The sequence below is a fragment of the Cyprinodon tularosa genome, unplaced genomic scaffold (genome assembly GCF_016077235.1).
Source record: "Cyprinodon tularosa strain WSP-4 unplaced genomic scaffold, ASM1607723v1 ctg313, whole genome shotgun sequence".
Taxonomy (NCBI): Eukaryota; Metazoa; Chordata; class Actinopteri; order Cyprinodontiformes; family Cyprinodontidae; genus Cyprinodon; species Cyprinodon tularosa.
The window spans coordinates 1,746,375-1,890,553 of NW_024039023.1; the positions used below are offsets into that span (position 1 = coordinate 1,746,375).

At 38.5% G+C, this 144,179-nt stretch overlaps 1 protein-coding gene and 1 long non-coding RNA gene across 6 annotated transcripts; one reads left to right on the forward strand and one right to left on the reverse strand.

The window, feature by feature from the left end:
* Positions 1–31,549: 31,549 nt before the first annotated feature.
* LOC119788266 lies at positions 31,550–38,637 on the forward strand. The gene is made up of 3 exons (XR_005281441.1): positions 31,550–31,671; positions 32,063–32,133; positions 38,071–38,637. It is a non-coding gene; the product is annotated as an uncharacterized LOC119788266 (long non-coding RNA).
* A 25,538-nt stretch (positions 38,638–64,175) lies between these two features.
* On the reverse strand, positions 64,176–118,865 carry LOC119788298 (microtubule-associated serine/threonine-protein kinase 3-like). 5 transcript variants are annotated; one of them, XM_038292554.1, is made up of 28 exons: positions 118,552–118,865; positions 116,193–116,273; positions 102,901–102,989; positions 98,406–98,475; positions 98,211–98,231; positions 97,742–97,820; positions 94,588–94,742; positions 94,430–94,505; positions 94,136–94,345; positions 93,783–93,884; positions 91,552–91,684; positions 90,664–90,725; positions 90,491–90,582; positions 90,161–90,369; positions 89,924–90,062; positions 87,725–87,857; positions 87,469–87,634; positions 82,651–82,752; positions 81,955–82,077; positions 79,390–79,499; positions 78,669–78,790; positions 78,333–78,547; positions 76,147–76,347; positions 75,583–75,809; positions 75,344–75,466; positions 72,843–72,979; positions 69,657–69,841; positions 64,176–69,552 (listed from the first exon to the last, which is right to left on the reverse strand). In XM_038292554.1, exons 1-28 carry the CDS (start codon positions 118,596–118,598, stop codon positions 66,110–66,112), a joined length of 6,852 nt encoding a protein of 2,283 aa, XP_038148482.1. In that variant the 5' UTR covers positions 118,599–118,865; the 3' UTR covers positions 64,176–66,109. The 5 variants fall into 5 exon arrangements, with proteins under 5 accessions (XP_038148482.1, XP_038148479.1, XP_038148478.1 ...); XM_038292551.1 differs by lacking the exons at positions 116,193–116,273; positions 118,552–118,865 and adding an exon at positions 109,078–109,550 and having other exon boundaries at positions 94,588–94,724; XM_038292550.1 differs by lacking the exons at positions 116,193–116,273; positions 118,552–118,865 and adding an exon at positions 109,078–109,550.
* Between the last annotated feature and the right edge of the window lie 25,314 nt (positions 118,866–144,179).

Consider the following 144,179-nt stretch of genomic DNA (forward strand, 5'->3'; position numbering starts at 1 on the left):
GGACAAAGGTTCACAATATGCTCTCATCTCTTCCCCACATAACACACAATCTCCTTACAGCTGACATATTGCTGACTTCTTCCCCAGGTTGCTTCCATGTCTTCTTTGCTGCATGGCTGCATGCTGTGAACAGACAGAGGTGGTGACATGTCACAGAGACAAAAGAGAGAAAAGAAAATAGACCACATCGTGTGGGGGTGCAGCGAGCCAGCCGGTGTTTCAGCGGAGGCCCCCCTGTTTGATGTGCACGCACAGAGAGGAATGACCCAGTTCAGCAGTGACATGTTTACGGCCGATGAGCACAGGCCAGTGATTTAGCTCGCAGAGATTGCACCCTTGCTTCAGGGCCCTCTCATTTGGACGCCTGGGCTTGAAATCATTCAGGGAGATGAGACATGTCGCTTGCTGGATGGAGCCTGAAATGTCCTCTGTCAAGTCAGCATCTGTGTCTTCTTTGGTTTTTGTGTCTTTAACTTTACCATTTGTTCTATTTTTAACATGACTACAGACATGGTGTAGCAACACATGCTAGATTCAATTCAATTCAGTGTATTTATATAGCGCCAATTCACAACAGATATTATCTCAAGGCGCTTTACAGAGACAAGTCAACCAGATCATACAGTCAGATTGGTTCAAAGTTTCCTATATAAAGAAACCAGTTGATTGAATCGACTCATTGGCACTTCACAAATGCCTCACACTAAGCATGCTTGTAGCGACAGGGGAGAGGAAAAGCTCCCTTTTAACAGGAAGTAACCTCTAGCAGAAACAGACTCGGTGTGAGCAGCAATCTACTAAGGCAGACAGGGGTTCAGGGAGACACAAAGCAGACATAGAAAAAGAAGCAGAGATACAAAAGGCAACCGTAAACTAGCTCCACAGGCGGCCCCGTCGGGGAAACAAACAGACGAGCTCCGAGCCAGCTCCTGTATGTCAGAGGATGAAAGAAAGCACATCCAGTTAGTCATAGTAAGAGAAACAAGACTACACTGTACAACTGGCCAAGCTCCAACATCTATAAACAAAGGTGTTGATGGCAGTAGCACAGCTGATATTTCTCTCCAGGATGGTGTCACAGAAAAAACAGGAAAAGACCAGATGAAGCTACTATGGTGAGAATCAGAGACAGCATAAAGTTAGAGGTTGAACAAACAAATACTGCAGAATCGGAGGGTAGATATAGAATGAAGCAGAATGATAAGAGGTCACTATGTCCTCCAGCAGTCTAAACCTAAATCAGCATAGATCAAAAATAAGTTATTTAGCAAGATTCAAGCAGGATTTTTTTTTACCTGCTGGATATCTAACTTAAAGAGAAGACAAGACAACATTATTAGTTTCCACATTTTACTTTGTTAAAGCCCCCACAGCCTATAAGGTTTTTTTTGCGTTGGACGATGCAAAGTAGTGCACAGTTCAAAAGTGGAAGAAAAACATGGTTTTCTGATTTTTTTACAACTATATCAGAAAGGTGGGGCTGCATTTCCTCCACTGACAACCCTAAATCTTTTGCAATCAATAATGTTCAGAACTCCCCTGATTAGTAATCATGCCAGTATAAGTTCTATTGTTCTGCAAATATTAGTGAACAAACACCCTGGAGAACATGGAGCATGGTGGACAATTAATAATAAAAAAACAAACAAACTGAAGCCTCAACAACATGAATCCTCAACAACTTGAATGCTCAACAACCTGAAGCCTCAACATCCTGAATCCTCAACAACCTGAAGCCCCAACAACCTGAAGCCCCAACAACCTGAAGCCCCAACAACCTAAAGCCCCAACAACCTAAAGCCCCAACAACCTAAAGCCCCAACAACCTAAAGCCCCAACAACCTAAAGCCCCAACAACCTAAAGCCCCAACAACCTGAAGCCCCAACAACCTGAAGCCCCAACAACCTGAAGCCCCAACAACCTGAAGCCCCAATAACCTGAAGCCCCAACAACCCGAATCCTCAACAACCTGAAGCCTCAACAACCTGAAGCCTCAACAACCTGAAGCCCCAACAACCTGAAGCCCCAATAACCTGAAGCCCCAACAACCTGAATCCTCAACAACCTGAAGCCTCAACAACCTAAAGCCCCAACAACCTAAAGCCCCAACAACCTAAAGCCCCAACAACCTAAAGCCCCAACAACCTGAAGCCCCAACAACCTGAAGCCCCAACAACCTGAAGCCCCAATAACCTGAAGCCCCAACAACCAGAATCCTCAACAACCTGAAGCCTCAACAACCTGAAGCCTCAACAACCTGAAGCCTCAACAACCTGAAGCCCCAATAACCTGAAGCCCCAACAACCTGAATCCTCAACAACCTGAAGCCTCAACAACCTGAAGCCTCAACAACCTGAAGCCTCAACAACCTGAAGCCCCAACAACCTGAAGCCCCAACAACCTGAAGCCTCAACAACCTGAAGCCTCAACAACCTGAAGCCCCAACAACCTGAAGCCCCAATAACCTGAAGCCCCAACAACCTGAAGCCCCAACAACCTGAAGCCACAACAACCTGAAGCCTCAACAACCTGAATCCTCAACAACCTGAAGCCTCAACAACCTGAAGCCCCAACAACCTGAAGCCCCAACAACCTGAAGCCCCAATAACCTGAAGCCCCAACAACCTGAATCCTCAACAACCTGAAGCCCCAACAACCTGAAGCCCCAACAACCTGAAGCCTCAACAACCTGAATCCTCAACAACCTGAAGCCTCAACAACCTGAAGCCCCAACAACCTGAAGCCCCAACAACCTGAAGCCCCAACAACCTGAAGCCCCAATAACCTGAATCCTCAACAACCTGAAGCCCCAACAACCTGAAGCCCCAACAACCTGAAGCCCCAACAACCTGAAGCCCCAACAACCTGAAGCCTCAACAACCTGAATCCTCAACAACCTGAAGCCTCAACAACCTGAAGCCCCAACAACCTGAAGCCCCAACAACCTGAAGCCCCAATAACCTGAAGCCCCAACAACCTGAAGCCTCAACAACCTGAATCCTCAACAACCTGAAGCCTCAACAACCTGAAGCCTCAACAACCTGAAGCCCCAACAACCTGAAGCCCCAACAACCTGAAGCCCCAACAACCTGAAGCCTCAACAACCTGAATCCTCAACAACCTGAAGCCTCAACAACCTGAAGCCCCAACAACCTGAAGCCCCAACAACCTGAAGCCCCAATAACCTGAAGCCCCAACAACCTGAATCCTCAACAACCTGAAGCCCCAATAACCTGAAGCCCCAATAACCTGAAGCCCCAACAACCTGAATCCTCAACAACCTGAAGCCCCAACAACCTGAAGCCCCAACAACCTGAAGCCCCAACAACCTGAAGCCCCAATAACCTGAAGCCCCAACAACCTCAAGCCCCAACAACCTGAAGCCCCAACAACCTGAAGCCCCAATAACCTGAAGCCCCAACAACCTGAAGCCCCAACAACCTGAATCCTCAACAACCTCAAGCCTCAACAACCTCAAGCCTCAACAACCTCAAGCCCAAGGGCGTAGGAATATGTTTACAATTGGGGGGGGACACATGTCGGAAATCTGAGATTCGTAAATATTCAACAGAAGTGTCTTAAGTACGCTACTTTAAAAAAAGGCTATTTAATCTTTTACTTTATTCCTTTATAAATGTGTCTTGCAAAAATAATGCATTTAAAATTTACATAATGCATTTGTTCATAAGATGTGAGCATATCACCAAACAAAATGACTGGAGTCTTTTATTAAGCAAAGGGAGATGTCTTTCAAGGGCTTCAGCCCTTGGCATATTTAGTGTCCGCATACGCACTAGAAAATCAAATATTTCAGTTGGATTAAAAACAATTCAGTAGGCCACAGAAGTGCAAAGTTTGATATGTTTTATTTTGTCAAACTTGCAATAATGGTCAAAAATGAATTTATATAGATTGACTGACAGAGGGAGCTGACAGTGTGGTGAAGAATTATGGGCAGGGCGCTTTGAAGCATCTGGTTCAAAAACGCATTCTAAATCTTTGGTAGAAATCCATCTATCCTTCCATTTTCTGTACACCCTGTCCCTTAGTGGGGTCAGGAGGTGCTGGTGCGCCAGTCTGTCCCGACCTTTGGTAGAAATGGCGTCTTTAATTCCAATTTGCAGTACAGAACAGAGAAAACTACAGAGTTGTCAATGTTGTGTTAATCTGTTTATAGTCTAAAAAGAGGAGCCAGCAGTTTATTTGAGGAAATAAAGGTGCAGAAGTTAATTAGTTGGTTAATTAGTGGTTGTGCAGCAGTTCGCTGCTAAGAATTAAAATTAATTCTCCCTGTGGTTTTAACTAACGATCAAGAGCGCGACAGGTATAACATCTGTCCATTTCGGCGAATCAAAACCACACAAAAAATAAAAAATCCCAGACCGGGCTAATTTCAACACAAGTTGTGTTAGGTGACTGTTACTCACACTGACGTTTCTCTTTTTTAAAAATCTGAGTAAGTCCTACTGCTGTTTAAGCCTTTTAGTTGGTGGTGGCATTGTACTGAAATGAGATATATAAAAAAAATAACATTTTGGCTAGCGTGGCAAACATCTAGAGAAAGTTAGCAGTTAAATATTGGATGAGTGATCAGCCCAAGACTACGGAAGAGGATTAGGGCCACTGAAAAAAGTTAAGTGATTTTTAGATTTTATTTCAGTTTAATACAGTAAAAAAGTCAGAATTCTGACTTTTTTCTCAGAATTCTGACTTTTTTTCACAGAATTCTGACTTTAATCTCATAATTCTGACTTCTTTCTCAGAATTCTGACTTTAATCTCAGAATTTTGGATCTTAATGTAGATGGGCACCATGAAGGCAGAGATGTGGAGCATTCAGCTTCACTGATAAAGATGTGAGTTGTTTGAGATGGCCAGTGACACATTGGTGAAAAATTACAGAATTAGGCAACTTTTGATGTGCCCGAGGGGTCCCTCTTATAAATGGAGGAGCAGAAGGTCTTTAAAACAAGAGAGCTAGTCTCTAAAACAGACATGGCTATGGCTTGATGCTAACATGTTTGTTGTTAAACATACTTTTGTTATATTACATTTGTGTTGTGTTTTCCAAATAGTGTAGAAAATGAATGGTGGGTTTATAATGTTTACCTTTTATGAGCAGGACAGGAAGCAGAGAAGTGTAGCATTACCTCCAAGTAGTTAAACTCATAATTATGAAGTTATTCAACAAATTCCTCAAGTAAAAAAGTGCAACTTTAATTTTTTATTTATTTATTTTTTACCAGATTTGTTGATTAATTTCAAAATTATGTATTCCTTCCAAATTTCCAAATCTGAAGAATTTTTTAAACCAATATCTACATTATTTAACATTTAGTTTGTTTTAGCAGTACTTCCTGTTATATTTCTTTATACGTATATTTTACATTTTCTTGCTTGTGTAAACACAAGTAGTCAATCTTTACTCTAAACATATATTCTAGTTATTTTTTAGTTAGACCTTCTTGTTTTTATATATCTGTATAGTACCCCCCCCCACCCAAAAAAAAACACTGTAAATTGATTAGAAATATTAATCATCTGTCAGTTTTCTGAGAAAAAAGTCAGAATTCTGAGATTAAAGTCAGAATTTTGAGAAAAAAGTCAGAATTCTGAGATTAAAGTCAGAAGAAAAAAGTCAGAATTCTGAGATTAAAGTCAGAATTCTGAGAAAAGTCAGAATTCTTCCTTTTTTACCCATGTTAAACTAAAAAAAAATTTAAAAATCAGTTAACTTTTTTTTTCCAGTGGCCCTAATCCTCTTCCGTACAAGACTAAGATGACTAAACCAAAAAGATTCAGTTTCTATATATGAAAGTGAACTGACAACAAAGACGTTATAAATAGGCAGCATCCCGACAGACCATTTTACCTCTTTCACAAGTTTCTGACTTCTGTGTCGCTGTTTCCTATGGAAGCCCGTTTCCGCCACTCTGTAAAAAAAAAAAAAAAAAACTATCTCAATATAATGAGATAGTAACTCAATATAATGAGATAGTAACTCAATATAATGAGATAGTATCTCATTATAATGAGATAGTATCTCATTATATTGAGTTACTATCTCATTATATTGAGTTACTATCTCATTATAATGAGATAGTAACTCAATATAATGAGATAGTATCTCATTATATTGAGATAGTTTTTTTTTTCATTTTTTACCAATTTTTTAAGTTAAAATTGAGTATTTTTGGTCAATAGCTTCCAGGTCATGTGACCTATTGATGCAAAATCAGTGTGAAATTGTTCTACTAGTCTCTGTAGATGGGGCACACTCATTTGTTTTTCATTTTAACTCTTTTTTTATTTTTTAGCAATTTTTTATGTTAAAATTGAGTATTTTTGGTCAATAGCTCCCAGGTCATTTGACCACACTGATTTTGCATCAATAGGTCACGTGACCTGGGAGCTATTGACCAAAAATACTAAATTTTAACTTAAAAAAATGGTAAAAAATAAAAAAAAAAAACTATCTCAATATAATGAGATACTATCTCATTATATTGAGTTACTATCTCATTATAATGAGATACTATCTCATTATATTGAGATAGTATCTCATTATATTGAGATAGTTTTTTTTTTTTTTTACAGAGTGGCGGAAACGGGCTTCCATAGTTTCCCTTCAAAATAAAAGCACGCTAGTTAAAAAATGTCAAAATCTAATATTTTGCGGTACAATTTTTTGGGGGGGACATATCCACCTGGCTTTTATATTGGGGGGGATATGTCCCCCCCGTCCCCCCCGCTTCCTACGCCGCTGCTCAAGCCTCAACGACCTCAAGCCTCAACAACCTGAATCCTCAACAGCCTGAATATCCTCAACAACCTGAATCCTCAACAAACTAAACCCTCAACAGCCTGAATCCTCAACAACCTGAAGCCTCAACAAACTAAACCCTCAACAGCCTGAATCCTCAACAACCTGAAGCCTCAACAGCCTGAATCCTCAACAGCCTGAATCCTCAACAGCCTGAATCCTCAACAAACTAAACCCTCAACAGCCTGAATCCTCAACAACCTGAAGCCTCAACAAACTAAACCCTCAACAGCCTGAATCCTCAACAACCTGAAGCCTCAACAAACTAAACCCTCAACAGCCTGAATCCTCAACAGCCTGAATCCTCAACAAACTAAACCCTCAACAGCCTGAATCCTCAACAACCTGAAGCTTCAACAAACTAAACCCTCAACAGCCTGAATCCTCAACAGCCTTAATCCTCAACAACCTGGAGCCTCAACATCCTGAATATCCTTCAACCTGAAGCCTCAAAAAACGGAATACTCAACAACTTGAATGCTCAACAACCTGAAGCCTCAACAACCTGAATCCTCAACAGACTGAATCCTCAACAACCTGAAGCCTCAACAACCTGAATCTCCTTCAACCTGAAGCCTCAAAAACCTGAATCCTCAACAGTTTGAATGCTCACCAACCTGAATCCCCAACAACTTGAATGCTCAACAACCTGAATCCCCAACAATTTGAATGCTCAACAACCTGAATCCTCAACAACTTGAACCACCAACAACCTAAATTCTCAACAAACTGAATCCTCAACAACCTGAAGTCTCAACAACCTAAATCCTCAACAAACTGAATCCTCAACAACCTAAATCCTCAACAAACTAAATCCTAAACAACTTGAATCCTCTACAACCTGAACCCTTAACAACCTGAATCTCCTTCAATCTGAAGCCTTAACAACCTGAAGCCCCAATAACCTGAAACCTCAACAACTTGAATCCTCAACAACTTTAAGCCTTACCAACCTGAATCCTTTAACAACATTAAACTACACAAAAGGGTCAGCTTTTATGAAGAAATCAATCAGTCTAATGATTTTTTTAAAGCTCTACAGACACATAGAAGCACACAGTATGTAATGTGGTGAGGGTTGAGTAATTTCTCAAAACTTTTAAGCAAGTCTCGGAAGAATCTTTGTTTCAGTTTTCTTAGCAGGTGAAGACCAAACCTCTTCTTTTAAGCTTGGCTAATAAGGAAACCGTTTCTGATTTTGTCATGATTGTGCCCTTTGTTGGCTTCTGTTTAAGTTTCTTTTTAAGTTCTTACTTTGATTTTTGCTATTCTGTATTTTCTTGCAATGGTTTCTTTTCCAGTTAGTGTTATTTTTAAGGATTTATTTTTTAAGTTACTCTCTGTTGCCCCCTTGTGCCAGTCTCCTTTCCCTTAGCTCCTTTTAGTTACTTCTGTCTACACCTGCTCACTATGAACTAATTACTCGTCCCATTGTTTCTGTCTCCCATATATATTGTACGCCTCCTGTTCAGTTACTCATTGCTGGATCTTCGTCATTCTTTTGGTTTATTTCTCCTATGGATCTCCTACCTTTTTTGGTTCTTGAGTTTTCCTTGTCGATCAGACTTTGGATTTTTTAAAATTTTCTTTTTTTTTCCATTAAATCTGCAAGAAATCACCTCAGCTTCCGTCTCTGCATTGGGGTCCTCTAAAAACCTCCACACAACCTGACAGATTAGATCTTTAAAATGGGTTGTAAGGTTTATATTTATCATATTATTTAATTAAGTGGAGTAAATTGGAAGAGTTTCATGCATCAGAAAGGTGTCCAGCCTTTGAAGGAGTATAGGTTCACAATGATATGTCACGCATTATATGAACAGCCTGTAAAAATTGGTTTAATGCATTGCAAGCTTGTATATGAAACCTTTCAATACAAAGGGGAGTAATACTAGCAAAATTCAACATCACAATACACTTGGGCTTCAAATTCAGACACATTAGAAGCAACAGGTCCATCATAATTCCCATAGGAGAGAGATGGAGATTTAAAAACAAGTATTAACCTTTTCATAACATGAGGACCCAAATTTGGGTCCTCAGCAATCGCCCCAAGATGGTTTTTAGACCTGTAACATATTCTCTGGGGTCTTGCCTTTACTTTGATACCAAAACAATTAAAATAAACTCTGTAGTTCTTGAGATATATTCAATTCATTTTGGGCATGTTATTTTCAAGCATATTTCTCGAAAACACGCCTAGTGTCCAAGAGGTTAAGATATACATTTATTAAACAACCATGTGTAGTTAACAAAATGAAAGCATATTAGCCTACTCTTAAAACATTTTAAAATGTATTTCAGGCTTGGAGAAGGTTAGGTAACTCCTGTAAAGAGAGGAAAAGAAGATGAGAAAGAGGGTGATGTTAGTAAGGAAATGGAAGGTGAAAGTTACTCTGAGTTTGTGATAACAGAAGGTGAAAACAACCAGAAGCTGAACTATATACTACCTAAATGGATTTTCTGAATAAAGATATATTAATATTTTTTATCACCTCTGTGATGAATATAGTCTTTGTTTTAATATAAGGGAAAATGCAGGGAAGAGAAATTCATCAAGTAAGAATAAAGGGCTCAATATGCTGTGCTACACCCCTGCTTTGGAGACAACTTGCATGAAGTAAGAGGTTATTTTCACGAGCTCTAGAAGTGACATGGAAAAAAAAGCTGTTCTTATATTTGAATCATAAATCCAAGGTGTTTTCTTTGGGCTAAAATCAGTTTAAAATAGTTTCTGATGCTCCGTTGAGGTTGTTGCAAGTTCAGCTGCAATAATGAATCCTAATTCTTCTGCTTGTTATTGCATGATGTTTAAGTTCATGTGTGAGTTACCGCCGGGCCTGCATGAAAGCCTAAAGCATATTCATTTTTTTCTGATTAAAGCCTCTGATCAAGTGGCCTCCCTCTATAATTACAGCCAACCCCACAGCCTCTCTTTGTGTGACCCCAAGTTGTTGTCAAGGCAACAACCATATTAAATACGTCTCAGAGGGGAGTAAATATACCCTTGCTCTAAATATGTAATCTCGTTTGATGTGCTTGCCACAGCACTCTCTTTATGGAGGAGGGAGTCATTCATAGAGATTGAAGGAGTGGAGGGGGATCCCAGGATGAGCTTTTTCCTCTTTGACAGTGATAATATAGTTACAGAGCTGCAATAAACTCAATCGCAGGGAAATATAGGTGAAACACTTGGTCTCCAGATTGATTTTCTCGGCTAGTTTCTCTGTTCAGCTGATTTATGACTACCAGCAGCTTGGATCTGTTCCATGTCAAAAGTACAATTGGCAAAACAAGCTGGAAAACCTGATAAACCTGCTGATATGTTGTTTGCTGTCTTGCAAAGGAGAGACTTTGCAAAAAAAAATTGTTCACTTCAGACTCTTCAAACATTATTCCCTTTATCTCCTTTAATCCTCGCTCGTAAAACCATGACATATTGCAAATTAGAGATGGGTTATTTGAATAATATCAGCGTGTCTGTTACTAAGTTAGATGTTCTGAATGTGATATTTCACAAGTTAGTACTTCAGCTCAATGCATTTAAAGGGATCGTCCCAGGAAGTGCTTCGCTCCTCAGGACAGATCACACGCACATGCTCTTCTTCTCACCCTGTGCTGACACTGGGGATCTGTCCTGCTATTTCTCACCTTTATCTCAAATTCGTCATCCACACACAGCACAGGTTTCAAACTGTCGATTTGAATTACAGGAGGAGGCTATAGGGTCTGCCTGCAAATTGAATTTCCTAGGAGAGACCCATCTATCCCCTCATATCTGGCACTGTTGTACTTTCAGACAAACTGTAAAAAGGTTTCTTGGAAAGGCTCATCACTCATGTTATTTACACTCCCATATTGTAGTTGAGGTTAAATGTATATAAAGCAATAGCGAAAAAGGTCATAAGCAGTTGTAATTTAACCTATTGGAGATGAATGTGCAATCCAGATTAGGTGGTCCTGGGGCTAAAGAGAATTGTAAATCCCAGCGCGTATAACACCGATTTCTAATCTTAAACTTTCTCTAAAAGATCAAAGTGCTTTATGATGATTTTATGAATCTTTAACCATCAGCATGTTGTTACTAAGAGTTTATGTACACCGATGTTTATGTTTATTCATTCGGTGGAGGTCGAAGGCATTGCACCTCTAATTATCTTCCTGTGTGAAACATAAACTTAGAATAGAGTCTGTTTTGGGTTATAATAACTGTTTGATATAAAAGGGAATTGTAAAAAGATCTAAAATGTTTCATGTTTTCCTAAGTTTTTCACTGTTATTAGAGACTTTGAATGAAAATGATTTGCATACTCAAATTTGTGTTTCACATGGAAGAATATTGTTGGTACCCTGCCTCCATCCTTCACATCTGGCGAAATGCTGCACATAAGATACTAACCTTCAAAGAAAACGTTATACTGTTAAAACTGTAAATTTCAAGCTAACTGATTTTTTAAATTCTTGTTAGCTTAGCATAGGTCTCAGGACAGCTTTTAAAGTTTATTTACAAAAGCAAGCCCTTGATGGATTGCTCTACACCTTTAGTTTTCAGTTTAAAAGAAACATCTGGATCATATTCCCCTTGGTGGTGTTTGTTTAGGTGTGAACTAAGCCATAGCACTAGGGTATGGACCTACACAACCTTGCTAAACCAATCAGAGGAAGCAGTCTCAGTAATGTGCAAAGCAAACTCTAGAGCAGTTGATATATTGTGCATAAGTTAATTTATTGTGTATTATCTGAGTTTGACCCGACACAGCTACCAGGGGATGCTTCATTCAAATGCCTGTCTAAGATTTGTTGCACTGGGGGATAGAGTTGAGTTAAGAAAATAACAGAGGCTGAGGCTCAGAGGCTTTGTTTGTTTAAGCAAATATGCTGGTGAAGATTCCAAGGTTTATACAGGAAGAAGTTTCTTCAATTTAATGCTGTTTAATGCTCTTAGAAATACTTATAATGCAATCAACAAGTACCCATGACTCACACACACACATATATATATATATATATATATATATATATATATATATACATATATATACATATACATATACATATACATATACATATACACATATACATATACATATACACATATACATATATACACACACATATATAAACATGCCAAAATCCTTTGTCATCTTTATTGTCGACAGTCTGCATCCATGTCCCGATTTGCATTTTCGCATTCTCTTGCTTTTTTTTTCCACCTCAAGCTTCTTTTTCGAACATACAGTTTCACGATCAACCTGAAGCATCAACCTTTTTTAAAAAAAAGCATTTTAAATGCAAATTTTAGGAATTTATATGCTAAATAAGGCCTTAACTTAAGGTTTTTTCGGGTTCATTTTAACATGTTTTCTAAGCCATAACAAGGCTTTATTAGGCTACTCTATAAAGCCTGGAACTCAATGCTAATTCAGACATATTGAATTGAGAAAGCTTCCTGGATGGGAAAGGAAATGTCATTAAACTTGGAAAACAAAGCCCAGTGGTCTGTTTTTAACTTTTTTGGAATTATTTAAGCAAACCCTCTGAGTCTTTTTACATGAAGCATAAAGCCTTCTGCAACTATCAAGTAATATTAATGCACTGAAATGTACTAATGATACAATTGAATACGTCTCTTTTAGAAGCTACCTCCAAACAAAAAGCTCCCAGCTGATAGCTTAGTCCTCCAATGATACCAGCTAATCTGGTTTCTTGCAAAGCAAAGAAAATAAGATTAACTATTGCAGTTAACATAGTTACTGCTAACGGGATTTAAATAGAACCTTGGTGCAAAAAATCCTGGATGACCACATTAAATTATCATTTCATGCGTCAAAATCTATTTTAATGTAGACAGTATTTTATGTCAAAGTTTGATGGAAGGAAGGCATATACAGGGCTGCCAACCTTTCACCAAACCTTGGGGTGAGATTTTGAAATAGTTTGAACAGGAAACCCTGTCAGGGTGAGATGAGGATAGGTGCAGCTATAGGTTGGAGGTTTTAAGAGGATTTAACTGAAACAAAGCGGCAAAATGTGGGATTTTTTATAGAACAGTAAATGTTACTGAGTAACAATAAGTGGTCTTTAGTTATGTGGAACATTTCTCTCACAATGTAAATTATTTTCTATATTCTGGTGATTGTTAGAGAATTGAAGTAAAGCAGAATACTAAAATACTTGCAACTTAAATATACTTTAAACTAAGAATTTCATAACTTTGTTTATTAATTATTCTCTGCAGTTCAAGTAAATTAAACAACGGGGAACTAATAAACTATTACTGGATTACTGGCACTGATACAGGAACCAGCGCAATCGAAACCTATGCAAACTACACTGTGTATGAATATATGTATATATATTGGATTAAAAAGCTTCATTCATTATGTTATTAGTTTTTCTTACAATTGAAAAAACAGCTAAGCCATTCAGACCTTCTAGGAGGCATAGATTTTATAAAAACTCACCATGACAGGAGATGCAGTTTGGAAGGTGTGATGGAATTTAAGTTTTTAAACATAGTCAATGGACCAAAAAAAAAAAAAAAAAGATAAATGAATAAGATAAGTAATAATAAAAGAAGAATATCCCTGTTATTTCTCCTCTATGAATCCTGGATAAATGTGTTGTTCTGCACATCCTTCCTGAATGTGGTTGTTTCACGTCTTGGTTGTGATTTAGAGGAACCAAATGCAGAGGCAGAGAGGCTGAAGTGATTTCTTGTAGTTTTAATGATTAAAGCAGTTAACAAAGGCAGGAATCCAACTAAAAATGTAATACAGACCAGAACCATGGAGACATCAGGGGAAAACGCGCACAAGGAGCCAAGGAGAGACGAGGTGAGCAGAGAACAGCGACGAAAGGACCAGCAACAACAAGGAACCAATAAGGAGTGACTGCAGAGGGAGAGTATATGTAGCTGACTGAGACAAAGGCAGAGCTAACGAGCTGACAAGGAGCAGGTGTGAGGAGACAACAAGGGAGCCGAGGGGAAAGGAACACACACAAGAGGGCAACAGAGGAAAACAACAGAAAAACCTGAGAACTAGCATAAATCTAGAAACTACAACAAAATAGGAATTAAACCAATAAAACTAGGAAACATGGAGCAAAGTAAAATATAACAGAACCAAAACCATGACAGGTTGGTCTTTTCTTGGGTGGCTGATCTTTTGAAAAATAAAATGCAATGGTTCTTTTTCTTTTTGTTGACCTCTTATGGGTTTGAGAGGCAAACCTGGAAGCTTTAAGAATTAAAATATTTGTGTTGGTTTAATTACTCCTAAATTCCAATGGGAGATTATTGAACTACACTGAGCAATCATTATTTAACTTGTGAGCAAAACTTGGACTAAAACGGACTAAAAAAAAGCACCAGGTAAAGAGAAAACCATTGGATGTGATCCTACACTGAGTCTCAACATCAATAATTTAATCTTGCTGCTGTATTTTTTATTCATATTTACTCAAGTACTGGATTGCTTAAAATCTTCAATAATTTACAAAGATACTTATCCTAGTCCAGATGAGATAAAATAAAAATTAAACGGAAATACCTCGTAGCAACTGTCCTTTTTTATTATCTAGCACAGTGAATATGTGGGAATGTGGCCTGGATATGAACCTGGCATGTCCTCCTGTGTTTGCACTAAGGTTGTATTAAAAATACGGACTGGATTTTGGTAACCATAATATTTTTATACATAAATAAGTGAAATGGAAATGAGTTTTAAGGTCTGTCATTTTTTTGTGTAAGATATTGGGGATATGGAGTGAGAGTGTGTTTAGATACTGAGATGGGTGAGTCTCACTCCCAATGGGTGAGAGTTGACAGCCCTGCATTTATGGCAGTATTATCATCTTTAGAAGGCTATGTCAAGAGAATGCTATGAATAAAAGCAGAGAGTTTATTCAGACATGTCACATGCTTGTCAGGAGGCCAAGCAGTCTTGGAGGTGGGACCCAAACTGGTTGAAAGAAGAACATGCCTTGTAGAGTTTTCAGCAGACAAAACTTTAATTTCTTCTTGTGCAGGACATCAACCAAACCACACCAACCAAGAACAATGGCAGACATGTTTCTTAAATAGAGGAGGAACTAAATTGGAAGAAAACATTTTTAAAAGGCTGTTCAGCTTCACAATAAGAAGAAAATGAAATTTTGGTTTAAACAAACAACTACTTAAGAAATACGTTTACCAATAAATACAGAAACAAATATATTAATTCAATCCAAACAAATACTCAAACTCAATAAAGAAAATACCATACATCAGATCAACCTCCCCCCTCTTCAATTATCCAATGGTACAGTCCTGTACACACCTGCTTGGAGAGTGAAACAGTAGAGGCGAGTATTTCAAAATAGTTTAAATCTTTAAGCCATGAATGTCCCTTTTATAAATAAACAAAAACAAAATATTGTAAAGTGAAACAAATCAATTTACCTTTTTACAAAAATAAAACCAAGATGTGGCCAACCAAAGAACCACAACCCAAACAAATCCACTTCACCCAAAACAACAAAAATAAACCAATGTAGAAAACCAGATCCTGTGTTTAGCTGCTACTTTGGCCAATATACAAGTAACAATGGCTCATTGTTACAAGACATGATAAAAAATTTGATCGATATTTACTTAAACAACATAGTTTAAAAAAAACTTTATTTCTCATATAGGTTTGAATCATAAAGGAATACCTTTTGTCAGTAGTTTACTACTGTGTACTAATCAGGATTTTTACTGTCCTTGTAAAGTTTACACTGGTAGAGCACCAGTGGGTTAGAAACCCCCCTTTCTGTGCATCTTGCCTGTTTAAATGTGGCCAGTGTCTCACTAAGCTCAAGCCATAAATAATAGCAATGGATGTCCAGTGTTTGGAGCAAAGGTTGAATAGAAAAGAATATAAAAAAATTCAACTTTATTGTCATTACACTGTCAGTAGCACAAATCAATGAATTGTAGTTTTATTTACATGTGCAGAGAGATTATGTATGTATGGATTATAAATAGTAGATATAAACAGAGTAATTGATTCATTTTGTGGTCCAACTTTGAGTTAAACAATGATTTAGATTGTGTAACTTCATGAAAAGAGAGTTTTCAAAACAAAAAAACCCCCCAAAAAATAAAAACGGGAATATAGACTGGCTGTTAGATTTATGCAGAGGCAAGTGGGGTAAGATGACTCAGAGACCAACAATAAACTCTGCAGAACCCAGTAAAATATATATTTTTAAACCCATGAAAGGAATGTTATTTTCACCATGCGGTCCCAAGACGAACAGCACAAGCAGGGGAATCCCAGCGCCTGCTGAACTCTAACAGCAGAGGATCTGAGGAGAGCAGGAGGAGCCGAAGGGAATTAAAGCTCTCTAAAATAAAGGGAACTGGGTCTGGAGACCAGCCAAAGCAAAGCCTCCTCCCATCATCCAAACTGGACATTCAGTTCCCACTACCGGCTTAGGTATCAGTGTCCAGGGCACGATGGAAAAGGCTTTGCATTGTGCATAAGGCGGACCATCTGGCTTCATGGAGAGAAGCTGGAAACAGGCAGGAACCCACAGAGCATCCATCACACAAGACAAACACAAACTCATTATCAGACCTAAGTGTCAGGTGGCTTCCAGGAAAATAACTTTTCATCGCTTGTACTAACCATTAGGAAAATGTGTTAATTCATACATTTTTCACTCCTAATGGGTTCCAAAGGAGGGGTTTAGACCCTTCTCAATGAAGAGGTAGACTGAAAATGAGCATTAAAAACTACAATTAGCCAGTGTTATTATCTTGCTTGAATCAGCAGCAATCATATGCAGATTTCAAGTAAGCAGAGTAAAGGACAAGATCTTGTTCCAATCCACATTTTCTGAGTTCTTATAAGGTTTTAATGGAGCATAAAGTCATGCGCTGGCTTTCCTGGAGGCAACACATGATTTTAATACATGCTACAAAATGCATGATGTTTATTTTCCACATCGGTTAACGACCAGGTTCATCCATTAAATCCATTCGTCCCCTTAACAAACCAGGGCAGGACACTTTGGGTTAAGCTCAGTGCAAGACAGAGAGATGGAGGAAGTTTAAGGACAAACTTTTAGAAAAAAATAGGTCTGAATGTCACACAAAACAGGGAATATCAAAGGGCTCTAGACTTATGTGGATATGGATGGAGGATAGAAAAATACATACAAAAAATAAGCTCTCTATAGGAAGGTTGTTTTAACTAAATGCTAATGACCCTGAAATAGATCCACAACTTCACACACTCTAGAGGAGGGTTTGGGCATGGATTACATTTAAATATAAATAAACTGAATTGAAATTAAATTGAACATAGAAGGTTGAATGTAAGCAGTTCAGCCTAAAAGTTAAAAAAATAACTAGAACACCTTCATCAACACATTCTGTATTTTCCCCTCCACAATAATGAGCTATTTGTTGGTTGGTCTTGACATGCCTATAGTTGTTGGTTTATTTGTTGTGGTTATCATTAATAATGAAATCATGTCAGCATTTCCAATCAAATAAAATACAATTATAAGAGCTATAAAAGGTTCCTCTTTTTAACACATGAACATTGGACTCGAAGTGTTCCCACATAAAAATATCTATATAAAAGAACAACAAATTACTGAGGAATATATCACTTTGACTCATTCCCATCATTTGACAAGACAGTAAGCCCTGCCAATGGCACCTATTAAACATTCCTTTAACAGTAAGCCTAATATTAGAGTAGTCGGTATTTAGTCTGGCTTCAGTGTGCAGGCTGGGGCAGGTCTACATGGCTGCAGGCTCAGGCTGCAACTAGAATAGTCCAATAAAGCATGATTGAGCATTGTCTGACATACAATATTAATCCAGCTGCCAAGTTCCTTACCAGGGCATGACTGACATTTATGAGCATGGCTCTCAGGCATGTTGTCATTCCTGGAAGAAAAATTAAAATTGATATTGTAGCACGCTCTGCCTGTCTCATCCTGGAACTGGTCTCATGTCTCCACAGTGGAGCAGGCCTTAAAGCCAGCTGCAGATCCATAATGTGAGCTTCTTTTCAGCCAAATTAGAAGCTCCTATAATGTCCTGCTGATCGTCATTAATTAGTTTTCTTCCCAGAGAAGGTACCCCTGACTCCTGCCTCTGTTTTCCACCGTGCTGGAAACACTGACTGAACTAATGATTTTGCCTCCTGGAAGGTACTAATCTGCTGGTGCTTTTGGGTTTTTTCTGTTCTGTCAGAGAGTCAAAGCTTTAGCCGACTGTTCCTGAATCTATTGAAAGGTTCTTTCTGTGCAAAGGAAGCGGCTTCTCTCCACTGTCACTGCTGATGAAGGTGGCTTATTGGTGCACAGTCAATTAATGGATGCAATTATGAGGGTTTCTTAAGGCAGCTTCAATTATTTAAAACCAAGTGTATCATATTTGATAAATGAGTTTTTGAGACCTCTGCATCATCAGTGTGATGTTTTTATCCTTAAAAACTCTAACGTACACAATCACACATGTAGAGAACAGATGACATATACAAAAATGCCTGATGTATCAAAATTGATGCAAATAAATTATCTAATTCTATTTTATTTTATTTGTTGGAAGGTCCAAAGCTAATTTCTTATAAAAAATATATATATATATTTCTATCAATTATTTTATGGTCCAGGCTTTAAATGTCTGTTTTTAAGGCACTAGTGGCTCGTTTTAGTGGACAAGAAAGGGGGAGAGACATCCAGGAAAGGACCACAGGCCAGTTTCGAACCCAGGTCCTGTGGACTAAGGCCTGCATACATGGGTGATGTGTGCTAACCACTGCGCCACCAAAGGATGCTGCAGTTTTAATGCAATATAAATGATAACAAACTGATTTGTACTCCATGTACTCTGAGCTGATTGTATTGTTTAAATTAAACCAGTATGGATATAATGTGAAGCACAATAAAGCTACTGGTCTTTCAAAATGCCCTGAAATCAGTTGTTGTGAATTGGGGCAGCATTGTGTTTGCAGCTGTGATAAGAAAACAGGACAGTTCTAACCATTCAGTTGAAACAATAGAGGCAAAAACCAATTCTTGCCTCTACTGTTCTTTTAGTTTTTTTTCTGCAGTAGGAAGAAATCTGATTCAGTAATGTTGGATCTGACCTGGGATCTGCAAAGGAGGATGTTCTCTGCTTCAAAACATCAGCACTCCAACCAAAGGTTCCTCTTCTGCTAGCAACCGGAATTGACTAGATTTATAAATAGGCGTTGAAAGGTTTTCAACAAACAGAACAAAATTCTGTTTGCCTCCGATTTAAACCTGTTTTGTGGTTTCCATGACCCAAATGACTGAGAAGTTGCACAGGCATGCTATGATAATGTGCTTCATGTTATGCTGCCAGAAACTAAACATGGGAAAGTCTCAATAATCCTGAGGGGTTTCTTTGCAGCATGAACGAGTTGAATTCAGAGCTAATGATGTCTGACTCAATACCTACTTAAAACTTTGGGACCATAGTTTGTTTCAGGCAATAATGTTTAAAGTTCTTTTGGATGATTTTTATTGCTATTTCACTGTCACAAATACAGAGCAACAAAATTAACCCTCTGTATTTAACCCATGCCCTTGGGGAACAGTGGGCTGCCTTTGTGCGGTGCCAGGGGAGCATCTACTGTGAGATGATGATTTGTGTAAACCTGCAGCCAATAATTTCTGAATTCATAAAAAAATGCGACAAAGGCTTAAAAATAATAATGCATTTATTTGTATAGCCCTTTCGAATCACCACTATGTAAACCAAGGTAGCTTAAAATTGCTCAAATAAGATGGAATACATTGTGGGGCTACTCCTAAGAAGAAAAAAAATACTATGTTTGATACCTGAAATCCAGACAGGAGAAGTAGTTGGTTAATTCCTGTTGGATTTTCCTACCAGTTATAGGGCAGTTGGCCCAGTCTTTAGTGCAGTGTGCTTCTGCCCTGAGAAGGTTGCAAGTACCTGGTTCAATCCCTAAAGCCTCCACTCAGTAACTCATTTCCTACCTCTGAACTAAGGAATATTTCCAAATTAAAACCACTGTTGTCAAAGGGTGAGCTTGAAATGATTATTCATGCTTTTATCTCCTCACTATTGCGGCAGCCTTTTTACTTGTTTGAGCAAGAACGTGCTTTACTGTCTACAGGTTGTCCAGAACTCTGCTCCAAAGCTTTTAACTCACATTACCAAAAGAGAACACATTACACCAGTATTAGCAGCTCTGCACTGGTTACCAGTCCAGTATAGAATCCATTTTACAATCCTTGTTCTGTCTTTTAGAGCCCTCGACAGTCAAGCTCCTCCCTACATCTCTGGGCTGATAGAGCTCCATACTACATCCCATAGTCTGAAGTCAACGGGACAAACATTGTTAGTGGTTGCATACACTCGTTTTAAAACCAGAGTTGATCGTTCATTTCAAGCAGTGGCTCTGAGGCTGTGGAATGCTTTGCCTCCTTTATTATGCTGTATGAATTCCGTTGATTCTTTAAAAAAAAGCAACTGAAGAAGTTTCTATTCAAGCAGGCTTTTAATTAGATGTGTGGTTTTTTTTACAGCTTTGTCCGTATGTTTCCGTTTGTCTTTAAAATGGTGATATACATTGTATTCTACATTGTTTTACTGTATGACATTTTTACTGTGAAGCACAATGTGATTTTTATCTGCAAAAAGTGCTATACAAATACATTTTACTTACTTACTTAATTAAACTCTGGGATCCTCAGCAAAATCTTTCACTCCACACAGTGTCATGAATGTTTTAAGGGATCTGACCCACATGCAGAGACTCACTCTGAGAACAAGGGAAAAGTCAAGCAGGTTTATTGAAGAAATAGTACAGGAGTTGGATCTGGAACTCAGTGAACTGGTGAACCGGAACTGGAAAGTCTGGAGGGGAGATCAAAGTGATCAGTTTAGGGACCATTGGAAAATTGACTGAGATTTGAGTTCTGTAGAAGCAGGACACACGTTGGAGGGGGTTCTTGTTAATCCTTGAATCCAGTCAGTGTGGGTTTATCCAGAGAAGAGGGAACTCGTTGGAGAGCAGACAGGTAGACATACGTTGGACCCGGAGGAGCAATGGAGGGGACTGTCACTTGGATTTCCGAAAGGGACTTGAACGGCAAATCTGGATATTTTCCCCTGCTCATTGTGTACTCAATTAATCCTTCCAGGGGGAGAAGGCCAGGTATCCAGTTACACAGGAAGGCTTCCTGCCAAAAAGCAAAGACAAAAGCAATGTTAGACTCAGAGAAACAAAGGCTCAAGTTAGACTCAGCTAAACTCAGCTTGGCTAGTGTACCCAAAACTGGCAAACACTCTGTCGTCGAGGTAGTGACAGTCCACTGCTCAAATACTCCTCAGTAATGATCCAACGAGCCGCAGGTGTGCAGGAGAGCCAACGAGGACAGGGCACTACCTGGCGGTGGAGGGAGGAAAAAACACACAAACAACCCACACAAACTGGATTCCTAACACACTCCTCCCCACACAATGGCAGCCCACTGCTCCCCAAGGGGATGGGTTAAAACGCAGAGCAAAAAGGGATGTACATTTATTTATGTCTTGAATGTCATCTACTTAGCATTGAAATGACAGGCTATGTTTTGCAACCTTTAATCATCTCCAACAAAACTTTGTATTTTATCAATTGTAGAGAAGAAAGTGAAGGTGTCCAAGGATGGAGCTTTGTAGGACGACGCAAGCAAGAGCGGCAGTAGAATAAAAGCCACCAGTCATTACATTAAGATTTCGCTATTAAAAGTGAGAAGAACCCAGGCTCTCACTGGGTACAATTTTGACCCTGGCATTTTTCCATCTAGATCGGCCCACTTATTGACCAGTTTTTTACCCATAGACGGCCATCCTAAACTGCCAGATTGGGAAACATCCCAACCTGGCAACAATTCAAGTAAGACGGGAAAAGTCAGCCTTTAGATGCAAAACCCCATCATGCACCGCAACATATTTTTACAAAATATAAGAGGAACATCTTAGTTTGGCTTAAAGAAAGAATTTTAGTTTTATTACAATTTAGTTTGTTGCAAGGATTTTACAGTTTGAAGAAATAGGATTTTACAGTTTGAAGAAGTAGAAAATTACACCATATGCCAACCGTCACAAGGATGTGCATGACAAGGAAGGGCTTTTATACTGAATACATCATTAAGGTAGTTAATACTGTATTACTCCTTAAGTTCCTTGAGGTATTTACTGTCACAGGTAGGTGCTTTCGCCTAGAGTAAGTGTTTTTCAGAAATGTGTGGTTGGTATAGTGGAACGTTCAGTAATTCTGTCATTGTTGGCTCATAAATGCATGGCAACCAGTTGGTTCTTCCAGGCTCGGACTGGTTGGCCAGTCCTAATTTCAGCGTGCAAGGGCCGGCCCACCAGTCTGAGCCTGGAAGAACCAACTGGGTGCCGTGAATTTATGAGCCAACAATGACAGATTTACTGAACGTTCCATTATACCAACCACACATTTCTAAAATATTTGGTTATTACTGCATATCAGGATGAAGGTTATAATGTCTACTTATTGACTTCCTTGTTGCGTTTTTCTTGAAAGAGAAAATCAATGCGTTATTGTGAGTAGTTCTCATTTATTTTCGTAGAAATGGGTATTGTTTTCATTTCTTGGGTTTCTATTTAGGACCTCATCTTTGTTTACAAACACTGTTTGATTTTCCACCTTAAAAGGCCAACAGTACAGATAATGGCTTTGGTTCTCCCCCGTCTTGGGACAGCACCATATCAGATGTAGCGTGAGGAGGAATATTAGACGGTCCCAGTCCATGTTTAGAATCAGACATCCTGTCCCTTCAGCTCCCTGCCAAACTCATTAGGAAACTCCTTTCCAACATTAGAGGAGCTCCCAAATGCAGAGTCATTATAACATCTCTCCCCCTCTGGAATGATGATCTCAGAATTTGATTGGAACTAAAGCAGCTCTTTTTGATGTAATGTTTAATTATACTGGAAAACGAAGCAGCAGAGACCAGACGGAAGATTGGAGCAGCTAGATATAGCTGCTGTGGTGCCTCACCATCATTACTGTCACTGAGGCATGCTAGGGATAAAAAAATCTGCAGCAGATATTAAACTATATTCCAGGTAATTATTGCTCTGATGGTAAACAGGACGACGCTATTTTCAGAATCTGGATTCATTAAATAAAATTATATTTTTCCTTCCCTTTTAAACTTACTAAATAAATAAACAGTCCTTTGGTGGCACTTTTTAAGAATTAATTTTCTTCTTTTGTGACGCAAAACCAAAAAACCTTACCAAAGGAGAGGCTAATATCTTATATTAGTTTGATTTAGTCTTCTGATCTGATCTTTATGGTTTGCTTTAAAATATAACTTTTTTTAACCTCTAAAAATAAAATTTTGACTCATTTTTACACCATGGTTTGGTCTCTGAGCCTGTGAAAAAAAAGGTGCGAGCTTGAGGGTTTAAATAGGACACAGCAGAAATATGACAAATTTATTATTTAGTGGTTTAATAATACATGACTAAATCTGTGGTCTTTGAGTCTATGAAAAAATCTTAGAGCGAAGCCAGTTTTAAACAACAGAAAAAAAAGAAAATACATTTAAAAATGATAGGTAAACTTTGATATCCAAGTAGCAAATGTTTTCTTCTTTATTTCAGGCTAAAGCACACTTAAAACTAAAGAAGCAAAATAAAAAAAAAGGACAAATTTGTCATGTTCTGCAATCGAGTATTTTCTAGAAACTGGGATAACCATATTGATTTGGATTCCAGGTACAAAGGAATATGCTGACTTTATCTTATTTGAATAGAATGATAGAGTATGTTTCTTTTTCCACACCCTTGGGGAGTCTCTGCACACTGCCTGTATTCCCAGAGAAAAAAGCTATTAAATAAGTGCCAGAGAAAGATACTATAATGTAAAATCTGCTTACAACAGGCCTCAAAAGGCTTCATCTGAAGCCTGGAATAAGCTCTTGTATATCTTCCTGTCCTGCTCCTCGGAGAAGGAAAACAATGCAGATTTTGTGTATATATGCTTCACCAAAAGCCTTTGGAGAAGATAACCTATTGGAACAATGTTTGGCATTTAAGTCATTTGATAATCTGGTTCTTGACTGAACCTTTAAAATGGATGATGCAAGTCTGAGGCTTTTCAGCACAAATCCTCCGGGAACATTGGTCCGTGTTCTTGTCAACAGCCAGTGACTCATCCATTAAAGAAAAGTGCTTCCTGCGATCGAAGACCAAAATAGGCTCCTCTTACAGCGGTTAGCCTCACCAGTTATTCGAGGCTTTTAATGCCGTCCATTTAAATAAATGTTTCAGTTCGAGTTGGCACTCTTACCAGGGATTTTTTCCTGCTCACTATATTTGGTGCTGGGAAATAGTATTTAGTTTACCTTCTTTTCTCACAGTTAAACGTTTCAGAAAATCTAACTAAATAACATTTTTTACAAATAAGAAAAAAAACTGAAATAATAAACACCAAACCTCTGAACCGGATGCAGATTTAATTAGACATACATATCTTTTCCTGGTCAGTCCATATAATCTGTTTTCCCTCAGTAGATTGCGTTTTACCATTTATGTTTATTTTTCTTGAAGCATCAATAGATGTTATTCTGGGTTCCTCTGATTCCTGCTGGATGAAATATCTGTCTGATGCTAGAGTAACTTATGAGCTAGCATTTTCAGGAAAGGTTAACAACTATTTGATGCTTTGTTAGTTTCCTGATTTAAGGAAGTTAGTGATTGGTGTTTGTTTGCTTTAGATTGTGGCATCACCTGCTGCCGTTTTACCTTTTTTTTTTTTTTTTCACTAGGCTAACCGTGACTACTGTGAAGCTGCCATGCAGGCGTGCTGCAAAAAGTCAGTCACAGTGAAAGCTGCCGCTGGCCAAGCTTTGGCTTCAGCTGCAGACACCAGCACCAGCGGCACCAGCGAGAAACATATTTCACGTTTGTTCACTGTGTTTTGGGGAGTTCTTGGGCGAAAACTGTTCTCCTTGCATAAAAATATTCTTTCTTATCCTCCAATAGCCTCTTCATTTTCCTGTGTTTCTGTTTTACTGCTTTGTTTAAACTGACCAAATAAGTAGAATTTGGTGGACTGATTTTGTTCTGAAATTCATAGAAACTCTTGCTTGTGTGATTCCCCTTGTTTGCCTTGTGCTTCACACAGGAGCGCTTCGGCGTCTGATAAAAAAACTAATCCTTGCAGAATTTTTAATCTGACCTGCACTGTAGCCAGAGGTGTCAAAAGTATTCATGTTTATTATTCAAATAGAAGTATAAATCCTACTGTTTAAAACACTATTGTAGAATTTAAGGCATCAACTTAAGCATTTATTCATACTTTGTTTTCTTAGTTTTAAAACTAAGGGCAACAGTGTTAAATTTAACTTTACATCACCTTGAAAAAAGATTTATTTTGGTATTTTGCGAACATTTATATTTGCGTCGGTGAAGAACTGAGTCTAACCACAAAGAAATTAACTGGATGAAACAAATTATTTGGATTGATTTTATTTTTTAAAACACCAGCAAGTGATAAGAAAAATGAGTTTAATTGAAACAAAACTAAAAAGTCTATTTTTAAAATGTAAGGAGTAGAAAATAGAGATAATTGCCTAAACAATGTAAAGAGTAGAAGTAAAAAGTTGTCAAAAAAATAATTACTTTATTATAATAATTATAAAAAATATAAGTAAGGTAACAAAGTATTTGTACTTTATCTGTACTGCTGTATTTTATTGATTTGCATTCCTTGCAATGCCTCCCCTGCAGCCCACCGTATTCCCTGAGAGCAGGGTGTTATTCTACTTAATGTCATCAAACTGCTGCAGAACAGGCAGTAACCAAGCAAGGGTGTGGAAATAGAAAAAAAGGCAAACATGGTTGAAAGCATCAAGTGAAAACTATTTTTCAGATAACTTAGGTTATCTCTGTCATATGCAGAGATTCATATGATGATCTAAAACTTTCAGATTTAAGAAAAAAACAGAGTAAAACTAAAAGAAAGCTGCAGCTGTAGAGTATGACCCTAGTTGATATTTTCTACTTGACACAGAAAGTTGGCTGTTATATATTCTCCCAGTGTCACAGTGTGCTTTATTTTCCATTACATGCCGTAAATATCCTACTTTACAGTGGGCTGCAGGGAAAGCTCTGGAAAACAACCTTGAATTTTTAGATAAAGATGCAGGCTTTAAAAAATACGGGTAGAGCAGTGTGCTGGCATGACCCCCCCAAAGCAAAATATATATCTGAGTGCTGAGGTGTCACATGCTAGCTTCTCCAACCCTCACTTTGTGATGATTCCTGATTGTAATGTTTTTTTTCTTCCTTTTTTTTCCGATGTGAAAATAAACTCATAAATGAGGTGGGTCAGTGTTTCTGTTTAGCTGCTGTTGACCTCTTATTCCTCCCTCAGTGTTGTGACGCTTGTGCCTGCAGCTTTGTGGAAAACTTGTGTTTTTTTCAGGGTGTGCCATGAATGATTATTGAGCTATTGACCCTGAGCAAGCACAAGACATCCTGGGAGCCCTGCTTCAATATGTGGTTTCAAAAGGGATCTTTAGTGGCCTTCTCCTCCAGGGCAGCTCTCTTAAATGGGCTGACATACCACAGGCTTGACCTGCTTAGCTTTTGGTCTTCATTCGAGCATGACACATTTTTAAATGTCTAAATGATCCATGGTTTTTATGTGTGTGTATGCAAGATCGCTTTGGCATGAAAGCATCGTATTAGCAGATATCTCAGAAAATAGATATATTTTACATCAGTTGGAAATTACAGCAGAGTTTCTGAAGAATGAGGACAGGCGTCTTTGCCTCTTTGTCTGTAACTCTAGGCCTACTGCTAATGAGAGAGTGAACATGTCTACACCAAGCTGATTATTGCACAAGCCTATAATCTGCGAACATCTGCAGCTTGACTAGTCTGCCGCCACCGGTCGCCACAGTTAGGGAGAAAATCTGCTAACAGCAGATTTTGTCCACTTTCCCTAAGAAGACTTTAGACCCAAACATGATGGTGATGTAAGTCAAGACAGAGATAAGAGCAAAGCAACACATCTTGATAAGATCTATCTAAAAAAAGAAGAAGCGACACTCTATCCTTACACCATTTCGTTTGCATATATATCTTTTTCTTCTTTTTTTTTTTAGCAGCAGGCCTATCTTATCTAATAAATAACTTCGGAAAGGCAGCGTAAAAAAGTTTATAAGCAAAACATAAACTTTTATCTAAGTATCCTATCTTTACATATTGCTGAACTATTAGCCGAATGTGTAATAGTTTGACAAAGATAGACAGGCTTATATGGAGCTTGTCTAAAGGGTATCTTTCTTCATGTAAACCATAAACATGAATTAGAATAGCAGAATTACTCTTATTCATTTCATGTGATTCAATTTGAATCTTGAATATATATTTGTGTGTACTTTGGAAATAAGTTTAAAACTGTCATGCATCCATCCATCCATCCATCCATCCATCCATCCATCCATCCATCCATCCATCTCTGGTTATCTAGATCTACCTATAAATCTTTCATTCCTACAGTACATACATACATACACACATTCACTACCGTTCAAAAGTTTGGGGTTGACAAATAAGGACATTGAATGTCCTTATTTTTGAAGGAAAAGCACTGTACTTTTCAATGAAGATAACTTTAAACTAGTCCTAACTTTAAAGAAATACACTCTATACATTGCTAATGTGGTTTATGACTATTCTAGCTGCAAATGTCTGGTTTTTGATGCAATATCTACATAGGTGTATAGAGGCCCATTTCCGGCAACTATCACTCCAGTGTTCTAATGGTACAATGTGTTTGCTCATTGGCTCAGAAGGCTAACTGATGATTAGAAAACCCTTGTGCAATTATGTTCACACATCTGAAAACAGTTTAGCTCATTACAGAAGCTACAAAACTGACCTTCCTTTGAGCAGACTGAGTTTCTGGAGCATCACATTTGTGAGATCAATTAAATGCTCAAAATGGCCAGAAAAAGAGAACTTTCATCTGAAACAGGCTCTAACCAGAGTAGAAAAAGAAGTGGGAGGCCGCGTTGCACAACTGAGCAAGAAGATAAGTACATTAGAGTCTCTAGTTTGAGAAACAGACGCCTCACAGGTCCCCAACTGGCATCTTCATTAAATAGTACCCGCAGAAGCTTGTTTGTGCTGTCCTCTGAAGAGAGTAGTACACACCTTTGTAGGAAATCTTCAATTACTTAGCAATTTCTCGCATGGAATAGCCTTCATTTCTAAGAACAGGAATAGACTGTCTATACATCTATGTAGATATTGCACCAAAAACCAGACATTTGCAGCTAGAATAGTCATTTACCACATTAGCAATGTATAAAGTGTATTTCTTTAAAGTTAAGACTAGTTTAAAGTTATCTTCATTGAAAAGTACAGTGCTTTTCCTTCAAAAATAAGGACATTCAATGTGACCCCAAACTATACATACATACATACATACATACATACATACATACATACATACATACATACATACATACATACATACATACATACATACATACATACATACATACATACATACATACATACATACATACATACATACATACATACATACATACATACATACATACATACATACATACATACATACATACATACATACATACATACATACATACATACATACATACATACATACATACATACATACATACATACATACATACATACATACATACATACATACATACATACATACATACATACATACATACATACATACATACATACATACATACATACATACATACATACATACATACATACATACATACATACATACATACATACATACATACATACATACATACATACATACATACATACATACATACATACATACATACATACATACATACATACATACATACATACATACATACATACATACATACATACATACATACATACATACATACATACATACATACATACATACATACATACATACATACATACATACATACATACATACATACATACATACATACATACATACATACATACATACATACATACATACATACATACATACATACATACATACATACATACATACATACATACATACATACATACATACATACATACATACATACATACATACATACATACATACATACATACATACATACATACATACATACATACATACATACATACATACATACATACATACATACATACATACATACATACATACATACATACATACATACATACATACATACATACATACATACATACATACATACATACATACATACATACATACATACATACATACATACATACATACATACATACATACATACATACATACATACATACATACATACATACATACATACATACATACATACATACATGTACAGATACAGTAATATAACTTATCAGAGATAGTTTTTTTTACATTACATAGTGATGTTTCAATAGTATATTTCCCAATCAAACTGAATCAATTTTATTTTATATTTTGTAAATGGACAAATGTTAAATCATTGACGATATTGACTGTATGCAGTATTGACCGGTTTACACATTTATGAAAAAAATATGGTTTCATTTTTATAAACTATATATTTTTTTCCAAACAACTTTATAGTTATAACCTAAGCTATCTTGAAAATATCTTTCCCTGGATGGGAGCTTGGTTACTTAAACAACAACAACAAATAAAATAGGATTTGTCAGGTCAGTCATTAGTAATGCACATATAAAAAATGACTGATAAAAAAAGATTTCTGAGTTCCCCTGCGATGGACTGGCGACCTGTCCAGGGTGTATCTCGCCTCTCGCCTGTAGACAGCTGGAGATAGGCACCAGCATCCCTTGCGACCTCACTTGGGATAAGCATGACAGAAAACGGATGAACGGATGAATGGAGGATTTCTGTGTTCCCTTTGCCACATGATATCTGTGGGGCAGAGCAAAAAAGTTTCATGCAAAACACTTTTTGCAGTGGAAAATTAAAAACGCAGAAACCCCAAAGGGATACATGGTGGTGGTACCATCATGCTTTGGGGATGCTTTCCTCAGCCAAGTAAGGAAAGCTGTTCAGAGGTCAGAGAGAATTTAGTTGTTTTTTTTTTTTTTGAGGTTTTTGCTGCACTAGTGGCTCATTGTTTGTAAAGTAGTCTGACAGGAAAAGGGTACAAGAGAGAGGGAGAAACATGTGCGCTAAACACTGAGTCACAAAAGCACGCCCAAAGAGAACCTTTTCAGGGCTAGAAATGACCTGATACTTGGAGGAACTCTGACCTTCCTGTAGGAAACCATCCCTGAGATGATGAGTGGTCCTTATGGTTTCCATTAAAGCACATTCATTTAGTATGGCCTTTTAAACATGCAAATGCGAGTTTAACTGAAAACATCTTAAAGTCATGTTGAATGTTTGTCTGCAGCACATTAAAAAACAAGCACAGTTGACAAGGTGCTTTACATAATACAAGCTTGAAAAGTAAAAAAATCCATTAACAGACATTCCCCATCCAATTTGATTGAGCTTCGACTGCACTACGATGTAGAAAGTATTGAATTCAGATTTTTCCAATCATTTCTACAGTTCTATAGTCCAGCAGCTTGGAATAAAGACTTCTTCTGCATCAGGCAAGAAAAGCACGATGCCACTGGACTCCAAAACACTGGAGATGAATCATGTTTGGCTGTCCAATGGACCAGGAGCATGTGTGCCTGACTGCATCAAATTTAAAGTGTGGTGAAGGAGGGGGGTTATGGTATAGTACTGTTGCTGGGCAGGGCACCTTAGTTCTGGTAAAGGAAATCTTAATGCTGCAACATACTGAGACATTTTGGACAGTTTGTGTAAAGAAATCCAGGATGTTTCCTGCCTGTTCCAACATGACAGCCCATTAGTGTAAGCAAAGCAAGGACCATAAACACAAGGATGGGCAGGTTTGGAGTGCCCTGCACTGAGGTTTGACCTCCAAATAGAACACCTTGGAGATGAATTAGAGCAAAGACTGACCTCACTCTGGCTCGACTAAAAGAATGGTCAAAATTCATATAAACACTCTAAAAAAACCTTGGGTAAATCCATCTGCGAATATTTGGAGCTGTTATAGCTGCCAAGGGTGGGTCGACTTCATATTAAACCCTGTATTTAGAATGGGATTTCACTCAGGCTCATATGTGAGTGAAGGCAGATGAGCCAATATTTTTGGCAAGCTTATTTTGCAAAGCGCATCGAGCCAAACTTCTTATGGAGGAAGGTTTTTGCTTTCGGTAAAAAAAAGGTCACAGTAAAAGAAAAAGGTAAAAACAAACAAGTTCCAGACTTTTATTTGCAAAATATTTTCCACTTCCGACTTTTACTTTGCAGAGGATCCAAATAAAATATACAGAAGTTTGTGGAAAGTTGACGGCTGTGAAAACTTTCTGCAAAATGCAGTTTTTTTATAGTCCTTTTTAAGATCTGAAATTTGGCAAAACCGGACGACCCAACACAAACATCTGCTCTGCCACACATCCCACTGTAAATCCTGTAAAGTTGTGACATTTGCAGCATTTCTTTTCCATGAAACAGAAGCTCATTGTTGTTCTGGTTCCACATCCTGAGCTGATGAAATCAGCAGCTGTAAGCTGCGTGTTCCTGTGACTGCTAAGGCTGTGCCATGCTGGCAGCTCAAGTGAAGCAAATCCAGTCTGTTCCAATTATGAATCAGAGCACTTTACTCCACTTAAGTGCATTACGCCCTAATCAGTGCATGGTTGTACTTGTTAGTGCATGACCGCTCATATTCATGCAAAGGTAAGAGCTTCTGGTAAATTAAGTCTAATTTCTCTATTAAAGGAATTTTCTTATTCACGAGGAAAGTGGTGTTTACGCTTAAAAAGAGTACATGTGTCTGTTTTCTTCCCTATTTAACCTACTCAGAGGCATTTATGCATTCGAATGCATGTTGCTCCACTACAGCATAATGCCTGCTTTTCTTCATAAACTAAAGTTTCTCTAAAAGTCTGCTGCATCAAGCCCAGAGCTGTTAGAGGCAGATCCAAGTTTAGAGACGTGAAAACTGGAACATTTTGTCCAGGAATTAAACTTTTTTTTTAGTTGGATCAAGTTTTGGAGAGTTTGGACGGCTAGTGAGCACCTTGACCTTGTTCCTGTGTTGCTAAACCATTTTTTTTTTTTTTTTCAGTTCTGGCAGGAGGCGTACAGCTGATGGAAGTGAGGAAATGACCATAAAAGGATTTGCTTCAGCAGCTCTGGGTAGGTGGTATTTCATCGCTGTGAAATCCACGTAAATGACAGAAGCCAGAGTTTTTACAGCAGATTATTGTTCACTTCATCACATGCTGCATTTTCTCCAAAGCACAACCCCAACATGCTCAGTATGTATGGAAACCCACATCACGCTTTGCTCCCAGTAAGTGATTGTAGTTGAGGATGCAGGTCATTTTGGAAAACCTCATTGCAGCATTATTGTTGAAGCACATTCTGCAAAACTGCAGTTTCAGCTACATAAGCTCTTCTATGATAAAGCTTCATATGTGCATCAGCTATTCACACACTTCCTTTACACCAGTTCACTGGGGAATTTGTTCCATGCTCTCCAGTCTTAAGGCATGTCTTTTTTTGTGCCTTTTTTTAAAGCTGCCCTTATAGAGTTGTCCATCCATTCATTTAAAACTAATTGGTACTTGGCAACGTTCCTCACATTCTTTAGAAAGACTCAGAGGTTCAGCCACAAAGATTTACCTGTCTATTATCTAGCAATCAGATAACAGATTTGTCACCTAATGGGTGTAGGTGAGGTGGAGCTGCAGATGGAGGGAATCTAAAAAAGACCTCTTACATTTAAAATTTCAGTAAACAACTAATACAGAAGCTCTGGCAATAAGTCAAAACAACACAGTTTGTGATACTGGATTCATAAGATGAAACCATTTTATATATCATATATATTTAATATAATAATCCCCAACAATAATAATAATGTTTCCTTAAACAAAGTCCTCTACAGTGTGGAATAATTCAGTTTGGATTATAATGATCAAATATAGTGGAAAACATCTTCACCCTGAAACATGGCAGTGGCAGTATCATGCTCAGTGAAAAGTAGTTATACTAATGCAAGGCTCAATTTTTAGGTTATTTTGTAATCCATAAATCTCCTTGTATTGTACTTCTGAATTGAGCTTTATTTGTAATAGGGGAGTGGCAGCCTAGTGGTTAAGGCATAGGGCTTTGAATCCAGAGGTTGTGAGCTTGATCTCACACAGACTGCCACTCTGGGTCCCTGAGCAAGACCCTTAACCCTCACACTGCTCCCCGGGCACTGCACAATGGCAGCCCACTGTTACCGAAGGGGATGGGTTAAATGCAGAGAATTCATTTCGTTGCTCTGTTCTTGTGACAGTGGAATGATAATAAAGTAAATTCTATTTATGTTGGTCCAGCACATAGAATCCCAATACACGCACCAGTGTTTTGAGCTGTAACATCATTAAAAAATGCTTAAATGATTATGTGGCTTGATGGTTGCATGTTAAGCTGCATTTACTAGAACACTTTTTTTCCATTGACTGTAAGGGCGCATTCACCGGTCAAGGGATTCGGTCAGTTGACACAGTTTGCTCTCACATAGATATTTACGCCAACATGCAGTTGCAACAGATTACTTTGAGGCGATCACTCCAGGTTTTCATTGATCAGGCAGAATAAATAGAATGAAGAAGAAAGTCTATCGTTACCTTCGTGATAAAATTCAGACATTAGATTTAGTTTCTTTAGATTTGTGCTTTTGCTTTGTTTTTCCACTTCTTTTTCTACTCAATTTCATGGGTCTAATGTCACATCCTCTCTTCCTGCTTTTGGTACACCGGTCCAGGGTGCATTCACGCTGCATGGGAACCACTTCAGGGTCCGGAAGAACCATTCTGAGACCGGAACAAGTTCCCCTTCCAGGATCCTGCTTTCTGACCTGGTACTGTTGAAAGCATTATAAAGCTTAGTGTGAAAGCATTTTAAATCACAAATGGCTCTCAGACATATTCTATATTTGCTCATTCTAGTCCAAAATACCTGATACTAGTTGTGCGGTCATATTTCTTTTATAGCCACAGGAAATAACAGTAAATTTCGCTGAAGGACCTCAGATAACCTGACAGCAACCCCTGAAAATTTTGCCTGTTGTGCCACATCACCACTGCAGGCTAGTTGGGGGCAAAATGCCAACAATAAGTTTTCAGGTACAATTTGGATAACCAAGATAGATTTTTTCATTATAGTTGGAGAACCTTAAAGATAGGCAGATTTTTTTTTTTTTAAATCAAAAATTAAATATAAAGAGAACATGGTTACTAACAATAAAATGTTCAATACTTGAAACTATAAAAAAAGGGTTTAATGCAAAATTAATCACATCTTTCACAAATTTCAAATATTATACAGGAATATGGCTTTTTATTATATATTTGGTGAGGAGTCCAGCTTTCCAGTGACGGCAGAGCTGATCTCAGATTCTTTGCTTATAATTATTCACCTGTTCTTTGGGAACTAGCCCCAGATTTTCTTTGACAAGCACTTGACTTAAAAGTTATGATCTTTCAGCCACCTTGTCACCTTGTGACACTCTGCTCTATTGTGCTGAAAAATCCGTAGATCATTACTAAACGATTCCCACTGGAAGAAGTTTCTTGAATTTCTCTTTTTGGTATCATTGGGCAGATCTGGAAGGAAGCTTATTGCTTTAAGGAGAAGAAATTCAACACATGGTTTGAATCAGGATGCTTCACTACTAAGCATAACAAAAGAGTTCTGGTAGCTCTCACTGTAACAAGTGAGTCCCCAGATGTCCCAAAAAATACAACAGAGCATCCATCAGGGAATGACGCTGTGCAAAAGTGTTTTGCCATTCACTTAGATGTTGTTTGGGGATTTTTGACCAAAGAGGCACCTTTACTTCCACTTTTGTCACAAGCTTATTGTGTAGACGTCCTTACCTGACACTGCATATTTCCCCATTCCACTCTGCTGCCTGGTCAGAGCGAGTTATAGTCACGCTGGAAATTCTTGGATGGCATGAAATTTATTTTTTCTGCAAAAGAAATTCACAATTTGACGTTAACTATGATGAAGCAGACATTTATACCAGTGTTTGTGGATCTAAGCAGGAATATCTTTCATCCACTTTCTAATAAAAACTAAAAAGTGAAGGTAGATGATGCTATTTTTATTTTATTTATGAAGATGAAACATGACCAGCACAAAAAGACCTGGATTCAAAGTCTATCCAGCTCTCTCTTTAGTAGCTCGGTTGCTAATCAGGAACATTTTTAATGAATAGTCCTCTGATTCTATAAATGTGTCACGTCCTGTCCAATTGCGTAATGACACAACAATAAGCAACATTATTTTGGTGGCCCCACATGAAGTACAACACCCCATCCAGCCCAACCGTCTAATGAACTATACAGTTATTAACATAGTAATTAAAAGTACCAACGTCTGCTTTGCTATTGGTGTCGTGTTTAAACCGTCATGTTGAAATCTGCCATGCGTTGTGGTATAAATACGGTCCGATCAGTCAACCCAGTATCAGGTGGGTTTAGGAGGAATTTTTCAAACCACTACATCTGCAAAGAGACGTCCCAGTCGACATTAGCATAAGGGGCCACCCAGGTGTCAATGATGGGGCCCCTAAGCAACAGCAGTCTCTGCTTACCAATAGTTACGCCATTGGTCCTGTCATCTTTTTTTTTTTTTTTACAGTGTCCTGTCTGGCAATGTGGCAATAAGAATAATTGTCTTGATGCCAAAAAGAGCCCAACAGATTTTACTTTCACAAGTGGAGCAGTAGGGCAATTGCCATATTGCTCCACTTGTTTCATGCATATAAATTGCTTTATTATAATTATGCAGGGAGTTTTACAGTTTATATGGACACTGCAATGTAAATAGAGCAGAAAAACAGAAGAAGAAAAGGAAAAAAGAAAGAAAAAAAGAGAAAAGATGAAAGAAAGAAGAGATAGAAAGGAGACAATGACAAAACATTTTCAGTCTGCTTCATCACCTGCAACAAGATGTAAAAAGAACAGCACAACCAAAAGACACGGTACGAGACATACAATAAAGCAACACCTTGAAACTATCGCTAAAGTAATATTATTAAGTCTGACATGTACTCTGTGTTACCTGACATCTAATCACCAAAATATACTGAAAACAAGCCTTTTAAAATCAAACATTTGCTTTGCAGAGAATCATTCTGCTTCTGATCTATCTGCATGGTATTGTGAAAGAAAAGGACGCTGAAAAACAAACAAAAGTTCCTTTTAAAACGTCATTGCATCAGTTGGAGAACATGTATGTAAATCCAGCAAAGTGTATGATATTTGACCATAAAAACTGCAAAGGTAACAATTTCAAAGTTTCAAGAACACCTCTGGAAACCTCTCAAACCAAAGGGTCATTTTCTGATGCTCTACTTATTCAGGACAACCTCAACCCTGCACTTATGTTAATCCATCCGTTGCAGTACCATGCAGCTGGTGCCTCTGGAACAGGCCTGAACTAAAGCAGATTTCCACTGATCTACAAACCCGGATGGCATATACAGAGTCTGAGCCGGGGGGGCCTCTTACGCAAGTTCAGCCAGCTGTGGCTGCCTGGGCTGTGCGTGCAGGGAATGTGTTTACATAACGCCCATTTGGGCTTTTTCACCTCACATAGCAGGTCCTAAATAAACTCGAAAGCAAGCAGGCTGAATCCTTTTTTATTTATGGTGCTTTTTTCACACAAAAAAAACAACAAACAAACAAAAATAAAAAGTCCTGACAATGAATGAAGCAGGTTATAGAAAACTGATTTCTTTCACCATATATTTGAAAACTGAATTTTTTGCATCAAATAATTGAGCTTTTGAAAATACTCCCTAGATATACAATAGGAAATGATTTAGCTGCAATTTTCTCCCTTGTTAAACTGTGCATGTTTGCCATTAAGCATATTTTTTTCCTCCCTTGGTTATCTTTAGATGAATGATGAACAAAACATATGCAAGGCAGCACTTTATTGTGGGGTTCAAAGTCTAGTTGGAGCTACTGTTGGAACAGAACAGTCGCTGTGTTCCATCCAGACTTTTTATTGCACAAACATTTAACTGGCCAGCCAAGTAAGATGACACAAAAACGGCGCCTACCGTTTACTCCTGCATGTCCCGCCATTTGGGAATTTTACTAGAGGCAGAGGATGTATGAAACTGTCACTTTAAAGGACTGAAACTTTCAAATGTAGTTTGGATAAAATACTTCTTTTTGACATTTGATTCACTTATAATTATAAAATTAAGTTTGGGGCTTTATGTGACTGAGCCTAAACAAACTAAGAATGATAAACACAGTAGTTCTTAAAATAAATTATCGAGAAACAATTGTGCAACATGTATATTTGTTCAGATTCCTGTTAATCTGACCAATCCAATAAAATCCAGTGCCGCTAACTGCCTTTGTATATCATTACAGGGTCCACTTGTGTGTTTTTTTTTTTACCTCAGGTTGAGCTATTCTTCATTAGGAAGAGGGGGAGGGAGAGATTTCAAGCAGCGTTGGGTTATAGCAGCAATAGCTTAAACTTTGAATATCTCTCAGGGCAATTATTAAATAGTTATCTGAAAATTAAGAGTCCAGAGCAGTTGCAAACTGACTAACATAACAGTTAGTTTCTGAGCGGTGATCAGAGAATCCAGGAGAAGTCTGGAGGAGCTGCAGGGATCCACAGCTCAGATGGTAGAATCTATTGATGCAATTAGCGATGCACTCCACAAATCTGGACATTATGGAGGAATTGGACAAAGGCTATTCATCCAACATGATCTGGCTTTGCAAAAAAATAAATGCTTAAGACATAAACAGAAACACCAAAACACTTGGGTATCTGGTCTGCAAAATATGTGCTCTATCTCTTCTTCCACTTAGTGTTATCAAATCAAATGAATTGATGACCCAATGAAATACTGGTTTATGGTTGTAACGTCACAAAAAGCTAATTAAGTTCCCAACAAAGAGCACCTTTGTAGTTTTGCTATGTAATAGTCTTTGTTGGTCCGCTGCTGCAGATAGATCAAAGTAACAGTTTCTCTAAGTAATGCAGCTTTCATGCATCTCTCAGAGCTCTGAGGTCTGTCCTGTTTTTTTTTTCCCTCAGGCAGGGAACCATGGCCTGATCTGCGCTAAGCCCTGGACTCTAAATCCCTCTCAGACGCTCAGTAATGCGCTCGGTGTGGGACCACACTGAGGTCATGTCACTCATCTGAGCCCAGACCACAGCTTGGTGTCTGACGGAGGGATCTTCTCCTACCCCCCCCTAATCATCCTCTTTCATTTCTTCCCTACCACTGACTCTCAGCTCGGGTCACTATCTAACCTTCCGCACTCATCCTCTCTGCTGCCAGGCGAGAGATTATCGATCAGCTGTTGGTAGAGTTGTCTTTTTCCAGCTTTTAATTAGGATTGAAGGAGCTTCAGCAGGACGACTAAATCTGTACATTTCATTTCATGTTGTCCCTGAGCATTTTCCCATCCATACATACAAAGTCACTTTTATTGAGGATGTGCAAATGTGAAATAACAATTTAAGAAATATGTTTCATAGCCACATTGGGAGGACCATACATTTTTACTTTTTAATGAAAACTAATATAACCAAGGAACATGCAAAAAGCATTCTTTAAACAATGTTTGTTTTATTAATAACAAAAATCTATCCAAAATAAACCTGTAACTATGTGAATAAATACATAAATACGCCCTCAGTTATTTTTCCAGTCCTGAAAACAAATGTCTTCATTTGTTAAAAATGTATTAAAGAAATTAAGTTAAAGACTTGCAGGTGTGATTTGGATCCCTGTTTGCATCGCAGTCCAGGTGTGTTGAAGAAACATCAGACCAGCACTCTATTAACACCAGGCCTAAATGTCAGTAGGATTTTCTGCTTCCTAAATGCCTTTTTAGGTCATTGAAGTCAGACCTATACCTCCTAGAAAGGTTAATTTTTGTCTCATCAGTCAAAAAAAATTTTTTTCCTAAACCCTTTTCAGTAATTTAACCTTCATGCAACGACTGTCTCCAGTCAAAGGCTTCTGTAGATCCGCTGTTAGACAACTACAACTCATCAAGGAAGCCCCTCTTAACATAAGTTACAGAAGTGTTTAATTTTCCTTTAAGTGAAGTATTTTTCAATAGCTTTAAATCCTCTGGGTGTACTGTGGGTCTTTGGAGTCCATTTTTGCCTGGTCTCTTTTTTACAGTTCAATCGTGAACTTTGACCTTAAAGGTATAGAGGTATTAGGTTCCCCTAATTGTCAATCATTCTGGTGATATGTTTACGTAATGCCGTCCTACGTGCTCGTCCCCAGTTAGCCATCTTTTTCTGCACATGCGCAGTTTCAGCCGCATATGTGTGTAGAGCTATGGTTTCAGACAGTGATTGAAGGTCACCTTTTTTACCACGGTTCTCTGAAAATGGCCAAAGGTTGTAACAGAAAAAGTGTCCATTAAGTGTATGAGGAGAAAAGAAAGGCCTCAGAAGAGGCAGGTATATCCCAGAATGCTTTGCACTGAAAGCATTGTGCAAAAATCAGTGATCTGTCCAAATAGTCAGTTAGCTGAGTTGCTATAAAGTCCCTGTTGTATGTGGACACAATAAGCTTGTATGAGCTATGAGAACAGCACATTTTAAACAGTGCATGCATGAGGAGAAAGGGGCTCGTACATGCACAAACGGAGATACCGGGTCTTTTAAAAAAATCCTCCAAGACCTTTAATTGAAGTAAATTAGTTCAGCAAAGCTTTAGCAATGCTTTTTTGTTGTTGCATGAATTGTTGATTTGCTATATGCAGAAAACAGCTGACTGTGGTTAATAAAAGACCAGTTCACATCTGATCTTAAGATAAGGGATGATTTGTTCTTTTTTTAAATATTAACACCTATCTCATACACGTAGACAAGTTCTATATGAGTAATTTCTTTATAATTCTAGATGTCAGAAGACAAATGCCTTTGCTCTTGAAAAGAAAAAGGGAAGAAATATGAGCTGTATGTTCTGCTCCTTGTCCTTGTCTTATCTTATTTTAACAGTGTGCCTTTGTATAGCTGTATTTTACTGCTTGGGGGGTCGTCTATGAGGCGATTGATGGACAATTAAAGTAAAATTCCCTGTTTGTGCCCAAAATAAAATGGCCAAAAAAGCTGATTCTGATTGTAGTGAAACTAAATCCAGCTTTAAAACTAAAATATATAATCAATCAAAACCGATAAATGAACAAGAGTTTTTTTTTGCATCATTTTTTTTCTTTCCTTGATAAATGAAATAATTAATTGAAAACTCTGTAATGGACTGGCAGCCTGTCGCTGTCCGTCTCTCACCCAATGATTACTGGAGACAGGCAGCAGCCCCTGGCTATTCTCTGTCAGTAAAATTTGTTCAATCAAATGAAAAATGTGCAACAGAGAAGCAAAACTAAATAAAGTCTGAAAGCGAGGAAGAATTTTTTTTACAGCTTTATAAAATGCCAAGCACATAAAACTAGCAATCGATTATGTGCTTTGATAAGAAATTATTAAAAATTACTTTAATGCTGGTAATATGACCTCAATAAATAAACCGATATCAGCAGAGTCCGTTAGCTGCTTCCACGTCTCACGTCTTGTTAGAACAGACCTTGGCTTGGAAGTCCCAGCTCAGTCCTGAGCTGCTTGAGGTTTCTCAGAGGGATCTTCAGGGTTTGGCTCAGAGGGTCGGCTCGGCAGGTTAGCTCTTCCAGAGCTTGCTCAGAGGAGGCACAGGTTTCCTGGAAGACAGAGATAATAGTTAGAATCCAGACTGGATTCAAAGTCATGGAGATACTCAGAGGATCTAGGCTTTAGCGCTGACCAACTGGAACAACACTGCGGCGTTGAGGCAAGGTCTGAAGACAGCATAAGTAGTGGATCCTCTGATGATCTTGACGAGCTGCAGCTGTGCAGGGAGCTCCCTCAGAGGATCCACGGCGGACTCTACTGGAGAAAGATGGGATTTCTCCAGCTCCCAACAGTACCCCCCCCCCTCAACGACCGCCCCTTGGCGGTCCGGAAGAGGTAGATGGGCGGGAACGCTCGAACTCCTCGATGAGTGCAGGATCGAGGATGTACGAGCCTGGGACCCACTGGCGATCATCCGGTCCGTAGCCCTCCCAGTCGACGAGGTACTGCCATCCGCGACCTCGTCGACGGGAGTCCACGTTGCGGCGCACTGTGAAGGCCGGATGGCCATCGACCTCCAGGGCGGGTGGTGGGGAGTCGGACGGTGGGCACAAAGAGCTCGAAGAAACAGGCTTGATCTGGGACACGTGGAATGTAGGGTGGATTCGGAGGGACTGAGGTAGTTGGAGACGAACAGCTGAGGGGTTGATGACTCGAGTGATCTTATAGGGTCCGATGAATCTTGGGGAGAGTTTTCGAGACATCCCCTTGAGGGGGATGTCTCGAGTGGAGAGCCATACCTCCTGGCCCTCAGAGTACTCGGGGGCGGGACGTCTCCTGGCGTCAGCGAAGCGTTTAACAGACACTGATGACTGGTTGAGTGTGGCGATGGTCTCCCTCCAAATCCTCTGGCAACGGCGGATGTGTTGATTGACGGACAGCACCGATATCTCTCTCTCATCTGCGGGAAAAAGAGGTGGTTGATACCCGAGACTGACCTGGAATGGAGATTGTCCAGTGGATGCAGATCTGAGGGAGTTATGGGCATATTCAATCCATGGGAGAAATTGGCTCCAATCCACGGGGTTGTTCGAAGTGAGGCAGCGAAGGGTGGATTCCAACTGTTGGTTCATGCGCGCGGTCTGACCATTCGATTGGGGGTGGTAACCTGAGGTGAGAGAGGGTTTGCAGCCGAGCGCAGAGCAGAATGCCTTCCATACCTGGGAGATGAATTGAGGACCTCTGTCCGAGAGGATCTCTTGGGGGATGCCGTGAAGCCGGAAAACATGTTTAATGAGGAGCTGAGCTGTCTGGAAGGCCGTGGGAAGCTTTCTGAGGGGAACAAGGTGGCAGGACTTCGAGAAGCGGTCAACAATGGTGAGTATAGTGGACATACCTCGAGAGACAGGGAGACCGTTGACAAAATCAATGGCGATATGGGACCAGGGACGCGAGGGAACAGGAAGTGGTTGAAGCAGGCCAGAAGGAGGTTGGTGTGAGGCTTTGTTACGGGCACATGTGGGGCAAGCCAACACATACTCCTTTACGTCCTTGTGGAGAGAGGGCCACCAGAAACGTCTGGAGATAAGAGCTACTGTTCTACTGACTCCAGGATGAGCAGAGAATTTGGCGGCATGCATCCACTGGATAAGACGGGACCTGACAGAAGATGGAACATATGTACGGTTAGATGGACCGTTACCTGGATCGGGTTCAGTGGCCAGGGCTGAGTTGATGAGGTCAGTTATCTCCCAGTTGACCACTCCCACTGTACATGAAGCTGGAAGGAAAGGTTCAGGTGTCTCGGGATGATCGACGGAGTAGAGACGAGAGAGAGAATCGGGCTTCACGTTCTTGGATCCGGGTCTGTAGGAGATAATTAGGTTGAACCGAGAAAAGAAGATTGACCACCTGGATTGGCGAGGATTAGCCTGTTTGGTGGACTGGATGTAAGCCAGGTTCTTGTGGTCTGTCCATACAAGAACCGGGTGCTCAGCTCCCTCCAGCCAGTGCCTCCATTCTTCCAACGCCAGTTTGATAGCCAGGAGCTCTCGGTCACCCACATCATAATTTTGTTCAGCGGAAGAAAGTCTACGGGAGAAGAAAGCACAAGGGTGTATCTTTTGGTCTGAATCGAGCCTCTGGGACAGGACAGCTCCTACACCAGAATCTGAAGCATCCACCTCTAGGATAAACTTTTTAGCAGGATCAGGTTGCATGAGGACAGGAGCTCTGGAAAACAAGGATTTTAGTTTCTCAAATGCTGCTTGAGCCTCGGGAGTCCACTGAAAAGTGCGTTTAACAGAAGTCAGGGAGGTTAATGGAAGGGCGGTCTGGCTGTAGTTTCTAATAAACCGACGATAGAAGTTAGCGAACCCTAGAAACCTCTGTAATTGTTTGCGGTTCTCTGGAACTGGCCAGTCTAAGACTGCTTTGATCTTGTCCTCTGAAGGTTTTACCTGGCCGCCCTCGAGCACAAACCCCAAAAAGGTGACTGAAGATTGATGAAATTCGCACTTCTCGGCTTTCACGAACAGCTTATTCTCCAGTAGTCTCTGTAAGACAAGACAGACATGTTTCTTGTGTTCATCGAGGTCCTTGGAGTAAATGAGAATGTCATCTATGTACACGAAAACAAACACGTTGAGAAAGTCTCTGAGAACATCATTTACTAGGGCCTGGAAGCAGGCTGGGGCGTTAGTTAGACCAAAGGGCATTACAAGGTATTCGAATTGGCCCAAGGGTGTTTTGAAGGCAGTTTTCCATTCATCGCCCTCACGGATCCTAAGGAGATGATAAGCGTTTCTTAAATCCAACTTAGAAAACACTGTTGCTCCCTGTACAGGTTCAAAAGCAGAGGCGAGAAGAGGCAGTGGGTATTTGTTTTTAATTGTAATCTGGTTCAAACCTCGATAGTCAATACAAGGTCTCAGGGAACCATCCTTCTTACCCACGAAGAAGAACCCGGTGCCCAATGGAGAGGATGATGGGCGAATTATTCCAGCAGCTAATGATTCATTGATGTATTTTTCCATCGTTTCTCTTTCGGGCTTGGAAATGTTATACAATCTGCTGCTAGGAAGAGGAGCACCAGGTAAAAGTTCAATGGCGCAATCGTATGGTCTGTGTGGAGGTAGGGACGTCGCACTGACCTTACTGAAGACAGGGGCTAAGTCATGGTACTCAGGGGGAACTGAAGAAAGGTCAGGAGAGTCCATCTCCCCCCCACCTCTAGGAGACCCCACCAAGGGGGCAGCAGAACGAAGGCATGTTTCATGGCATGAAGTGGACCATGATTCCAGATGACGTTCCGTCCAGTTTATGTGAGGATTATGCTTCTCCAACCATTCGAACCCGAGCACCAGCGGGGAACATGCAGAGGGAAAAACAAAAAATGTTATTGTCTCTCGGTGGTTACCTGACAGAAGTAGCTCGAGGGGCTGAGTTTGGTGGGTAACTCGATGGAGTCTTTTTCCGTCTATGGCGGATACACTGAGAGGCTGAGAAAGGGGAATGGTTTTAATCTGGAGTTGCTGGACGAGGTTAGAGTCGATTAGGTTACGTTCACAGCCTGAGTCGATGAAAGCAGAAAAAGAGAGGCTTTGGTTAGCACAGAAAAGCGTGGCAGGCAGTAACAGTCGAGGAGATTTCTTTGTGTTTATTCGGCCCGCCAGACTCCTCAGATCCTCTGGCGGGCCCCGGCTTTTGATTTTGCCGGGCAGGAAGCGATGAAGTGTCCACTCTCACCACAGTAGATACATAGTTTGCTTAGAAAACGCCTTTGTCTCTCCTCTGGAGTGAGCCTGGTGTGTCCCACCTGCATGGGTTCGAGATCCCTTTCGCCCGAATGTGAGGCCTGAACAGGCAACGGTAGAGACTGGGGCTTAGACCTCTGAATGGGCAACTGCTCTGTAGAGGGAGAACAAACAGTCACGTTATGAGAGGCAGAAGAAATTGTACCCTGCTTCTTAGAACTGTTTCTGGCTCGAATTCTATTATCTAATCTGATGGAGAGGCGAATTAAATCTTCGAGGGTAGCAGGTTCGTCGAGGGTTGCGAGTTCATCTTTAATGTGCTCGTTTAATGCCATGAAAAAGGCTCCTTTCAAGGCGCTTTGGTTCCATCCGGAAGCTGCCGCTTTAAACCGGAAGTTAATAGAAAATTCAGCCACCGAAGAGTTTCCCTGTTTAAGGTTGAAAAGAGCTCTAGAATCAATAGTTTGGTCAGTTTCCTGGTTGAAGACCTGGGTAAATTCAGAAATTAAATCAGAGTAGTAGCAATTTAAACTATCGTCAGCGGCAAATCTTGCCTGAGCCCATTCCAAGGCTCTTCCTGTTAACTGAGAGAGAATGAAAGTTATCTTCTTGTGATCCGAGGAAAAACAGCCAGGGGAGTTCCGGAAAATCAACCGACATTGAAATAAAAATCCTTTGCAATCCTTCATGTTACCAGAGAATCTTTCTGGGAGACTAGGACGGAACTCTGATGACGTCACCTCCGGTGACCTCGGAGGAGGAACTGGACCCGGAAATGGTTGTGGTGGAGCATTAGCGTTGTTCAGGAAATTAGCACAGCTCTGTAGCATTTGGTTATGAGTGCCAACTAGACGATATAACTCACGGAGCGTTTGGGTTTGTCCCTGAATTTGGGCATCCTGCTCCTCCAGTCGACGGGTGAGGTGATCTGCTGGGCCTTGAGTTTGGCCGCAGTGTTCTGTCATGATGGGTTCACTGAAGGCGACCCAGTTATGCAGAACACCACTGACGGACACAAGGATGAAGAGTTCAACAGTTTATTAAAGCACAAACACACAGAATGTACAGATTCTGGTTCGGGGCCTGGATACTGGTTCACCGGAGTCTGTGTGAGAGACAGCACTGTTAGCGGTTTGCTGGCAGGGTTTTACTTCCAGAAGTTCACTGATTGTACCTTGAGGGTTCTTGAGGTTAACTTTGGGAGAGTCATTGTTGGTTCTGGAGAAGGGTTTATCAGCAGAGTCCGTTAGCTGCTTCAGCGTCTCACGTCTTGTTAGAACAGACCTTGGCTTGGAAGTCCCAGCTCAGTCCTGAGCTGCTTGAGGTTTCTCAGAGGGATCTTCAGGGTTTGGCTCAGAGGGTCGGCTCGGCAGGTTAGCTCTTCCAGAGCTTTCTCAGAGGAGGCACAGGTTTCCTGGAAGACAGAGATAATAGTTAGAATCCAGACTGGATTCAAAGTCATGGAGATACTCAGAGGATCTAGGCTTTAGCGCTGACCAACTGGAACAACACTGCGGCGTTGAGGCAAGGTCTGAAGACAGCATAAGTAGTGGATCCTCTGATGATCTTGACGAGCTGCAGCTGTGCAGGGAGCTCCCTCAGAGGATCCACGGCGGACTCTGCTGGAGAAAGATGGGATTTCTCCAGCTCCCAACAATTCTGGTATGTGGCGAACAACAAGTTGGTGCAGCACTGAGTCCAACCACAAAGAAATGAATCATCTGGATGAAACAATTTATTTTGATATTTTCTTTAATACCAGCAGGCAAAAATGAGTTTAAACGAAACAAAACGAGTGTATTTCTAAAATGTAAGGAGTAGAAGGAAAAAGCTGTCTAAAATAATTACTCCAGTAAAGTATAGATAGCCAACATTTCTACTTAAGTAACTTAACAAAGTATTTGTACTTTGTTACTTGACACCTCTGTAATCATGACATGTATTTGTATTCTTTATGTGTAGTCTGTCTGTCTGCGTCATTTATAAATATTAAAACAATTACTCTTTACTCAAGTAGCCTTTTGTCTACTTTTATAATACTTTTTCTACTTTTACTTGAGTAATTTCTTGGATGACTTTTACTTTAGCAAAAAAAAGTTGAGGTAGTGCTTCTTTACTTGAGTAGAATTTCTGGGTACTCTACCCAGTTCTGATCGTATCCTGCATTGCTCTGTATTTATAGATTACCTTCTCTAACTAATAATGGGCTAATAGAAACCTGCATCCTGATACAGCATAAACTGCTGATTAGGCGCCACAGGGAAGGTGATTTGAAAACAGAAAGGTTTCATTCAGAGTCAGCAGTTTGTGGCAGAGCGGCTTTGTCTGCCTGGGGCTGAGGGACGGGGTCAAAAGGTCACAAAGCTTTCTTGACCATCTGGCTTCTAAAAAAAAGAAAAGATGATTGGGGTCTCATTCTAGTATTAAACCATGACACAGCAGTTTCAGCTCTGTTTGAGAGATTCTCGTGAACCTGACGTCATTGTGTCACACAATCCACCATCACATTTCAACTGAAGTTACAATGACCCAGAAAACTTTGGATAATACAGTTTTACATGAAAGAATAAAGCAAAAAAGTTGTAGCACTTTAAACGTTCACCAAGAGGAGATGTCAGCCTCAAACTGGATTACCTTCCATTTAAGTGACATCACCTGTGCTGCCAATTAAATCTTTTAATGCCTCTCTTTGCCCAATATTGATGCAAGATGCAACTTGAGGAGGACAAAGTTCAAACTATTGTTTCGGTCCTGGATAAAAATGGATGATGCATCATTTGTTAAGCTTATAAGTCAAACAAGGTTCTCTCTATTTTTGAGACTCCTATCTTGAGGTAAAATTTTTTTACTATTACTTAAGTTAAAGTCTCCTTGTTGGGAGGACCAACTACTGCTTTTTCTAAAAAAGTATTAACAAAATACTCCACAATTTAAAAGCTGTTTGTGTTGAATTAGTTATTGTGCTTAGATACAGCGCTACTCACTGCGCCACTGAGCAGTGGGTAGCACTGCTGCCTTGCAGCCAGAAGGTTGCAGGTTCAATTCCTGGCCTGGGGTCTTTCTGCATAGAGTTTGCATGTTCTTACCTGAGCATGCATGGGTTCTCTCTGGGTACTCTGGCTTCCTCCCACAGTCCAAACACATTACTGTTAGGTTAATTGGCTTCTCTAAATTGCGCTTAGCTGTGAGTGTGTGAGTGAATGGTTGTTTGTCTCTGTGTTGCCCTGCGATGGACTGGCGACCTTTCCAGGGTGGACCCCGCCTCACTCGTAGACAGCTGGAGAAAAATGGATTTAGATACAGTTACCAGAGGTTTCAAAAGTACTCACGTTTATTACTTGAGTAAAAATACAGAACCAAGGGTAAAAAAAGACTCTGGTAAAAGTAAAAATTTCAAGAAGTCTTTTCCTGAAAAGTTAGTTAAAAAGTACAGATGCTACACTGTATTTAAGCACAAAGATAAAATGATGCCTTGACTAAAAATACCCTTTAAAAAACTGTTTTACACCTGAAAAATTATCTAGAAATAAGTAAAAAATATTCTTAAATTAAGAGTACTTACCCTTAATTTGAGTAGGTGAATGGGATAGTTTGCCAATGGAATGAGTATATTTTTTACTCTTAAACTACGATAATTAGACAACATGCACTTGAAATAAGACAATGCAATTGTTTTTTTCCTTTTTTTAAGTGTAAATTGTCTTGTTCCATTGGCAAAATGTCTCTTTTGCCTCCTCAATCCAAGAACAAATGCACTTATCTTAAGAAAAAATGACTTATCTAGATTTCTATTTTTTCCAGTGTATGTACAGAAATGAGGTTAATTTACTATTTTGCTCACTGACAACATAACTATTTTGCTCGAGACAACATAAAAAATAAAGTAGGCTTACTAACCCTGGTTATCTTTGTTCTAAATTTCAGACAGGATAATAAAGTTAAAGTGAATCAAAGTCCTGCATAAGCAGCTGATTACTCAAACACACAACACATACGAACAGGCTGCAAAAGAGATATTCTACAATAACATTAACTAGAGAGTAGTAGATACTCTGACCATGGGCTTGTTGTTGGTGACAGACGGCTTTATTTATTGTATGTACTAACACATCGAAAGGTGGCTTTGGGAATGTAATATTACAGAAAACTTTGCATTGGGGAAATAATATGAGAAGGAAAACAATTTTATATGAGAAGAGAAACAAGTTACAAAAATATGTTTGATGGCATGATACATTTACTAATTGGTTCCTGACATCCTGACCTATGAATGCAGTATGATATGGCATTGGAGGCCCGATGACAATTACTGCTGGGTTGCAGGTTATGTTCTGATCACCCCTGGTTGGGTGACTGTACGATGTTTATATAGATTAGAAGCAGAAAGACGTGACTGATGATCCTCCCAACCATCCGTAAGATGCATTCATAGAAGATCAATTTTAAAATGAATGTCAAAGAAGTTCAGGCTAGAATTGTGACTTTGGTTTAATTTAACTTTAATTGCACTGAAAGAAATAATACAACCGTTTTTGGCATTTACTTAATCACATTTAGTTACAACTGTTTCATGTTAGCAGAGTAGGACATAAAACAACTGTGTTAAAGTAACTAAATATGATTAAGTTAATGCAAAAAGCGGATGCATTATTTTTTTCACTGTGTTAGATTTCTGACATAAGGTGAGAGCAGTTTTCTTTTTTTTTATCAGGAACCTGAAATGTGCAACTTTAGAATAAAACTGGAAGGTAAAAATGAACTGCACCCATCAAATAAAAGAATGTGAATTATTTATTTTATATGGAACAAGTTTTAGTCTGAGCTACTTTTTATCAAAATCTGGAAAACTTTGGATTAAAAAGTTGATGCTTGTCATGAGAAAGTCTGAGAACCACAGAGCTTAAAGCCTTTAGCATTTTTAAAGATTTACTTGTGTTTTATTGGCAGTTAGATGTCAGATGTGCTAGTTTTTTTCTGAGATTATAAAACCAAGACTGAAACAATCAGCAAAAGCTCATAAAATACCCCTGAGAGCTGAAGGGAAACTCCGGGGAGATAAGACGAGTAAAGCGATCCCGTTTAACAACCTCCTCTAACTTACACATGGCCTGATCTCCAAATTCACCCTGGAGGGTAAATGCTAAACCGCCACAGATCCAGTTGACATAACAGCAGAAGTAGCATGAGTGTTTAAGTTCATGAGAGTTTGAAATAAAGAAGCAGCACATACTGTTATGACAGCACATGTTGCCTGGGGGGAGAAGGGGAAAACTACATCTCCAAAGTTATTTGACGTTATTTTTTTCTATTGATAAAAACTTTCAGAAAATGACTAAAGGTAAAAAAAAAAAAAAAGGCGGCAGAGACTATTTTCCTCATGTTACAAACGCCATACAGCATTTTGAATTTTTCAATTCAGTTTAGTAAAAGGTATTAGCTTCTTCTTACAGTTGCATAATGCAGTTAGGAGCAGATATTCAACCTTTGTTTAGTTATAACTAAAACGGGTTGGGAGCAGACTACCTTTAAAAAATTGTAGCATGCAGCCAAAATGATTTTCACAATCAATGCAATGTAACTTTTACCCATATATGAAAAATATATTCACTAGATTTAATCGGGAAATATATCTTGCTTTGTAGCTAACTGTGGATGCATCCTGCAGTCAGGAGAAATGGGATCTAAAAGAGGCTAATGTTCTCTAAGATCCTATAAATGCATTCATGATTAAGCTATGTACATAAAAAAAAAAATCCCAGACTCCCTCAGGATCTGGCCTAGTTCCTCTGCAAACTCAGAGTCTGTGTGGAGCCCTGGGATGATTCAGCTGAACACCTGTGGTGCAGGAGTACATGGAGATCTCTGGGGAGGGATTGATAATCCTAGAAAAGATTTGGTCCCAAAGGAGTGGCGATCAGCCTTGTAGAGCCACAGGTCATGACTCAGCACAGAGAAAGACAGTCATGTAAAAAGGAGATCAAACTAACAGTAGTTTGGATGAAATGAAAACGGTGTACCCCCTTTTTTTTTTATTAAAAAACAGTATAAAATTGACACCAGCTATTCACCTTGGGGTATCTTAAACACAAAGCGAATGCTACCTATAATGCTAGTATGTTAGCACAAGTTGAGTAGGTGTGTTTGATGATAATCTGCTTTAACAAACAGCAAGAATCAAAGAGACAAAGTGTAGAAAAGAAGCCTCTATGAAGCTCTAGCTCCTGTTAATGGTATAGTGGAGGATCTTCTTTTTCTGGGTGGATCATCGAAATAAGTGGTCCTCCTAATTGTCAATCATTCTGGTGATATGTTTACGTAAGGCCGTCCCATGTGCTTGTCCCCATTTTCACTTACCGGTGGTGAGTCTGACATAGTGGAAAAAATGCAAATCTGTTTTTAGAAAGTAAGCTTATAGAGTGATTTAACTTTTAAACAGAATGTGCACGAGGAGAAATGGGCTTGTGCATGCTTTCGCACGGTTTAATAGGCGTTTCCTCATGGGAGTGCGTAAAGGGTTGTGCGCGTGCTTTTTTTTTTTTTTTTTTTTTTTTCAGTGGAGAGGGCGGGTCTTTTAAAGCTACAGTGTACAATTTTCAGCGACATCTAACGTCCAGACTGCAGACAGCAGCAACATGAACCCCCCCCCCCGCCGCTTCTCCCCCCCAACAGTACGGCGAGCGTTACGGGACAAAATGTCTTCCACGGTGTCCGTATCACCTACCTTCTCAAGTGATGAGGTTTGTTTACATAGATAATTTTACAGATAGTATTTCATTAGTCTGCGTGTTCAGTACCGTCTCAGTTCATCTCTCTCAACTTGCCGTAGTTACTTTCAATCGCTAGTTTGTTGGCTCTGCGCTGCCGTAGCGCAAAGATGTCTGCCACCATGGCTGCGAGACCCGCTCCTATGTAATTATAAATAACGAATTCTAAGGCAACGCAATTAAGGTTAGAGGCTGAGCTCGTAGATGATGATAAATAACACAGTTATGTATAATATATTACATTTCTGACTGTATATCCCTGTAATTATTACACACTGTAGCTTTAAAACATTTAGAAAAATCCTCCACTATACCTTTAGACCTGTGCGAATCAAACTTACTTTATCAGGAAGAAATGGAGTATAGGTGGAAGTTCAACTAAAGAAACTCCTCGCTCTCCTATATCCACCTGTGACACAGCCAATCAGCTTTGAACCACACCTCCACGAAAGCCAATCGGCATCCAAAGCTCATCTTAAAAGGCCTCACATTCCGCTCTTGTGTGCTCTTGTGTGCTCCTGTGCGCAGGCGGCGGATGCACTGTGTGACTTCATTCAGATGAACCCGTTCCAACCCACCTCCAGCCCCTCCTCCACCATCGTAGCTAAAGCTTCCCTGTCTCATCTTAGCCGGTCCAGCAAAAGACCGCCATGTTGAGCCTGGTTCTGCCATAGGTTACTTTCCAACAGGGTTTTTTTCCTCTCCACTGTCGCTTTATGCCTGCGCATGATGGACAGGTTCTCTCAACCTGTGTTATCCAAACTGGACTTCCATCTTCCAGGTCTCTGAGTGAAGCACTAGCATGAGCTCACGCAATCCACTGGATCTCCCCATAAAGCTCTGCATACCGTCTCGCTAATCAGCAGTCTACAGACTGTCCAACTTCATCTATCTCCACTCCACCATCAGCTTCAAGCCTGAGGGGGGAAACAGCCCTATTATTTGCTCCTGTTCATGCAAATCTATCAAAATGAAGCGCTATGTTTCCTGCCGAGGTCTGAGCGCCAAGTCAAAGTAATCGTATAAATAAATTTCTCCTAATTATATTTTCTCTTCATGCGAGTTTTTCAGATTGAAATATCTTTCTGTATTATGAACTTATAGAAATGTTCTAATGCTGCGATTAATCCCTCTCACTGTTTAATTACTAATTTCTAACTTAAAAGGATATAGTTTTATTTATTTTGAACATATCTAGGTCTATCAGGGAGGTACGCAGCTATAAAAAAGCTTTTGTTGTCTATTAATGTTAAGAACAACAACAGGCTAGATGGTTTCCATGTTAAAACATTTAGCTGTAAATATATTTGCTAAAGTCAGCAATTCTATACAAGACAATTAGTCACTTCTATCAGAGGAAAATATCAAGTTTAATGTTATTTTCTCTGTTTTATTAACCATTGCATGGTGCTGAGAGTGGAGCTATAATGATGTGAGCAACCGTTTAATGGGTTGGTTGTTTATTTATTCATTTACATCAGGTAACCGTATCACAGCTGTGCTTTATAAAGTCTGTAAAATACTGTAAAATATTCCACCCTAGGCTTCACTTGGCGGTGTACTTTTGTTGATGTTTAACCAACCTGTGCTAATCGAATACTAAAAATCTTCCTTTGTAGAGTTTTTACCAACAATCTTGAACAAGCCTTCTAGAGTTTGATGTAAGTAAAAGAAAAAAAAAAGAAAGTAGAACTGGCCCTTTAGTGTCAACAGAGCAGTTGTGGTCATTTATGCTAAATTTTTGTAGCTTGTAATTTTTACCAATTTAGTTTTCTTTTTTGGGTAGTTAGAATACAGTTAAATCAATTTAGAACCAAAAATTGTAATTATATTTTTATATATTGGAATTGTTAAGATTACATTGTTAATTGTTAAACCCTCCCATTAATTTGAGTAATTAAGAACACACAGGTTCTGGGTGGATAGTTTGGTTAATGTATGGTGTGGACAGGAGGTTTTGTAAAATTATTTTTTGACAAGTTTTTTAGAGCTTTAAACATTAAATTAACATTATTTTTCGTTTCGACTAAATTGCAAGACATTTTTACTAATTATTTTGCCTCTTTTAGAATAAACAAATCAAGTCGGAAGTGCGTGCAAATGCAAAAACCACCTGTTACCACCCACGGTCTTTGTTGCAACGACAAGAACCCTATGAAGATGATCCAAACTTTATCATCATTAGCAGATAGTAGTTAGCCTGCTGCTGTCTTTGTGCTGCTAAGTGTCAAAGATGTCAAGCAATGAAGTATAAATACTTTCTTAGTTTTCTTAAAGGTATACTATGCAACCGGTGTTGATTTTCCAGCAAGGCTCCCCCAGAGGGTGAAAGTAAAAGTGCACTGTCGTAAATATGCTCAGCTGTTCTCCTAGTTTCTCCGTCAAGCCAGGCGCGGTTGTTTTGAGCTTAGCAGACAGGTGACGCAACGAATCACCATGTCTACTGCGGTAAGTGACTATTTTGTTCCAATTTTCGAGTTTGAAAATTTAGCATGTTTCCGACATGTACTTTCGCTGTTTTCTTGCTGGTTCCGCCATGATAACTGCACAAATATCGCCACTGCACTAGCAACGAGCATGCCTTTCACTGGGGGCGTGTAGCAGTTCTCGCCGTAAAGACCGACTCTCGCGATGCACGAGACTTCTGAACCCTATGGATGCGGGCCGAGGGCTCCTGCATTTGCAAGTATGGTATTTTCCCTACAGACCACCAGGGCGGCCGAGAAAACCTTTGTTCGACCTGAAATGACTCATTTAATCATCCAAAACGTTATGGAACACATTAATTAACTGAAAAATGTTGCATAGTATGCCTTTAAATCGCTTTTTTGTGAATCTGTTTTACTGCTGTTTTTTTAAGGGATTTTTTTGTGTTACTAACTTCATTTGCACACAATAAAGTCTGTACTTTCTACTCCTTATTTCCTTTAAACTGGTTCATTAAGTGTACACATATTGATAACAACATGCCATAACAGCTGCAACATTACAGAGGAAACTACCTGAAGAGAATTTGTTCAGTTGGAGCAGATTTAGTTTATAGGAAAACACCAATAGCAACATGAAGGAAGACAGAGAGCTGGAAACCTTGCAAATTATGGACCAGATTCTGAGAGAGAAGATGTCACCCAAACATTCCCTCTATTAGATTTTAAATGTACATATTGATTACATTTCAAGTACTATTTTAACTTTAATGCTGTGACCATCAGAGCTCGGATAATATAATAATTCTGTTTGCAATACTTTTTTAATTTGCTGCACATTTATGCACTTGCGGTGCATTTGCACCTCTCTGCCACTGTAGTTTAAACTCTTTGTTCTTTAGACTGCATTTTGAAGGGATGCCTGCATTAGAATTTGTTTTGCTCAGAAATGAAAGCTTAGTCCCCATATCTAAAAAAAAACACAAACTGGAAAATTACGATACAAAATGTTAAAGAATAACAGATCCTTTTTGTAAAATTGGATATACGCATTGAATTATCTGTAAATTGATAAATTGCATTAAATAAACGTATCATCCTTGGTTATCCAAAAGTTTTTGCACACAAAAAAACTCTTTAAAAGTATTTCACAACAAAACCAGAAATGTTATGAAGGAAAAAATATGAATTTTTCTTTTTTCCTCTTTTCCAGAGCAAAATGTTTCCTATCATTCATGTGCTAGAGTGCAACAAAATGAAGCAAAGGACGGGTTTTAAGACACCAGACAAGGGTAAAACATTTAATTCTATAGAAAAAGATTTTCTAGTTTCTAAACCATTTTACATTATATAACGCCGAAACTGAAGTATATTTAAAAGTTGTTTTTAGATCAGCCATCCATGGGGACTAATGTTGATCAAAGAAAATATGGAAATGTCAATGTAAATTTCAAACTGTGAAGGTATGATGACCATAAAGTGGCTCTTTTCATTCAAACAAACTTTTTTGAAAATCTCACACGGCTGGCATTGAGATCTGCAAAACTATCAAACTCAAAATGATTAAAAAAAAAAACTATTTTAATTCGGATTTAGTCATCATAATTGTTATAAACTTTTATGCATTAATGCTAGTTAGAGTTTTTAACTGTAAAGCCTTTCAGCTTATCTTCTTTATTAACCAAAATGTCCAAATATAGGGCATGAATTATAATACATTCTTTAGAGCATGATGTAATTTATGTTAAACTATCCCCATTGCAACATGGTGGTAGTTCACAGTTAAGAGGAGCAATAAAAGGCCGGGTTCATGCAGGCCTCATCAGCACAACAGAATGCCAGCTCTTTCTAAGAAGGCCAGGGCAAAGGCCAGGGTTCTTCTTTTATTAGAAATATTATTATACACAAGGCATTAGCAAACCCAGTAAGATTTTTTTTAGTGAAGAGAAAGTTTAGAAAGTACATTCAGTGACTGGAACGTTCCATCACTCAAAGCAAATCATATCCAAGCTGCTAATGTGGTTTCATATGTTGCTAATTTCCTTCTTCTCGCTGAACACCACACCCCGAAAACACTGACATCATCTCTCGGTTTAAATGCAAAGATGAAATCAATAGCAATGTGAGACAGTGTACAGAAAGAACACAGTGTTTCTGCATTCCCGATCTAAGCACACCTAAGATTCATAAAAGATTACCACTATATAACTGGGTGAAACTTCATGCTTTCATTTTCCTGCACAGACCAAAACTTTTTAGTCATTGTGCTTTTTTTTTGTGCCACACATGCAGACATCCCAAGAGGCTTGCAATTAAACCTAGTTGCACGAGATTCAGGTTTTATGTGTCTAATTGTTGCAACACTTGCACTTCCAGGATTTCTGAAAATAAAATGCCTTTTTTTATTGGTCTCCCACCCTGTTTATACCTCTGCTGAATGTGGACTCTCGTGTTTGCTTGCCCACTTTCAAACAGTCGCCACCCACGCTCACAAACACTTTCCCCGTGTTTAAATTGCATAATGGACAAAGAACTGTATCAACACATTGAAATATGTTTCTAAAGTACATAAACAAAGCTCACATGACAAGCCGGCTGGGTACAGGACATGCTGAAGAGTTTATTGCATAATCATAAAGGATGTTTACCCTGGGGCAGAGTTTCTTCTTATACTTTATCAGCTTACAAACGTTTATTAAATCTACAGGCTTGCACAGCATTAGTGAGGAAAGTGAAGAAAATTGAAGTTATGTAGCAGCAGCTAAATGTAAATGAAGCTTTTCAGAGTGAACTCTAAAAGAACCGCTGCAACTCCTCAAACAGAAGCACATCGTCCTTTTTGTTTTATTATATTCTATCATGAGAGCCAATGCACTCCCACACAAATACTGAGCTCCTCCCTGCACGCATGATGAGCCCAGTGGCTGTGGACCTGGCCTCGGCCGGCAGCCATCCGTTGCAACATGAGATATGAGAGCAGGGCTGGAGTTTTGGCCTCTCCCCAAGTCACAGAATGTACTCAAACAAATTCCAGCAGCAAAGTTAATACTGGCCAGAGTGGATTTATCTGCGCGTCTCCGATTGCAGGAGTGCACGGGAACAAGGAGTCTTCCCACCACTGTTTTCACTGTCTCTATTTGTACGATTCTCGCTCACCTCCTTTCTCACTTTTCTTTTACAAAATAGGGTGAGAAAAAGTGTGAGAAGACTGCGACTTTATTGAAACATCCAACAGCAGAGCCTGTTTATACTTTAGAAATGTCTCCTGTAGACAGGAGCTTGCTGACTTAATCAACTCTTTTTTTTTTATAACACTCCTCAATTTTTCAAATTGTTTTAATTTCTAAATCTTCACATCTAGTCAACGCTAGAAACAAACTCAGTGCAATGTAGGAGCAAACTAAACAGCTAGTTTGGGCCTCCACACCAGAAAACCCCAAAAAACATAACTTGTGTGTCTCTTCTACTCAGAACGTGTTTTACATTTAAGTGCCTGATCTTCAGAGACTCTAAATAAGGAACACTAAATTGCAAATGCAAAAATTTTCTGTTTTGCGTGCAAGAAGTGTCCATGTTTCAGGTAATCTACAAAGATGTTAATGATAAAATGTGCAACAAGTTGGTTTTGTTCTGTCCCATTAAATGAGTGTAATACCGCAAATCCTCTAATATTGGCCTGTTTTCCATTAGCGGCCTGGTCTCTGCCTGTTGGCGGAGGTAAATAATGGCCGGACTCGTATACAGGCCGGGGCTATAATTAGAACCAACGTTGTTTCTGGGCAGTCCTCAACAACTTGCGATAGCAACAAACAAGTACCACCGGGGGGCAATGTTTGCTAACGAATCCAAGCCATTAGCATGGGAAGTCCCATCCTTACACAGAGATCGTAGTGGCCTTACACAATCGTTCTGATCTGAAAGACAAATGTGATTACCAATAGGTCTGGTAGCAACCAGGCAACGTTAAAATGACGGAATTTCGTTAGAATTTCCCTTGAAATATGTGATACTGGTAGCCTTCTCCCACTTTTGTTTTCGTGTTGCCTTGCAGAAAAATTGCAGCTGCTGGAAGATGTCTGAATAATGTTCTGTATATTGTGACGGTAACTGTACTTTTTTAATAAATGAACCCAGTATTTTATAGGTTCAAAGAGACACAAAATCTTGTTTTTATGCATTCCACAGGTAGTCTGGATCAAATAGAAATAGAGGCCTGCCTCTAATTCTGGCCTCCTTCCAATAATGGCCTGGACCAAGATGTACCTGAGTGAAATAAAGGCCCCGTCCTATATTAGAGGATTTATGGTATACTGATAGTTTGAGAGTGGCTGTAAAAGAAAGACGAGGTTCTAAGCCATGTGGTTGCAGGCGATAACTAGAAAAGCACTCATAGAGCGCAGGCCTCCACCAAAGGACAAACTTTGACCCATATTGTGACATGTGAAACTCTGAAGTGGATCATTGCCAAATTTTTGCATGAGGTGCAACTATGAAAACAGTTTCCTTAAAATACTTTCTAAATAAGGCACAGCATGTGTCTGCAGCCTCTGGTGTTTGTTCTGCTCTCACCTTCTTCATTCACTCTGCTTTCTTCTGTTTCTGTCTTCAGTATAATACTTCTGGACTTTTTTGAGTCCGATGCCATGGCTGTGAATAGTCACTGCTGCCACAGACAAAGCGTCGGTGGTCAGGGCGCCCAGACATACAAACAAGCAGAAAAACAAAAACACAACCTCCTTTACATAGGTAATGACAATAAGTATTTCAATGATAATAATTAGTCTTTTCTAAAGAACCACCTACAAAAAATACATAAAAAGATGAAAAATAAATTAAACCTAAAGTTTAATAAAGAAGCTAGAATTTTATAAAACTTACAATGTCTTTAATTATTGATTAAATGCCCCCCACATCTAATCCCTTCCACAATCAAATTTACTGCAGATTACACTCTAAACAGCTGGATTTACCTCCATCAGCTTCTCTCAATAACTGCTTTACCAAGTATAGAGCAAAACATTTATAATAACTTAATGATGGCCCTGACACTCTAAAACCACCAGCATTAGAAAATAAAATCAGGTTAAACTATCCTTGTTTTATGGTCAACTGTTATCTTTATAAACTTTTTGTCATATTTTACTGTTAAGATTACCTTTAAAAGAGACTAGTGACATTATACTGTATGCCTATACAAAAAAGATCAAAGAAAAATCGGCCGACTTCCAGTGGTTTTTAGGGCATACCGCCAAGAGACTTGATTTGGGGAGATCAACCTATCTACCAAATTTTGAATCTCAGCGACTTTGTTCCCATCTCACTTAAGGGGGCGCTGTTGAGACATTTGGCCACACCCATTTCTGATACCTTTAAAAATGCACGTTTTACACGGCAGACTATTTTGTGTAAAGTTTGGTGAGTTTTTCAACATGTTAAGGCTACCAAATAAGCATTTCATTCTCGAGAAAAATAAACATTCGAAATACAATAAGGCCATTGCAGCATTTTGCCCCTGCGGCCTGATAAAAAATGTTTATGTTTAGAATAAAGCGTCTTCTTTAAGAGGCCTTAAGTCCGCGTTGGTGCAGAACGGCAAATTTTTAAATCATAAAAATCTCTGGGTTTGCTCTCATCTGCTCAACCAATCAGCACTGAGGAAAAAACAACACGTCAAGCAGTGACATGAAATTTTTATAAAGCTCCATTATCTCTGCTTTGTTTCCGATGACAACAGAACGGAATCAGAGTGAGATAATTCCAACAAGGTTAAAATGCTTTCCGTGATGTGAGAGAATCTAATGATGCTTTCCAGCCTTTTCATGCAGTTATTTAAATTTTTTTTATTGTTCTATGTTTGTAACCAAAGCACACAATTAGCACAAGGTACGTCATAACAATATTATGCTTTTCTAAAAACGTGCCGCTTTTTTTTAGTTGTAAGCTGACTGATAAAATAACTGCTCTTAGATGTGTTTGCAGGTACATCGGACGGGTCAGCTGGGTAAAAAAAAAACTAACGTCAGAGAAGTTTCCTAAAAGCATGAGTGAAAGGGGTGGGTGGGCTAAGAATCTGATGTGGTTAATGGTTTGATCAGAGCTCAGCTCTCTAAACAGATAACTATGTGTAAATAAATAGTAGGTGGGGAACAGACAAGCTTACTTTTTTCCATTCTAGTTTCCATGTTGGCTTTACAGCTAAAAAGTAATACCTCTGTGGCAAAAGGACACAGTTACATATTAAAATCCAAACTTTTGACCTTAGATTTAACAAACATTGGTTAGAAAAGCAGCAAAGTTGGCTGTGGGAACTTTGGAGGAGCTGCAGAGATCCTCCAGCAAAGAAACGTAAATGGAAAGTTCCTTTTCGTGTTTGGTAAAAACCATGTAGGACAAACTTGGTGAACGATAAATGACCTGTGCTAAGAACTGCACATCCCACACACAGAGCATCCACCTAGACACATGGGGGTGGCAGCAGCATCATGAAATGAGAAAACTTTCCCCACATGAGCAGGGATAATTCATAGTTGGTGTGAAGAATTTTGGAGCTAAAAACAAGCCAAATGTGGAAGAATACCTTTAAGAAACAATGGAGTGTTCATATAAATCAATCCAACTCAGATTGAGAGTTTTTGCAAAAAAGGAGGAAAAATGCATGATGCAAAACTGATGATCTATGCAGCAAAAACTACTTTCCTCTCCAATGTCTTCTGCATAATTTCAACCATATGCAAAAAAGGATTCCGTCTTATGTTAGGAAAAAACATCATTACCATTGTAGGATGTACATGTCGCTGTGTTTACAAAAAGAAGATGCAGACTACTTTTTAACCACTGTGTATCTCTGCCACCTTATCCTTTCTGAGGCGCCTGATGTCTGTCTGTGTAAACAGACATGTGTACCCTCTGTTCCCATCGTTTAAGTCCCCACCTCATCGATAACAATGCACATGGTGAGGTTACATCATCCGTATCGATCCGTTTGTGAAAAGTGGATCGAGAACCAGGCAACCTTTCACTCTCTGCTCCAGACTTAAGAGGATCCATTTCACGAGGCCCACCATCTTTTAAATAATGTATTATTCAATTCCTCTATAGTGGTAGGGAGGGTTACTAAGACTAACGAAGAGAGTGAGAAATGAAACACGACAGATCCGCTGCTCCTTTTGTAGATTCCAAAGATTAAAAGACGGCAGCTTGAAGAAGACATCTGGCTGATGAGGATCTACAATATTTAATCTTTGAGAGTCAGGAGAAGCTGGGAAGATGCTTGGGGAGTGCTTGCTGCATTGGCACATGCTGATTAATGAACAGTGCTAACGTTGATTTACTGACTCTCCTCTGAAGACAGACGCCTGCAGCAATGATCAAAACAGAACATTGCTGAGGAACACAGACGGCTTTGAGAGGGAAGTCTCATGTTTCTGTGCTTCAGCACACACATGGTAATGGTAACAAACTACATTTGTTTTCTTATTTTGGTTATAAATAAGTTACACAAATCATATTTTAAGACATCAGTAAAACAAGTTGGTAGAAACATGCTGCATTTTCAGACTACATTTTATTTCCTGCAGTTCCACTGCACATGTTGCATAACAAGAGGCCTACTTTGAGGGGGGGAAAAAGCCCCTTTGCACAGGAGTAGCTATATACTGCCCCCTACTGGTACTGCACCATGGTTTGATGGAGAATTATTTAAGCAAGGCAGATTTATTGTGAAGGTGTTTAACGTAATTATAAGAAATGATTAAAACTCACGCTTCTTAACTTTTTAACCAGATGGGATATAGGAGATATTTTTTACTGTTTAACTTTATTTCTGGAATTATAATTTCTACACTCAAAATGACAGCAGGTCTATTTCTACTCACATAACACAAATATAAATTTTATTTTTTTTTTTGTCAGGAATTCAGTATAGTGATTTTTAAAATTTATTTTAGGAAATTATATACTTGCAAAAAATCCTAATCATATCATTGCTTCAGAAAATGTATTGAAAGCACATCCATGGATGTAACTTACGAAAATTGGTCAAACATGTTTGGAAAAAAGTTGATATATTGCAGACATATTTGCAAATACCTAAAGGTGCCAAATTATTCAACAAATACAAATCATAGGATGTGAAGTCATGCGACTGAGGAAGGAAATGGACTGGTTTAAGTGTATAATGGGCTAATCAAATCCTAGAAAAGCTAAAAGATTTGGAGAAGACTGTAGTTTAAGCTGATAAAAGTGATGTTATTTACAATGAAAACAGTCCTGTATCAAAATGGGCATTAAAGGCCACTCTGCAACGAGGAAGTCATTATGACAGAAAGATAACCTTCTAACTTATATCTAAAAAATATCCACTGGACTTGGTTTTCAAGAAAACCAAGTCCAGTGGATATTTTTTGAATTTTTACGGAATGACTATGACCTGAATGACTGAGAACCTTCATCAGCATAACCTTCTAACATTCCAACTATAAAGTAAGGGGGGACTTGGGGATTTACAACACAGATCACCTGATGAGGGAAGAATATTATGTAGAAATATTAAGGAAATGTCAGCTACAATTACAGTTATTATTATTTTTTTTAATCAGTGCAGAAAAGATCCTAGGAAGGGTGGCAAATTAATTCAGTTGAAGGTAATTTTAGCAATTACTGAAGAAATGTATCGGAAGTATGAGGTTTTAATAAAACTTGTCATTTATATGAGAGAAATAAACTTCCCCTTAACTGGGGTAAAATACTTGCACTGCAAAAATCTAAAATCAAATTAGATTTTTCTTGGAATAGGTGTTTTTTTTTGTCTTGTTTTGAGCAGATAAGAGAGTAAAAATGGAATACGTTGATTTATATTTAAAGAAAAAACAAATAAACCCAGTATCTCAAATATTCATTCCACTGGCCCGCCGATCTTCTTTAAATGCTTAAAGGTGTTAGGTTTATTCTTTTATACATCATGTGCATTGTTACTTTGTTAGCCAGAGAGAGAGTAGAGAGAGTAGAAGGCCTTCCTTCACACGCTCGCGGAGGTTTTTATGAGCCCACAGCTGTGCAAGCTCCAAGCATTTTCTCTGTCCTGTAACAACCTGATCTGGAATAAACTCTGTTCATTTTTCACTCCTGTTTTTTGTAGTCCTTTTTTATATGGTTTTACCCAGTTTGAGTTAAGAGTAGTAAATAAGTTGCTCCCAGGAAAAGAACCAGAAGGGAAGTCCCGAGGCGCAACTGCCTTCAAGGGGACACAACTTCCTCATTTAACAAATTGGTGTTTCCACCCGTGACCTGGAAGCAAAACAACAGAGCCACCAAGGGGAAAAGCTCCACAGCATATTCTCTTTAATTAGGAACAGTTAAAGGTATAGAGGGCGATCTTTTATTTCCGAGTGGATCATCAAAATAAGTGGTCCTCCCAATTGTCAATCATTCTGGTGATGTTTGTGTAAGCCCGCCCTAACTGCCCACCGTGTTAGCCATCTTTTTCTGCGCATGCTCACTTTCAGGCGTGTATCTTTGGTGAGCTACGGTTTCAGACAGTCATTGAAGCTCACCTTTCTCACCGCGGTAGGAGAAAAAGTGTCTATGAAGTGTATGAGAAGAAAAGAAAGGCCTCAGAAGAGGCAGCTATATCCCAGAATGCTTTGCAGCTCTCCTCACAAAGCATTATGTGATTTGGTGCCATTAATAACAAAGATGGAGCAGGCATCATGAAGTGAAAGGGAAGTTACTTGACCAACAGGAAGCAAAAGCAGTGATCATCTGTGCGACAGTAGGTTAACTGAGTTTGCGATAAAGTACAATATAGTCCCTGCTTTATATAGTGAGACATTAAGCCTGTAAGAGCTAAGCGAGAACAGCAACTTCTAAACAGAGCGTGCACGAGGAGAAATGGGCTCATGCACGCTCTCACACGTGGAGAGAGCAGGTCTTTTAAAAAAATATACATAAATACTCCACAATCTAATATAAAAGTTATTTCTTGATCAGCTTTTGCATTGTAGTTGATCTGTTTTGGGCAACAATAAAACACAGCGGTTAAAAATAACTTCATTGCATAGCTTTGACTTGTTTCCTACGAAAGGGTATTAGGGAGATTTTTTTACTTTGAGAATAAAGTCGTAACACTACTAGAATAAAGTCGTAATATTACGAAAATGAAGTCATCATACAACAACCCGTTTCAGAAAGGAAGCTTGGAGCTCCAACCAGCAGATGACGGCCGACCAGCTCCACCAAAACAGCAACCCGAGTCCACTTTGACCTACTGCCCAGTTTGATGCTGGTGGTAAAAGATTTCCTTATTTGTCAAACCAGAGTCAAAGTATAACTTCACATGATGCTCAACATTCCTCATTTTAGGGAAGAAAGTGCTTCTTGTAGGAGCTGTCATAAAATACAACTTGTTTCCTGTAATTTTAGGACTTTCTCTTAATATCACCACTTTATTCTCATAATTTTATGACTATTCTTGTTGTGACTTTTTTCTCGTAATATTACGACTTTATTCTCGAGATAGAAAAAAAAAAGAAATCTCTAGCCTGGCCCTAATACTCTGTCATACATTTCCAACTCAAGATATTAAGTGTTTTTTTTCTGACCTGAAGGAAAGTGAGGACACAAATACGGTCATTTAGAATCTCATTTTATTTTCAGTATTACGCAACATTAGAAGTATAAATATCTGTTAATATACAACATCTATGACATCCATAGAGCTTTTCTTGGGCAAAATACAAAAACTCAAAACACTTTTATTGCACATTTTTCTAAAAGACAAACCAAAGAGAGCAAGTTCACCTAATACCAGTGTTGCACACAGAAACTAAGGGACCTGAAGAGACAAGCAGACGTGAAGAACTCGACATGAAAGAACATTGATTACCGCACAAACGAACATCCTGCTGGCAGGAGAGCAAAGGTCTCACATGGCCATCAGCGACATTATCCGAGACACAATACAGATTTGGCAAATTAACAATATACAGAATATACATCCATGAGGCTTTGTAAACAAACACTGAATGTGCTTTTAAATGTCTGTCATCATGGGAACACAAAAAATGGGGTTTAATTAATGAAAATGAAGTGTTGAATCTACTTTACCTCCAAATCTATGGACTTGAACATTAAGGTGCAGTTTCTCACAATATCTTTACAATATCTAATGCAGGAAAACATTTGATTGGTTCACGATAAAACCCCTATAATTGTTGGAAACAGCGTGGAACATTTAGATATCATTTTTGTCAAGGTAAATTCATGAGATTTCAAAAATAAAGTACAGTATATGCTGCTAAGAATAATGTAAATTAATTTCAGTTTATCAAACAGTTTGTAATTTAAAGGCATCAATAATAAGAGGGAACAGGGATACATGACAGCCTGTATAAAGTGGTATAGAGTATTTGCAAGATGGAATAAACTACGCAAGCACTCGAGTGAAGCTTAGCGTTGAATGAAAACGGCACAGTGAAACACTTCAACACCAACCCTTTTAAAATGGCACATTCCTTGTGTGACTCAGCATAAATCCCCCAACTAGACAACCCAAAGAGGATGTTTGTTTTCTGAACCACCTGCACATGTGCAGAAGCGCTTGTTTATTTCCTCCAGCAAAAAACAATCGATGAGCTTTCTTAAAAAAAAAACGCCAACGCACAATAGAGACATTCTTGAGAAACGCTGATAGCCCTCACAGTTTTTTATTTTTATTTTCTATATAGATTTATTTATAATGCTACATCTTAAGAAATAGCCCAGTTAGCTTCTGAAGCTTTTGAACTCTTCAAGTCAGTTTCGAAACATGTGAAAACATGGTAGATGTCAGTGAAGAGAAAACCTTTGATTAGACTTTAGACCACAGAGCAGAACGTCTTTATATCGAGCATACAAACATGACACAGCAAAATCTTTACATATAATACAAACAATCATGTAAGCCCATGTTTTCCCTGCTTTACAATACCCTATTTACACCATATTGCATAAAAATCAGAACTATATGTACAGATGTCAAAGGAATGTGAACAAACAACTCCTTGCTAAGAAGAGCAAGAGGTTTCATTCCCCTTATGTCGAAGGCCCCTTCACTTAGAACCGGAACATGATTCTGCACTTTTATGTGAACATAACGTGGTGTATTCCCTCTGTGTACCACCTGATGGACAATCATGAATCGAACGGATCATAACAGGAAGGGAAAAACTAATAGGAAATTAGCTGAACTGCTTATTAAAATCACGTGGTCTACTGCATTAAAAGGCCTTGGCATCATGTTCTCCGAGGCCACTAGTAAAAGTGCAATTGAAAATCTTTTATGGCACTATCTCTTCATCACATTTCAGCCTCTCACATACTGATTGCACAAAGCCTTTGGTGAGGAAACAAAGAAACAAACCCTCAAACATTCACTTTACCTGAAGAGAAAAAAAAACACCAATGTCATCAGCAAATAAAGAGATGCTAACACCTATATCGGCATGTAACAGCTTAGCCGGTCCTTGAATAAAGCCCAAAAGAAGAAGGCATGACGATGCTTAGAGAAACTATTTAATTGTGTTTACTTCTTGTTGCCGGAGTTACGAGGTGACTCCTTCTGCTGTTTGCACCTGCTACTGTCCTTATCTGAAGAGTCTTTTGGCACAGAGGGAGAGGCCCGCGAAGTGTCTCGTTTTGTAGTTTTCTGTGCAGAAGCGACTTCCTGAACAGAGTCTTTTTTCTTCTTGTCTGCCGTCTCCCTCCGGGTGGATACGGGCTGCTTGTCGTTTGTTGCGTTTTGTGCATCCGGGGGTTTATAATTGTCCTGTTTTTGCGAATCCATAGATGCTTTGATGATGGGCTCGCTTCCGACCTCATGCAAGGTTTCCCCATGGTTCAGCACGAACACGTCCTTTTTCACGGCAGGCTTTGGCAGCACAGGTGGAGGACTGGGAGAAGCCCCACCCTCTGATGGCTGCTCCTTTCTGAGCTGCTGAAGCTGAGATGAAGGGGAAGGCCAGATTACATCTTTTGGTTTCGATTCAGGATGAGCTTGGTTTTTGGGTGAGCGTTCTTTTGGTTTCGTATCTTGATTTTGCTTGATGTGCGGAGCAGACTGCGTGGCTTTAGGGGGGATTGGTTTTTGCTTGGAGTCTGTGTTGTGTTTTATGGTACCAGAGCTGTTGGGCTGAGTGGCCTTTTGTTTGGGTGACTGTGACGGCTGAGCTGGTTCTTCTTGCTTTGTGCTGAAGCCGATGGACAGGCAAAGATCTCCATGTTTAGTATCCTTGGTTGCTTGAATGCTTGTCACAGTGGCTGCAGATTCTTTAGGATGTTTTGAGCTTGGACTTCCTTTGATCACCGGGACTGGGGCAGTTGTGCTATGAGACTTTACCTCAGCTGGAACCAAATCTTTCACAGAAGCAGGACCTGCAGGTTGAGGTTCGGGTCTAGATTTACCTTTAGGGCTCGAAAGCTTTTCATTTGGAGCTGAAACTTTGATTTTTGCAGACTGGACCACCGTGTTTTCCTTTACTCCCTTCTTAAACTCTGAATCTGATGGTTTATGCTCCGCTTTTTCAGCAGGACAGTGTTTCGGAGGCTGACCCAAATCTTTCAAACTCACAGAGTTCTTGGATGAAACTAGAGGAACTTCTTTCTTCTGAGAATCACCAGTAACTTTTTTGTTCACATCTATTGTCTCCTGTGTTGCAGAAACTAAGGAAGTGTCTGAATTTATTGCACAGGCGTCTGTGCTATGCTCCGCTTTGGAGGAGAAGGGACTGATTTCAGCGTCTGCTCTGTCAGTTTTTCTCTTTGACAGCACAGCATCTCCATCAGATGCTTTGCAGACAACTTGAGAATTTGAACAGCTGGATTTATTATCCCGCTTGGAAGATGATGCTGGTGTTGTCACAGAAGCTCTTGTCTGTGCGTCGGAGGAGCAGATGTTGACTGGTTTCAGTTTAGAAAGCACGTTCTCTTGTTCAGGCTCTTCAGGCACAGAGGTTACAGCAGATTTTGTTTTCTCAGCTCTCTGCTGCTGGTCTGCATCCAAACCACTGTCTGTGCTCTGCTGCTGCGGTGTTGGAATATGATCCATCTCTACACGGTGGGGGGGTTTGGAGTTTAGATCCTGCTTTGTTGCCACGGTTTCTGACCCGTTTTTATTTCGTGGTGTAGTGTTTGGTGGGAATCCCTCTTGCTCCGCTTCATCCTCCTGATCTTCGTTGCTCACTTCCCGTATAGAGGGGGTTTTCCCGCTGGAGGTGAAGTGGGGGGTGTGTCGGGGGCCTCTGTGGTCATGAGCTAGAGAGGAAGAGGCTTTAACACTAGCACGGCTTTCCTGTTTGGCCCCTGAAGCCTTTAATGAGTCTCTGGCTCTGTCCTGTGTCTTCTCGCTGCTTTTAAAGTCATCTGCTGCGGTATTTGGCTGATCTTTAGAGACGACGTCACTGGTTACAGGAGAAGCAGCTTCACTGCTCGGTGAACAGGGCTGGGAGGTTTTCATTTTATCTGCTTTCACTTGAGGGATGGTGATCTGTCTCTCAGTTGGACTCTTAATCCGTACCGATGGACTCACAGGAAGGGTGTCGCTTGTGTGGTCTGTCATCTTGGAGAGACAGCTCTCAGTTTTTGAAACCCTGGGTCCTGAAAGGAGAGCAATGTCCAGAGTCCCCTCTAGAGGTTTAAGGGAGGAGACGTGTCGCCCCTCCAGTTTGTACTCGGATGAAGTCTTCCTCAGTGGGGACTCGGCAGAGGAAATGAGCTGGAGTTTCTCCACAGCGCTCCCCTCCCTCCCGGAGAAAAGTTTCGGGGCCAGACATTCAGCGTTTGAGTGACTGCTGCCCTTCATGTGGTCATGAGACATGACAGTATCCAGCTGGAGGCTCTTGGATCTCATGGAGCCAAAATGGAGGTTCTCGTGGAGGCCGGAGGACAGCCGACACATGCAGTCTTCTCTGTCTTCAAACGACAGCCTTTTCCTGGTGAACTCAATGTTTGGAGCCTTAAAGTCCAGTCTGTCGGGCTTGACGGCGTCTTTCCCCTGCCGAGGATGCTGCCGCTCAGGGTGAGGTGTGCAGGGAGTCGACCGGGTGCTTCCTTCGCTCTCACAGCTCCCACCGGGAGCGTCGAAGCCCTCAGAGACTCGTGTGGACAGCTTTTTGTACAGAACATCTTTAAGCGTTGCGCTAGCAGCTTTGATCTCCAGACCGGACTCTGGGCTTTTCTGGGCTTTATTCTGGATTGGGAAAAGGAAACCTTCATCCCTCTCATCGCCACATGGGGGCAGTGGGTCAGATTCCAGCAGAGCATCTTGTTTCTGCAGAGACTCCCTTCTCTCTGACCAGTCCTGCCTCTTAACCACCATCTTGAATTTCAGTTTTTCTTTGTCGAGCTCCTCCACAGACTCCTGCCGTCCTACCTTTCGGTTGACGGGCCTCTTTAAGCAGCCCTGCTCAACGGGCCGAAGGCGATTGATGGGCAGCGGCTCACTAGCCGTTTCCTCCACACTCTGCAGGAAAGTGTAATCTCTCTCAGAAGCTGTCAGCTCCTCATCCTGCACCTCCTCCTGGGTGACCTCCAAGCTGTGTTTTCTGGTACAATGGTGTTTCTTCTCCCCAGTGTATGACGGGGACAGCTTCTCCTCAGACTGGACACGCTTCAGGAGGGGCGAGCGAGGCGGCTCTGCATTTTTAGGGCAGGCAATATGGCGTACAATGGTGGGAGGGGAGTGTATTTTGGATGGGAAAGATTGCGTCGCCTTGGAAATCGTTACAGGATGTCCGCTAAGAAGAGGAGATGGTGAACGCTGAGGAGATGTCGGCTGCGGAGTGGGGGAAGGTGTACGGGCCAACGGAGAGAGGGGGATACTGCCGGCAGACTTTCGGCGTCCCTGTCGGAGCCTCTGACCCGGCAGCTTTGGGCCGAGGCCATGCAGAGTGCTGGGACGGATGTGGCCTGAGCCTGCGGGTGAGTTTGGAGCGCTGGAGCTGGGAGAGCTGCTCTGGGAGGAGTTACCACCTGGAATTCACAAGAACAAGACAGAATATGTCAGTAAATAAGAGGAAGAAAGTAAAACACTAAGAAAGTTTCCTGTTTTTCCAAAGCTGAGATCAAATCTCCACCTGACTGGTTGAAATCTGGTGCAGTTCGGAGGGCAGCAGTGGGGGAGCGAGGGGAGAGGCTGTGGGTGGGGGAGCCAGGCAAACTCTCACCGGATGACAGAGAGTGGTTCAGGGAGGAGAAGCTGCGGCTGGTGTGAAGCAGAGGAGAAGGCTGCATGGCGAAACGTTTGAAGAGGGAGCGCCGCCTGAAAAACAAAACAGAGGGACAAAAAACGCCCAGATTGTTTTAATGAAAACTTCACCAGGATATAAAAGCATAGATGCTCCTTTAAACAGCCACTAAATCATCCGTCTACTCAGGAGAAATAAAATAGTTTTATTATTTAAACCAAAGTGAAGCATAACTGAACTGTAAAAAAAAAAAAAAGCTACAAAAAAGAACTCATGGCTTAAAAACTACATCTTACATCTGAAAAAGGGAAGCTGGTTAGATATCATGTGAGAGAACAGGGAGGGTTCCACCTCCAGCAGGAGAACAAACATGGAGATACGATCAAATAGTTTCTATCAAAGCATTTCAGCAGAGTCTAAATTCAGCCCAGGATCTATAGCAACACTTTAAACGTAACGTTTATAGATTTACTGAAATAATAAGAGAAATATAATTTCAGGTTTTAGTTGAGCAGCATTTTACAACATGCAGCTGTAACACCACAGAAAGGTGAAGGTCAACTGAGACTGAAAGGCAGCTGAACAGAGAAAAACAATAAAAACTTCACTTTTCTGATTAACTTTTCTGATTTAACTTTGACTCTTATTTAAAATCATCAAAAAACACATAAACCTTTGGTTGCAAAGCGACATATTTGGAAACGTTTGCACATAACAAGCTGCTGTCACATAGTATGCTAAGCAGACTTGGAAGCATCTCATTTAGAGACTGAAGATCAGATCTGGATCCGTTTCAGAAAACAGAGAAAAAAAACCCAAAAAACTCCAAAGACAAAGGCAGCGTTTCACAAACGTTCCTCTTCTGTGTCACAACCGGGTTGATGCACCCCAGATCTCCCAATTCCCCCCTCCACCACTATCATCAAATTTTATTAAACAAAATATTTTTTAAACAAAACAAAGCTTTCTTTTACCGCCACAATTAAGCCAGCATATTTAATGATCCTCAAATAACCAAAACTCAAATCAAAACCAAACAACATAATTTAAACATTGCAGTTAAAATGACACAATCCTGTCATCATTGCACAAATCATGGAAAAAAAATTAGAAATAAATTTCAACTAAATTGCAATGAAGTTACACAAACCATCCATAAGTTCCTGTGAATTTCCAGTAGCATCAAACCTCAACAGAATACCTTAAAAGTCTCTAAAGGTGGATTTGTGGACTCTGATAATCTACCTGTGTGTGTTTTTAATTTGTTTATGTCATGTGCCTGATTCTTAATCTACATCTGAATCATAACCAATGTGAGAAAATAGAAACTCTAAGAAATGTAAGAACTTAGGTAGAAATGCATAGAGTAACAATAAGAAAGAGAGAGCGCCGGTGTTATGCAGAGAACGCCCGTCATTTAGACATGTGCTTCTCTGCATAACACCCGAGCTGCAACTATCAGAATCACTTTAACCAATTATAAATATTACAGCTCTTGGATTGAGCATAGTTAAGAAAGCATGTCTAACTTAAATTTTCCCAGCAGCAGCAGTGTGGGTATGACTAGCTGCATACTAAAATATATAACTTCCTCTATAATGCATCTTAAAATGAAGCATAGAAAAATAATTCTTATTAAATAAAATTTTCCCGTAGGCACAATTTGATTTATGTACTTTAGTTACAGTTTGAATTTCAGATTTTTGCAAAGGGCCTCTTAATTGTGTGAGGAAAATGATCTAATGGTGTAATTATCAGACCGCCATTACATTTTTAGTTTCAAGCACCCCTTAGTGTTAGCTAGTGCACCACACTTAGGGAGTCCCTAGACTAGGGCAATAACTTTGTAAACGGTGTTCCTACACCTTTATTACCTAATGGTTGGTAAATATTCTTGCAAACTATGTATTTAGAAGTGACTAGGGAGAAATGTTATAAAGTATCTTGAACACAAACACTGGATAAACTGAAGCTTCCTGATTGCTCATCTAAAACAAAACTAACCCTTTAACCTACGTAGAATCTCTGACAGTAGAAAGATTTTTGATTTGTGTCATGATCCCCTCCTTCTATAACTGGAATTTAACTGAGGTAAGGACCTAAGCAAAAGATTCAACAACTCTTATTGAGATCAGATTCCTGATGAGGGGGGATATTAGGGGTGTAAATAATAATCGTTTTGTATGATGAATCGATCCAACAGCCGACGATCCGATGCATTCATACGTCCGCAAGATTATCGATTCATGTTGTTTTTTCTTCCGGTCTATTTTTATCAATTTGCTCCAGGGCGTAATTCTCCCTCCCGTGCTCATTGGCGCTAAACCTATTTTGCCCTCCTACTGTGCTTCCTGGTTATACTCTTACAGCAGTGTTTTGCAGTAAGCTTGACACAGACATTTTTGATTTATGCCCAATATTGAAGCGTGGTCTGTGCTATAGATACGGCCGAGGCAATGAGGAAGTGGGGGCGAATGTAGTCCGACGACGGAGGGACATGAGGGCCAAAAAAAGCAGAGATCCAGGTGGGAAAAGGGTGCCAGCGTTCTCGTGCACCTCGCTCTTCCAGTGGGTCCAACTTCACGAGTTGTTTTCCGCAATTTCGGTCATAAAAACAAAACAAGTTTGTCAGCTACAATTTGGGGGGGCGGGGACATCTGGAGCCGAAGTATTGAATTGTACTCATTACACTGATTTTGTGCAGTATTTTTTGATGCAAGGCCTTTCATGATCTATAACGCAGGGGTATTATTATTTTTCAGTGAATTAGGTTTTAATAGGAATAGGTGGAGTACAACTTTTCTACTTCTCTTCTTTGCAGTTGTTTCTAAAAGAAAAAACATGCATATTACATATATTACAGCTTTCATTGATTTATTTCAAATTTGAAACATTGTCTAGCCTATAAGGTGTAAAAAAAAATGAACCAATGAATTGAATCGTATCGTGGTGTATTATTGAGTATCGAAAACAATTGAATCGTTAGGTCAGGAAATCGATACTGAATCGAATCGCCATGATGGATGTGATTTACACCCCTAGGGGATATTAAATGATTTAAATTTATTTCTTTACCTTTCTGGTGTCTTCTCCTTTTTGGATTTCTTTCCACATCTCACCATCTTGCTTCTGTAGCTGTTCCTCCTGGCCGGACCCGTTTTTATTGACGTGTTCTCAAAGGGAGTTGTAGAGATGGCCACTTTGCTTCCACTCTGAAAGAACAAAATAGAAAAAATACAACCTTGTAAGCAATATAACTGGAAGTAGTTAAAAAAGCATTTTTATCCTATGGCGCATTGCAAACGCATTTACACTCCTTGAACATTTTATGTCACAATCACCAACTACAACACGCTTTGGAAAGGAGGAAGTAGTGCACAAAGCAAGGATGCACTTGATAATTACTGGGTGTCTAAAAATAAGATAAAAACTGTAAATGAAAAGGGAATGGTTGCTCAAAACATCCATGCAGCAAAACTATCTAAATCAAAGTGTTTTTTTTTTATCTTTGTAAGAAGCAAATAATTTCCAATGTGCACTGGAAGGCCTAAATTGTACAAAACTGGAAAACCCATTTACTGCACATTACTTAAGAACACCATTTCTACTGTGAAACATGAGGGTGGCAGTATCATGACATGGGAATGTGTTCTTCAGTGGGCCGTCCATGAAAAATAAGAACTGTTAAATGCTGCCAACAACATGAGACTGGATGTATATTCACCACTTTAAACATATGGATATCTCTGTAGTGGAATAAACTTCTGTCCTGTTTGAGAATGGACCAGTCAGTCACTGATAATGCTAAGAAAAAAAAAAATAGAAACTCTTCCTCCAACATAACTGAGCTTAGGCTGTTTGGTAAAAAAAAACAAAAACATTTTGGTCTAGTTTTGCACAGACGATATTTATCTGACAAGGTGTGCGACTGTCATAAATATCAGAGTTGTTCTTAAGTCGCCTTGTTTATACAAACTGAAAGCATACTTTGCTCTGAAATTTATCTGTTAATAACTTCTGTAAAGCATGACCTTTGTTTCCACTTCCATATTCAGCAGACTTTGTGTAGCTCTATCATGCAGTCTCAGTAGTTTGCATAGAAATTTTTTTTTATCAGATAAAGATAGAAAAATGGAGGTGGTGTACTTTTCGTTGTATTTTGTTTACATTTAATCGTCACACTGAAGCATCCACTAAGCAGTAGTCTACTAGAAACTACTGATCTACTCTAAATGTTTTTAAACTTTTGGCCACTAGGGACGCTAGATCTGTAACTTTCACATCTAGAGGCCACAAGCACCGCAACACTGTTGCAAAAGTAAACAAACAATCAGCCGGCCAGCCTCCCGTGTGTTTTGATTGGGGGCCGTGCTAGGCATCCTTGTTCAGCTCGGAGGGCATGAGAAACTATGCTCCCTTTCACGATTTTTTCTTTTTAGCCTCCTCAGAAGGTTTAAAGTTTTCCTTGCCTAAGCCATGACCTGCAGTCACAGTAGAGCAAAAGTCTTAGCTCCATGACTATATAAAGACCTGTGGCCATAAAGCGATACATTCTTCGAGGTCACATGACCTGGCCAACAAAGGTTGGTCTCCCAGATTATTTAGCCTGTATTTCAAGAGTGGAGCTCCACTTGTAGAATTGAAAGTATCAAGTGCTGTATATCCTGTGGAACCAACAACCAGTTTTAGGGGGGCAGACACCCTGTCTACTTATAAGGCAAGGCTTAAAACTTTCCTTTTTGATCAAGCTTATAGGTAGAGTGGCTCAGGTTATCCTGAGCTATCTGTATAGTTATGCTGCTATAGGCTTAGACCGCTGGAGGACATAGGGACCCCTATTTCATCATTTTGCTTCATTCTAGCTCTATTCTCCCACTCTGCAGAATCTGTTAGTTCAATCTCCAACATTCAGCTCTCTCTGCTTTTTCTCATAGTAGCTTTGTCTCATCTGTTCATGTGTGGCTGTGATTCCACCCTGGAGAGAAATATCAGCTGTGCTGCTGCCATCAACACCTTTGTTTATAGATGCTGGATGTCGACCTGTTTTTCAGTCTATTCCTGTTTCTCTGACTGTGACTGGCTGGATGTGCTCTCTTCGTCCTCTGGCATGGTTGCTGGCTCGGAGCTCGTCTGCCTGGCTGTGTGTTTCTTGGACAGGGCCGCCTTTTACAGTTGCTTTTTGTTTCTCTGCTTCTGTCTCTTTGAGCCCCAGTCAGCCTCAGCAGATGGACGCCCACACTGAGCCTGGTTCTGCTGGAGGTTTCCTCCTGTTAAAAGGGAGTTTTTCCTCTCCACTGTCGCTACAAGCATGCTTAGTGTGAGAGATTGCATTCGAGTCAATGAGTCGATGCAATCAACTGGTTTTCCTTAGATAGAAACTTTGAATAAATTGGCTGTATGATCTGGTGAACTGTAAAGTGCCTTGAGATAATGTGAATTGGCGCTATATAAATAAACTGATTTTAATTATATCGGCCTGATGAATCATTAAAAAGAACGCATATTCGATAAGTCTTTCGATCACAAATCAGCGTTGTGCCTTCAAAGTCAGAAACAAACAGTCTTTGTTGTGTTACCTTTAGCAGGAGCTCCACCACCTCTGTGTGGACCAGTCCATGGACAGGTTCTCCATTCACATGAGTGATCAGGTCTCCAGCTTTGAGCCCAGCTTTATGGGCTGGACCAGCATCTTCTACATTCTGATTCACAAAAAAGATCAATATAATCATGAGATTTAATCTCAGAACATAAGTCCACATGTAAACAATTATATTATAGGTTTTCTAGCTTCACACATCCATCCCAGATTCCTTACCCAGACCATGTGATAGACTGTGTACATGTCACTGTCACAAGCGTACACTCTGATGGCCCTTAGCGTGAAACCAAACTTCTTTCCAGAACTGTGGATGATGATGGGCTGCCGGGCGTTGGTGGCGCAGAGGGAGGAGTCTCTGCTCGGAGAGGAGTCTCTGGAGGACGGGTCCGAGGAGAGGGAGTAAGGAGAAAGAGGGCTGGCAAGTGGAGACACCCCAAAGATATCTGTAAAGATAAGAAGCAATCACCACCTGAGAGGCTTCTTTATTTTATCACTCAGACTAAAACCAGACCTGTGAAGCTGGTGGGATGAGGCTAATGGGATTTTTTCCCCACAGCAGACAGGATTTCTTACACCAGGCCTAACCAAGCATTTTGTTCATTATCTTCCTGGACTCGCCTGTTTTCTCACTGTCACTGTGTAAAACGGATCTTACAGCAGCTGTCAGACTGAGCTATTTCTGCACAATCTATAGAGCTCTCTCTGCTGTAATATACTTTATCACTTAGAGCTCACACAGAGATGATGGTGGACCATTAGTCTGCACTGTTTCAGACTTACCTCCAGGGATTAACAGGGACAGGGCACCAGTTGACACCGACTTGGGGACTTTAGCCATAGGTCTGGTCTTCTCTGCAGCCGTTTCTGGTCGCAGAGAGGAGGTCTGAGCCCCCTGATCTGTAGAGGCCTGACTGGTACCACCAGGAACCTTTACCTCCTCGCTTCTGGGAGTCAGCTGGTCCAGGTGTTCAGAGAAGCTACCTAATTATCGGAAACAAATTGCAGAAAAAGGCATAGAAAGGTTAGTGCTAAAACAGCCAATAGATAAAAAAAAATAAGTTTACTTGATCTAGATAATATAAAATAAATGTATAGTTTGTTTGCTTTATAATTAAAAGCAAAAAATCTTAATATCTCTTTCTCTGCCTCTCAGAATCATCCATTTTATTTTAAATATTTGTTTCTTTAAACACATCATCTAACCACTCTAAATGTATTTTACCCATCAAGATATTCAACTAAAACTTGGTGTATATATATAAAAAAAAAAAAACCCAAATGCATAAAAAATGAAGAAAGAAAACCAACAAGGCACATATTACAGGGGAAGAGTTTGCCAGCAGGGGGCAGTGTAACAGGAGGAAGGAAGCTGGGCTCTACCCACAGCAGCTGAATGAGCTGCCTGGTGACCCAGCTTGGTGTGCTTTCATTGTGATAGCCATTTTGGTGCAAAGAAATTCATTTCAAACATCATTTTACTGATGGATGTAGATGCAATCATAGAGCATGGAGCAGCAGCATTTACATAAAGCTGCTAAACTTTGTCCCTAATGACTGCAAACTTGAAAATGATTATTATTAGTGTTGCGCCAATGCCATTTTTTGGCCCCCGATACCTGGCTGTGCAGTATTGGCCAATACCGATACCATTTATCTGTTTGATGTGTGTGTGTGTGTGTGTGTGTGTGTGTGTGTGTGTGTGTGTGTGTATGTAAAGAATTGCATACTACTTGGATGTCAAATAATTGCCATCATGGCTTTGTCAAGCTGCTGCCTACCTTTGTGAAGCAGGAAAAATACTAATACAAAGTGAATCCAGTAGATCTTTTTATTGCCTTCCTGGAATGGGTGACAATAGTTGAATAAACTTTTGGCTCTCAGAATGGTATCGGTGCCCTATTTGTTGGTACTCGCCGATACCACCATTTTAGGGCTGAAGCCCCGCCCGATACTGGTATCGGTGCAACACTCATTATTATCCTTTATCACTAAAGCCTGAATGAACCGCTCACCACCTTAATGGATAACACAGCTTTTAGCCTATTAAGGGGGAGTGAGGAGGAGTGTTGGTCTAGTGGTTAGATCAGTGCGCTCTGAGAAGGTTGCAAGTACCCGGTTTGATCCCCACAGCCTCCACTCTGGGTCCCTGAGCAAAACCCTTAACCCCACTGTGCTCCCTGGGCGCCACACAGTGTCAGCCCACTGCTCCTCAAGGGGATGGGTTAAACGCATGTTAAATGTGGAGAGTGAATTACTCCGATGTGAGATCAATAAAGTTCAATTATTATTATTATTAAGAGCACATTATAGTACACTGTGGCTCAGTGTCAGTCACACTGCTGTTGCTTCCTGCTTAATGTTTGTTTAGAGAACATCATGGACTGTCTATGTCTGCAAGTAGCTGACAGGAATTTATGCACAGATCTGTGCTAAAGCTGTAATCAAAACTGCAAACTAAGTTTTGATCCAAACCAAATCAAAACTAAGCTAATAGAAAATGTAAAAAAAAAAACAAAACAAAAAAAACACAACCAGCCTGTAAAGTTATTTCCAATATAGGAAGAAGCCTTTTCTCCCTACAAATCAACTTACCATAAAAATTAAGTAAAAAGCGTGCACATTTTAAATATGCATACATTTTAATTGTTGAGGCTAATTTTTATTCATTTCGTGATGAAAAATTATTTCCAATAACCCTAGAGAAAGAAATAATGTACTTCATTTATTATTCAGCTCTATGACAAACGCAGAGGTAGAGACTTCTGCTACGAAAACGTCATTTTTAAAATATTATTGGTTGAGTTTCTCCTATAAATAAAATAAATAATTCCATGCTATTCATCTATCTGCCTCTAAAAATCCTGCTAAAAAGGAAATCTGAGAAGATACTGAAAGCTGTCTTTGGTGTATGAGATTTTTTTTAAGCCAAAGTCAAGTCTTATTTGTACTGATACAGTAAGTCGTACCAGAAAGCGTGGCTCCACTGTGAGTGCTGCCGGGAGTCACAACGTCCGACTCATCCTGTGGCAGCTCTCCGATAGAGAAGGACACCTTGCTGGGGTCGCTGAGGCCTGAGGTGTCGTCTCCTTCGCTCTCAGCAGAGATGGCAAATTTGGGAAGTAAACCGGGTTGAGGGAGCTGATTCGCACTGTCTGTGTCTGTAGAGTGGGACAGCGAAGGCCTGGAAGAAATAAAACAAATCAAAGATTTTAATGACATAAAATAAACCCCAGTCAGGCCTGTTTTATGTGTCTTATAAAACCCCAGTGATGCTCTTTCAGTGAAGTTGGAAATACTCCTACATTTCATTAAAGTCAGGCGTCCAGCTCAGAGAGTCGACTGTCAGCGGACTCTCGCTCTTCTTCTCCTCCGCCTCTCCCTTCTCCTCCAGATGCCCTCGGGACAAATCCAAGCTGCTGTAGACCTAAAAACAAACATGGCTTCATGTCATTAAACGCAGGCCAGGATGCAGAAACATTTCTTGCAAACATTAAAAAAAGCCCAAATGTATCAAGGATAGCATGAAAATGCGCTTCTTCAACCTTTACAATAACACCACCGTGCTTGTGTTGTGCAGAACTCCTCACGTCTCACTAAGGTGGAAAAAGAAGCTCAACATTTCCTCAGAGGCACCCAGCTGCTTTTTGAGATTCACTGTAATGTTATGATGTGTGAGGGGAGCTTGCTGCATTGCAGCACGACTCCCAGCCTGAGTCGCTGTACTGTATACAGCTCAGACACGACTACAAAAAACAAAGATCTGATCTGAAAGCAGAAAATGTATGCAAAGCTGAAATCAACGTTCATTACGGTGGGGGGTAAAAAAAAAAACAAGCAGGAGTGAAAGTGAGGTTATCAGACATAAATTTCCATATGAAACCCTTATTTGTGTCCCATGAGAGAAAGATGGGAACAGATGAGGATATCGGCTCATTTCCATCACTAATGTCTTTGGCAGAGAGAAAAATGCTCATATATTATCGTGAGACCAGAGCAATGCGAGGACAAAGATTAAAGAAGCACCTTTGAGAATCGGTGAGAGCAGGAGGAGAACTGCCGCAGCTCCACGTTGAAGTCTTCATCATTTGTGTCCTCTTCCTCGGTCTCTAGGTGATGATATCTCTCAGAACGAGCTGGAAAGGAGGGAGGTTTGGATTTTAATGGTTTTTCCACTACAATTTTTTTTTGCTTACAGGTTATTCCTCTGCCAAGGATGGAGCTGAGGCAGAGAGAGAGACAGAGGAGCCATGATCAGCACGGTTTGTTTTTCTGTCAGCTACAAAGCCTTGCTTTGAGAAGCTTGTTAGAGAAACAGAAAGAGTAGAAAACAAGGGTTGGCCTCGGCTCAGGTTGCTCTCTCACATATCTAGTTTTTTGGCTCTCGTTCCACAGACCTGTGATTTCTCTGGCAAGAAATCGTCACAGATTTCCTCCCAGCTTTCAAAGATGGTTGGAAATTAAGAAAATGTGAGAAAATAAAAACCAAAAGTGGACTTGTTGTAAAGATAATGGACTTTGTTTTATTAAGTAACGTATCCATAGTAAGGAAAACTAAGTTATACTTTTATAAATAATACTTTTAATTATGAGCAAATCAGGAAAAAAGACTTCTAATTTCTTGAGGGCCTAAATAAGATGTTTTTAGATGTTTCCAGGTGGGTTTTTTACTATAGTAAAGTTCTATGAGGAAAGCAGATCCATTATTCTAGAAGCTGCTTCCAATAACAGGTTTCCTTCCAGCACTATTGTACCTTCTCTGACTCTGTTTCCCTATCTTTGCAAAAATGAGCCACCCCAAAGCACCATGTTTCACATATAAATGGTCTGTTTAGGGTGTTGCAGAGAAATAATATTTCACCATCATGTATTGTTGTGTCTATATGTTACGTCGATTTATATTTTCAGATACCAAACTTTGCATGTTGGATTACTTACTAAGGCAGTTTGTTGCACTGGATCACATGATAAGTAAACATTTAACAACTGTGGGTTTTAATCTGGCCAAACCTTTAAAGTGGGAGCTTTCTTAATTTTTTTTGGACTGTGAGCAGACTGTAGTTAACATAGCATCATCATTCTGAAATATTTTTTTCGTAATCCTGCTTTGGGATTTGCAGAAAAGCAAACATGAAAGCAAACCTTCCTTTGCCAAATTTCCTATTCTGTTCATGCTATTTTTTTATATTTGGTTTGTAATGAGATAATTAACACGTGGCACAGATCAGAACTACAAATCCCATTTCAGAGCATCAAATTACAGCTGCATTTTAAATCAGGCTGCCCCTCTGATAGCACATCGCAGCATCTTTAACTTCACAGAGAAAACCCTTTTTCTCTTCTCCAGGACCTCAGTGATGCAAGGAGAGACGCAACATTCCAGCTCGACATCATATTACATGTGTTGCATCTGTCTTTAAAGACCTCTGAGCTGAAAATCCAGCACAGGCTTACTGATACGCCCGTTCCGATAAAATGGATGAGGATTTTTTAAATCTCCCGTCCCAGGCAGCCGTCCTGTGTGCCCTCCTGCATTGTGAGCGGTTCCAACCAAAGAACCGTTGTGTTTTTTCATCTTCTTGTGTGTGTTTTCTCTTGTCTCCATGTGCGTTTCTACTAGTCTGGGTTCACTTCATTACATGTGCTGCCACTAGAATGCGTCTGTGTGTCGGCCATCTTGTGAAAGGCAGTTTGGTTTAAAGCAAAAAGGTATATTTATGACCTGCTTATGGCTAACATCTTATGGTTCCTGATCTCTGGTTATCATCCTAGCCTAGTTGCTAATGTACATTAGCTGTGTTTGCTGCTGAGCTATCGGTTGCCGTGGCAACAAAAGCATTGCGTTCCTCACATCACTGCTCAATTTTATAAACATTTTTCAGGGCTGTCACAAGAAATGCATTGTGTTCGTTTGTAATGGTTCACTATTGGATTAAGTGAAACTTAATTGATTTGACTGATACCCAAGACAACCATTGCCACACTGTCTGTCGTATATCATCTATGCTGCTAATCTGAGGGACATCCCCTCAACGCATCCCAACAGCTAAGCAATGAAATGAAAATTATCAAAGAAGAGTTCAATTGAGCTCTTTTATGTTTACTGCTTCCATCATGTCTTGTGTAGTCATGTAGTCTGATTATTTATACAGCGCTGACCGGTTGTCTAAAAAGAACAGAGCCTACTTCCTTTGAGTTGAATAGAGAAACAAATATTGTCCTTGTGGTTAATGATTAATATTTCCGCTTGAATTATAAACCACGTTATGGACATTTGCTGACGGTAAAAACATCTTGGATTTTAACAGCCAGTCTAAAACATTCAGCCACAAAGTTAAGCTGTTAATAACACCTCGTAATTAAGAAAAATGGCAGTTAAAATCGTTAAATTAAAGGCCGTTACTTGGTTTTACCCTTAATTTGAATGACATTAGTTAACTAGAACTTCCAGTTTGAATTTATTTTATTGCTCATTAAAACTATTAACTAAATGTTTCATTAGAAATAATTGAATATAAAAGACATTTAGCACACTAAGATGAAAAACAGTAAAGACAAGGACTAAGAAAAATTCTCAAACTGGTAACTCACTGTCAAAGTAGCTTGTGTCGTCTTCAGACTCCAGCTGAGGAATAAACTCGGCCTTCTGTCTCAGCAGGCCATTCCAGTCCAGGTTGTGGAAAAATTGATGCTGCTTCACTTCAGCAGCTCCTCCTGATGTTGGGAGAAACAAATGTTTTATGAGACTAGTGTCGAAGAAATAAAAAACAACTCGCAAAACAAAACCTGTGTAATTGACTTTGACGCTTTAGTTTAACACAAGAGGTGAAGGAACGCTTATGAAGCATTTCCCTTTCCCCCTGTGGCTGCAGGACAAACTGATGTAATGACCATAAATTATGCAGGAGAATGTCGCGACTGTGACCTTTAGAGCAACAGCAGCAGGCGTTAAGCTAAGCAGTCCTCAGACAGAACAAACCATGTGGATCAAAAGGATAAAAAGCTTTTGTCCCTCCCTGGTCATGGTCACCTTAAAGTCTGCAGATTCTCATAGCGACTGATCATGCATGGAATTGGATCCATACAAAAGAAAGGAAATAATTGCAATTGATCAAAACTGCTGCTTCAGTAGGCCACAGGATAAGGCAATCACTTGCGGGATGACCTCAGCTTCTTTCCCTGTAGCTAATAATAATGAACAGTGCTGCTGAGATGGCAAAAGACAAAAGCCTGACCTGATATATCTCTGTAGGCCTCAGATGGGTCCTAGATGTTCAAGTTTCTCACCTGCACCCATCCTTTCTAGAGGGTTCTGTCTGAGCAGCAGGGTGATGAGCTCCTGAGCATCGGGAGGCGGAGCATCCTCACCATCAGGCCAGTTGATCTCATCTACAAACATATGCACACAGTTAGCCTTAATACCAGCTCAAACAAAGAACAAAGTTCAGCTGTTAACGTTTATTTATGATCTGATTATCAGTCAAAGAGGCTTAATTTGATCTGTATTAGCTGATTGCTTGTGCCAATATAAAGTAATTTTTCCCCAAATTGCAGCTTCACGATAGCTTTGTGATTGCAGAGGCTAGAAAATCTCTTCTAAGGTTAAAAAATGTGGAAAACAAGCTGCATTTCTGTTGATTCAGTCCAGCTGTTGGAGGAAAGAATGTGACTCACATTGCATTGAAGAATTTATCATTAAAGGGACAAAGCAAAACCTTCAAATAGTGAACACTAATTTAGTTTAAAGGCTTTCTTCCTGAATTAAATTTAATCTCTAAGAAAATGCTTTTTACGTGGTATATTTTTTGCAGAAGAGGTCATTGTATATATATATAAAAAAATTGTTCTTTTATTGCATGTATGCTGGAGTCCAAGCATTTTTGGTGTTTGTTTCTAACTTTGCAGCAAGGATTTTCTCTCCCAATGGGGTTTATTCTATAGAGGATCTGGTTTTCAATTAGCCACTAAGAGTGATACCTCCTCTGGAGGTCACTGTATATAACAGAGTTAAAATGCAAGAATTACCAAAGAAGGAACAAAGCTCATGTAAATCTTGACCGGCCAACTCGAGGTGGAGAGCTTGGCTGAACCTCCTCGACTGAATCTGGACTTTAAAATGGTTCTGTAGTCCTCTGAAACATTACTTTTGTTACGAGATGTGTACGTTATCATCTTTACATGGAGTGAGAGGAACATTTCTCAATGACATAAGGTTACTACAATTTCCCAGCTTGGGATAAATAAAGTAAATCTATTCTATTAGGGGCGGGGCTTACAGTTCAAACAAACCTGTTCTCCCCGCTCGTTTATGGTTGTTTGTAATAAACTGCTTTATCTTCCCATTTATTCTTCTTTTTGCATTTAGAAGCTTTACTCAGAACCTTCTTAAGATCCAACAGTGAAAAATGTGAATACTTGCCATTTGTTGACCGGTCTTGCTGTTTCTGATCAGGATTGTATCTCTATATTCATACATCTATTCATGTACACACATCATGATAAAATAAAACTATTATTGGGAAATTGACTTTTAGGTCAAAACCCTTAACCCCAATTAAACATCTGATACCATCATCACAAGCCTTTTTCTTTCTCCTGTTGTGCAGCCATAACTTATACCCGTGAGGTTAAAATCCTCCCATTGGGATGTCCTCTATGAGGAGTTTACGCAGCTCTGAAGTTTGGCCCAATGAGCTGCTGTGCAGCCCTTATCTACAGACCATCTACCAACCGTGGGGCTTTGTTGCTCTGTGTCTGTGCCAACATGTTTCCAGATGGTTCAGTGTTGATAATCCACCTGGCATGTCAGCTCACTTTTTTTTCTAAAAACAGAAACTGATAAACCTCTTGTTTAAATGATCAACCTCTACATGTTGGACTCTAATTTTAAGAAGGTACCACCACCAGCAAACCCAGCTGGCCTCTTAATGAAATGTAAGGATAAAACTAACTGCATTTATGTATGCTTTAATTCCCTGTGAAAAGTCTTATAAGCAGAGAACAGATGTTTTAAGCTATGTCTGTGTCAAGCTGATTGTCGCCTCGAAGCGCCATTTGCCCCCCCCTTCCCCTTTAATCGAATCTGGACGGGTCATGAATATGTATGCGCGTCCAGAGGCCGCAGTGGAGTGTATTCAGGCTGTTTCAGGCCCCTTTAATTAACAGTTACCCTCAGAGGCTTGGCGTGGTTTGATTGAGAGCAAACCAAATCCGTTATGGCGCGCCATTCATTTCAGCGTCCCACATGATGGCTCTTATCCAACAGCTCAACATACAGTAACACTATTCACTGGAAACTGCAGCGCTGACAAGATAACACCTCCTGTTCTTAGGAAGATGCTCTGTGAGCTTCCACCCATAGAGCAACAATGTCACACCATCACAATGTTCAAACTGAGCCAAAAACAAAGTCACTGTTTGGCATCTGTTCTTCTAAAGGCCACTGGCTGTTAGGCTAACCCCAGGCTCACACCGACTCCGGTCTTACCGTTGCGGTGCGGTGGGTGCGGCGCCGCAGTGATTCCAAGTCATTAAAAAGACGTAAACCTCTCTCACCGGCTGCTGAGCTGTCCGGCTGCGGTTACCGAGACACTCCGGCACTGCAGAAAATTCCGCAAGAAAGCTATCCTTGCGGCGTGCCGGAGCCCTCCGCAACAAGCTCTCGCAAAAATCCTTTATTTGGGCCGTGTTATCGCGTGAAGTTACGTGAACTCAAGTGAACTTCTGTTAAATCTCCGGACCTGTTGCCGGAGCCGCAGAGCCGCACCGCACCGTAGTCAAAAGGGCGGTGTGAGAGGGGGTGTGCGGGAGTTGCGGTCTCCGTCGGCTCGGTAACCGCACCGGAGCCAGTGTGAGCAAGGGGTAAAGGGCAGATTAGACTTCTGCAAATGCACACATCAAATGTCGTTTTGGTCTGGAACCAGTTTTGCTGGTATGCTACTGCAATGTTGGTCTAGAATTTCTAGAGACGCCAAACATTTTCCCTACAAAGCAGAAGGGGGAGCCTATTCGAGAACTTCGTCGGATGGTCAAGAGAACTTCGGTGGCGCCGGCTGGAAGGTTTATCTTCCAAAACAACAATGGCACGTCTCCAAGATATCACCGTCACGGAGATGGATCTAGAGTTGCTAGAGATTGAAGAGGAAAAGGTTCTGTTAATGGAGCAAACCTCCATTAACCTTTTGTCGTAGTTGCTCATTGTACTCGTTCCTCGGTTTTTAAAAATGGTGCGCCCCGGCACCGAATTGAGAAGGACAGCCACACAGACAGCCGGAAAGGCATACCAAGGACCAATCACAGCTGCTTTTTGTCTGCAGACTTCCACTTGAGGTCTGCGCCGGTTTGCGTCCGTCCGACGCGTAGTCAGGATTTTTTTGAGGTGCGTGACGACTTTTGCAGAACCCCTGCGCTGGGGACTCGGTCGTGCACAGAGACAGATTTGACGGTTGCAGAGGCTATGCGTCAGAAGCATAAATTGGCCTTTTAGTCTCCAAATCCTAGTCTGATCCAACTGGGCATGAAATGGCATCCACACAAAAGATAGAGGGCATCATAAAATGTCTCTAATCTACTCTAATATTATCCAAATCTGAAACCCAGCTTTAATTAAAGCAATAAGAAATAAAGTCAATTTTAAATATTTCATATATTTATGCAAATTAAACAGCTTTTAGTTTTTGGAAGAACTACAGGCAGACCTCCGAGGCTTAATGCAGCATATGTTTAGGATGAGGCCAGGCTGTGCAGAATCAATCGCATAGAGTTTCACTTTAATTGGGTCCCAGCCTCAGCCAGCATCGTTCATATGCGGAAAACAATAAGATTACATGGCTTTCTGGTTTTAGTCTAAATAGATCTCCATCTGGTTTAGAAGAACTCTTTGTCAGAAATGATCAGGACTTTTAGAAAACAAATCTGCAAATGTAGAAAGAAATTTCTTATTGGCTAGACATGGAGGGTTTTCAGTTTGACCTGTCCTGATAGGTTACCAGCCATTTGGAAGTTACAAGCTTCTTACAAATCCAATAATGCATCATATGCAAGAGCTATCAGGTCTGGGCAACAACAAATGCTCATAGTTAGCTACCTTCACCATCACTGAGGCGTTAAAGTTAAATTAAAGGGAACCCAATAGTGGTAAAAGCTGTTCTACAACAAGCTCATACAGTTTTAAAGAACTGGAGAAAGTGAGGCAGATATAAAAGAGTCTGTTTCATTTATATAAGTTCTCAACTCTGTCCATTAACGGAAGGATTTGGAAAAGTTAGATACCCTTTGTAATACTCGGAGTCATCGATCTGGAGGCTGAGCAGGGAGATCCATAAATACTGCTGTTAAAGTGATGCTAATCATGTTAGCCACCAATATAAGCTGCTAAAGAAGCAAGAGACATTTTTTCTTTTAAGCTGCTGATTTAAAGATCATATTTTCACCTCTGCTCCTGATATAAACGGTTTAGGATTTCTGGCAACAATAAAAACAAAAGGGAAATGAAAAAAATGCAAGAAACGGAAATCTATTTGAAAATATATAGTAAAGCAGGATTTAATAAAAAGTTTGATAAGTTCATTTCTATGCTAATTTCAATGCGTAACTCTTTGGGTTGTAAAAGGAGATGATTTACAAAATAAAAATCAATTTGGAGGTGAACTTCTAGACATCAGGAAGACAATAAGACACTCAGGTTTTTCCCTTTTCAACTATCTCACTTATATTCTTTCATAAAGTCTAACAGCGAAAATGATACCGAGAAATAATTTGGGTGGAAATTACCTATTTTTCAGTTAGACTTCACTATTAAAATCATCATCAGGAAATGAGGAGATGCTCATAGGAGAAATAAACGTTGGAATAATGCCATTTAACAAACTTGCTGCAGCTTTTAAATTATTGATCCCAGAACCTCGATCACGGGATTCAGGTGTTGGAGATGCTTCTAAAAGATGCATGTTAGTAGCTAAGAAAAGATGGACATAAGCCTCCCTGATCTATCTTATATCAAAGTAAACACTGACTAATCATATTTTGAGAAATTATCTTATTTTCCAAAGTAGTAAAAACCAAAATATTACCAGAAAAAAAATAAAACCCTAAGGAAACACTGACCGCTTATGACCTGTCCGAACAGCTCCTCTGGAGTGTCTCCAAAAAAAGGCACACAGCCCACAAGGAACTCATAGAGGATGATGCCCATAGCCCACCAGTCGACCGGCTTCCCATAGCCTTGTCTCAGGATCACCTCTGGAGCGATATACTCTGGTGTTCCACATACCTTCCAAAAAAACACAAAGAAATCAATATCCTGATGAGTTTTGTGAATTAACCGATAAAACAGGACACTAATGAACCTGTAGACCTTCACCTGTTTATCTGAGAACTCCCTGGCATCTTTCTCTATGTGTCCCTCATACAGGTTTGTGGTCATGTTCATCAGACCGACTTTAGAGAGGCCGAAGTCGGTCAGTTTGATGTGTCCCATTGAGGTCACAAGCAGACTGTGGGAACAGAAGGACAGATCGAAAACATTAACTGTTAAAGCTATGAAAAAAATGACTGACATACTTTAATACAAGAAGGATTAATTATAACTTGGTATATAAACCATAACAAAACTTTTGAGTTATAATAATGACATTTCTATTTAATTGGAATTAAAAAAAAGTAAATTGCTATGTTTCATTTGATGATATTTGCATCAATTAAAAATATTAACATCAAATTTTTTTTAAATAGATGATATTGGTATTCATTTAAGAACACGCCTGATGGATATAGAATATTTATAAGCAAACCTCCATGTCATTGTCCTACTTTTATATAACTCTTAAACCTCCAGTCACTAGTTGGCAGCGCAAAGTCAAAGAGCCCATTATTCAACAAGATCTCATCAGGTTTTTTAGAGCTATATTATTATGAAAATAGGTATATAGGCTGTGCCTGAATGTCCGCCCCAATCACTGAATAGGGCACTATATAGTGGATACGCCATTTTAGATGAGTGTCTCAAAGTCTAGTGGATGAAAAAGTAGTACACTTGAAATTTTCCACAATGCACCTTGAAAAGTAGTGATTATCTATTGTCACTGAAACATAAATCTAGTCTTTTAAGTTTTATGTTTTCTTTTCGTGTTAACATTATGCTATATAATGCATAATCTAAAGAAAGAAACAACTAAAATGCAGATAAACAGGGTTTAATCAATATTTTGCCTGACTGCTCTGAGCATGTCCCATGATGACGTTAGAGAAGCTGTTTAACGAAGAAAATGTAAAAAGCATTATAATTACCTCACAAAAGTCATAAAACATTTTTTAAAGATTTGTATTAACATTCTTTAGTGAGTTAAGGATAGAAATATGTAGTTTTAGTACCATAATTACATTATTCATGGACACCGGGATGTATATCTGTTCACGCATGTGCTGGACGGTTCGTGCTTCCAGGACGGATCGGGTAGTGACAACTGGACAGGCAGATATATCCTGGAATGCTTTGTGAGGAGAGCTCTCCTCGCTTTCCCCACTTTCCTTACTGGGACCATGGCTGATTCCATTTGTACTAAAATATTCTGTCATGATTAGTAGACATTAAGATCTTCTGGTCAGACCCTGCAATTCAGTGAAAGGGTGGAGTAAGAGTAAAAAAATATGCACGCCCAGGCGAAGGAGGGCATCACTCCAGTGGCTGGAAGTTGGAGGGGATTCTGCTGGGAGTTGCAAGGAAGTGGGCTGCCATTCGGCTGGCGTTTGACTGGGAAGGGCCATTTTGAATGGCTGCTACTGTATGTTATGACTGAGGGATCTAGGGGTCAGGGTAGACATTCGGATGCAGCCATAGTCTTTGCTAAGGATTTATTCGGATCAGTCGTATCTTGACACATGTATCACGATCGAATCGTATCGCATTGATTCAAACCTCTAATATTTAACTCTATTACAAATTAAATCAATAGAAAAATGGGTGCTTGCACAAATATCTGTAACTCATGAACTTTTTCTAGTTTTCTTTCAAAAGTCTCGAGTCTGTGGCTGAGGCTTCCAAGTTTAAGTAAGCTCAGGAAAGTCCTAGACCTGAACCCAGTTTGGATTCTGTGAAAACGGTTGATAATAGATATGAACAGAAAATCTCAATTAAAAGCTACTTATTTTGCCACTTCTCAAAGCATGGACATTTATTTCAATCTCTAAAGTGGTAGAGATTGTTTGAAGTGTCGTTGCAGCTATAACTGCAGAGAAATGTGGATCTCCAAGCTCTTTGACTCAGAGCAGCTAAATACAAATGCCTTCACCCATTTCCCTCCCATTCACGCTAATGAATCAAATAAATTAAAATACATTAAAAGTTTGCAGCTGTGATGTCAGGAACTTTAAGAAGTTCAAGTGAAATAAATAATTTTGCAATTCATTTTCTATTCAGTTTGCTAGCAGTTGTGGTTAAGGAATAATAAAGCTACAAAGTTGCAAAATGTTCTAAATATGAAAGAGACAATTAAAGGAAGATTAACTATAATTACTGAAGTTATATCTATGATCACATCTAGTTTAATAAATCAGTTCTCACTTGTCAGGTTTCAGATCCCTGTGGACAATGCCGTAGTTATGAAGATATTCCAAAGCAAGAACAGTTTCTGCAAAATACATTCTGGCCATATCCACCGGCAAGGGACCCATGTTTTTCAAAAGAGTGGCACAGTCTCCTCCTGAGGAGAAAAATACAAAATTCGATGAATATAAACATGCAATCAAGAGAAAAACAGATGGCTCTGTCGTCTGCACAATGCTTTCTGCTGAGGCTGACCTTCGACATACTCCATCACCATGCACAGGTGCCGCCGTGTCTCAAAGGAGCAGTACATTGATACAACAAAGGGGTTCTCCGCGAAGGTTAGGATGTCCCGTTCTACGAAGGCCTGCTGGATCTGATTCCTCAACATCAGATTCTGCTTGTTGATTTTTTTCATGGCAAACCTCTGCATGGTCTCCTTGTGCCGAACTAAATAAACAGCTCTGCAGGAAATCAATGGCGCAACAGTAAGCAAAGAATGAACACAACAACTAAGAAATTTGAGAAAGCCATGTTTAATTTACTTTAGTCTGTTTCTAATAAAACACGGTTATATTTCCTTACCCATAGGCACCATTGCTGATGAGTTTTATCATCTCAAAGTCTAGTTCACAGGGTTTCCTCCGAGACCGCAAGACGGTGCCGAGATTTTGAGACTGAGAAAGACAGGAAATGTTAAAGAAATCTGCACAGAAGATGGTAAAGAAAACATATTCAATCAGATTTGAAGAACTTACAGAGTCATCAGTTTCTGGTGTTTCTGCAATGCCACTGTCACTACTGGTCAGCTGTGCAATTTCTATGAACAATAAAACACAGATTAACATTCAAAAGAAAGAATGAAAACACAAGACTTTTACTTCTGTCAGTAAGTTAAGGTATATAAACATAATGCAACTTCATGTAAAGTCCTTAGACATGTTGGCATAGTGGTTCTATAAAAGAAAAGCAACTTTATTGCTGAGAAATCAGCACATTTGAAACGTAAAAAGCAGACTTTAGACTTTATTCACTAATTAGCTTTGAGCTGCTGACTCCAAGAGAACTTGAATTTAGACTAAATGGAGCGGAAATCAAATCTGGCGACAAACACACGTCTAATACCCAGCTTTAAAAAAATCGCAACTCTGGAACAAATGCTCATTAGAAACCATCTTGCATGTTTACGTTTTGTTCGTGTGCAACAACGTGAAGTACCATATGAACTCCCCAGAGAGCCTGTCAACACGTTTCCACTGCTATTTAACATCTGTCCCTCTGAACAGTTTGTTTTAAGCAGACTCAGGGGTAAAGTACTTGGAGCCTGGCTAATGTGCTGCGTGGACGCCATTCTTTTCTAATTAGTCATAATGAATGTTGCTGCTTTCTGAAATTGCAGAGTCTGAGGGGCATAAGGGAAACGGTCTGGTTGCTTTTTGGTTTCTCTAAGACCTAATTCCTCCATTCATTCCCTCCTACAAGAACTCAACAGATGTGCAAATTTATTTTTTTTAAGCATTGACAGAAATAACAGTGTTAAAAAGGATTGAATTATAAAAACAAGATCAGATCAATTGAATTGAGCAGCTCTGATTTGTACTGGATTATGTTAGCACTGATGATGAAACACTGAAAGCTTCCTGTACCTTCTAGAGGATCTCGAGTGAGTCCCAGCTGGCTGATGATGTAACGAGGGATGTCTGTTTTGATGCCCTGGCCTTCTTTAGCGTGTCCTTCAGCTGCTTCCAGTAGGTGGTAAAATTCCTCCGGGTCAAATTCCTGGAAGCACATTGACCCAGTTCAGTTATCCATATGAAGCTTTTCAGGACACTGTGAAGCTGTAGGGTGAGGTTATGCAATTTTGCTACTTTACTAATAATCTAAAGCTGGACAAAAACGGAAATAGGGCATAAAGCTTCAAAGATGAGCATGAAGAAGTTGGAAAAAAAAAAAATTTTCAGATGACATTGGAATGAAACTTATACAGCAGAGTATAAGAAAACTGAGCACAAACTGAGCTCAGATTTCCATATTCTCTAATATCTAATTAAGTTGGTTAAAATTTTACTTTACTTACCTCCCAAAAAGCTCAATAAGTGTTTACATTCATGCTGATTTTTCCATATTTCCTTTTTTAGTTACTTTAAATAACATGCTGTTGTAATTTTGCAGCCTCTGTTCTCATATCCACCAACTGTTAAAATGTTCACAGCTGTACACTTTGATTATTTATTCTCTTTCAGTGACTGCACAGTATTTATATTTAAAACTTCCTTTTTTCATTACTGTAATTTTTTTAACCTTTTTTCATTTTATTCTGTAGTGTGACCTTTTAACTGTTGCTTTTTTACTGTAACTGTCTCTATTGCGGGACAATAAAGGGCTTTTCTTTACAGTCTAACTTTCTATATAGAATAGATATACCTAAGAATACTGAGCAAGATATATAACCAAGTTCCAACAAAGTTAAAAGCCTGATTTGAAGGTCTTTTAAATGATAATAATTGGGTTGAAATAACGTGGAGACATGTATTGTAAAAAATCATGCAGGTTAAGTTCTTAATATTAATTTCCCAAATGTATTGGTTGGAAGTGTTGTATGATAGTAGGAATTGTCCTTGTGGAAAAGACAGTTTTATAGTGCCCTCCAAAACTATTGCCTCATATGGTAAACGGGTAAATACGACAGTCAAATAAATGGCGGCTATGGTGTTTCTCTGAGCTGTAGGTTTCTGAGAGCTTACTGTTACTTACTGACAAGGTTACTGTTGGTAATACGTTAAGATATCATGGTTTGAAATCATGCATGGCTTGAAAGGTTCCCCTCCTTAAACCAGCACATATTCAAGGCCCATCTTAAGTTTGCCAATGACCATTTGGCTGGTCCAGAGGAGTCATGGGAGAAAGTCATGTGGTCAGATGAAACCAAAATAGAACTTCTTGGTCATAATTCCACTAACTGTGTTTGGAGAAAGAAGAATGATGAGAACCACCCCAAGAACACCTTCCCTAATGCGAAGCATCGGGGTGGTAGCATCATGCTTTAAGGGGTGTTTTTCTGCACATAGGACAGGGCGACTGCACCGTATAAAGGGGAGGAAGACCGGGGCCATGTATTGCGAGATTTTAGGGAGCAAAGTCCTTCCCTCAGTTAAGAGCATTGAAGATGGGTGGAGGCTGGGTCTTTCAACATGATAATGACCCGAAGCACACAGCCAGGATAACCAAGGAGTGGCTCTAGAAGAAGCATATCAAGGTTCGGGTGTGGCCTAGCCAGTCTCCAGAACTAAACCCAATAGAGAATCTTTGGAGGGAGCTCAAACTCTGTTTCTCAGCAACAGCCCAGAAACCTGACTGATCCAGAGAAGATCTGTGTGGAGGAGTGGGCCAAAATCCCTCCTGCAGTGTGTGCAAACCTGGTGAAAAACTATAGATAATATTTGACCAATGTAATTGCAAACAAAGGCTACTCTAACAAATATTTATATTGATATTTTCAGGTGGTTAAATACTAATTTGCAACCTTATCATACAAATAAATAGTTAAAAATCATACATTGTGATTTCTAAATTTTTTTTTGATTATGTCTCTTACAGTGGACATGCACCTACAATGACAATTTCAGACCCCTCCATGATTTCTAAGTGGGAGAACTTGCAAAATAGCAGTGTGTTCAAATACTTATTTTCCTCACTATATAAGTAGGTTAACTGGATCAGCCATTTTCCAGTATTCTAACTTAAATGGCGTTTTCTGTCATTCCCATTTTTTAAATTGACTAACGTAAATGTTCCATGATTTTTCCTTCCTCGGGAAAACAAGAAGCCGTCGATTACCAATCAAAAGTTGCTTGTTGTTTAGAGATGCACAACGTACCAGGCATTCCAGCAGCCGAGCAGGTCGAGCTATCACAATGAGGATCTTCTTTACCAGCTCTCTGATGAAGTCTACCTCCTCACTTTCTGACCTCTCTGTGGACTGCAGAGCAACAGACAAGAGAAGAGAGATGAGGCAACCTCAAGCATGCAGCATAATCACAACAATCAGATAAACTTGTGGAAAAAAAGAGGAAAGTCCTATATGGGAAATGGAGAGATTCTTTCTGATATCTTTTCATATTTACCTCTGTTGTCAGCATAAAATAAGAGCTTAGTCATTATTTTGTAGAAGAAAAAGTAAATTTTATCAACAGTATTCCAAAATCTTTACATCTCAAACGGAAGCCTGACCTCTTGAACAAGTTTCTCTAGCTTGTCTGTGAGTTCGCAGAAGTAGCTGGAGGTGACGTGACCAAGACGGCTCTTTTCGAGACAGTCCCGGGCTAGCTCAATTATCTGATGGTGGGCAAAGCCGAGCACGCCGTCTGCCAAAGGGAGGACGCTCTCTGGAGAGTTGCAGCGGATGATTTCCTGAATCTTTTCCTCCATCTGAGCGGTGGCCTGCAGCGAGGAAAAGTAAAGCATGTTTATGGTGATGCAGAAGATTTTCAATGGCAAAAGGACAATTACTGGAGGGCCCTTTACCTTGGGAAACCGCTCCTTGTAGACGTGATTCATCATGATGATCTCGTGGTCGTAACAGGAAGGAGATCTTCCAGGGCTGTAATAGTGGGGATGGTTTCATGCCTTTAGTGCAAAGAATAGGTGGTTTCTATGAAATAAAGATGAAGAGGATGGGGTACCTGAGACTGCGCGAGCGGGGTCGCATGGTCGTCGTCCTGCAGCACTCATCCCCGGAGATGCTCTCAGTGGTGAAGTGCTTGGAGAGGAAGTGGAGTTCATCAGGCGTGGGCTGGAAGGGCAGCTGGTGCAGCTTCTCCTGTGATGAACAGGATGACTGAAAATGAAACATATATTCAACATGAAATGAAAAAAAAGGTGGATTGGTGGTGTTTTTGTCTGCATTAATTATTTTTTATTTTATTTAGGGGGAATAAATTACTCTCTAATAGGGCTGCTTGGAAGGTAAGCCAAGTCAATAAACTTCAAAAGAAACCTGAATATTTAAATCGACGTCTTCTTTCTGCTTTGTTAAAGAAACAAAATATTTTAAAATATTGCAAAATATATATATTTTTATTGCCAAAATATTTTGATTCTACAATTATTTTAAAGAATAGAGGCATTTTGAAGTGGGGAAATTACTAAAATGCCCTAGAAAAGTAATTAATTCAGTATAAAACTTTTATAATAAAAATGTACAATTTCTGCCACTTTTTCTTAGTTTTAGGGGGAAAAAAAGAAATTCTAAAAAGTACAACATTTTGTTCTGAGAAAGTGTCTGTGGTTTTTAAATGGTTGTTTCACATGCTTTCAAAGTATAAAGCAATAAAGAATATTTTGCGTCCTTTTCCAATTTATTTTACATCTTTAATCGGAAACTGTTGGTTAAACTTCACTTTTTTAAACTAAGAACAGAAACCTACATTTCTCCCTGTTTAACCATGTTGACAGCCTCTGGCTGACTTTTATTGAACACTTAGCTTAGTGCTTCAAATTAATGAGGCTGATATTACAAATCAATGCTTCTTTTTAAATATTAATGTGTTGTTTAACATAAAATAGCTTATTTTCATTGTCTCCAAAGGAATGCTTTAGTAATGGATGCCTGTTCTACAGCGTAAAGGAAATCAATCTAGATTATATTGTCTGTTAATATTTTATCTGATTGATTTTAGATACACAAACAATACATCTTCAGACAAAGCTTTTTTTTTTTGAGGTGCACTAAATTGAGATGCATCTAAGGAAAGAGAACCTACCAAAAATCAGTGTTTAACAGGAATGAATAAAAATCCCCAAAAAAGAAAGGAAATTCACTTTTACAAAGGAAAATAAAAATATGCTTCCTAGAAAAAATTATAAATAAAAGACAGTCTTAATGTTTAGTTGCTGTAAATTTAGTTAATGTGTGGATTTTGATTGGTTGCGACCTCAGTATTAAAATAATCTGTGGGCAAGTACAGCCATGCAGAGCCATCGCTTAGCTTTTGTTTCCACATAGAAGACCTCAAAGTCCAAATAAAGAACCTTGGATAAAATTTAGACCACATTCTGTCACATTTCAACCACAAACTTCAAGTTAATCAACCCTGATTTAATGCGACAGTCTTTGACATCATATCATAATTGACCAACACAAAGTAATTTATTATGTACCATGAAGGGTAACTAATAGTTCTTATTTCTTTTCATCAACAATAAATAAAAACAGCAGTTTTTTCTATCCACTTTTACTCTGATATCATGCAATAGTTCCTCTTAGAAGTTAATGATTGAATAACCTGCTTTACAGAAGGTGGATTTTCAAATGAATGCAGTTTTTTAAAGAACACCTCAGAGGAATGTTAGAGAAGATTTATTGACCAACATGAGGGCCAGAGTGCACCTAAGACGGATCAAATGATGGAGAGGGTTTAAATTAAGGCTGAAACAATTTATCTGACTTATTGTAATGATCAATTGTCAAATAATAATAATCAATAAATAATAATAAATAATTTAATAGTTGACCAATTAAGCAATTGACTAATAGCCGACTTAAATACAGTCTGTAAAAAAAGCAAACAGCTAAAAGAACTACAATCTCAGAGCAGTGATAAGCCCAAAACTGTACAAACATACTTACATTCTGCATTTAAAGGTATAGTGGAGGATTTTCACGAATTTTTGAAAAGACCTGCATTTTCCACAAAAAAAAAAAAAAAAAAAAATTCACATGCACAACCCTGTACCCGCTCCTGAGAGGGAACGCCTATTAAACGCGTGCAAGAGCGTGCAGAGCCCCATTTCTCCTCGTGCACGCTCTGTTTAAAAGTTGCTGTTTGCGTCGCTCATACAAGCTCACTTTCCAGAGGAAGATTTGCAATTTTTCCACTATGTCGGACTCGCCACCGGTAAGTGAAAATGCAGCACGTGTGACGGCCTTAGATGAACATATCACCAGAATGATTGACAATTAGGAAGACCACTTATTTTGATGATCCACCCCATAAAAAGAACATCGTCCACTATACCTTTAAGATGAAAAAAAAAAAAAACTTTATACGTAAATAGGTTCTATCCAGCACGCATCAAATGGTGGATATTAAACCTATAAAAAGAGTTAAGAGCTGGATTTGGTTCCACAACATTAACTCTAATAATTTTTTCGGTGAGTTGTGATACACAACATAAACAAGCAGCTGTGCTGTGGTTTTAGGTCGCGTGTTTGAGACGCCTGAAAATCTCTGACAAGTTTTATGTCCTGTTTTTAATCTGCATTACTGTGCTGTAAAAGTGAGAGAGATTTAGCACAGCTGACACCTTAGTAAGTTTAAGATATTTTCAGATATTCTTACCTTCCAGTCTGCATGAGCGTCAACTGTAAGACTGAAGAATTCAGCATAAATGAACGACTCTTTCTTTTTTAACCCCCTTTTTTTTTTTTTTTTTTTTGTAATTCGAAGTTTTTGGATGGTAGTTTGAAAAACTAATATGAAAAAGCAGACTCATTTTGACCTAGTCTGTATATTTATGCTTGGTCCGAACCTAATTTAACTAAAACTCTGTCTTACTTATAAAAGTACTATTCATCACACAAAGAATCATGGGAAATAATAGATTATCAAAGTTAGTTAAAACATACCTTAAAATACTTGCAGCTATAATTGCAATCTCTTATTATATAAAGTACTGATAGTGGAGTGCTGAATGGATATGCATGCCACAATTTAAAATAAAAATTATTGAGAAATTCAATTAAAGTTTGTTGCGGTAAAGTCAGAGAATGTGTATAAATACTTTTGCAGGCCCATGTATCACAGGTGTCCTGCAGAGCGAGTTCCTGATGCTTACAGAGACTGTTGAGCTGGGTGTGTTGGTTCCATATCCAGAGGAGGGCAGGGAGGCCAAGGACCAGCGACGGCCATCGGTCCTATCACAAAACATGACATAAACCCATAAATGACTGCACTGTTAACACTGCTGACTTTTTAAAAACGCCTCAGGATGTTAAGCTAACACAAACTCAACATGCTTGGCCTCAAACAAGACGCTCCCATGTTTGTCATCAAAACATGACAAAACTTCTGGTGAAGGGAGTTGAAGATGGATAGTCTGCTTCTAGGTAATTCTTTTAAATTAAAACTATTACCTAATTCATAAAAATAATAAAAACAAAGTTAATTAATGGAGATGGTTGAATGCATAAAGCTGCAGTGTTAGAATGAAAAAACAAGGTGAATCATGGAGGGAAGTCCAGACAAATGTGGCATTAATGTTTCTTATTTTCTATTTAAAAATTGAAAACCTAGCTTCAAGTTACCTGTCTGCTCTGTGGCAATGACTGTGGATTGCAATAAAAAACACCAAGAAATTACATGACACATGATGATGCTATAAATATAAGTATTGTACCTTCAAATCTATTTACACAGAGAAAATTCTGCAGTTTGTTGACTAAATAAAAACAACCATTGGTTTAATTTTAAATACACAATCTATTGTTAAGTCGATTTACCTTCGTGCAAAAGAGAAATGTGCAGAGGCACTGGGGGAGAAATTTCTCGGGCTGTCTTGTGGGCTCGTTCCTGTATGAAGAAAAACAAAGAGAGGGAGATAAATTAACCTGCAGCCAGAAAACTAAATCATCGGATGCCAGATTCAATTAGAGATAAAAAGATCAATATCTAAAAGCCATTAAATAAAAGCAAATCAAGCAACAATCTAGTTATCTATATTTTAATTATCTTAATCTTATAAAAACTATGAATATATATATGGAGCGTTTTTATCTTTTGAAGAGGCAAATCTGATCCAGAAGAACTTCTCCTGCCTATGGTAGTTTAACCGTTAAGTGCAAAAAATAAAACAAAAAAACTAATTTAAACAATGTGGGGAATATTAAGTTATTATAATTATCAAAGTTTGAATAAGTCATAATATTATAAGCATTTCTATAATAAAAAAAAAAAACTATTTTGCTTTTATTTCTTTATCACAGCATTTTTTCCAGAATACAAATCATATTAGATAATGACAAATCAATAAAGTTTATTATTCTATTAACTGTTTAATCTTCATTTAACCGATCTTTTTCCCAGAAAAAAGCCATTGGTTTATTGTTTTATTCAACTAGGATGTCCTGGCTAAAGCTGGGCCTACACTGTGCCATATTCTCAATCGTTGCACGCAGCTGCAGCTCATACTGTACGACGAAACCACAGGATTTAAAAGTTCACCACTCACAATGTGCGACCCGACGCTCTGATATGATCTACCTGCTCACACTGTAAGTCTTAAACCACGTCGGACTCTGCTCTGCAGTGAGATGGAGCTACTCGGACTCATCTACTCAAAAGCCAAACAAGTGGGAATGAAATATGAAGCTCACTAGAGTGAAACGCGCTGCCTTGGCAATTTGTGCCATTTTTGTGCTGAAAGCCCTAACAAGAAAAGGCAATGACGTATTTGGAAAAAAGACATGGCTGAGCAAACGTGGCTACTACGGTCTTTGAACGTTACAGAAAGAACTCCATTTTCCCCGCACCACGCCATGCTTCTGTGTTTTCGTCTGAGAGGAAGCAGAAGAAGAAGAATCCTTCTTGGCACAATGAGCAATTTGCGACTGACAGCTGACTGAATTTCAAATGTGTTTGATTTTCTCCCAACCTCATGATTCCTGATCGTGGGTTGGTCGTGAGAGGCTGATCGCCCCTCGTTACCCCCTGTACACTACACAACACATCATCGGGCTGAAAGTCGGCCCGATCGAAAACTTCTCACCCAACTGGAGATTCGGCCCAAAAAGGGCAAAAGATGATACAGTTTTTGCCTGGCTTGAGAAGAAAATTGGCATAATATACTGGATGCAAACAAGCTACCATAACTATGCAACACTAATAGCAATAATGAATCATTTGCAATGGGATAAATAAAACACTTCCACACATGTTCAGGGTGCAGCCTCTAAAACCGGAGCCCGTCTTGTTTAAAACATATAGGAGGAAAGTAGTCCCCTGCTTGGGGAAAGTATTACAAAAGACACTTGAATAGAGAGCTGATGTTATTCCAAAACAAGTACCTGTGCAATCTGAAAATGCACGAAACAATGGGCCCTCTATGAATGAGCTTTTGTTGATCACTAATGCCAGAATAACAAGCGGTGATTGTATTGCATTTCCTTTGCTCCATAGCCAAGCACACAACGGTATAAAATACTGCAAGATGTTTCAGAGCAGTTGCTGTAAAGCAGCTGTTTATCGTAAAACAAAGGCCTTGTGTGTTTTCCCTTGAGAATCAAGAGCAAGTAGATTTCCAACCGTCTTTCAACGTTTCTAAAGTTATCATTTTCAGTTCGATTTGCACGTTTTCTAAGCCAAAACAAGGCTTTGTGGGGCTACTCTATAAAGCTTGGAACTCAATGCTAATTCAGACATTTTGAATTGGTAAAAGCTTCCTGGATGGGAAGCGAAAACGACTTCAGAGTTGGAAAACAAAGTCCAGTGGTTTGGTGTTTTTTTTTTTTTTTGGAATGACTATGACCTGGATGACTGAGAATCTTCACCAGCATCATTTTAAAAGGCAGGTAGCAATTAAAGGCTCCTCCTCCATCAACCATAGAAGTCTCAAAATGTTGACAATAGTTTTCCTTTCCAAAAGTTTCCTACATCTTTATGTTTCCTCTGTCTTTATTCTTAAGTCCTCACCACCCTTAGAAATGTCAAACTAGTGTCAAAAACACACTTAGTGTGTGTTTTTGACACCAGCAGCCCTTAGTAAGATGCATTCTCTGACATTTAGTGGTCTCTCAGCACCATATTGCTTGTAGCATTCCTTTCCCCAACATTTAACTGCTCAGTAGTTAATTATTGAGGCTTAAAACACTAAACTCCAAATGTCATTCTCTCTAAAAATGATTAAATAACTTCCGTGCGAAGATGGCAGAGGTTATGGAGGAAAAAAAGTTAGAAGGACACAACTTGGATAATCTTTAAGAGACAACACATTATTGTCTTTTTCCCAGTACATTAAGAGGCCCAAGGGTTGTTTTTAGTCATTAGTGCAAATCCTACATTTTATTATGTGTAAAAAAAACTCTTCTACATCAACTTTCTGGGTTTTCAGAAGTTTTTAGAAATGCCACTTAAGGTACGCTATTTTGCTCCATTTATACCCAGGGTAGCTTGGTCCTAAAAGTGCCAGGAGAACTGATAATTGGATTTTAGATATTTATTTTTTATTGACTGTCTGTATTTTCACAAAAACGTTGCACTTAAAACAGAGAAAACCTATAGCTGAAAAAATAATGCACACAGGAAATCTGATGTTTATCTGATCGATTAATGATGTTGGTATACCATAGATCTGAAATAGGCTCATTATTTGACTATTTTGTACAGTTCAAGTAGTAATCTTTTAACCTCAAAGCTGTAAAACAGCAGCAGCATTCAAGTTGACTGCAATCCAGTCTGCAACATGAAATGCACCATAAGTAGCTAAAGCAAGACAAGGGGAAACACAAAGATCATAAAACGGGTATAAAATGCTATGCAGATGATACCATGATATCCGTTTTTTTATAGATTGTCAAAACAGTCTATTTCTTCCACGTATAGCAACCTTAAATGGATTTATTTAAGGCAGTGATGCTTAAAATTATATTTATTCCAGAAACAGATTTATTTTAGGAAGGTTTGCATTCAGTACCCAGATGCCACAGACTGGGATGTTATACCTGAAACCAATGAAGACGTGGAATTTGGCCCTCTTGGTGGTTTTGCTGAATGCTAGTGAACATTGTTTTCCCATCTTTTTTAAACTCTAGAGTACTTCTTCCTATAAACATTTAGATTCTTTTTAAACAACAGTCGTATGTTTATCTCACAGACTGCACAAACATATATATTCAAGCAAACATTCGGGTGAGTTCAGATGCCTGTTGTCTGCTACACTCTTTGTTTAAGTTAACTGGATCTATTTGGAGCAACAAAAAGAATAAAAAAGTAGATTAGGTGCTTTATCAAAGCTCAGTTTTTATAATTTTTGAATATTAAAAATTAAAGTTGACTAAAGCAAGACCAAAATCCTTTATGCATTTCTCACTTTTTCATATTTTTTGCTACTCAACTCAGAGCTAATGTAAGCTTAGCAATAAGAAGTTGGAATTTTAACAGTCCTCATACATTGATCAGATGCATTACACATTTAACAGCAGGAGCCATCACATAATTAAGTGACCAGAGGTTATAAGATGATAAAACTTTTTAATACAGATGCATCATAATATCAGTCAAGAATAGCATCAGAAAACCTCATTCTCTTACCTTTGTTATAAATATTACGCCTTAGCCACAGTGTTACGTCATCCCAAAGCTGAACACATTCGTTACTAAAAGCACTGGGGCTTTCAGAGCCTGAATCCATCTTGAAATCTGGGCTTCTTCATCAGGTCAAGACGCAGACTAAACACTCCTCGTTGCAGCACAGTGTTTGCTAAGCAATAGCAGGAAATAAAACGCCCTGTGGTAAATGAGGTCTCCCTCCCTCTGGCCCTATGCATTTCCTCCCAGCAGGCCACCATTTCCTCACCCAAAACAATCAGGGTCTTTTTAATTTGTTGCACCGTTAAATTCTGAGCCGCAGCGCTGACCTAACCGGTGATTAAACGAAAAGACACAAAACAACACCTACTGAAGCATCATGCTCTCAAAATGTGAGGCAAAAACGCTTGTCACCTGATAATGATTCTGATCATTATTTTTTATTACTTATATTTACTCTGTACTCCTGTCCTGGTTATCTAGGGAAAAAAGAGCCCTGACCAACAGGTGCTATCTGTGTCATTGTGGCTGCTACATGTTCCAGTTTTTTTTTTTTTTCTTGCACTACACAATAAGACAGCATTCCTGCTAGAGAACACAGTGCATTAACGGCCCCCCTCTATGTGCAACACAACGTGGACGGGACGTACTCACACATTAGCTGACATGAACGAGTGTTGGGCATGAACTCACCTGTAAGAGAAGAGAGTGGAGAGTGCGGTCGTGGTAAACCCGATGACTGACCGCTTCCGATCAGGCTCTTTCTGTTGCTTGTTCGACAGCTGCAACGACCAAATGCCAATATTAGACAGTAAAACCCGCAAATTGTACAAAATAGAGCAGCATCACAGGGCAATAACAATGAGCAAAAAAAGGCTTAAAGCTCTGGTAAAAGTTCTACACCTATTCAGTCCTATATATTGGGAGTCAAGGTGCCGTTCCCCAACATGACGTCCACAAGAAGTGTTTAAAACCTAGCCTGAAGATGTGTCAGATAAATATAAAAGCAGGACAGTCAAGGGGTCACGGCATACTCATACACGGCATACACGGCAAACTTAACAAATCACAACCTTTCTGACCATTAATTTTGAAACTCAAATTTGTTATTTATTTTTTATTTTTTAAATCAAAGAGGAAACAAATAACTGTCAAACAACACAACGTAAATACAAATTTAAAATGTTGGATCAGCATTAGAGTAACACCACCTAAGGCACCCATTGGGAGTTCAGGGCGGTCAGTGCGCCCACTTACAGATTATTATTTTCTACTGGACTCAAATGTGGCTCTAAAAGTTCCCTTTCATACCTTTTTACCAGCTGCTCATGCATATGGCCAATTGGGTGCCGATATTGGATCACAGCTATAGGGGGAAATATTCTATTTGTTTGATTAAATTATCTAAATGAACCCTAATAGTAGAGGCAGGGTTAAATGATTAGTAAATTATATGTTTAGGATAGATGTGATGTGGCTCCTGGATGGTAGGAAACCAAACCAGATCATGCAAAAAACATGAAAAATCCCTAAATATGACATGTTTTATAAGGCTATCTTAAAGTATTAACTTTTGCTGTTTAAAAAGCTGAAAAGCTCCTCTCAAAAATCAAGCTTTGTGTTTTCAAATAAAACCCTAAGCTGAATTTTAGGAATATTATCCAAGGACTTAAATTGTACATCACTGTATTACGACTGGAAAGAAGATTCATCCTCCCCTCCTGTCACAAACCTAATTTCTATGTAATTTAGGCTTGCTCAGTTTCCTACACATTCATTAATCACCCTGCAGTAATCATAAGTACCACCATCATCATCATCACATCATTATCGAGACTCAAACCAACAAAGGTTTAAATATGTGCAACAACAAATTCCCTCCCTAAAAAGCGACACTGTGTAACTTTACAAGTTCCAAAAACAAATTTTAGGAGCTTTTTCTACATAGTTATCTAAAACCATGAGTTCTGTTTTTTTATTCTCAGCTACAAAAACGCCAAAAATGAATGTGTAATTTATCAATGACGTTTTAGTATTGTGAAAAAACGTATTAGAGAACTACAGATCCCACCGTCAACCCTGGTTAAAGGCCTTGATCTGTATTGTGAGATGGAAACTCACTAAAAAAGTGAATTTATGTAAGGAAGTTTTTTTGATTTTCTCTCTTTTTTTTTGGACTTTAAATGTAGAAAAAGAAAAATTATGTTTAGCTTTGCTATTTTCCTATATGCATATCATGACTTTGACCAACACATCTGTAATTTAATTGGAACGCTCTCCTGTCCTTTCTCCTTTGAAGGAGCTAAAAAAAATGAGACTGTGTGTCATTTTAAAATCGTACACTGTCATTACTAAATATTTTCTTCCTATTTTGGGTATAAATGTGCTCAATTAGAAGGCAAAATCTTATAATTCAGATTGTTTAAGTGCAAAGCAAGATTTATTTAATTTATTTATGCTACAGGTTGTTCTTTAGTAGTTAAAATGATCTAAAGCCATCTTTTAACCTTTAATTCCCAAAATCTGCATGACACGTGGAAATAAGCCGTAGGGGGAAATTAAAGAAAAGGCCACATCAATTTAAAAATATTTTTTAATTTTAGTATAACATAAATTCACCACATCTAAGGGAAAAAAATAGATTAATCTGGTAAATACTCAAGGTAACCTTTAACTCAATCCCTGGAATTTTCCAAATTGAACAAGGTATTTATTTTGCATGGTATTTTATTCCTATGATGTAAGGAGTGAAGTGAAAGTATGCTCTTAAGAGCAGACAACACGCCCATTTACAGGAAGACACAGTCCTAAGTACGCAGGGTCAAAATAAAAAACACGCACCACAGAAACAAGTGACATAATGTTTTGGTTTATAATCGACCGGGGGAAAAAAATCCTTGATATGAGCAGAGCATTTATACCTTTATGTTTTCTGGTCATGCTGTTCCAGGACTGTGACTCACAAGGAGCCACTGTGATCAACTGTATATGACTCATAAATGAAACCCACTTTTTACCCTCAAAAAGAAAAAATAAATAAAGGATTAGTTATTATAAGAGTGGCTTCTGGTTAGCATGACAGTTTATGGCTTCATATTAGAGACTGACATTGGAAGCACATAAAGCCTAAAGAACATGGATTCACTTCAAGGTCGTGGACTTAAATCAATGACATGCTGTTACATAAACCCCTCAGAGACTTAAACCATCTTCAGCAGAGTTCACTAAAATGTTATACCATAATTATCTGGATGCTACAAATCCCACATTAAATCTCCTTAGTATTTTACTGAGAGCTAAATGTTATGATTTATATGTTTTTAATAAAGAGTCAATCAGATTTATCCAGCAGATGCACCATTTACTATATTTCAAGCATCATTTGTTTTGAAGAAAAAGCCTCAGGAATAAAAAAAAAAAAAAAAACAGCAGTCAGTCAGTTACTGGTGCAGCCCCCCTGCCTGTGTTGCAGCAGTGATCAAAAACAATCTAATTCACTGAGGCTACTGCAAGGATGCTCAAACATGAGCTGGCAGTCCTTGTGTCTCTGTTGACAGTGGTGCAGAGCAGGTCCTACAGGTACCACTGCAGAGCATCAATGTCAAAAGCCACGATGGTATCACACTTTAGAGAGGAAAACAGTCATTGTGTTTAGATGGGGGTTAAACTACAGTGTGGGACCGTTCTAAATTAAAAATAAAAGTTTCAAGTATTCATGCTACAATAAAAGCATCATAAAAGTCAACAGAATCTTGGCAATATGCTTTTAAATGGAGCAGAAATACATTTTTCTCCCCCATCTATTTACTGCAAAAAATCTAAGAAAATGTTATGGGTAACTTAAGTCGTTTAGAATAAGGTTTTGTTTTGATCAACATTGTAGAATCGGAAATTTAAAATAAATAATCTTGGTGCTTATATACAACCTGAAACCAGACGTCCCTTTACCTTTAAGTTTTAGTACCAGTTGGACTCTAAAATTTAAAATGGAAGAAAAACATTTCAATATTTATTTCTTCTTTTGCAATGGATTTGTATTCAACTCCGCTGTAGTAATCCACCCAAAGATAAAACCTGTTTTTTTTTTTTTTTTTTTGTTGCTTTAAACTTTTAAAACCCATTGAGTCGCCGGTGTCTTTATTACAAGAATGTCTTTATTACTACTTTTCAAAAAAGACCTATCATTTCAGAGAATAAAAAAACAACAACTTTGAGTCATGTTTGAACTGATGCAGGTTGTTCTGTGTTCTAGTCACCCAATTTGTATTTATATATTAGGAAACTAGAGGGTGTTAGCTTTCAAATAATGTATTGTATGTGTAATTTGGGCTTACAGTTACTAAGTTATTAGCTTTTAAATTTGGGTATGCAAAATAGGCAAGGATTACCCAAAATGAGGTGGATTTTAAGAGGTTAAAAATGCCATTTATTTATTACGTCTTGTCGTGTAATGTATTCTCAGCATATTTGATTGTTTCAGAGATTTGTTAGAGAACACTAAAGAAGAAAACCAAGAAACAAAGCATACAGCGCAGGGAGGATGAGGAAGAAGAGTGTAAAGCAGGGTTAGAGAACAAAACAACACCCTAAGGTCAATGAATAGTGTTTAATAAGTCATCTGAAAATGGTTAAGTAAAGGTTGCACTATTGGAGAAAAAACAAGAAATATTCAGATGATGAGTGAACTGATCAAAGCAGCAGCCAATGGTTACTCTGGTTACAGACAATGGAAATCTGGCCACTGTGAAGGAGCGGCAAAAAAAAAAGATATTGGTAAAGAAAGGTAATAATTCATATATGGGACAAGAGATCAAGTTTCCTCATGGTTAGGCATGGTGGGTGTGGTAGCATCATTCGTATACTGAATTAACTGCAGCTCTGATTTAAGCTCAAGATCAATTGGCAAGGTGCGCAATATGGCGGCCAAAAACTTCCGGTCCCAGGGTGTGATGCTTGTGACTTCCTGTTGCTTCGCAATCCTGCCAATCAACCTGGAATTGCCCTTTTCGGGGCGACTTTCCAGTAGTACGAGAATTTTTCGATCGAGTCTACTTTCATCCTGATTTTCCTTCGTGCATCGTGTAGTGTACAGGTGGTAACAAGGGCCGATCAGCCTCTCACGATCAGGAATTGTGAGGTCAGGAGAAAATCAAACGTCCATACATACACCATTGCTGCCCAGCAAAGCCTTTATTTAACCACCCTCTTTGTAATATCTCAGCATAGGAAACATCCCCTCACGGATTACTGATACTGAGAAGCACTGGATTACTTTTAAAAAAAAGGGTGTGATGGCATGAAAGTTGTCTTCCTTACATCTGCTTAGTGGTTAAGCTTTAGTAGAAGTACCTCTGCAAATGAAGGAGATAATCATGTTGGTTTAGTGAAGCTTTGAGGGGATGATAGGGAGAAAGTAGGCCAGTGTTTCTAAAGACATGTTAAACTGATTGAACAGATCTGTCTGTATAAACTCTCCAACTCATCAAATCCTGGTTGCACTCCAAATAGCCTGAAAACTCTCCTTTAAGTAACTAAAAATATCTTCTTAGGGTTTTCATGACAGGCACTGGTGAAATCAGATCGGTTTATTTTTACCTCCCATCAACAAAGTAATCTGAATCTGTCAAAATTAATTTCTTAGACATCAACTCTTCTTCATATCTGCAAGAGGGAGAAGCAGCAAAAAATAGATCAAACTGGTTTGATTCCCAAAGCTCTTAATTCAGACTCCCTACATCCTTAACCTGCCCCATTGTCAACAAGAAGCCATGATTAATATTTTTCACTTCTGCAAGTCGAGCTCTGTTGTCACATGTGAGGTGAGCTGCCACTGTGAGATGAAATAAAGTTGCTGAGATGCAGTGACAGGCCTGGAATCAAAGTCATCTTAAGCATCTATTAATAGAATTAAAAATGGAGAGATGGCCTACAGATTAAAGCCAAGGAGCACTTTTGTTTCCTTAAAATGTATCAGTTAGCGTTGTTTTGATGAGAATTTACCATTTTTACTTTACCTATTATAAAATGCATGTCTAAACACATCAAAATATGAACAAATTAAAATTAATAGAAACTTGACATATTTCATACATAATATACAGTAGTGCATCATCGACAAACATGGATTATCGTTTTCTGCAGAAAAAATAATAATACCAAAAATGGGCTTTATTTCATTTTAAGCCGTCGTGCACTGGGGAAAAAAAAAAAAAAAAAAGAGGTCAGGATGGGGATTAAACACAAATATCTTTATACAGACATTCACCAATACTGTGGTCCCAGTGACAGACAACTAGCTGAGATCAAGAGGCTTAGCTGGAAGAATGAGGATCCTATGCAGCTTTTATCCCAGAAAGAAATGCATAAAGAAAAGAAAACTCTTTCTGACACAGCATCACACATGGTTCACAATGCAAGCAAGTCTACAGTCTCAAATAGAGGCCAACAATTTCTCACAGGCAGTTCAGAGACTAAATATACAATTTCTCATCTGTGATTGCAAACTATAACTTACAAAGATACAAATATATCCTCTTCACTTTCTCACTGTTTAACTGGGATGGTACACAGGAAGGTAAACATCCTGTGTGAGGAGACTGCCAAATAAAACAACAACCCACATCTAATTATTATTTGACTGACAAAGCAAATAATACACAATAGGCAAGAAGGAGCCACCCATCTTCTTCTTGGAGAAACAGCTCAAATAACTGTTTGTAAGTGAAGGTAACCCACAGCAACAATGTGTTGCTCTGCAAACTGCAACATAATTACTGTTTTAATGACTAATCTCTATATTCAGCTAACAAATTTAGCACAATGACACAAGCTGAAGTAGAGCCGTTATTACCGTAAAATTTTAAACAGTACCTTTGGGATCGGCGCAGACGGGCTCCGGTGAAGAAATGTGGCACGTTTAAGTTGGACAACACCGTCCAGGGGCTAGAATCTGACATCGTGTCCACGTCATGCCAGAGGGGGAGATGTAAAGGGGGCTTCTGAGGAGCCAAAGAGAAGCGGCGGCCGCTTGGGTTCAAGAGGTTATGACCCCCAGAGCACCGCTGACAAGTGCCGTCCTTAGGTCCAAACTTCCTCAGTGCAGACCCATCTGCAGCCAGCTGCGGCATAAACACACTGGCACAGAGGGCGCGTCGTCCTCCTCCGTCCTCAAACAAAAAAAAGTAATCCGGACCGGATCACGGAAGGCACGCAGAGCGTGATCCAGGTCAAGTGTTGACAACCTCCGCTGCAGCAGGGACGTGACACCCAACACCGGCTGATTCGGCCCTGCTCCCTGCGACAGTTCTGTGTACCAAACACTCGTCCTGCTCCCTTCGCTCAACATGCTTCATATCATGTAACAGGCATATACCACTTCACATCCTGTGAAGGAGGGAGGAGGGAGATGAGACAGGAGCAGTGCATCATTAACGCACGCTGCTGTGCTCACGCCGCTTTAAAAGATCGGCCCCTTAACACGGGTCCTCTGGGTCAGAGTGTCCAGCGGGGCGCATGCAGAACAAATGCTTGAATGCAGGAAAAAAAAAATCTGCCGTTTCTTCCGCAGAGAGTTACAGCTCATTTATTTGAGGAGAGCCTCACCTTAATCACCTTTGTACCGTGAGTCATTTTCTGTTTGACTTTTAAAACTACAAAGGGATTGCAAATGTGGAAACAGATGGAGTAGGTTTAAAAAGAAAGTAATTTCAAAAACCAAAACTATGAAGGTTATACACTGAAACTGTAGCAAAAACAGCTTTGTACCTCTGGCTGTTACCATCCTCAAAAGTGAGTTTGATTTGTAAGTCGTTTGATTAGGAGTTGGGCTCTCTAGTTCATTATTTTCATAATTTTTTTCTATTGTTGATTAAGTGATTTATTTGTTTTTGTAGTTTCCTGGGGGAGTCTAAGGACAGCTGATCAGAGAATCCTGCAGGTTGCAAGGATGACAGAGATCCACAGAGCTGTTTTTTTCCCAGAAGGAAAAAATATATATAAAGCCCATAAAGTTTTAAGGATACTTAAAGTGTAACAAACTGTAAAACATCACCCCACCATCAAGAAGCTTTGGAAAACTCCACCAAAGAGGGAAGTACACAGGAAAATTTGAGGTCAGGACAAGTTAAAGTGAAAAGAGGCTTAATTTGACATATTGAAGAACAGTGATTAGAGGGAGGCTGGTTGTTACACAATAACAATAGATTAGCACCAAATCCCCCCAGTCTGTTTAGCTTATGCACAAAAAAAAAGAATTTTGGGATGAGTTACACTTTAAAACCAGATAATTTACAATTGAAACTTGAACTAAAAGTAACCCCCCTAAACATGGTCATCACACTTTAGGAACTTTCTGCAAATCTAGGAAAACAAACAGAGAGGGACAACCATTTCAAATGATTAAGGTCTCAAATAAGTGTCTCAGTATAACATACATTCTAAAAGGAAGGTAGGGTTGGGTTGAAGCAGTTGTTGCCTCCAGAGATATCCAACCAAATATATAGCAGGCAGAAACAGAGGAAAGGAAATCTTATCGGTCTTAATAGACAAGATGCATCGTTTTCAAACCAGTGCTTGGAAATACTCGTATTTCTGAACAGCTACAGCCTTTTCATTTTGTCAGCCTTGCTAACCTGCATTATGCCGGTTATAAGTAGACAGTAAAGAGCTTCAGCTTGCTCTAGTTAATTTGCTGAGTCCACTGCCTGGAAGGGGAAAAGTGGAGGAAAAAGAAAAATCCCACTATGACTGGCACATAACCACTGGTCCCACTTCCATGTGGCTTTTCTGTAATAAAGTGTCATCAGAGGTCGTTTCTGCCGGCAAAAAGCCCGAGTGTGCGAGAAGTGGCGTTCTCTCACAGAGGCTGGGCGAGTCTCCCTGCAGGCCCCAGTGACAGCCTTCGCTCTAATTATGGCTTCTGCTCCGTTTCGGTGCTCCACATAAGAAATGACGGTTCAGATGGTTCAAAGTCAAACCTGCACACAGCAGCATGAGAGCAGCGGAGCGGAAAATGTATTCAAACAAACAAAACGTCTGTTTACTTTTACACACTGAGAATCTGTTAGCGTCTGACAAATTAGTGTAGTGCTTCCTTTCCCATGAGAGCGTCTAAAACCATGCCAAGTTAGCATCTAATGCTGCTAAGCTGTCCTTTAAGCTTTCCTTTGCTTTTCCTAAAAGACTCATTTTTTTGCCCCAATCCAATGATGGAAAAAAACTACAAAAAAAATGTATTTGTGACACAATGTGTGATGTTTAATTAAACTATAAGTGGTTCTACAATAGAAATAGAAACAGTAAATACCCTTCTTGTCCCACAATGGGAAAATTGTGGCATTAGAGCAGCAATAAAAGTTTACAGCAGAAGTGGTCACACAATGTCGACCTTAAAAAAAAGTGTATAAAAACATAATAAGAGACAGAGTTAAGAAAATAGACTATTCAAATACTGTACAGTGAACCCTCGCTGTAACGCGGTTCACTTTTCACAGTCTCGCTGCTTCACGGATTTGCATCATGCATTGTTAAACTTTATTGTCAAATATATTAATGGTGGCATGTCGGTTTATAAGGATCTTTTGGCCCAGAAGAAAAAAAGAGCGACAACAACTACCGATAACTATGTTCTTCTCTCCAAAAAACACAGCTGCTTTAGAAGAAAGGCTTTAGAAGAAAAAAGGGCCACAGAGCTGAGTCAGGATGCAGCGGCTCCGTCAGAACAGCAGTGAAATACTTTACTGTACACGTCAGTCACTATTTGTCCTACTGTACTTTGTATTTTTTTTCATAATCATTTTTCATTTTCTCCCGTTCCAATCCGTCACGGCGGGGCGGTGCTGATCCCCGCAATATTAACTCTTCAGTTCGTATTGATGATTAAAATTATTACTTATTTTTTGATAACTATATTATTTTACAGTACAGTAGTTAACGTTTATACCATACTTTTATTTATTAAACAAATGCTTGGGCCTGTAAAAAGTTTTTGTTCTTTGATTTCAATGTTGTATGGAGTATTTCATTGTATAATAACTTTAAAAAAATAAAGGTTTCTACTTCACGGGTTTCACCTATCGCGGGTTCTTTTTGGAACGTAACGAGGGTTTACTGTACTACCAAATGCATGATTAATTTTTAGTTTAGAAGAAATGATTCGGTTGCAGTAGATGCTCATACATTTATGGCTCTGTCTAGCTATTTATTTCACCAATGTTTTACCCATTTTATTCAATTATGTGATAAATATGTGGATACCTAATGGTGTTTTATGAGAGATTTTTCTTCTTCTTTTTTTCTTACAGAACCTGAATGAGGTTAAGTTGGGACTACTTGAGGAGCTTTTTATACAGAATAAGAAGGTTTTTCACTTAAAATGCTAAATGTTTGCATTATTTCTCCATTTCTACCCTAATAACTACCCTGTGTTTGTCATTTTTCTTTCAGCAAATGGCTTCCTTTAAAAAAAATCTTGTTCAGCTACTGATAATTTTTTAACTAGAGTATTTTATTATCTATTTAAAGATTAACCGTTTCATCTCTACATGCATCCCATGTTTCAACCTTCCCACCTGTGAGTGATAGAGTTCTCTTTTGATGAGAGTCTTACCAGTTCAGAGTAAAGACATTTTGTGGTAAAAGTTTGAATAAAGTTAGTAAGTAATCCGCTTCATAGTTTTAGGGTGATGCTCAGCTGTTTTATTTCCATCTCTGGACGGACCCATACAATATCTTCGCTCATGTTTGTTGTGTTTCCAAATAATTCCTTTTGGTTTAACGCAGCCTGCGAAAGCGTGGCTCTTGTCCCAGTGCTTTGATGCAGAGGGTGAACGATGCAGTGCAAGTGACCTTGTGTTTACCATAAACTGTCCCTCCGATGCACTGACGCACTTCTCTGGATCCCCCCTTCTCAACATTAAGACAATAAATTACAGTAAGATAATGAAGCTTCAGTGTTTATTAATAGAGTCTGAATTGTCCACGTCTGCAACGCAATGCATCCAAAAATAGAGATAACCCCCCCCCCCCTAAACCCCTAGTTGCACATTGTGTTCTTGGAGTGAAGGGGAGAGCTGCAGCATTCCTAAATCTCCTCCGATTTCAGGCAGGACTTTTTAAATAATAAGAAAGGTCTACAGAAATCTTTATTAGCCGTTTAGTTCTATATCAACCAAAAGATTTTAGATTTGTCACGTGATCTTACAAGGTTATACAGCTTTCCAATGTGAAATTCAATTCCAGAAAGTTCTTTTTAATTTATTAAAAAGAACAAGTCTTTATCTTATTAGGGCTGCAAGTAACGATTATCCTGGTAAACGATTAATCTGTTGATTATTTTTTGTTTAATCGATTAACAACCAGAAAAATATTTTTTTACAGAATAGAACCAGCTCAAACTATAAAATTTCCCACTTGATGAATTCTGGTTAGAGCATATTGACAGACAAAAAGTTTATCTTAAATGCTAAATATTTTTTTTATTTTTTTATTTTGGCAATTTTGGTATAATAAGTGGGTCGCTCTGTAAGCTAAAGGCATGTTTTACAGTCTGTACTCCAATTAATGACTAATCAATTACTAAATTTGTTGACAATTTTTTCAATAAATGATTAGTCCGATGCATTTTTTTAGCACTAATCTTAATATTTTAAAAACAGCTATTTATACACAATGAAGCTCAGGTATTTGTGTAACCATATGAGGTTAAGGTTTAAAGTAAATTTTAATATACAGAGTTTCTCATTATGAATTGCTTAATTAAAAGATCTCATCTGTTCTGAATCAGACAAATAGCAGTAGAACCTGTAAAAAGTTGGATGAAAATTCTAAAAAAAATTCTATGCTGGTTTTTGAAAAGGGTAAAATAATTTAAACTTTTTGTTTCTCCTTATTATAAGAAGAAGTAATGTAAAAAAAAAAATGCAAAAAACGTTTGTTTTATTGTCTTTTGAGAAATGATAATCTAATTTTTTCTACCAAAAACAAACAGCTTTGTTGTATGAAAATGATAATAAATCATAAGGGATATAAATACTTAAGAGCTGACCCCCGGTTATTATTTTCTACATTAATAAATTAAGATAACTGTTAGAGTTCTGAATCAAAATAAAGTAGAATAGATCAGGAATCATGAAGCTTCATAATATTTTCCTTAAGCTTTAGCCTCATTGTGGTTCAGTTTTACTGTTTAGGTATGTGATGCTTTGATAACAGCACACCACCTCCATTCTGTTGAAGCATCAGACCTGCTGAGGCAGAAGGCCAAGCAGAAGAAACAGAAGCTCGTCAGATAAAAAGTCAGATTCTGGTCAAATAATGACTGCAACAAAAGGCAAGCTTCACCTGGGAAAAGTTATAAACCCCTGACCAGCTCTGTAACCTTTACTACGACAGTAAAGCAGTTACATAATCTGGTCCCTGTAGGCTTTTGATGTGTCCTTTCTACAGCACATCTGATTCAGATGGCTGATTTACCTCCTAAGCACATCAACAACTTCTGCAATGACCTGGAAATGAGCCATTCATTCTAATCAGTTGCAAAAGAGGGAAAACATAAAAACCTTTCCCCAGATCATCTATTTTTCCTTCCAAATGGTGCAACACAACCTTTGTTTATGAATATATTAAGTTATTGAACAAATCCTCTGGCTCTTATGACCTGCTTCAGCCTGACAAATGGAGCAATTGTTTTCTCATGGTACAAAGAGCTGCTGCTTATGCTCAGCGATGATCCAAACCGCATTAAATGGGCTTTTTTATTGTACGACGGTCAATATTTGTAATGGTATACCTGATGAAATCAAAACATTTATTTATCACAGAAGAAACTCTGCATTGATAAAAAAATGCAGCTCCACACTGTTGTGTGCTGCTGACTCATTTTACCGCCTGCTCCACTTGACTGTCTGTGAAAGCTGCAGAGTACAAGAGGTGAACAAGAGTGAGTTGGGTGGGCGTTTCATTCTATTCATTCATACTGAAAATTCTCCAAAAATGAGCCTTTTGAATGAGATGGAGGAAAAAAATCACCAATAAATCCAGTAGAAGCTTTTTATGAACATTTTACCAAGAGCAAATCTTTAGAATAAAGCATAAAAAACTTTCAAGATCAAAGGAAATGTATTGACATTTACTGCAGACAGAGATACATAATATGTATATTTTCCCAGAGAGAATGAGAAGATTAAGGGAGATGCTGAACGGCTGAGAAAAGAACTAAAAATCAATCAGTTTCTTCCATTATTGGATTCTGAACATCTAATTAAAAAAAGATACAAGGATACTTTTCAAACCTGATCTGAGCTCAACATGGTTATTTCAAATAACCCTCAAAAGGTTATTGAGATCAGAGTTGGAGATCTTTAAAACCTGTTTCTATTCAATTTTGTAAATCCAAACCTTTCACCAATTATTTGTCTCTTCGGGTTCTTTTATTGTCTCGAGCTAAATATATGTTACATTCATAAACATATATTATATCTACTGAGTTTTTTAATCAGTTTTGTTTATATAAAACTCTTTCATCTTGAATGAAGAAAATATTCAGTTCCAGTATTTCTGCAAACCAAAAGAAGTTTGACCTTGAATGCATACTGCCTGTTAGTGAATTAAATGTTGAGATAACGAAGAAGCTTAAAGCTAACAAATTTAACTATAGAAAGAAATGCATAAGAAACCTTGAGAAATACTAACAAACTAGTTCAGTTCTTTCATTCCAGAATGAATCAAGTTGGGATTGGGAAGGATTGAAACCATTCTTCACTTTGATGTGTTGCTAATGCCCCAAATCCTACTTAGCACATGAAAGAGGAGCAAACCGCCAGACCAGAATGGGGCAAGATGGGGGAAGGGGAGGCCTTATCAACGTTACGTAAGCTCCGTGTCCTCTTACAGTAGATGAGTTTTAGAGGGCAAACTGAAGATTCAGCTTCAGATATGGAAAGATGTAACAGCAATAAAACATGGACGGCTGAACGGCTCTTGCTTACCTCCAGAAATGAAAGGCATGCAGTGGGCTGCACGGACTGCAGGGGCTAGTGGGAGTGGGACTCAAGCTTCGGGGAGTAAGGCTGTAAGTTAAATGGAGGGAAATGAATAGTTGTCCTTTATCACATACAAGACAGCCCCCCCCTCCCAAAGAAAAAAACCTCCCACTGCTCTAACATGAGCCCAGATGAAGACAGCAGCATCACAAAGAGTAAATGATCCCTGTCAGATGAATCTAATGGTGTTTGAAGAGCAGGTCCTGGGGCATTAGTCTGGTTCTGCAGTGTTTGGTTGACATTGAGCCTGTAAACTGTGCCAGACTAAAATGACAGGTGGCAATAAAACGCAGATGTTAAAAGGCGAAAGGTCATAAAGGGAGTTAGAAATGTACCAAAGGTCAGAAATGAAGCTGTAAACGGCCTTCTTCCTGGTTCTCTGATCAAAAGAAAGGCTTTTACTTGACAGAGTGATGTCATATGTTTAATCTTTGCTTGTGCTGGACTGCCAGTAGCACTGCAGAGCATTAGGTCATGCTAAGGTGAGTTGCTTTCACTGCAGTGGTTTCCCCTCATTAAACAGTTAAATGTAGAACCTAAGTGTGTTAGGTTAAACCTCTCATTGTCAGTGGTTTTACTGCACAGGGTGACATGGTACATCAGTGAAATAAGCATTTCCCCGTATGTTTGCTTTGAGTCAACAGAGCCTCATCCTGCTGAGGTAAGTGGTCAACATATTATCTAAAGCAACAATCCCTCTAAATGGGAGGTTTTCTATTTTAAAATCATAATATATCAAAAGTTAAGATATATTTATAAAAATTGGCAAAAAATACTATTAAAAATTCAGCAGGAAATTGGCTGATGACAAGTATTATAGGGGGATTTCAGGTCGATTTGTTTTGACTGCTGACAGCCTGTACTGCAAAAACTGATCTAAAAATAAGTGTTAAATGTTTAAAATTGGTGTATTTGCACTTAACTTAAGCAGGTAAATACAATGATTTGCTAATGGAATTAGCATTTTCCCCCTTAAAATAAAATATTATGTTATGCACTTAAAATAAGGTAATGGACTTTTTTCCCCCTCACTCTAAATGTAAATCATATTATTTAATTTGCAAATGTTGCAAATCAAGAAAAAAATATATATACTTATTTTTAAGAACAAAAAAACAATTAGATTTCTGTTTTTGCAGAATGTCAAAAACTAAGATTATCTTCTGTCAAGTTAGAATGGAAAATGCTTCAAACTATAAGACCTCACAGGCAAAGTAATGATCTATATTGTTTTTGAGAAAACAAACCAATACTTTTTAAGTAATATTTACCACAGAAGCCACTCTAAACAGCAGTTTAGCTCCAAAGCTGTAAAACCAACTGTCACTCAAGTTCTGGCACAGCATCAGCTCATACTTGACAACAGGAAGGCTGAAATATACGCATCACTGCAGGATATACAAATAATTTGAACTGGATTAAATCAGTATCAGGGGGTCGAAGCGTAATAAAAAAACTGATCAGAAAATGTTTCCCAAAACAATGATTGATTTTTTTTTATATATATTTTTGCAACAGAATGAATTCTGGCAGATAAGTGTCAACAATAACATTGGTATTGCTCTCTCAGAATGGTTTGTTGACAACTAATATAACCATGGCAACACCATGATGAATTGGTAAAAGGATGACTCTCAGTATGTACAATTTGCTCAGACGCATGGAAAAGAATATATTCAGCGGGTCTCACTTTCTATAGGGAAAAGAAGCAGCATAAAAAAAATGTGTTAAATGATTGAGATACTTTAGGATTGGTCCAAAAGTCTGCATAGAAATAACGTCATTCAGCAGTCCAATTGGCTCAACTGGAAATTTTAAATCCTTAAATACAGAGAACCATGACAAATGCCTCGGTGACCCAAATGAAAAATGCATCAAATAAGGAAAACAACACAGTCTGTGATAAAAACTACAGACAAACACTGTTTTCAATTATTCTCTGCATCCCACCTTATTGATCACATTCAGAAATCACTGTGGGTTATTTTTATTTTTTTTACAAGTGCGTTGTTTGTTATCACTCACGCCTGCAAATGAAGCCTCCCCTTTATGTTATTCCTCAATGAAGCACACGCATGAAAACCACAGACAGCAGAAACACATGCAGACTCAGACACAGAGGCAAGCTGCTTGTTGCCAAGGTGTGGAGGATTTGACATTAGACTTCCTGCTGCAGATGCTGCTGCTGCTGCTAATGCTAACGCAGGACAAGGCAACAGTGAAAGACAGCAACAAATATGATGAGAGAGATAGATGAAGCTACCCGCTGCAGAGGAGCTGCCTGGGATAACAGGAAAATACTCACTCTAGCGTCAGCCCTGGAATTCTCAGTCTCTCCCGCTGGGCTTTCATGGCTGAACTGTGCTCGTTTGCTCTATTGTGGTCATGATATGAATTCACGCTGTCTGCCTGCTTCCAGCCTCCCCCCCCACCACCAGACACTGCACCGACAAAGACACAAACCCAGCTACCACAGTGCAGAGAAACCGATTGGCTTTCTCACCCCCCAAAAGAAGGGAGGGCTGAAAAAAGGGGGACTACAATCCTTGTTTTGGTCTTTCCATGTTCCACCTTGAAGCTGTCAAATGAGATGCTCATATGCCAGAGAAAGGCATGGAGGCAGGACAATACCCCCTTCTTCCCTCCCCTAATACACGCCCACTGCTCCTTAAAACCAATGACCCCCAGCAGCACGGCCCCTCCAGCAGCTGGTGCCTTGCTCCGTGGCAGAAATTCACGCAATAAACTGAAGCTCCTCTACGTGCAGTCACCTTGACAGCGGCTAACACAAGCAACGCAGTTTGCAACACAACGCTGCCACAACCACAGGGATGATGTCATTCTGAGAAGAGAAACAGATTGCAGCGCTAAAGAGTCCACATCCGTCTGTGAACAGCAAGTGTCATAAACAATGGTAGAGAAAACAACTAAGCAAAACTAAAACACTAAGGTAGAAAAGATATGAAATTGTATAATGTGAACATCAAAACTTTTTTCTAAAGTTCTAAAATCACTTTGATTTATCCTTTTTCTTAGTTTATTATTTCAATGCAGGGCTAATATAATCGTGTTAATAGGAATTGATCGACTATAACCTAATAAGAACAATAATTAAGCAAAAACTTAACAGAAAAAATAAACATTCTCATTTCAAGATGAGAGACATTCTTTGTCTGTAAATATGCTTGATCAAGAAGTTCCCAAATGTTTTGGCTGTTCAAATTGGAGTGCAATGTGGAGAGCATCAGAATTAAGTTTCTTTTATTCTTTGCGATTTTACCATACATTATGTTTGTTTACTAATACATGCACATTTCTTAAATGCATCCTTTAAGATTAAAATGAATATTTCATCATAATGAGTGTTTTTAAATAAATCCTGTTATGTACTCATAAAATTACACTTTGTATTTCTAACTGACCTCAAGAGTAGAGAAAAAGACAAACCTTTACTAAAATAAAAAGTTAAAATGTCATAAATATCTAACTTAATGATCAGCTGCTCTTAATTAAAAAGAAAAAATCTTAAAGAAACAAATAAAACAGAAAACATGCACTCTGTTATATTATTGTTAATATCCAACACGTTTCACAACTTATACTTTGTTATAAAACGCATCAAGGGAGAATTTAACAAAATATAATTTAATATTCAAATACCTTGAGCAGGAACAAACTATTTCCATGTAGTACAGTGTTATAATCTGTGCAATGTAGATCTGGGTCCCTCAGAAATCAAAAAACGGGGATTCAAGATAAAACAAGCAGAGCAGAACCCTTAAAGGAAAATTCCGGTTTTTAACACTTTTAGCCCATTTTCTGTAGTGTCCAGGATGAAATCGAATGATCGACACCAACATTTTGACAATTGGTCCTGTCTCTGCTATTTGGCTCATGCAGAATCCCCCCCTGGCTGCTTCAGAATGGCTTCCATAGAGCATGTCCGATAATGTCCTTAAAACAACCTTAAACATTCTTTTTTTAAAATATGCTACTCACCGGGTCGTCAGCGCTGTTCAATGACATTCCAAAAAAAGTTTCGTGAAGAAAAACCGTTCCTGTCTTGTTTTATTTAGCATTTTGTAAATCCCAGAACTATTTTTTCCGATACATCACAACCGCTTATAAACTTCCGCTTCCCGTTCGAATCTGAAGCGTTGCACACTCCAGACCACTAGTTGGCGAGGGTATCCTCTACCGTCAAACTCAAAGTCCAATATGTCCTCCTCAAGAATCCACCTTTCATATTCCATTTTCAGAGTTTTTTAAAGTGTTTAACAGAGACGTTAGCGCCTCGACGTCGGAGTACACAGAGTGAAGCAGAAACACTTGGGCCTTGCGAAAAGACTACAACTAAGCGTAAACAGGCCCCCTTTCCGTTTCCGGTGGCGGAGGGATATTGACTATTCCAACAGAACTCAATGGGATTTACAAAATGCTAAATAAAACACTACAGGAACGTTTTTTCTTTACGAAACTTTTTTTGGAACGTCATTGAACAGCGCTGACGACCTGGTGAGTAGCATATTTAAAAAAAAGAACGTTTAAGGTTGTTTTAAGGACATTATCGGACATGCACTATGGAAGCCATTCTAAAGCAGCCAGGGGGGGATTCTGCATGAGCCAAATAGCAGAGACAGGACCAATTGTCAAAATTTTGGTGTCGATCATTCGATTTCATCCTGGACACTACAGAAAATGGGCTAAAAGTGTTAAAAACCGGAATTTTCCTTTAAACAACATAAGCGTTTTAAGAGCAACATGTAATGACTGACTGTTAGGATAAATTAGCAGCATTAACATGCTTCAAAATGCAGGTTACAACAATATGAAAAGTTTCTCTTCATTTCCATCTACTGCAAAACAATAAAACATCTTTTTATGCTAAAAAAATCTAATTCATTGTTATAGAATGAAATTCGGTCCAAATTTATATTCAATTACATAAAGTTTCATTACAGTATGATCAAACTCGTTTAATAATATAATAAAACTCGACCAAAGTTTGCTACTTCAGGTGGCCAATCAGATTACAGATGATCAGACTATTAGTTATTACACCAGTAAACATTAGCTCACATTGAAACCCAGGACTGGAGAAGATCAAGGCTTTTTTAGAACCATTTTTATGCTATCTTGCATACAATAACCGTCCATGGCGATATGTTCGCTTGCTGTTTATTTTAAGAGTTCCTGAAAGTGTAACCAGAAGTAGTCCCGTTTACTGTAAAAATCCTTATCAGGTTAAGTAGATTGCCTGAGACCATAAAAAAAAGGACGCCACAATCACAGCTGAACAGGTCGAGGCAGTCTGATGGATACATTAAACCCAACAAATTACAAAAAGGATCAAAACTAGCTAGCATTAGCACACAGATTGGTTAACCTCTCAACATCCACCTCATTTTGGGAAATTCTAGCCTATTTTGCATACCCAAATGGAAAAGCAAATAACTGAGGAACTGTAAACCCAAATTTCATGTGTGATACATCATTTGAAAACACCTTCTAGTTTCTGAATATATACAAGAAAATTGGGTGAGTAAAACATCCAAGCAGCATCAGTTCAAACATGACTCAAAGTTTTTTTTTTTTTTTTTATTCTTGAAAATAATAGATCTTTTTTGAACAGCAGTAATGCTTGCTTGTTGTGGCTGCTTTGTCATGCTACATTTTGACATGCTGCTATATCTGTGTTAATTGTGCTTTGGTGCTCACTGTGTCCATAAAATGAACTAGGTGGTTGACCTGTGGAGAATCTAAGCTTTCCAACAATGTCTAACATGTCTATATTGGTAATCTTTTAACCTGTGTAATTTTCATGCATTCTGAGTTATAATTTGTAAACGCTTTAAAACGGTGAGTTTTGAGAGGTTAAGCAGATGTAATTATTTCTATTCAGCACGGTATCAAGTACCGGTATAAAGTTTGCACTACCAGTGGTGTTAAAAGTACAAACATTTGTTACTTAAGTAGAAGTATACTGTAGATATTACAGTTTAAAAACACTCTGGTAAAAGTTGAAGTATCAACTTCTTTACTCAATAAAAATTGAAAAAGTATGTGCTCAAAAAACTACTTTAAGTATAAAAGTATAAAGTAACCTTTAAATAAACAGCCAGATGTCATGTCACTATATGAATGAAAGCTCGATTTTACAAATATTTCTAAAAATTGTTTGAGATAGGGCCAAGGATGAGGGAGGTCTTGTTGGTCTCCATCTCCCGATGCGCTCTCACCTGTACCAATGAGTGTTTGCGTTATACGACTCATCCAATTACACTAGTTTTCACTAGATATGGATGGCGCCAATGATCTGCATTGGATGGCACACATGACGTGAAATAAATATTTATAAACATTAAACTGAAGCCAAGAGTTACGAGTAACGTTTGTTTTAAAAATGTAAGGAATAGAAAGTACAGATACTTGTGTGAAAATGTAATGAGTAGAAGTCAGAAGTAGGAAGAAAAATGAGTAATGGAGTAAAGTATAGATACCTAAAACGTGTACTTAAGTAAAGTAACCAAGTATTTGTACTTCGTTACTTGACACCTCTGTCCAGTACTGGAATATGTTCAAAAACCAGAGAACAGGAGGGGATATTTGGGATACCTCAGGGATTTCCAAACCATTTTTTTCAGGAAAGAAAGAATGAAGATTGTTAGGTAAGACTTTATGGACCGTGTCATGACCATTATTATAATTTGAACTTTTTTTATTGGATGTCTTTTTTGTTTTGTTTTCTTTTTTTTTTTTTCAAATATTTGGGACAGTTTTAGTACTTAATAACAAAGAAACAAAAAAAGCAGAAATTGTCTCATTGGTCCTTCATGGTTTCATTCGTACAGTGTAGTCTTCCCAGCATCTTTGTACACACCACATTTTCATTGTCATTCTTTCTTTCCACATTCTGTTGAGGCATGAGAGTTCTTCCAAAATTTCAAAAATTAGTCAGGAACTTGAAATCAAAGCAGTATTTAACACTCTAAAAGTATGTTTATTCAACACTGGCACCTCTCTTTTGTCTCCAAGTTATCAAAGTTTGGGTGATTTGGGCAGATTACAGCGTAACCAACCCTGCGTGTAATGTAGAACACTGGACATTCCCAAAGGGCATGCATGAAAGTATCTTTAGCAATACAAATACACATTTCATAAAGCATCAAAGGGGTATAATAATATCTATTAAAGATTCTGTATCGAATACTCTTACCCCTAGCTTCTCTAATGTGCAACCCACTGTTTGATAGGATTGAATCGCTTGTATCATCACCCATTCTACATCCTAAATATCTTTCCCATATTACTTTTAGACTTTTACTTGTATTGTTTTTTTAACCCCAGGGGCAGATATTATACCATTTTGAGCCTTTGCAGAGTAATGGGGTTAATTTATTAATTTATTCAAGCAACATTTCCTTTCAAACTGTCTCTGAGTTGTAAATACTTCAGAAAGTGGTCACGACCCTCAATTTTAAATTTCCTTTTGATGTCATCACATGACAAATATGTCTCTCTCCAGTAGATGAAATGATCATTATCAACCCTAACGCGGTAACGCAACAGCTGGAGCATTAAGATCCAAATAGGTGAAATTAGATTAATGACTCAGAGGCAGATCAGTGCTGACGTATGAGGCGGCGAACGTCAAAAGGAGAAGGTTATTAAAGATATTCTCTGTCCAATTTATAAGCAGTCATTTTCCGAAGGTGTAACAGATTGAAGTAGTAAAGATAATACATTAATGGCTGAGAAACAAGCAGTAAAGTAGAGTTTCTGATTTATTAACAGCATAATTAATGAAATCAAAGATGAAAACAGTAAACCACTAATAGAACTGTTTTCTTACTGGATATAGTTTGTGCTCCAACAAACCTTCAATTCATATCTATGAGCATAGATCTATGCCGAGTAACAGGAAGCTTGTGGTTTGCTTTTACAAATCAGCTCAGCTCTGGAACAACACCTCCATACATCCTTTAAAAATTATTGCAAACTGAATCCTTAGTGCAAGCAATTATTCTGTTTTTATGAAATATATTCAGACTTTTCTCTACAAAACAATTGGTTGTCAAATCAGTTCATTTTTACAAGATTATATAAAATGGAAGTTTTGATTATATAGTTTTCCATCATGCGAGAGTCCTGAGAATCTAAACCCCCTGAGCTGCTTATCATTTCGTCTTCTCTTGTTGATAAAATAATACAGGGCCAGATTTCTGACAGTGTGAAACTAGATTGAAGCCTGCAGCAGAGGAGTTCTGTAACTGTACTCTTTTCTGGCACTACCTCTAAGACAGGTGCTTATTAAGTCAAAGCGGTTTCAGAGGGCTTGGTCTCGCTAAAAAACAAAGAAAATAAATATGATCAAATCTACATATATCTCTGGTTTTAGTCTAACTTGCACACAAAGCTGGCATGTGACTGTGGTTCTTCTATGGTGGAGTTTCCTTCCTCATGTACAGTAATAATGCAAATAAATCTTTGTTTTTCATGTCATGATACAAGTTAGTCTTTTTTTCCAATATTTTTCCTTTTTTACATACAAAATAATGAGGAAAACGACAGAAAAACAAACCAATGTTTTCATTTTTTAAATTTGATTTTACAAGTCCCTGCTCAAACATCTTAATATGTTTAAAAAGGGACAGCTAAGGTTCCAACCTTACTGGCAGCAACCCATCAATGACTTCAGTATGGTGACCTGGTTAAGACATTCAGACGTAAGAAAGTAATGAAAAAACACTGAGAATCACAGTTTAAATATGCATCCTTGTTCTTCCTTCTCCATGATCACAGCTTCCAGACCACATTCTGTGAGCCTCGCCATCTGTCACTAAAATCAGACCCAGGTCTGTACATCACAAAGAGTGAAAGACCACCCTGCTGAACAAATCTATCAAGGCCATGCAGGGACAGAATCCCTGTTAGCTGAAACATTATCAAATATTGCTTCCAATAACTTTGGATACGTGAAAATAACAATAATATTTCATTTACTGCGTAGCTGTACTTATAACTCATCTCCTGCTCAGTTTGTGCAACCTCATTTATCCTACACTTGCCAAAATACTGAATATCATACTTGGCAAACATGAAAGCGTCTTTGGAGAATTCACAAAAAAAACATCGGTTAAGCAACATGTTTCAGCACAGAAAGCTGATAAATCAAAAGAAAACAAAAGGGAAAAGACGTAAGCACAAAAAAAATCTAACCAAACAACATATTTTCACATAAACCAGAATTTGAAAGAGAATCCACTCAGTCTTAATGATATTTTTGAGAAAATGAGTTGGAAAGAGAAACAATAGTCATCTTTAGAATAACCAAGTAAATTACTGCATATCAAAAGTGTTTATAAAATGAATAAAATGCAAGAGCCCAGGCCATTTGATTTCCTTTGCTGATGAAGGTAGATATGAAGGATGATGACTCACAGATATTAATAAGATTCAAGGGATGCTTTCAATGAGTCACTCTGTGTGCTGAAGATCTTCCATTAATCACCTTAAATTCATTTTTAAATAGATTCGGCAGCAGTAAAATCATTCTCAACCACTTATTAATGTGACCACTCCATCTACCCAGTTTGATCATTTTCTAATTTTGTTAACTTTTAACTACAACAATGACAAAATGCTTAGATTAAAAGAAAACAAAGAAAAGGAAAAAAGTATTTGAAAGAATTTTTTTACATTTCTGTTAAGGAATAATCGCCCACAAACCAGTCTTTTTGTGTGTTGTTATTGTTGGGCCTCAATTAAAACTTGCTAAAAAAAAACAACCTAAAAATAAGAGCAGCTTTTTTTTTTTTCCTCTCCACACAGATTGATTTTAGTCCTCCTGGTAAATATTTGAAGGATGCTAACATTTCCTCGCCTCTAGATGAGTGGGACATTATTGTGTCCCAGTTGTTGTTGATTCTTTACAAAAAATTACAATTTTATATCTTTGTTTAAAGCACAAAATACATACAAAATTCTACACAAGTGCTAAATGTTATTCAATCAAAGTAAAAATTACTAGGAGTGTCCCGATCCAATACTGATACCAGAATCCAGTCCGATATCAGCCAAGATATGAGTACAGGAATATATCAGCCTGCTGTGCTTCATCTGTGTTTGTTTAGTTTATTCAACTATTTGGTGAATAAGGAATGGGTAAGCTGCTCTCATACCTGATCTTAAGTATTGTTCCTTGTATGAGAAATATATTTCTATCAATATCCTATCGGAAATAAAAAAAAATAAAAAAAAAAGTTTGTATTGGGACATCCCTACAATGACTTAGGATAAATTATACTCTCAGCAAAAGTTGATTTTTTGGGAGTAAAAAGAAAAAAAAAGACAAATGAAAAGAAACAAACACAAATATTATCTCCTTTGCATAATTGAGAAACAAATTAATTCTCATATCTGTAGATATATGCAGGCAGGATATCTGTTATTCCTTTCATTGCAACAGTGCAGCTTGATAACCATAACTCATACAGTGGGGTCTTCACCCTTCCAAAGGTTCAAGAAAGTGAATGGCTGCCAAGTGAAATACTTCTGTTTAGGGCTGCATGCTTTGAGAAAATCTTGTGATGGAGTTTATATTGCAAAGAAGTTTTCATGCATAAGCTTCAGCATTTGAGCTTCAGCTCGTGTTAGCGTCTGCAACCATTAAGGACACATTATGTAAGTTTTGACTGAAAATTATCTTTACAATAGCCTCTTTATTTTACAGTTTACGATTAAAACATTGTTTGATGAGCCGCCTGACACCTCAGCAGTTCAGCAGCGGTGCATCTATACGCCTGTAGCCAATTTTTGTGAATGTATTTTGGGTCGGAAATTCTTGCACGGTTTCTGCAGAAGTGAAGTGAAGCGTGTCCATGCCAAATGGGTCCAAACCAGCTGGTATCCAGCTCACATCAGACACTAATAGCAACTTCAAGTAAGGTGAAAAAAAACAAAACTCATTTCGGGCTATGGAAACGAGCAGAAGAGTGCTGCAGTTCTGGCTTCGACCACAGGTGGCAGTATCATTAGAAAACTCTGTAATGCCTCTTTAAAACAACTAACAGAGCTAAACACAAATCCAAAACACTTAATGGGCTGATTATCCTCCTGCAGCAGTGTGAGGCGGTGAGGAAGTCGGGGCAAGTTTGCACGCCAACGGAGGGACATGAGTGCGAAAAGGAGCCGGGATCCAGGTGCACCTTGCTCTTGTAGCTAGTCAAACTTCACAAGTCATTTTTCACAATGGCGGTCATACAAATAAAACAAGCCAGTAAGGTACCAAACAGGAAATATGCATAGTGTAGAACGGATGTAGATTTGACCAATCAGAGGCTTCCTGTCTGCGGTCACCTATAATTTTGGAGAGGTGCAGCAGAGTGTCTGCGAAAGGGGCGGGGGCACGTTTGCGTTCACTACGACACACGCAGACGATCTGGTTTCTGAGAATAAACCAGCCTTTATCCTATTATTACTGCAATCAACGACTCCTTGGTGAAGTAAACATCATATTGTGAAAAACAAGATGTTTGCGTTATACTGAGCACCATAATTGATTTGATTTTTATACTACATTCACAAAAATAAACTATTGAGTCTTACTCTGAGGCTAAATCTATTTAAAAGGAGTATTTATAGTGCATTTTTAGAGAACATCCAGTAAAATCAAAGCTGAAGCTTATAGAACAATAAATAGGCTTATCAGTTAAAAATAAATATCGGAGGATAATTAAAAAAATATATATATTTTTCCTATAATCAAAAAGAACAAAACAGAAGAAAGCACAGTTTAAAACAAACACCTTTATTTGCAGAGGTCGAGTCAATGAAGCTCAGTAGACAGCATCTGTTAAACTGGATGTAAGATCAACTACAGCCAACAGATCCAGTTACATGGAAATCTGTTGGTGGGGAAGAAACTGGCATCTCCCAAGCTCCAAGTTCCACTGGGATTATTTTTATGCTGATGACAGGAAATTAAGTCTGACATGATGGTCAACAAACAAATTTAGTTGTTTAACTGAAACCAGCAATAGAGTAGCATCTCCAGACCTCCTGTTTTACATTAACACACAGTCTACTGTGTATGTAGTATACGGCTATATACTATTTATTGTATATATATATATATATATATATATATATATATATATATATATATATATATATATATATATATATATATATATATATATGTATATAAATAAAATTTGTCTGCACCATCAACAACAAGTCAAATTCCTTGTAACTGCAAACTTTCTTGGCAATAAACTTGATTCTGATTCTAGAATTTGGACTATTATTAGCTGATCATAAATAATAAACTGTCAACCAATAAAGACTGTGTTGCAAACTACTCCAAATACAGCAGCCTTCCTTCATGTTGAAATAGAAAATTATGCAGTGATGAAAACCGTGTGAGAAACTATGTGAGACAAGATCTCTGCACATTTAAAGGCACAGTGGCTCCACTCAGCATGTTCATGACATAAACGCTTCAATAGGTGGCTCTGTATTACAGCAAAACCTCAGAGTATTTTAGAGAGCAAGGCTTTCCTTTTCTGATCAGGGAAGAAGCAGAAACAGTGACAGTTGTCTTCCTGAATCACCTTGTGTCAAGATCTTATCTATTACTAAAACAATGAACTCACAAAGGACTGTTACTTAATGACTTACAAAGAATCGTTTTTTTTTTTTTTTCTTTTTTTTAAAATAACATGGGAGAGATGCCAGTAAATTTTGCAAGAGTCATCAGCTTCATCTCATCACTGTCATCTCCCATTTATTACTATGGTTACCAAGGTCACTTTAGGCTCCAGCCATCTAAATATAAAGGAGTGCTGTTGGTGTTTCAAAGCGGTTTGCAGCAGAGGGTCACCTCCTTATGGTTGCTGAGGTGGCAGCAGGAGCAAAAAGGATTCATTAGGAATAATTTTAGCCATAAATACAGCAGTAATACTTTCATACATCTTAAAATCCCATTTATGCACCATTTTCATTTACTACTCTAAGTGTTTCGTATGTTGGAAATTTGTTTTCTCAAATGTAAAGTTGTTTCAAGATTTATAAAAGTGTTTCAGATTTTGTATTGTTGGTTTGCACTTCCCGGCCACCGTAATTTTGTCTTTTAATGAGCCAAATCAATGACACAAAAACGGAATCCACAAAAATAAAATTGATTGCTGACAAAAAAAAAAAAAAGTCGAAAAAGAAAATTTTGAAAAATTTTAATCTATAATAGAAGGAAAAATATTTATTTAAGCGACCTGATGACCAGAAGGTTTGTGAAAAGTTAAAAATGGCAATTAGGTCAACAACGTTGATCTCAAAAATAAAACTGGAGTAAACATTTTCCATTGAGGAGTTTTCTGCTATTAATTAACGGGGCATCAGAAGGAAGGGTGAGGTGAAAGCCACACATTCAACACCTTAAATATTCTGCTTGTAAAGATAATCTAAAAACATGTCCTAGTTACAACAATGCAAGGTTTAGTCTGGCTCTGTCATGTAAAACGTAAAAAAAAAAAAGAAAAAACATTTAAAGGGGTTTGAATCCCCAGCAAAACCATAAATACCCTGAACAGTTTATTGAGGGATATATCTAAAGGTTACCTTCTCTAAAAAATAAGTTATGATCAGTCTTAAATAAATCTGTTAAAAGTTTAGCTTTGCAAAAAGGATTTTATGATTCTCTTGAATTACAGCAGGAGACATGAGACAAACCTTCCCTCCTAATGAGCTACACAAGGAAGCAGATTGATCCGCATGTCAGAGCCCAAGATACCTGCACAGTTCATTAATCGACTGCATAAAGCATCATGCCATTGATTTCACCACATAAAAGCTGATTTATACTGCCATCTTTTTATCATGTATTATTGCCTGTACTGATATAATGAGGGTGCTCTTTAATATTAAGGCACTTTAATCAAAGCTCCACTGCATTTTTAAGTCCAGCAAAAGAAGTGAAAGGTGCACAGATGACCGACCGGCTTCATGAAACCCATTTGTAAATCTTTCTAACAATAATAACAGTACTTACAAACTGCCTCTTCTGGGAAGACTCAGCTCCTTCTGCAAACAAAAACAACAAAGGCATTAGTAGAGGAATGAGAAACTTTCAAACTTATTCAGTTTAATGACTAAAAAGACCTGCAGCATTTATTGCAAGGACTCGTAATAAAGTTTAGAAATGGATATTAGAGTCAGAATAGCTCATTAACATTCAACTCCATCAGTTTAAAATGCTATCAAGGAGTCCATCTATAATTAATCAGCGTGCAGATGATAGAAATTCTTTAGACATCCGTCTTTTTGCTCCAAAAACAGCTTCTGTTTCACAGGGACAACAGCAAGGTCACAGATCAGGTCAGAAATTCTCCCTCTGTACCAGGACTGCACAAATTATTGTATTTCCAATATAAATGCAATTTAACAAACAGTGGAAAATGTTGGTCTTGTTACATTTAACAAGGGTAAGATCAACTTTCTCTGTCCCGCCCTTTAGGTGGCAGTAATGGGAGATTTTATTTTAATTTTACTTTGCACTGACCAGAAGCACATAGATGTTTCCTGACAGGTTTTTATTTTCTTAACCATCACTATTAAAAAGAAGAAATTCAAAGAAGCCGCAGGCAATGGGATTTTATTTTTATTTTTTTACAAATATGTTATTATTCTCAGCTGTGCAGACAAGTAATTTCAATGTATCAGAGAAAATATTTAATTAAAAGATGTGAAATGATAAATATGCAGACTGTTTCACACCACTAGTGATACTGCCGCTGCTGCTACAGCATCTGTTAGCATCTCTCCAAGTTAAAGACTAAATTAGTCACACGGACACACAAACCATATGTTGATCTATGAATCCCTGTCAGACTTAACGGCTCTGGTTAAATACAGCAGAGTTTGACAGTGAATTATCCATTTCTGCTGCCTCAGCAGCTTTCTATTAGCTCCTTTGCATCACAAAGGAAATAAATACCCCATTTCTAGAGGTCTTTACCTTGATGACAACAAATACCATGGAGTTGATCAGTTTGCTTTGCATTTTCCATCTGAAGGCTGATGAAAGTGGGTTTGTTTGTCTTCAACATAATGGGAAATATTTGATGCTGTGACCTCCCTCTGGCATCAGTAGGACCTAATGTCAGAACTTCACAAAATATACGTTGACCATAACCAACATAAGTGTGTGACTGTTTCTATTTTGTAACTATGCAGGATTTCCTGACATCATCACAGCCATTTCTGGATTGCATGTATGCACAGAGAGCACTATAACAAAGAAGAAAAGGGATTAATCTGGTCCCATCTCTATTGAATGTTAAGACTTGGACTCAACACAGGGAGCATGATTTGCAAACTAAAGTTTATAAACTTCAGAACAAACACAAATGGGTGGGCTCTCATTACCAGGCATCACCCAGAGCTAAAAAGACACAGGGCAGTCAGCCATCAGCAAACTATATTTAACATTGATCATACAGCAATAACATCTTATTTCTATAGTTTGAATGAAGAAAATAGATTACACTATTCGATATTACCTCCATTTCATGTAAATGACTGCTGTGTTGCACGTTTCTGTCACCTTCTCTCATCATACTTTTACTTTTATCATTTCCTGTTGCTTTTGAGAGTGTGAGCAATAGTTGCCATAGCAACTAGCTCAAAATGAAACTTTATTGTGTGGAAGTTTCTGCAACGGAACATCAAGCCGTTGATTAATTTGATTGACTTATGCATTACTTTAATCTATAGACATTTTTTCCTTCAATGGACAGCCAACTTTTTTTCTTGGCAATATAATGTAAATATATAACAAAATAACTTTTCCGATGGATTTCTTTTAGAAAAACTTCATATAGCTTTAGATTCTAACTTTATGTCATTTTACGCCCCCTTTGCTGCAGCAGTAGATTAACGAACGCTGAAGAGGTTAACCAAACTTTCTGCCAACTCCAAGCTGACTAAAGAATAACCATGTCTGTCAATGTGGGAAGGTTGTTATACTAAAGTGCTCTATTTTTGCTCCAATCTATTCTTTAGCTTGCAGCTGTAGTCCAGTTAAAGTATTTTTGGAATCTTTTGCAACTTTTAGACTTTAAACCAGCAATATATGGTATTGCTTTCAGGTAAAAGTTGCAAAAAATTTTATCTATGCAGCATCAGGATCCTCTGCACAGCTGTCGAATTAAGCAGGAATCATTAAGAATCAAACCCTTCATATATTAAAGATAAACACGTTTTTTTTAGTCGTAAAGGTAATTGGCTGTATAGTTAAATAATAATTTCAACAGCTCCTGCACTCTCCATAGGACAAACTCACATGGCTTTTGCACATCTCAAGGTGGGAAAACGTTTGTCGCCCGGCTTCTTCATTAGAGCTGAGTGAGATGGTTTGTCTTCACTAAGAAAAGAGACCAGTGGCTCTTTTATACTTCTGCTATTTATGTATGAAATATACACTTTATTCCAAATTTTATCTCTGACCTTTAAAACGTTTGGAATAAAGCAAAGGTGCACTGGCAGTATGGCAGAAAATTAGGAGGCTCATTTCATGAATTTAACAAAAATCTTAAAATAAAAAACATTAGCAGTCTAAACCTTTATTTTAAGCTTTGTTTGTAAGGAAGTTTATAATTCATCTTAAGACTCTTTCTGCTAAATATCAGGTAAAGTGCACAAACTTTAACATACTTAAAGGTCGCTATCATTCTTTTATTTTGCTCAACGTTATTTTCCAGTTTTTTTTTTTCTTCCATGGTTTAGTCTTCTAACCAGAGAAAGGAATTAACCACAGAGCTCTTCTATTGTCAGACTCTTGCCCTCTTCTGCAGAGATCCTTCCTCCCAGCAGCCGTTTTATAATCTTTGCTGCTCCTAACAGCTTCAATAAGTGTTTACTAACATGCAGCTGCCTGCAGGTTTCTTGAGCTCATCAATATGAGCTTGCAATATTTTAACACCATTAATGTGTCTTATTAAGTTTTTCTTCTATATTCCAAAGGTTCAAAAGTACTTTTATAATACCTGAAAGTGCCCAAAGTTACACAGAATAATGTACTGCTGCCCCTCCCCTACCTGCTGCTGTGCTTTGCTTTTCAACAGGTTAGCAGCAAGAACATTTTAGTTTCTTCTGCTTGATCTAATGACTTTTTCCTTTATTTTTTCTTCAGAATGTGTCAAAATAATTGCATTAAACATAAACACTTTAAAAAACTATATTTAACATTGATCACACAGCAATAACATCTTATTTCTATAGTTTGAATGAAGAAAATAGATTACACTATTTGATATTACCTCCATTTCATGTAAATGACTGCTGTGTTGCACGTTTCTGTCACCTTCTCTCATCATACTTTTTCTTTTGTCATTTCCTGTTGCTTTTGAGAGTGTGAGCAATAGTTGCCATAGAAACTAGCTCAAAATGAAACTTTATTGTGTGGAAGTTTCTGCAACGGAACATCAAGCCGTTGATTAATTTGATTGACTTATGCATTACTTTAATCTATAGACATTTTTTCCTTCAATGGACAGCCAACTTTTTTTCTTGGCAATATAATGTAAATATATAACAAAAGAACTTTTCCGATGGATTTCTTTTAGAAAAACTTCATATAGCTTTAGATTCTAACTTTATGTCATTTTACGCCCCCTTTGCTGGTTGAAGAAACTAATTTTGCACTTTAGATATAATCAGCCATACCTAAAGTGTTCAACAGTTAAAAAAAAAAATTAAAGAAGCGACTTTTTAACTCAACAGCTTGATGTTCTTTATAAAAGCAAACAAATATTTCTACTGCATTTATCGATGCTCTTGGTTTTGCAGAGCCATCAGAAAGTCAGCACTAAATTTGAATAACTGCAAGAGTAACCTTTCATGTCTGAAAATGTCAGACAGCGTAACAAACCAGTAATGACAGCGCTGCAGTGCGCTTGGTCATTTGTGGTTCTGGTTATCTGTATTAGACAACAACCATTACACTGGTAACCTAAGTGTTTTGTTTCAGCGGGTAAATGTCAATGAATGCCTTCTAGCAACATCTCATCTCCAGGACTCCACATCAAAGCGGTGCTACAGCTCTTCTAAAAAGCTCCTACAAGTTATGCTTCATTAATAATGCTCCTTGATTTATTTTTGGGTCTACGACTCCAGATCAAACAAGTTTTTAGTTTTACTGCGTTTGCAGCTGACAGGAGAGGAAATCCCCATTCTCATCACATCATCACCTTATATAACAGACGGTGCAGATCGCCAATCTCTCCCCCTCAACAGCTTTTATTTTTACATTTCGATGATAACATGGTTGTAATAAGAGCTAGGATACATCATGACACAACAATGAATAATTCAATACAAACGGCATAAATGCTGATTGGAGACCATCATTTCATAGTCAGATAGCCAGAGGAGAAACCAGAAGCAGTTCTGTTCAAAGCTTTGACTTGAGCCACAAGTAAGAAATTGGAAAGAAAAAAATAGTTTTTGCAACTAGCTTTAACTAGCCAGTTAAAGCAAAAAGGTTTTTTAAAAAAAAGTGCTCTAGTCAGATCAGGCTCAAATGTAAGTTCATATAAAATAAATTATGTCTATAGAGTCAATGGGCTTCATGCAGAAACATTTTTGTATCCTTGTCACAAATTTCTCTTATTTTTTCTCCTACCGTGGGCTCCTACAAGTGCGCCTCATCGGATTCAACAAACGTTCTTCAGAAAACTGTGTAAATTATCGTCGTAAACGTGACGCAGTCCATCTGTGCGTAAGTTACTGGGCATCATTACTGTAAATTTGCATAATTACTATAAGGTTATGTGGTTACGATAATTGGTTACGATAATTTCCTTTAAGGCTACCACTTCCAGTGCTTGTTAGATTCATAGAAATAGCATAGAAGTCAAAGAAGAGACTTTCTCAGTTCGGAGATCGAGGTTCTGCTGACTGAGAGGTGAATTAATGGATCAGTAAAAGCCAAGCATTGGGAAATAAAATACGAAGGCTGTAAATGACACGGCACCTATAGGTTGGACTGTTACATAAGTACAAATTCAAATATTTTATCCAAAAAGGCATTAAAAAAATGTCTGGCAAAAGCAAGACAGTCAATAAAAACTACTAGTGGAGGCAAGAGGTGCAACATGTGAGGTACATGCATAATATAAGTTTGTTATAAACCAACATTAAACAACATTCTGCAAAATCTCTTTTTAATACAGACACACATGTCTGCCTTCCCTTCATTGCACTCACTCTCTCATACAATGGAAAAACAGAAAATACCAAAACTCCTAATTTGAAGAATGTAAACGGACCCAAACATTCCATATTTAGTGTAATAAAACCAAAGAGCTGATATGGAGGAAAATGAATGCAAGTCTGTGTTAGAGGAACTTTGCTGAACTTTCTATCCACTTTCTGTTCCAGGTGTTATTTCATTATTAGCTTGATCTCACATAGATTTACTGACTGGTCTTTCTTTTGACAAAATAACAATAAATGAAACCATTATCTTCTCGATACCAACATCCCTGCTGTAGGTGCAGTTCTGACAAATCTGTTTCAGCGAATAAACTGCATTGATTAAAATAAACTTATAATTGCCAAGTTGCATAATATATAATGATGCACTTGGGGAAAAAATCTAAATAAGTGCATTTGTTATTATTATGAATTGAGGAGGGAAATTAGACACTTTCCCAACAGAACAAGACAATTTACATTTAGAATAAGAAAACAATTGTCTTATTTCAAGTGGATATTATCTAATTATCTTATTTTAAGAGTAAAATACTAAATCCATTGGCAAATCATCTTATTTACCAACTGATATTAAGGGTAAATACTCTTAATTTAAGAAACGGTGACTTATTTCTAGATTGTGTTTACAGTGTGTATCCTAATAAAATGGGCAAAAAAAAAAAAAGTGGGCATTTAGTGAAAAACTAAGTTTGGATAACATCTGGCTGTTTGCACATCATTCCTATGACAAACACTGTTTTTACCTGGAAAACTCTTAGAAATAGGAGAAAAATGGTGAATGCAACAGTTTCTTAAGAACAAATTTGCTCATACGAATGGTTCTTGCATGAGGCCCAGTGACCCTAAACATGCATACAAAAGATTCAGTGCTGTAGGTGAAAGCACAACCATGAGTTCAAATGACCGAGTCAAAGCGCAGACATAGATACAACTGAGAATTTAAGAAAAAAAAAGTCTAAATATCTGTTCTCTAAATGTACAAACTTGTATGTACATGAATCATCAAGACTGGCAGTGATCAAGGCAGCAAAAAGTATCAACTTCACAATTATACATCAATTGTGTTGATTTGCCAAATACAATACATAGAAAACATTTACTTAGGCCTCAGCAGAGCAGTGTGCTGTGATTAATCCACCTCCCAACACAATTCTCCATGTTCATGTTCTGCAGTCATGAAGCATTAATTACACTGTACAACTACTGAACGGGGAGCTGAGGAGGATTTTTTATAACCTAATGATCTAGCTGCATGAAATTAAGCCACATTAGAATATTTCAGAGTTCATCTTCAGGGAATTTTCAGGAATCATGAAGTCGTTCCACGTCCTCTTCCCGTGCCTCCTCGTTTCTCATCTCTCTTCTCTACCCTCTGACATGATGAGCCTTCCCAGGAAAACCTCTTGAATCAAATCAGATCTCTAAAGGCCCCCTGCAAGATGCAGGAGAGACGCGGCTCTCTCCCACAAGATGTTGCTCCAGTCATCGTTATGCTCATTGACAGATCATAAATACAGCAAATGGGCTGTAATAGCACAAACAGACGATGCACCTGGTCCACAGGCCCATAAGGACGTCTTGTATTGTTAAATGGCCCATCGTCACGAGTCACTCAGACCTCAAGCAGACAAAGCAGTCACACATTTTATGATGCAGCTTTTCTTTGGAAGGGTGGATAAAAAGTTTGATTTGAAGCTGCATTTACCCGATATTAAGGATAAGTAACTAAAACAGGTTTTGTTTGACTATTTTTACTTTTAGTGAACAATGATTTTGCTGGGTTTAAGCTGCAGGAATCATTTTAGCATTGCTAAACTAAACCTTAAGTAAATCAACATTATCTCAAAGCGTGTTTAAAGTCACTTAGCTGATGCTAATCTATACAAAGAAAGATCAATGAGCAAAGCAGGAGTAGCTTTGCTGCAAGTGATCACACTGATCTAAAGCAGCTAAAATTATCTGACTTTATTCATTTTAAAAGTCAATAGGTGAATTTAGGCTACATGTTTCCTTATAATCCATTTAGTCTAAAGGAAAGTGATTTCTGTACAGCCATCAGAAACCTCGATGGTGGAGCGGACAGAAGCACAAACCCTCAGAAATCTTTTCTGACCCTTTCAGTTTAGATTAAAAACTCAGTTTTAGCCGCTGCACACCTTGCCTGCTTTATCATCACTAACTTTAGAAGGATCAATTATTTTAAAGTTTGTAGATCTAAATTATGTTCTCTCTTTAACTTTCCACAGATTTTAAGGAAAAAGTAAACGCTTATCAAAAACACCAACCTTTTGGCAGGGTATGGAATAGATTGCCCCCATCAAACAAAGGGATAAATAATTAAACGTACCGGTATGTTTGTTTCTCATTTATTAGAATTTTAGAAACAGATATAACAAGTTATAGATTTTACTGTGTATATAGTGTTTATAATCGAGCCTTTGACAAATGTCTTCAGATGCTCACTTTATGTCTTTAGCTTATGAGTAAAAAACATTTCAAGTTAAAGTTAAAACAATATTTTTTTGTAAACATTTGGCTTTTACAGCATATTAGCTTTTAATATAAAAGCAAACATATCTTAAAGAAAAATTACTGGGCCATTATAAAATAGCTCCTCATGTTAAACCTTTGTGTTCCACCAATGAACTTCTGTACACTTGAGCAATGTGTGCACAGAACAGAACTTCATAGAGCCTAACTGTGTGTTTGCACCATTAATTCAAACACTTAATTACTTAGTATAAAAGAGGTACAAAAAACTATTTAGATTTTCTTTTCCTGTTTAAATCAATGTGACAGAAAGAAAAGCTGCTGTCGGCTTTACTAGAAAGCAAAGTTATGAAACCTATTTTTTCAATTAAACTGATTTGGTGGTTTAATGGTGCACAACAATTATCTGATAATTAAACCAATTGGAAGGCTAGGATAGACAAGCAGCTGATAAAAGTATTTATATAATAACATTTTTATGGATAAGAAAGTTGAGTGATTGGAGGTACTAATGTACATGAAACTAACCAATTATTGGAATGAGATGAAGCAGTAGAATAAACAGACCTCAGTAATTAATGTGAAAATTTATATATTCAATTAAATTGTGATATATTGTGGACGGATGTCAAACGATAACCATTGACTGCCTCTTTTTGCAAAGTTCTTACAAAAACGTCACACATAATGACAAAATGATCAGCTTAAATGTGGTACATCATTCATGATCCCTCATTACAACCTGCTTCATTCAAACTAATGCCATGAAGCCGGTTATTTATACAATTTTTTCATTTACATAATATTGGTTTACAAATGGATATACACAAACGGAAAAGTTCGTATAATCTGTCCTAAATGTAGGACATGAATGAAATAAGCTCTAGCAGATAACTTTAGGGTTTAAATAAGTTTTTGTGGATACAGTATTTAAAAAGAAAAAAAAAACAAAAAAAAAAACACAGCTAATCAACCTACCATCAGTTGCAGACATAGAAGATCATTAGCAACTAAAAAGGCTGAAGTTAGAATGAGATTTTAGCTTCCTATCTTTGCTAAATTAGATTTTTAGTTTATGTTGGAAAATAGCGAAGACTTATTTCTTAAAAAAACACCCTCAGATTTATTAAACTTTTGTTTGTAAAAAGTCAAAAAGTAAAATCTTATGGGGAACTTTATTTTTTTTTTCAGGGGAAGCAAAACCACCTTAGAAATAAAGCAGAAATAAAACATAAAATGTTTGCATTTAAAAAGGCCTAATGATTAAACTTTGCTTAAAGTCTGTAAAACAAGCAGCTTCTTGTGAAATTTTGATTCTAAGCACAAAGAGGGTTGCTCAGATTTATCATCTTGTTCTCAACTTTTTATTATGTACCTGCTTTATTAGCTGGTTGAGTTTTTTGAAGCCCTATAAAAGGTTTTTAGATCCATTACTTCCACCTGTCCTTTGGTTATTTTATTGCTCTAAAAGAAGAAAAAATGGCTTCATGTCAGTGTTTTATTACATTTCACATTTACAACTAAAAAAACATCTCTTCTAGGAGCAAATCTACTAAGATAATTTCATTATGGCTTAGTGTTTTTTTTTTTTATTAATAAAAATACACACATTGGTAGGACACTTTTTTTTGCAAATGCTATTTTAATGCAATTTTAATATTAGTTTTAACTGAAGTTAACTTTTTTTGCACCTGTCTAACACATTTCTTTGTTAGGTTAAAAAAAATTATTCTTCACAAGTTGCATTAAGTGAATTCCCAGAAAAGAATTGGGAGTGAAAGCTGACAAATTAAATCCCGATCTGTAATACATGCATCTTTATCAGCCATTTGTTTATTATGTGTGACCAGGTTCTACAGCAGATCAGTGCAACCAAACTTCATGATAAAATTCATACTAATGAGGCTGTGTTCGAGATAATGAGAAATCTTTTCAGTTTAGCAGTGAAAGGCATTTCTTTTTAAGTGCTCACCGTTAAATGTGAACGGTTGGCTGAATGTTTGATGGGACAAAATGCTAATGAGAGAAGTGATGCACTAATTCAGGCGACAGACGGCGTGAGCAGCTGGAGATGAGAGAGGAATGGGAAAGAACAACTAAAGACATCGATAAACACTCAGTTTGAACGTGAGAGAAAGCACAGAGCGCAGACATGTGGCAAGCCAACAGCAGACACAGATACTCTAATCTGTATTTACTCATTAGTAAACCACTCAAAAAAAGATAAAATATTTAACTGTTAGCTAAATTAAAGCTTTGGCCCCTTTCTTTACTTTTTAATGCCCAAAAAGCAAGAAATTATATCAAATATGATTAACGGATGCACTGAATATCAGTTCAACAATAAAACAGTACAGCAGTGTTGAAGTTCCTGATATTCTCACTAGAGGGTGCTATTGTACACAACTTTAACCCCTACATATTCTACACATTTTTGCACTTAAATTTAAGCAAAATAGACAGAAAAAAACGTTCTGAAGCATCAAAAAATGTCTTTAATTTATACATGCAGAAGAAAATTAAAGTAATTACATTATTAAAACTAGAGTACGGTAATTATAACCGAATTGTTAATTCTGAATGTAAACTGCTTTTTAATGATCTGTGCCAAACAATTTTTCTTAGACATGATACATATCTGATACGTTTTGTTTAACAAAACAAATCTAATTTCATTTTGAAGCTTTTTTTTTTAAATTCAGACTATGCAGGGCTGCTTCTTCTGATAGAAAAACACCGCTTAGCAAAGAGACACTTAAGCAAAAAAGCTGCGTTCCTCTTCAAGCTAAAGTGAGCAATTTCCTTCTATTGAGTTCTTTGTCTTTTTTTTGTTACAGCATATGTAAAGGACCTTTTCTTTTGTCTCATAAGACCATAAAAAGAACATGATGTCACTCCCTTCCATCCTCAAGTGAATACAGTTATAATAACATGAGCAAATTTATGTATCAAACCATGAAGACGTGTTAAACTTTGATGAAAATAAGATGTTGTGTCATCCTGTTCCATCTCACTATGTTACACATTTTTTTCTCACATATTTTGCTGGTGGAGATGCAGTCTAGCAGCTCTAATTTGAATTACTTCCTTTTTTTATGAGACAGTGTTTGATTGATGTCAAGAGAAAAGTGAAGCTCCACGGCAGAGCAGGAGCTGCTCGTGGGAATGCTATAATTAAGATGAAGCACATGCTTGGAAGCTTTTGGCATTATTCAGATCCATGTAAATCCTAAAATGTCTATGAAATGTGAATTTTTCTCACGAGAGAATAGAATTTGGAGAAAATAATGAAAAACGCAAAGCAAAGGTAAAAGATGGTTTCAAAGTCATACTAAAGGAAGGACACCACAGAATAAACATGCTTACATAAATAGAAATACCTGATTTGGGTAAATATTCCCTTAGAATGTTCAAAAATGAGCACAAATCTGAGATTTAATTAAAAACAATAAAAAAACTAATACAAATCCTTCATATATATTAAAATGATCATAGAATGATTATATAGTGTATTTGGTGCTGGTCCTTAAGGTCTCTGAAAAGGGTGTGTAACATTGGAGGAGCTGTGCGCTGATTGGTTGGTTTACAACGAGCGAAGCTGCTGAGAAACGACGCATCATAGCAACAAGCACTCACTCACTAAAAACAACAAATTGTTGATATGGTAGGGTGACCAGACGACTTCTTTTTCCCGGACAAGTCCTACTTTTCATACCTTTAAAAAATGTTCGGGGGGAATTTCAAAATCATCTGGGATTTTGGTCGACCACAGTGCAGCACGTAATCAAAACACACCGGGTATTCGAACCGAGCTGTCAGCTCTGGGGCTGGGATGGGGGCAGAGAGCCAGTGGGGGACGGAGTGACCAAACCAGACCTGGTGACGGTAGCCTAGACACTGGCGGCCCCATGCTTTCCCCCGCCTCATACCTCTCTGCTGAGGTCCAGTCCAGTCAGCGGCCCAGCAGTCAACACTTCATACCCCCCCACCCCTGCAGGGCGTGACAAAAGTACAGGCCAGAACCAAATTAGGCAACATCCGAGTTTACGTCAACTCAGGGCTTTGTTTGGATTCACCTATTTTATGGTGGAAGTTTAGAATTGTGAGATTTGCAGAGATAGGAAGTGTTAATGGGGTTTGAACTTCTCTGTCCATTTCACCCACTGAACTATCGTTATTCATCTATGACAATGGAAACTCTGTTTTGCATTCTATGACCCCTTTAAACAAACAGGAGAACTACATAACCTTTATGACACACATGTACTTACTACATATATTTGAGACAGGTAACACAGAACATGTCAGATTAAATAGGTGTTACTTTATTGTATGTCTCATACCGTGTCTGTTGGTTGTGTTGTTCTTTTTACATCTCTTTGCAGGTGATGAAGCAGACTGAAGATGTTTTATCATCATCTCCTTTTGTCTCCTCTTTCTTTCATATTTTCTCCTTTTTTCTGTTTTTCCTCTTCTGTTCTACTTACATTTCAGTGTGCATATAATCTGTAAAACTCCCTGGATAATTATAATAAAGTAATTTATATGCATGAAACAAACGAAACACTATGCCGATAGCAGTACTGCTCCACTTGTGAAAGTAAAATTTGTTGGGATCTTTTTGGCATCAAGACAATTATTCTTATTGCCACATTGCCAGACAGGACACTGTAAAAAAAAACAACAACATATATTTGAGACGTGTTTTTAATCACTTATTTAAGCTCCAGATGCTTGAATACATCATCATTAACATCTCCACCAACAGTAACTTCAGCTAAATCTGATTAACCAGACTGAGGACAAAAAAATATTTTATGTTGCACTGTTTTTCATTTTAGCCTTGATTTCTTTTTTATTTCCTAAACATTTCAATTACCTTTTATAGCCTTTTAACCAGTTTTATCAATAGTTGTATGCAAAATGATCATAGAGGTTTTGAAAAGGAAGAATGTGCGTCCAAGGACAGTGGTGAAATCCAAATATTTCTATTTAGTTATATTCATTCATTTAGTAACATTTCCCTCATAATAAACCAAGGTTTGCTCTGAGGAAGAAGTGAAATGTTAAGTTCTATATATTTTTTTCACTTAAAATTTCAAGGTTTTACTCTTAGGGATTTATATAACTTCAGAATGTGATCTTTTTTCAGCCATTTGCCCCAATAATCCTATGAGGAATGATTTGTTTTTGTAGAAAATTGGAGGGAACATTTATAAAAGGTCTATATCCATGTGGTTAGCTAGGAAAAATAAGCAATTTTTTTTGAAAGTCTGTTTAGGAAAGAGAAAAATGCCATAATTGAATTTGACAAAACCACAGAGTACACAAAGAAAAGGGATTAAAAGTTAAGTTTTAGAAAACTCCGATAACTACAGTACCATTTAAAATTAAAGCCACAAGTGGCATTGGGCGGCCCTCGCAGCTCGCACCGCCTGGTATGTCGCGACCGCGGGAACCAAGCGACCTCCACCTCCACGCTCCTTCCCATCCTATGCTCCTGCTCTTCAGCCTATGCCTGCTGCTGCTTCTCTTATCCTCCCCCTCCTTCTCGTTCTGCTGCTGCCACTGTTTCTCATCCCCCTCCTCCTCCAGCTTCTCCTCATCTTCCTCATCCTCCTGCTAATGGAGCTTCTCCTCATCATCCTCCTGCTTCTGCTTATCTTCCTGTGTCTCCTTCTCCTCCTGCTGTCACTCTTGCTGTATCTCCTTCTCATCCTGCTGTCGCTCTTGCTGCATCTCCTTCTCCTCATCCTGCTGATGCTCTTTCTCTTTATCCCCTGCCTACTGCTGCTTCTCCTGATCCTCTTCATCCTCCTTATCCTGCTTCATTTAATCCTCCTCCATTCTCCTTCTGCTGTTTCTCATCCTAATCATCCTCCTCCCCCTGTGCTCCTTGTCTGCATATTTTTTCTTCCTGCTGCTGCTCTCACTGCATCTCCTACTGCTGTTTGTTTCTCATCCTCACTATCCTTCTCCTCCTCCTAAAATCATGGCTTTGGATGACTGGAGTTAACAGTTTGATGCTTAGCCACGCCCACATGCTCCCATGTAGAATAATAATTTTGATAACTTTTAATTTGCTATGACTATAGTCCATGTAAAGTTAATTTGAAGTCTCAAACTCAATAAAAACCAAGAGCCCCTCACTCAGATATGTCATGACCTAAA

Bases quoted from the DNA above. Each gene is read 5' to 3' on its own strand.
- LOC119788298 (XM_038292550.1), bottom strand. From the start codon at position 109,334: ATGCCGCAGCTGGCTGCAGATGGGTCTGCACTGAGGAAGTTTGGACCT. The intron at 79,500-81,954 runs GTGAGTTACCAG...CCTCCTTTCCAG, and splicing joins CGACACAAGCTACTTTGACA to CTCGTTCTGAGAGATATCAT. The intron at 75,467-75,582 runs GTAAGGAATCTG...TTTGTGAATCAG, and splicing joins CAGTCTATCACATGGTCTGG to AATGTAGAAGATGCTGGTCC.